Here is a 143,711-nt window from a genome sequence, read left to right on the forward strand (position 1 = left end):
GCCACGTGTACTTGAACTGCACACCAGGCAAGTGGGGAGGGTGGGAATTTCCTGCTGCTGGATCTCCCCCACGTCACTGAAGTAACGCATACTTCTTTTTGCAGAGCTGAATGAAATAGCACAAAACCCACAAGGTGATTCAGTGCATGACTCTCTGATTCCACAAAGGAAAGGACCTGTTACAAGTGCTATTTTTGAAATTAGAAACTTTATTGTACATTTTATATTACAGGAGTTTGTGCTCATGCAGCTTAACAGCTTAACTGTTACATGGTTAGACTTATCTCTTTACAAGGTCCTGTGTCTTTGTCATCTGAAGCAATGTGATGAGGAGGCAGAGTACATCAATGAGACTTTTAGGAGCATATCAGGCACCTAGTTTATATCTCAGAGCCTGTGAATGAAGCACTGCTTCCTGTGCCCCTGCTTTTCTCACCATCTTTCTCAGTTCAGACTGCGAGGTCTACAGGCAAGGGTCATTTGCTCCTGCACCTGCACAGTGCCTACTCTGCTAGTTGTACAGCGGCACAAACAACATCATCACCTGGAGGAACCTCCCTGAGTAGAGGTCACTTGTTCCTGTCAAGATATGAAAAAATAGGGGTGCTGTTTTAATGTGGGAGGTTTTCTCTTCAAAACGGTAAGTTAAAAATCTTCCCATACACATAAATCTCTCAAAGATAAAAGAGATCCTCGCCTAGATTGGTTTGATCTCAGAATTGTTACCTTTGTATTATTATCAGCTTTACTCCTGGAAGAAAGAGTGTCTAGTCAGAGACACCCATCTGCTAATCAAACCAGAACGGATTGCACCATCTCCGTGGTCTTTGGTAATGCTACTGGATGTCAGTGCCAAGTTTTCACTTTTATTTAACAGTTTTCCCACAAAGCAGGGAACAACAATGTCAGCTCACTTCCACATTTGGGGTTTTAATCACAAAGCACCTGTGAGAGCACTTCTTACTTCTTTTCTAGGCGTGCCCAAATAGCCTGTGGTAGATTGGGAGGTGTCATTTCTCCAGGTGTTTGGAGAAGTCTGATCGGTTGTGCAGTTAGTAGGTACTGGGCAGGCAGTAGTATTCCCTCAACAACATTATTTTATTTCCAGTTATTTGTACAGCATATACGTAAAGATCCACACTGTAAACATGCAAATCTCATTTGAGAATTTAATACTAAAGAGCAGACTTGGTTAACAGTCCTGATGACAAAACTCTTTTCTTTGCTCACAGAGCCAAGTGCAGTGCAGACAGTAACACAGCGTCTTTAATACACCATCAGCCCAAGAGACTTCAACACTTGCCTTCCTTTAAAAAGTCCTAAGAGCCATGAAATTTATAGAGTTTCTGGATTCTCTGCTCTAACTGTCACAGGAGAAAGGAGGAGAGATCTGGTCCTGTCTGAAATTTTGCAGTAGGTGAGAAAAGTAAGAAGAACTGCTAATAGAAGTGAGAAACATCCCAGGTACCTGAGTTGAGACACAGCAGTAAACTAGATCATTATTTTCCTCACTGTTTTACATATAAGGGGAGGATAGCAGGGAGACTTCAGCATGCATTGAAATTCCAGGCAATTCATTTAACAGCTGCAGAGGAGATGCAAGAGAAAAAAGTAGAAGGGCTAGGAAGCTGGAGACCGATGCTTGATGTGCACCTCCTTGCAGTTCATTGTCCCTCTCAGCCCGAGAGCTGAGTGGCAAGCAGCAACAGGTGTACCTTGTAAAGCTGATTTTCTAACAAATGAGCCTTCTGCTAATTTGAGTACCAAAGTTCACGCAGCTAGTCGTCCTCAGAGAAAGAGCTAAAATAGCTTGTGTTAGCCTGTGCTATCTCTACCAGAGAGGAGTTGAAGGTATTTTTCCATATGCTAGTGTAAGTATAAGGTCTTGGACTGTTTGGTTTGTTTGGGTTTTTTTTATGAGGAATTACAAGCAATATTTAAAAACACATTGTAGATAAAAAGACTAATATTCTTTCATGGAGGGTTACTTATATCTGCTTGAAGGCTCTTGTGCACTTAGACAACTTACTTAAATCTAACTGCAATGTTTTTAAGCTTTCTTTTAAAAGGTAGTCTGTAACTCTAATGTAGGAGACTGCTTCAACTTCTTGGCATTTACTTTTAAGGAGTAAATCTTTTAAATCAGCCATAACAATAAAAAGCAGTCTCTTTAAAATTATTCTGAGAGTCGTACTATTGTTTTTGGGGGGGGGGGGGTTAAGTATTCCTGTGGCTAAGGACATGTTCATTAAGGTAAATGTAACTACTTACAGAAACAATGGTAAAAAAATAAACCTGGAGATCTTGACTCTACATATGTAAAACCAAGCCGCTGGCATGCAGGAAGCTTGTAATAAAGCAATTTAAGTAAAACATTGAGTATTTATGTCTATTGTAGTCTGGATTAATAAACACATGTGATTTTCCTCTTTGCTTCGCAAGATTATACAAGCAGCAACTCTTGTGTTAAATGCTAGTGGAGCATATTGCTGTCTGAGAAAAGAACTATTTTTTTCTGTCTAAAAAAAAAAAAGCAGGGAGCTAACGTCTTGGTGAGGTTGCTTCATTTTGTTTTCTGATGCACATTTTGAGTAAAATGACACAGTTCAGTGAAGTCTATATCCTTCTGTGGGCAAGTTGGTATTTGTACTATGCAGGGGGAAATCCCTTCAGGGTCAAGGAGTCTGGTGTTCTGCCCCTGAGGGCAGCCATGTCAGTCCCCCTCACCCCCCCTCATGAGCTCTAGTTATAAAGCTGCTGTTAATTTTCCTCTCTGTCTACACCTTACAGAAGTCTGGTCTGTGATGGTGCTATTCTGATAGGCTGGCTAAGAGTAAAACCCAGTCTTGGAGGATCTGAGGATGGTTGTTGCTGGTCATGTAGGTTATGCAGTTAACATACACAGGACTCTTCACTGCTTCCCTGCTTCTTACTTTAAAGCAAGTGTTGTGTTTTGCGTGTGTTTTGGTTTGTTTTTTTTAACATTGTATATAATCTTGTGAAGAGAAAGCAATACAGTGTGTTTTCAGAGCTGAGGAGCTGAAAGTGGTAAGAGTGCTGGTAGGTAGGTAGCTGCACTATTGGGTGTAAAATATCACTTAAAAACTGATTCTTGGGAGCTTGAGCTAGCTTTATTGGTACATTATAAATTTTTTTTTAATAGTATATCTCTTACAGTGATCTAGATGTCATAGATAACTTCCAATAGCGTTGCTTGTTTCCCTCCTGTTTCCAATGACAAAGATTCAGTCAAGTTGCTGACACCTGTCACAGAGTTCTGTTCAAGTCCAGCCATATTCACTGGGTTACACTGGCCAGTGGATGGCCTTTCTCAGTGCTAATGTATCAGCAGATGCTCTTTTTGGGGGTGAGAAGCTGTGAGTGAAGTCCACAGTGGGACAGTGTCAGATGAAATCTCCCAACTACTCAGTTCAGAGAAGGTGGTTGTAAATTGTAGGGTGGAGGTGGGCATCTCACTTGAAATGTGGCTTTATCCCTGCAAAATGCACCTCCCATGTCTTCGTCACACACACATATGCTTATCTTATTGGAAATATCTTTTTAAATATTGCCTGGAGAATAGGTAATAAAAATGTAGTAGTGAAGCACCTCTGCAGGGTATGTTTCTTGGGTAATTCCCTGCGTGGTAGCGTGACAGCTGTAGTTGTAGCTAATTGGTAAAAGAGAGAACTGGGATTTGGGTTTTTTGTTCTTCTAGTCTTACTGAAATGCTGAAAGTCTTGTTGCTCTTGCTTTTCCTGTCTCCCCGCACCCTACAACCCAGTACCTGCAAAGAGCAAACCCAGAAAGACAGCCTAATGTCTTCCTGAAAGTAAACTTTGTTTAAGTCTTGGCTTCTGAAACCTGTCACAAGATGGTTTCTAGAAAGCTGCAGGCTCAGTATACTTCACCTGACTTGAGTAGTCGTGGCTGCAGGATTTGATTGGGATGTCATGTAAAGAGATCAGAAACTGATAATGTTTATAGCTGTAGGAGATACTTTCAGTAAATAGCTGGACATTTGTTGCTGTTAGACCTGAGCAAAAAGCCATGGAACTAGGGAAGGAAGTATGTGCTACAGATGTGATCAGAGGTAATAGTTACAATAGCTGTGTGAGGTTTTTGTTTCTTTTTAATGAACACTTATATAAAAAAGAAATACCCAATTTGGGATAACTTGGTCTGAGTAATATTGCTTCATGCTTCCTTTAATCTAAAAAGATAGTCAGCTGCCAGGCTGCAGGGAGTTCTTCAGGTTTTATTTTTTTGTTTCTCTCCCTTCTCTGACATGGTTATTATATTTAAGAATAAGCAGTGAGATTTCAGAAAGTATATGTTTCTTTCTTCCCCACCTTTTCCAAATCTACATCACTTCTAGTTCCTTGGAGAACTAAACATAATGATTGAAGGTTTCTGTCACAGCTGGTATGTGGACTAAGGATTTTCTAGCCACTTGATACCAAAGCTCCACGTTGTCTGCTGAATGGAAAAATTAGTGCAAGGAATATGTATGTGTATGTTGATCATCCTGACTCTTGTATCTTGTCCCTCTTTTTTCCACATACTTTGCAAGAGAGGGGAATTGATAATGGCTTCGGAACATGGAGCTAACAAGCGGCATCACAACCCAGTGGACAGTATATGCAGGAAGATCAAATCTATCCAAATGATGGACCAAGTTTCTAACCCTGCTTTGCAGATACCGAAATTTCAGTCCCGGAACTTTGACAGTCCACAGTGCAGTATCAAAAGAAATCTAGAAGAAATACTGAAGAAAAGAACTTTTAGAAGTCATGATAGTACTGGTGCACACTTAACCAGTCCCATCAGTGGCAGTGTTTCCTCCACAGATTTGCAGCTGCTGTCGCCTTGTCTCAGGTGTATCTCTGACTCCTGTTCTCCAAATGTTGCCTATTCGGTCATTAAAAGTGAAGAGAGATCCAGCAACTCATGGATGCCAGTATGCCCCATGGAGAGCTGTTCTCCATCCTACTTCAGATCCAGAGAGGCTAATACCCAGAACAAACTGTGTGTTTTATCGAACACTGAAGCTAAAGATGTGCCTCATGAACAGAAGTATCTTACGTCAAGTCCAAATTTATATTTCTTCACATCTGATAAAAAGTCAGAAAGTGCAGTGATCCAATCTCCTGTGCCAAAGAGATTATCTTTGAGTGAAAGAGGTAAAAATCCTGGGGAAAAAAAACCCAAAACTTCCCAATCCGAAATCCTAGACATCTGAATATTCAGCCTACATAGATGACATTTATTTACTACTTAAACTAGTAACAATACAATTTAGAATCACTCAAATCACTGCAAAAAGAGCTGAGTAAAATATTAATATTTTTAGAGAAAATCTAAGGTGAATGTAAAAAGTGATGAAGTACTGAGTCAAGACAAAAGCTTTTTCAAATTTGCTAATTCCTTTTTGTGGATAAGAGATTTGGCTATAAATTTAATATAAAAAGATACATGAGTTTGACTGTGGCTTTTTGTGCTTGGGGTTTTTTTAAGGATTGTTTTCTTAATAACTTAATCTGACCATGATGACTTCTTTACAGTATATCTGGAGGGGGAGGGAAGAAATAGCTGGACTCTTAAAATGTTCCATTTTATGTGTTTACTTCATGCAAAATAATAGCCAGAGTGGCCAAAAATGCACGTATAGAAGTAGATGCATAAGCCAGTTCCCAACTCAGAGGCTCCAGCTATGAACAGTTCCTGGTTTTATTTGGCAGTAAAAGCTCTGTTTTTATTGGCAGGGGAGGAGGGAGCTGGTTGGTTGGTTTGGGCTTTTTAATAATCTTAAAAAAAAAAAAAAAGTGTCATTCAAGATGTGGTATGCTATGTGTGCTCATGCTATTGCAAACATAATATTTTAGCTAGAAACTATGGTGCATTAAAGTTAATATGAGCAAATAAAGATGGGCAATAACAAACTTATTCTTTATAGGATGGAAGCAGTCCCTGGGGTACAAAGCTGACAACATGTATGATGTGAGCTTGATCTGTGAAGAAGACCTGCTGACCACTATCTTCTGTGCATGTGACATAGAGCATACAGGTTTGCCAGTGACTTTTTGCTGCTCCATTTCAGTCTCTTCTCAACAGATTTTCAAGGCTGAGATCACATTATGATTCCTGAAACGTGCCAATCTGTGATATGCTTAGACTGACTAGCTCCCTTAGCTAGGTGGCTGTGTGTGTGGCAGATGCAGAATAAATGTCTGTGCTTCTTTTGCATGGTGCCTGTCTCTTCCCTCCTCCTTCCCCTTCTCCACACACCGCCCCCCATCCCCCCCCACTGATCTTTGCTATATTTTACTGCAGAGGAAGTAGAGGAGCAATATGCTTCTAGCAGTCAACCTTATTGGAAATGACTGTTTATTTCTTCTAGGCTTTTTCCTGTTAGAAAAGAGAACTTTGGGAAACTTCAGAGCAAGAGATAATTCCTCTGAGCTTCACCTCAAACGTGACTAAAAGTGGTAAAGAAAGGAGTCGTTTAGCAGAGTAAAATAATGTTAGCCACAGGGTTTGCCCAATTTGATGAGACACCTGAAAGCAGTAGCATAGCAAACATCAAGTCTGTTCTTCTTAAACTGAAGTCCACAAAGCTAGCAAACTGGACTTCCACACTACTGTATTAGGAAAACCAAACAAAAGCTCTAAGCTACTCCTTTCCAGGTTGCACTAGAACTGCAGGGATCAGTTGTTTGTCTACAGCTCATGAGAGCATTGAATGCACACTAGTGCAGATCAGTAGCATGCCCTTTGACAGCTTTTTATCATGGCCTGCCAGATTTCCGAGTCTGTCGCATGGACACCTGTATCTATTTTAGGAAAAGTAGCAGTTTCCAAGATAGTTGATTATTTGAGACATACAACTAGTCGAGGATCGGACGATAGTGGTCTTGAGGAGCTGTGCAACATGCTTGACCCAGATCAGAAGGATGTCTCCATGGACCTGGAAACATATCATGCCATCATGAAAGAGTGGATTGAAGACTGTAAGAGGAAATGGTAATAACTTTTTATCAATCTATCTTATAAAAGCTTCTGTGAAAACAGGAGAGTAGAAAGTTCCCCTGTGGCTTGCATCTTCCATACTCTGGAACAAAGATGGTATTAGGACACCGTGACCACAGTGTGGATTTTGGCTGCAAGCTTTTAAATGTTACAAAGTTGGTAAGCAATCCAGTGTCATGCTGACTTTGTGACTCTTGATGCTTCCTTGTTTCAGGGAAGATGGTGCCACGAAGGAACAAACAGCAAGCATGGAAGACCTGGAATTTAAAGTGCATAAAAACACCTCTGAAGGTGCAGACCATTTTATTCTGGTTTTATTCAGGAAAACTCCACTTTCTTACTCTCTAACCAAAAACCCCACCTCTTCCAGCCAAAAAGATGCATGTCTGGATGAACGCTACATCAGGAAGCTTGGAGGCCTATGGGGGTGATGTGTCTAAAGGAGATATGTAAGTCCATTTAAGCAATTCTTTCTCAGAATTTAGTACTCCTGGCTTTGAATTACTTGAGAGCAATTTCTAGAACCACTGTTTAAGAAAACTATCTCAGCAGAGTTTCTAATGCTGACCTCAGTCTGCACTAGCTTTTGATGTTATCACGTTCTTTCTCATAGCTGCTGTTCAGACTTAAAAACACACTAGTAATTTTTCCCGCTGATATCTTGGTCCTTCTGTGTCCATTTGCCTTTTTAATTCCCTTTGGTCAGAGTTGTGCCGTGTGTTTCTTTTCCTTTTTAAACTGGTTCCTTCCCTCCCCCAAGTTCTTAATGTCTTCTATTGTCATACACTTATCTCCTGAAAATCTTGTCCTTGGTTTGTTTTGTTTAGGTTTTTTTTTATTTTTTTTATAGTCATCACTGACTTGGAGTCTGTTAATAGCAAAGCACTAATCTTTGAAAATTCTTAAGATTTTTGACTGCATAAAATGCAAAAGTTAACAAACATCAGATTTGCTTTCTGATGCTTCTGTATTGTTTCTCAGGATCTCAAAAGGGTGATCCTTGTTCAAGTTTCAGTTGAAAGCATAAGTGAGGAATGGCTTAGGAGGAAAGAAAGGATCCAGAAACTGTAGAGTTAATACAAAAGTATTAGTGGTGGCCTAAGGAGTGATTAGCAAAGACTTAAGATGCTGTCATGCAGACATCCAGGTGTGGTACTTGTCTGGTGGCATACTTAATTGCAGGGAGCATTAAAAAAAGTGCTTAAAAACAAAACAGTTCCTGGTGTCCATAGAATTAGAGAACTGGTCTGAAGATGATCTGATATCTCTGTGCAGAGCAAATGACTGTACACTGCAGCATTACAAGTCCTCTGTGGGCTCTCCTCTCACCTCTCTAATAAGTACAGCACGGTATCAGGATTTTAAAAAAGTCTAAATTGGATCAAATCACGTTTCTCAATCTTTCCTGGTTTTGTTACTGGAATAGGGAGACTTCTGACTTGATAACCTGTGTTGCGGACCTGCAGTACAACAATCAGAAGCTTCAGGAAGAGAACAACAAGCTGAAGCTCACACTGGAAGCTGTGGATGAGACCAACAATAAGCTATTGGCAGATAATGACGATCTACGTCAACAAATAAAAAGGTGGGAGACCGTGGTAGCACCAGATTTACAGTGTAATGGCCATGGGCAGACCTGTCTTCTTCCAAGTGGTCCAGACTTGCTTTATGCTTTTAGCCTCATTGGTGCTTCATGACAGCAACTTTCTTAATGTAGTTATCTGTAAGGTTTAACCCTCTTGCCAGATTGTTCTGCTCTGTACCTCCTAGACTATAAAGTCAGTCATTCATCTTATAGCCTGGCTCTTGCAGCATGAGGTGCTGCAGGTGCACACAAGCAAAATCTTAGGGTAAAGCAAAAAAAAAAAAAAAAAGCCAAAGCTTAATATTACCCATAGAACAGCCAAGCACTAGAAGGCTTCTAATCCTAGACCATACACTTGCTGCCAAGTAGAGGGGAAATGAGCACACAAGAGTTATTTTGCTAGTCCCTTGAGGAACTAAAGTGAGTTGTCTCACCAGCTTAGTATTGCTGCAGCCTGGGGACCATCAATGCCACAAGTACAAGCCTATTTTTACAGTAATTTTGTAATGCTCATCTGACCTAATTAATTCAAATGTGATATAGCTATGTCAACTGCCAAACCACTCCAAGTGTATTCTGGGGAGATTAAGGCAAGAGTCCTACAGCATAGCTGGCACGGGATGCGTGCCCTCATGTGGGACCATGTGCTCTGGAGTGGTCTGCAGCCCAGAGCTAGCCAGGAAAAGAGCCTTGCCCCACTGGTTAAATATATATTGTTTGGGCTATCAGATCAGGATAAGAAAGTGGTGCAGAGCTTATTCTTGAAAACTGAACTGAAATGGTTTCCATAACTGCTAACAATCAGGTATTGTAATGATGAGTTTATGTACTCGGGTAACTTGATGTGTTTGACTGTAACAAGCTAGATTGTTAGGTGGATGCAAACAGAAGCATGCTCTCTTGGATGTTACATTTGCCTGGGGTTGCATCCCTTACTGCGAGAGCAGAGGAATAGAGGGCAAGTCCATGAGCCTTTACTTACTGCACAGAAATGATGGGTTTAAACTTTATTGTTGCTCTTCTGTTAAGTATCTGTGCCAAAGCATAAGTCCCTAGTGGCTTCTAAAAATAATGTTCTTGGTATTTCAAGCCAATCTAATGACCAATAGTAACTCACTACAGTTTCTCTGGATTTAATTCTCCCCATGCAGCATCCAGCATTCTGTGCTGAAAGCCAAATCACTGGAAGAAGATCTAGAAGAAGCAAAAAACAACCTGAACCTGTCAGAAGAGAAGAGACAGCAGATTCTCTGCCAGAATAAGCAGCTAGTAGGTGCTCTTATTTCTTAGCTTACGTTATACAGCATCACATACCTTGCTGTAACAGTGGCATGACCCCTCGGACTATAAAAATCAGCAGTATGACCTTCTCTGTGCTAGTAGGTATGGAGGCTTTTTGAGGATGTTTGAAATGTGATTTATTAGTGTTATGGAAACACTGTGAAGTTTTTGCATGGAAGTTTCTTTAAACTATTGTCAGTTACAATGAAGAAAACAATTAAAAGGGCCAATCTTGCATATAATTATGCTTAAAGAACAGCTCGCATGCTGCCATCATTGAGCCCTGTCTATTTTGAAGTTGGTGATGTTCTGCCAGAAATTCACATGACTTTTCTAGAACCAGCAGTGACAGGAGACTCGGTTCGGATGTCCACACGGAAGTCATTTTCCAAAACACCCCCTAGGTTATTGTCAATGTCCATATGGATGGGCAGATGTGACAAAGGCCTATCAGAAACCTCTCCGTTCTGGACTGACAGCTGGAAGCTTGGCACGTCTCAGGGCGTGAGCTCCCTGCATGAGAGCATCTGAATTGCGCCCCAGGTGTCTGAGTAGCAAAGCCTGTGTGACTGTAAGTGGTGTAAAGCATTTAGCCTGGTAACAAGGCTGATGTGGCTGCAGCTTTAGCAGGTGTTGCCAGACACCAGAGCGTAGGCTCTCTGGAGAACATATGTTTGCATTGCTGCTATGCATGTTTTTCACCCTACAGTGGCATCTCTGCGTCTTGCTGTGAGGGTGTAGCTGTAAATTGGTGTTCCATAGCTCTGTGCACTGCTGATGGTTGGTATTTAGAAATCAAAAAAAGTCTTCCATGCCGAGCAAGAACACAAGATTTTTTGGTGCTGTCCTGCTGCAGTGTGTATAATTCACCTTGTGAGAAGGAGGTGGGGTAGGAGAGAGAAATACTATTAGAAGTTTTGTAGTTGTTCTTCTAAGTCCATTAGTTACTGTTCCCTGTGCAGTGGAGGCACTGAGTGGGATACTACTACCTTTCTTCATGTCTGATATGAAGAAAGTGTAGTGTGGCACATGTGCTTACGCTTGAGTTCAGACAAATCTGGAAAGCCTAACTAGACTTGCTCACTCTGGCTTTGAATACCTCCTTCCTATCATCTAGTGGTCTGAGTTGTACTCTGATTTGAAATGCCTGTGTCAAACCTGTCAGAGTTCATGAGCTGGACCAGCCTCAGCACTCCCCTTTTTGCTGTGCTCTCAGAAGTAAAGGAATGCAACACTATAGCTTCATATTCAGCCCTGAATGTGTTTGTGGTCTGTTGCTTTTTGACTTAGTTTGGCTTTGAATGTTGAAGTTGACATATTAAAACCAACTATTTTGGTTTTTTGTTTGTTTGTTTGTTTGTTTTAATAAACCTGATCAGGAAAAAGAAAACCAGTCTCTCGTCATCAAAATTACTTCTCTCCAGGAAGAGGTAAAATAAATTGTGACTTTGCAAGTGTATGTTCTTGTCTAGCTAAAGGCTCACCATTAAGAAATGAAATGTTTGTCATACTTTGAAGCCTGACATGCTAATTCGGTTATCAAAATATCTTACATTTTACAAGGAAAACTTATCATGAAACTTTGTATCTTGAAGTTGCACTGTGCTTCAGACTTTCCATTTGCTGTGTAAGTAAGGATATGAGGTTGGGGAAGTATGGGGGACAGGGACAAACAGCTTTTTTCCCCTCTTTTTCAAAGCTTTATAGACAAATTCCAAATATTTCTAGTTAACACAGCTATAGGATACTAACTCTATATTGAGACAATCTCCATCTAACACTTTTTCATATTCACTTCTGTTTCCCTCCTTTACGATCCAAAGGAGGAGCCCTGTATAGAGCTATAACTGAAAGAAAAAAAAAAAAAAAAAGGCAGTAGCTGGGGGCTTCACTCACAGATGGATCCATTGATACTGGCCAAGGACCTACAGGAGGCTTTTAGAGAATATATTGCTAATGGTGCTGTATCTCTAGGCTCTCTTTTTTTCTGTTCAGAGGAGAGCTATTCATTCTTACTTTCTTTTATTTACTTTAATGAAATAAATAATTTATAAACCAGTTTTTATCAGGTGATAAAATGTTATATTTTATGAGTCTGTATTTTAGACTATTTAGGATGATATAGAGAAATAGGTTAAATCACACATAGTCATGGAAAGAAGAACCTCATGGATTCAGGAATCTATTACCTATTATAACAACATGGTATTCATTGTTCTTTGCACATTTACCATGCTCAAGATTAGCCTTTCCAAAAAGGTTGTAAGTCCAAATAGCTATCAAACTGCATCTTTCAAAAAATAATTCTGATGCTGCAGGCCTGAAAGACTTCCTTTCGCTTTCTAGGTCTGATAGTGCTTATAAATCACATTCTGAGGTTTCCTCTTTCAACAGTGCTCTGGAGAAATGGGGGAAAGTAGCAGAAACGGTTTCAGTGGGACAAGCACGTACAATGTATGTGCAGAAATGCTGGTAGTGCTTTAGAGTAGGCAGTAGCTTGGGGGTGGAGATGTCATTTTGCCTACTTTCTTCAAGGAGAAGCTGTCAATCCATTCAGCTGTGCCTAAACACTCTGTATCTTGTTCAGAATATTAGGAATACCATGGACACCGATGGACTTCAAAAGAAGATTTTGGAATTGTCTAAAAATGCAGCAGAGCTTCAAGTAAGCATTTCAACTCTAGGAGGAACAAAAAGACAGCCTATAGTTTACTCGGGTCTAGCGAGGGGAATTTCTACCTCTGTAAGGTAGACAGCCCTGAACCTGTCTGTATTAAAAAAACTGCAGTGCAATCGTAATTTGGACAGTGTGACAGCTCTGACTAAGAAAGTTGCAGTCTGGAGGCTAAAAACTGGGCTAATATAAACAATCCACAGTTTCATTCTTTCTGCTAAGTTAAACTTTTAGGAAACCTTTTCCCCACTATTTGAGAAAATATATTAGAAAGTCATGCTTTGGCTGATGTTGCTGAAACTATTAGCCTGGACAGACAAGAGGAAACAAAGGTGACTGAAAGCTGAGCATGCTTTCACTTTTAACTGTGTACAAGATTTGAACTTTAAAACACACCATGCAAGGTACTTGAAGAAGAATTTGTTTTTTCTAAGCAAGGAATGTTGATACCCTTTTTGATTTCCAAGAAGGACATAGGAACAGACTTGTATTATAGTGCATCCTGATGACTGGAATTATTTTTGATCTTTTCATTCTTTAGGTCCAAGCACATATCTATGAGAGCACTGTGGTGAATAAAGAGGCAAGCTTGATCCAGGTTAGTTGCTTTTACTTCATTACTGTCTTGACTGAAAATACTGACTGTGGGATGATTTGTAAAAAAGTGAGGCAATAGTCTTGACTGTGGCACTTTTGTTTCTACTGTTCTCGCACTACAGAACCTGATCCTATTAATGGCTTCAAAGTAGGCGAGATCTACTTTGGGACCTGGTTATGAGTCAGCATAATTAAAGGTTTCAGGATTTTGCTTTTATTTTAAAAAAGAAAAAAATCACAACCTATTAAAACAAAACAAACTTGCAAATTTCAGAAAAATGTACAGAAACTTCTGAAGGCTGCTTCCTTCAACAGTTGGTAAAAGAATGTGCTTGAGGAAGATCCTTCCTTTCATGTTTTTTACTTAAATTGCTTAATTTTTGTGTCAAACTAGAAAGGGTGATTCAGAGCCCAATGGAAAAGCAAATTTGTCCTTTCTTGTTACTGAGGTGTAATTATGTAGGCTCTGTAGAAGATGATAATTTCTGATGTTGTCTTTAAACTAGAAAACAAAGACATAGGACTACATAAAGGTGTTGGCATTCTCTGGATTCATAAATTATGCAAATAGCCTTCTAGGCTAATGGAGTTGCTATTTAACAGAACATGTTCTAAATCAGCTGATGAAATATTTGACTATTAGCTGCACTCATTTTTGCAGACAGCCTGAAGTCAAATAGTGACAAGAGAGAACCTAATGTCAGTGTTATCCAGCTGATAATTTTGTAGCTGTTTTTAATAGTTGGGTTATGGGGGTTTTTTGGTGGTTTTGGTTTTGAGATTTTTTTTTTTTTTTTTTTTTTGCCAGAAGCAACTTAAGGGCAGAAATTAATTAACTTCTTTTTTTTTTTTTTTTAAATAGCTTTCACTTTCTCCTCCTTGAATGACTCAAAGCTTTTGTGGTCTCTGTAGTAGCCTTTTATTTTAAAAGGGCTTTTTTAGTATACTGACTAAATGGGAATTTTGAAAGCAGACTGCTAAACTGCATGTTCTTGTAGATAAAGGTGACTGGTTTGTATAATCTTGAAGAAACTGGTGTGGAAAACTGACTTTCCTTATTGGCATTAGGATCTGTGGGATAAGGGTTTACCTGTAAGCTAAAAAAACCTTCTCATAGCTCTTTATGCAAAGATAGATCAGACAGGATTGATGGTGACTGAAAATTATTATGGAAACCTTTCTTTTCCAGGCCTGCAGAAGGTATATGAACATAGAAAACACTTTAAGTTTTTCCCTGTTTAAAAAAAAAAAAAAGACAACAACAAAAAACAACCTCCCCCCCCCCCCCAAAAAAAAACAACCCACAAAACACAACAACAAAAAAAAACCCCAAACCCAACAACAACCTTCAGCACCATACATCAGTTGTCTCTGCCAAAGCTGGAAACCTGGTTCTGTAACCTCACTTTTCCTGCTTAGCTTTCTGTGTATTTCATCTCTTCCTACTCTTCATCTTTAAAAATAGTTGAGGTTTTTGAAAGAAGTCATACAAGGGGTGAGAGGACCAGAGCTCCTACTTGAAGTTCCTGTTTTCTCTAAGAAATGTTCTGCTTTTCTGTGCAGTGTCTTCTATTGTAATGGCATAACATGACTGAAGCCCATTGCTAGTTTGTGATGCTAAGCAAGCTACTACTTCTACTAACTCCTCAGTCTTACCATGAGGGTTGATATGTTCTCTATCAGTCCTTCCATTAGGCAGTGTTTAATCTGCAGAGCACTACAGTCTGTGCCTTTAATCATGAAAAGTAATGAGACTAAACTCAGAACACTGCAACTTGTTTTAAGGGTCAGTTGGGATTAAAACTCATGCCAGGCATAATATAGTCCAGGTTTTCAGCTAAAACTAGAGTGATTCTGTCTAGTTTAATCTGCTACTGCTAGTACAGAAACCAGGTAAGTAAGAAATTAAAACCCAGCACCTGGAAAGAGTTTTTCTGTCTCCTCAGTTTCAGGAGTTACACAGAAAAGGTCTTCTGAGTGCTTTCTGTTAGCCAATATGCAAGGTAATTGACTATATTCTTTTAAATTTGCAACTATTTTTTATGTTACATAATTAGGTTGCTGCTCAAACCTAAATCGTACAGTTTACTGCTGTGATGTAGGATTGAGCATAGTGTTATTTCGGTTACAAAGCATCATAGCTGTATTACAAATACACTTCAATGTGCTAGTTGTCAGGTTGTGTACTTTAAAGGTTCTTTTCTCCACAATCTCTGCAGAAGGAGCAGGACATCAAAGAACTGAAGTTAACAATTGTGGAGTGTTCCTCAATAATAGAGGTATGGGACCTGAGTTTAGGATTTGACTATTCCTCTGCATGACAAACTAACACTCTAACCAGGTCTGATATATGTTTTAGACTTTGCGAGCAGAAAAAAATAAACTACTGGAGAACATGCAACACATGCAGCAAGAGTTGATCTCGTGAGTATTGTGAACAAGTCCCAGGAAATGCAGTTCATCAAAAGTAAAAAAGGGCTGATTTTTTTTTTCCTATTTCTTTCAGAAATGGGTTGAGTTTCCCATTGTGTAAATCTAACAGTAACATTCCTGAAAGGACGAATTCACTGCACTGTGAACTGGAACTTGCTCAGTCTTCTGAGGTATGAATCAAATCTTTATTGAATCTTATCCCAGTTGTCTTGCATCAGTGAAGGAGTAACTAAAGCTCATTTCCTATAGGTCATTAGTAACCCTGGAACTTGAAGCCATTAGTCCTAGCATGCAAGCATAGAATGTGACGGTTACAATATTGTCCCAAGTACGTTGGAGAAAGTCCAAGGAAAAGCAAACACTTGGAGATCTAAAAAATGAGACCTAAAAAGTAAATCTGGAAGAGCTAGGGTCATGCATTTAGCTGGCAGAAGAACAGACTGATAGAAGAAAATATGAGTTTTCAAATATATAAAAGCTATTATGCTGAAGAATGTAATGGTCTGTTTTTTCTGACGCAAACATTTTCAATTGCAGGAGGGGAGACTGCTTTTTCCTTGAAGTCTAATGTAGTGAAAAAGAAAATTAAGCATTAGAGTAAGCATCTTGATGAGGCTGTAGAGTCTTCAACTTATTTATTCTTTAGAAACTCTGATAAGCATCTATCTGTAGATACCATTCCCTTGCCCCCCAGCAAGTCCAATGGAGACTGATCTTTAGAAGTCCTGTCCAGCTTTTTTTTTTTTCTTTTTTTCCCCCCTTCTCTCTGAGGTCTTTGCATAGTGACTCAGAAGAGGACAGGAGAGGCATCCTTCTGATGACCCTGGCACAGGCTGACAGTCTTAGTACTGCAGTTGAGCCTGTTGGTTTGGAGCTGTAATGTCCCCCATGTCCTCTGCAGAACACCCAGCAGGCGGTTTGGTGACTTTTGGCAGCTACGCTTTTGATCAGACACGCTTGTCATAACACTGGAAGTTTTGTCTCTAATTTACTGTTCTCATAGCTTTCCAGCACTCCAATAGAGAACTGCTGGAAAAAAACAATGTATATTATGGTTTTGGTTCAGATTTTTATCTGAGCTGTCCTGTGCCCATTCCCCTAAAGACATTCTATGGAGTCCAGCCTTCCTTACAGTGCTGTCTTCCCTTCAGATGTGAGCTGTGCAGCAGAGCTGATACCAAATATATGCTATTGCAGTGATTTTTCTTGTAAAACTTCACTGTGCTGCTACCTGCTTTTGTATGTGGTGCCTTTGCACAGCAGTTGCAAAGAGTTAGCATTTGCAACAGAAAAAGAAAACTACTCATGGACTAAAACTACAGGCCCAGAATTGAGAGGTACACTTGGCTAGGCAGCTTCGTTTCAAAAGTAACATGTTGTCCCCTATTGCGGCTCCCCACAGATGCAGTGACTCACTGCATTTATCTCAAATGCTGTAATGAGACACAATTCCACCAAATCACCTGTAAAGCAAGTAAGGTCTCTGCTTATTCATCATTTGGTAAAGCCTCTTCTGAACAAAGATAACTAATTATTGACTTCCTCTTGCCTACTCCTGACGTGAAAATTTACATTGGATCACTCGGCAGCTTGGCTGGCTTGCTTTTTTTAAATTCCCATGACATGATGGTTTTGAAAAGCTTTTACAAGCTTCAAGTTTCAGTAGCTCTGACCTTCTGGTAAATACGATGCAGGGATACTTCAGAAAAGTCTAAATGTCACTGATGCTGGTTTGTAATAAGGAGATGTCAAAACAAGCTAGCTGGCTCTTCCATCTCTTCAAAGATTACCAAGACTGAATGGATGTCCCTGGATGAAACACTGGACCGTGAAGTGCTGTTTTTACTTCAGGGACCTGAACATGTGGGAGAGAAATTTAAGACTATCATGCAAAACCTGGTCAGTGGCAGAGCTTATATGAATAAGGATGTGGTCTTCTATCAGCCTTTTAATTAGCATTTCTCAAAGCATTGATAATCAGATCATGTTTACGCCTTTTGAAAAAATAAGAATAGCTTCTTTGGGGATGGAGAGGGGAGCATAGTTGCTTTAACAATATCACTTGACACCTACTCTAACACTGTAACTTATAACCTGGGTAATTCTGGGCAGCATTGTGTCAGACTAGTACTAGAAATGCCAGGGGTTTGGTGTTGGGGGCTGTTTGATTTTTGGGTTTTTTTTGGTTTGGGTTGGGGTTTTTTGGTGGGTTTTGGGTTTGTTTTGTTGTTTGTTTTGTTTTTCAGCAAGAAGAAGCCTCTGAAGCAGAGGAGCTTGTCATGACTTCTTTACAATGCATAAAAGATCCTGATGCGAACGTGCAACAGGCTTGGGAAAGAAAACTTGTGGTAAGTAACTGTTTCTCTGAAGCTATTTTATTAAATAGTAGGCCTGTGCAAAAACTTAATGTATATTAATTACTTGAGAACATAGCAGTCAATTTGGAAGTCAGGGATGGCTGTATGGAGAGAAATACCTTTTGTAACTTTTTTTTTTGAAGGTGAAGGGGATGATTGCTTTTCACTTAAATGCTGTACTTTTCCTGACTTGTCCTGTGCAAGATCTCACTTTGTTAAAACTATGCTTGAAGGCAAGGGTAGGTGAAACAAATCAATTTGAAGAGGGAAATGAGGTCAGATGACAATGCTATAGCATGTGAGCTATGAAGATTTTTCTGCCCACTGCATCTTTCTGTGTGCCTCGAGCACCCATTTTCCCCTGTGGTCTGAATCTGACTATGTAGTGGATGGTTTCACCATCAAGAGGAGGAGGGAGGTGGCTTTATAACTGGATTTCCAAATCAAAACCTTCATAGGGTTTGCCTTCTTTTGAAAGGCAAAGTGTTCTGCTTTTGCTGGACACAATCCATAGGAAAAGTTTCTACAAAAAACATATTTTATAACTTAATCTTGCACAATGTATTCTTATTATTCTTCATACCTCTTGCGAGGCTTGAAAGTAAACAGTTTTGCTCAAGGTAACTGACAAAAGTAAGTTTCCTGTATGTTAGCAGTGGTCTGTGGACACAGCTCAACTCCCTTGCTCTTGTTCCCTCCTCCCCTCCCACGTAACAGCACAGTTTCTGAAACTTTCATCTTGCTGGATGTAGCTTTTTCTCTAACCTGCTCCTTCTTCCTAACCTGTCATTAGGAACACTGCTACATAAAACTCCACTGAATTCTATATTAATGCTGTCTTTCAGCTCCTCAATAGAAGCAAAACCCTCAATTCATCCCGCCTGGGTAATAGCAGGTGGCACTACTGTACGTGCTGCTTTAAACTGTTAGCTGTTAAGCAGAAATCTACCCTTCTTTTCTTCTAGTGCTGCCAAATGTTGTAGCTGGCCCTTTTCATCTTTCCTGGGCAGGCAAGAGCAATCATTGGAGCCATCTAGTCCTGCAGCCAGCTTTTTTAGTTTTTTCTTTTTTTATGTAAATCCTGAAAGCTTCCACTTGGAGAAGGTGCAAGCATCTCAGTCTCCTCACCCTGGTGTGACTTTGGGTAGACTCTAGGAATCTGCTGCCTCATGCATTGCTATAACTTTTTGATCTTGACTAAATACTTCCTCATTCAAAGATGTCACAGATGAAAAAAATACTTGTTAACTTACCATTCCTATTGGGATCCTATTCCTGTTAAACATGTAAAGCTAAAAGGTTTTGGTGTGGGTGTTGGAGTTGATCGTGGCAAGTGAATCCTATTCTGGTTCCTAGAGAGTGATGCATTTAGAAACTAAGTTAACAGAGGATCGAGGAAGAATAAAATTTTTAAAAAATAAAAGGTCCCATCCTTCCAGGTCCTGTGGGGATTGGAAGTGACTTCATGTCAAACGTGTTGTCTTCACCTAGCTAGAACAAGGCAAATGTGTGGGAAATATGGTATATGGAACTGAACAACAGTAGATCAAAGAAAAGAAGCATTCAAAGTAGCTTCTTCCAGCCTTAGAGAAAACTTTTGTGGAAAACTTAGTGCATGGTCCAAGATTCAACTATCACTTGAAGCCTAAACACTTCCCCACCATTTCCTGTGAAATATACTATGGACATGTTTTGCTGGGTTTTAGTATTTTTAATTATGTTTTAAATTACATTATACATAAAGTAAATTTTAAGTGTGCCTGTGGTTTGTGTGTATATGCATACATTTAAGCATATACAAATAGTGACAGCAAAAACTTTTTTGCCCTTCTCCTGCTGGAAGATAAGACAGGCACATGTGCCCTGATAAGCTTATACCACTTATGTGTCAAAACCATGCTATTTCTAAGAGCAAGTGCTGCCTGCCTTGGCTGAGAAACTGATCTTCAGGATGTGGGCATTTGCATATGGTCACATCCCATGTCATCCTAGTAAGCCTATCTAGCAAAACTGCTCAGCCCCCCCCCCCCCTTTTTTTTTTAGCATGATACTTGATGTGCTACACTTTTTTTGTTTGTTTGTTTGAAGCTTGTGAACAACATTAGAGTCTAACTTGCAAGCAGGTAACATAGCCTGTATTTGTAGGGTTGTTGGTTTCCCCTTTGAACTAATGTGAAATCCTGGAAATATGAACCTCATTCTTACCTGATCCCTGTTTGACTGTCACTAAGCATTCTTTAAAAGCTGAGGACTCTATTTTTTATGTTCAACTGAACAAGGTCAGAGAAAGAGGACTGGATTCTTCTTTCTCAGTACTTTATACTGCAAGTCACTGTTCAGAGAAATATAGAGGATGCAATGTTACTTAACACTTCATTTTTAACCCTCTTCCCCTTTTTCTTCCTACAAAGCAAGGTAAAACTGAAAGCCTTTGTCACAGGGGTCATCCCCTGGACAGATTTCATCTGCTAGGCGTGCATGACAATGAAGTATGGATTTATCGGGATTTGTTGTGTTGTTTGTTGTTTTTTTTTTTATTTTGCTGTAATACAAACTCAAATTGGCGCCAATGGACTTAGTTGTACCTTGAGAAAAGGGTCACAGAAGTCTAAATTATCAATTTTAGGGCTTCCTGCAAGATAATCATTATTAAAACTTACCCTTGTTAAATATGTTTTTTGTTGCTATATCTGGGCATCTTGTGCTGGAGTTTTTGGCGCTAAGTTGTAAAGACTCCCTTGTGCACCATGTAAACTCCTGCCACACTTACCATAAATACCTTGCCAACCGTATATTTGTTTTACAAGAAATAAAGAGGAAGAGGACTATCTGTGTACCCTAGATCTGCCCAGAAAGGCTGAGAGTGGCTTTTGACTTAGAAGTAACCTTTTGAAAAAAAGAAGGAGCCATTTGTCAAATTGGACTACAGAAGGCTTACGTTTTCTTGCGCAAACTGTTATGCGTTGCTCCATCTTAGAAAAAAAAAAAAAAAGTCTTAAAGTACTAATGCTCGGCAGGAGTCTAGCCTGTCTGTCCCCACATCCTGTCAGATTCAGGAGTTAGAAGGCATAGGTTTGAAGTTTAGGTAGCTTTGTCAACCTATTAGACTGCACAAAATGCTGTTTTGTACAAAGCAAACACCCATTTCTCCTTTATAATACCTTCCTTATTAAAATGTATTTTTCCTCATTTCTCTCTCTCTCCTCTTCCCCAACCAGATGCTCTGTGAGTAGATTACAAAATATTGTCAATCATCCACCTTCTTTATTGCTGATAGTGTTGGATGTAGGTGATGATACTAAATGGTGGAGCAGGGAAATTAATTCTCATCATGTAAATTGGGGCTCTGGCTTAGTCTCTGGCTCTGCTCCTCATCTAGCCACATGGCAACTCAGTTTCAAAATTCCACAGGTTCTCAAGCAAGAACTAGGAGAAAAAAGACATCTTTGGATCCAGAAACTTCATCTCTTGGAAAAATACAAAGAATCCCTAGATAAGGATTTTATTCGAATGGCAGGCGACCTGAGGAGAACCAAGACAGAGCAACTTCACCTAAGGAAAGAGCTCTCTGCCAGGTACCCCTTCAAAGCATATGTATCTTTTGTTGTTGTTGTTTTTGTTGGTTGCTTACCTGTTTGGTGGGGGTTTTTATCTTGTGGAACAAAGTTTACTGAATTCTGAAGACTTTTTTTTCACAGAGGAAATTATCTGCTGTTTTGGAGAATGGATCTGGTTTTAGCATAACGCTTACACTATGTGGGAGTTAAGGTTTGTGTGTGAAGTAACACATGATCTTGGAGATGTCTCTGAAAACACCAGGGAGACCACAGACTGAGCAGTTAAAGCAAGAGGGCACTGCTTATCTAGCAGGTGCAACCATTAAATAAACTGCTGGGTTTATGTGAAGCAGAAGACCTGTAAAATATATGCCTGCAGGTATTATTTCTTTGGTAGACAATTGCTAGCCCCAGACAATATAATGTCGCAGTTTCTCAAGGGTGTAGCTTCAGTGAGTTATCTCATTAAATATGAAAATGTAACTTTAAATTTTAGTTTATTGGCACATGGTTTCTGCTATGACTTTTGATGTTACAAATATGACAGCAAAAGACAGCAGGTGTAAACCTCTGCCTGCCTGCCCTCCCTCCTCTCCTCAGACATTCAGGAAAGTAGGTAGTTAAGGGGTTTTTGCCAGAAAAACTAATCTGAATTTGTTGTCTTTGTGGAACCCAGGCTTACTCATAGCATCAGCCTTCTGCTATCCTATGTTAAATGTAAATTTTTGCACATATGCTTTTACCTGGGTTTGGGGTGTAAGCAGCTTCCTAGGGCATTGCATCCCAAAGAGCTAACGTGGAGCAGTCATACTGCGCTTTTGCCTGACTTATCTTCCACTTAACATTGTTAATGTAGACCTCCCACATGCCCTCCCTTCACTCAGAAAAGAGCTGAAAAAAGTACTGATGGCTTGGTTTCTTACAGCTGCCTCTCTGTAAGAAAATTGTTTGTGCTGGTGGCAACAAGAAAAAAAATACAAGGGTGAGTTACAGAAGAAATGGGCAAAGGGTTTCTGCAGTGGAAAAGAAGGGGTTCCTTGAAAGCCAGCACCTTTAGCACTGATTCTGATGGTATCTGCTTGCTGTCAAGTGAAATACACAGGTTCATTAGATTAATTCCCCAGTATTTTACAGGGTATCTGCAGTAATAGTTCCAGGGTATCTTTGCTGGAATGATTGACTCTATATCCAATAATTATTTTTTCCAAACCATGAGACAATGCATTCTTTTGACTAAATTGTAAAAACTTGCCCCGCTAAGCTCTTGCTCTTTGAGAGTTCTCTGGATGTTCCACAAGTTTCTACTATGGTACCCAGCTGGCTGGGGCTGGCACAGCCATTGCACTGTTCAGCTGGGGAGAAACCAGGGAAAACCTCCATCCCTTTCCAAATTCTGGAGCTGCTATAGAAAACCTTGTCTGCCTACTGGGTTGAACCGTGCTTAGCAAGAACTAAGTCCCTGGTGCTGAATCCTGGGGAGCTGCAATATGTAACAGCTGAATGTGGTTCTTGATGAGTGTCTCAACAACTAGTGTGTGTCATCTCCCAGGCATGCCTGCTCTAAAATATCAGGAATGGATTGTGGTTTGTGCTCTCTCACCCTGCAGGCAACGTGAGATAGAAACTGTCAAACAGTTACAAGAAGAAACTGCTGGCCAGGCAGAAGCCCTTGGTTTAGAGCTGCAAAAAGCTACAAAGCAGCTTGAGTATGCCAGCAAACAGGTAAGGAACAGTCTAGTTCCTTCTACACAGGGAACAAGAAAGCAGATGCAAAACGTTACATACAATGCATCGCTGCTCTTGGGAAAGGAAATCGTATGTTCAGAATGGAGCGCCTCGTTGCAAAAGTGGAACCAGCAGAGGAAGTAAAATTTGAGGGGGTGGTGACAACAGTTTGCTGATGAAAGAGGCAGCATTGCATATTTGCGGTGGCTTAAAAAAAAAAAAAAAAAAGAAAAGAGAAAAAAAAACCAAAAATAGCTTCCATACACAGTCCACCCCAACGTAAAAATGCAGAAGTTCAGAGGGAGCTTTATCACTTCCTGAGAAAGAACAGATGCAGTTTGGTTTCATTTACATGAACTGTAGAGGCTCCTTGTGTTAGCCAGGCTGCTTTATTTTTTATTTTCTTTATTCCCATCTTTTTTCTCAAATATTGTTTTGTGCTTAGGCAGAGGATCAAGTTGAAGCCTTTCACTCTGCTTGTGAGGAAGCCGCATCCTTGAAATGCAAGTTAGAGGAAGCCATTTCTGAGCAGCAAAAACTCAAGGATGTGAATGCAGCTTTAACAAGCACTTGCCAGTTGCTTCAAGAAAAGGTGGAAGACCAGAAAAGTGAGTAACTGCCGGCAGTGTGCCACCATTCACTCTTGCACGGGCAAATCCTTTATGGTTTAGTTATGGCAAGGGGGAATAGGACTGAGCTGCAGGTCATCCAGTAAAATTCTCTGTGGAGTCTTTTTTTTTCCTTCTCTTTTTTTTTGGGGGGGGGGGGGGGCGGCGTGGGTGAGGGGGCTTTCTTTCTATTTTCCCTTCTCTTTTGAGATCTGCAACCATGGCATCTGGGCTGAGAATCAGGTGGGATCCCAATGAGTAGGTGTTGGGCTGGACCAAAGCTGCAGAGCCTCCTAACAAAACCTCCAGTCCTAGGAGGAAGGGTTAGTAACTCCATGGGTGGCACTGGCACTCCTTTACCAAAGGTGCTGTTCCCACACGTGAATAGCCCACCTTATTCCTAGCAAAGTCATCCCTCTTTCTTAAGCTTCCTGTACCAAATAGACCTGATTTTTATGTTCTGCATTCTGCCTGCTGCTTGTATTTGCTTTGTGTTTTGAATAACTGCATGGTATTAGGCAGTTTTCTTTAGTAGAAAGCAATTGTGTCATTGCATTGTACATGTGCAACTTCTGCTGTGGAACCATGGGAACTTCATACTACCTCTTGCTCACTTCCTAACACCAACACCTCAAAAGCTTGGGCAATTAAAGAATGCAGTGGTTTGACTCCACCACATGTGGCTTTTTCTTTCCAAATTCTGGAGTGTGTATTGCTTATAGGAAAAAAATTTGACTGACTTAAGCCCGCTAACATTTGGACCCAGGCATGCATTTCCCAGGGCAATGTGACTGATGCTCAACATGCATGTGCATTATAGTTTCACATAAAGTTGTTTACAATTTGTCTTGTAGGAAAAATTACATGGGACCCTATGTCTTAGCTCTAAGGCACAACTGTTATGCACTGATGTGGCAGAAACAGCTCCAGATTGTGCTTGACTTCTGACCAGTATTTTAGCATTGTTCACATGTGTGCGCTCACGTTGCTTTCATGCTTACTGCTTCCTTCAAACTGTGGAGTGTGGGTTGAGTTTTTGGGGGTTGGTTTTTTATTTTTTTTTTTTTGCAAGAGGCATAACAATGGAAATAGTGTGTCATTTTCCAGCAATGAGTAGACAAAGCTCTTCTGCAAAGTGAGCTAGAGTAAATGAAAACAGAGATCCCCAGACATGTGGAAGAGACTAGTGCCACTGTGACTCAAAAAAGGAGAATTAAAAAAGAAAACCACCCAAACTAAAGACCCCCCAAAAAAGCATCACCACCTTGAAAATGGCTAAGACTTTGGCTTTAAATGACTCCAGGTAGTTTGCAGAAATCTCTTTCTGTAGATAAATAGAAATAAACTGGTAGATGTGTAGAGAAGTTGCAAAGTGTTATGAAGAACAGGGCTTACAAACAAGGATGGGAGTGGGAGAGGACAATGCTTTATATTGGTTCCTGCAGAAAGCCAGACAGGTCTAATGTCCCTTCTGACTGAAGGGCTGGGCTGGGGTGTCTCCCCATCCACCTACCCACTCCATTCCCTTACTTCCTCCCACCTGTGTGGTAGGAAGTGAGAAATTAGGGAACCTGTTGGCCAAGGAAGCTACTACTCAACCTAAGTCAGCCTGGCACAGGTCCTTCTATGTTTCATATGTCTAATCATGCCTTGCCACTAATTGCTACAGCCCTCATCCAGTGAAAAAGATGAACAAGCTGCTGAGCTGCCTTCAATTTTTGCTTAGGCACTGAACTGGCAGTGCTAATAATCTCATACCCCACCCCTGTTATTAGCTGTGGTATAAAAGTTATGATAGACTTATATCAAGGTAGAAGTCAGCAGAGGCAGGCCCTGGCATTACCTAACTTGAACAAAGAAGGTTTCAAAGTATAACATAAAGCCCATTGACTTTAAAACTTCTGTACAGGATGTCAAATTGGAAGGACAAATGCTTCTCTTCCAGCAAGTCATAATGGAGTCATCCATTTCCAGAGGGAATTGTGGCACCATAACACTGACGATGTGGGCAAGCATTGCCTCCCCTTTATAGCAAGGGGAAACATAACCACAGGGAAGGAAATGACCAGTGTTTTCTGCAGGGTGGAACTCGCAAAACAAAATGCACTTTTAAAATTCTCGAAAAGTATAACTAGACTAAAGCAAAGTACAAGGCGTTAGTGATAGGCAGTAGTCAGGTTTAAAGACACTATAACATCCAACTGCTTGTTATCAAATTATAAGGAACTGTGTAAGACTTGTAAATGTCTCTTCATAGCAACTGCTAATGCACTGAGATGGGAACTGCTTCAAAGGCGACTCTGTGAATTGCTCTGTCAGGTATGATGCTTGTTTGGTGGGAGAAGAAAAGGTAAACTTGCACAGGAGGTGGTCTGGTGGAAGGACACCTACAGCTGAGATGAGCTACAAGTAATTTGGCAGCATCTAATTTCTTCTTTTCTAACATGTACGTAACTGTGGAGGCAGTAAACTGTATGTACTGATCTGCACGTTATTATTTTCCTTCCTCAGCCTTCTGGAAAAAATGGGCTAGAACTGAACAGGTGTGGTGTTGGTCTTTGCTATAAACTATTGTTGGTGATCACATCAAATGGGGCGGGCTGAGGGAAGCTTTCCCTGATGCATTGGTGTAATTTGTCCCCCACAATCAGCCCTCTCTTCTGCAGACAGTCTTGAAAACAAATGTTTAAAATTTTGGAATAAAATATTTTTCAGTATCCAGATACTGGAATAGGCAGTGAAACAGTTATTACCTTTGTGCCCCTCTGTGGAAATATGTTGAAAATTATATAACTCTGGTGTGCTTTGCTTTGAATAAAAATACTTTCTTCAAGTTTGGAAGGGGGTGGAGGGGGAGACATTGTGGGAAGACTTTTCTTTCCCTCAAACAGCTCTAGTAAGGAACGCTATAGCTCAGAGTCTGAACGGTCTGGATTTCACACAGAATAACAAGGTATTTATAAAGACAAACAGAAGATCCTAAAATGTATCCTAGGCTGTAACAGGGGCATCAGAGGAGCAGAATCAGAACTGTGGACCAGCAGCATGTGAATAAAACTTGTGTTTGTGCATAAAGGTCTGCAGAATTAAAGGCTGAAAGTAGCAAGGGGAAACAACTGCATAGTTTTCCTGATAGCTGATAATAGTTCAATTAGAAAGATAAAATTCCATTTTGTTCATAATCATTAGTAGTGTTCCTTCTTTTTTTTACCTTTTTTTTTCTTCTACGCCTGCCTGCCTTGAACTATTTCTCTAATGCAACAGTGCTGTGCCGAGTTAGAATCTAACTACAGTCTGCTGCCCACATCAGCTGAGCCACTAAACAGGAAGGTAAGTGTGCTTGCTATGACCATTGCTGAGCCTGTTTAAGATGTGACAGTAGTTCTGTTTGTTCCTAATTTTTTTTCATGACCTAAAGGAATTGAATAACTTTCCTTGCGAGAACCTTTGCGAAGTTAAACATTCAATAAAAATAATTTGAGGTACATATTTATGTATATGCATGCACATGAATACACACATACAAAAGTATATTTAAAATTTTATTGCAAAACCAGTTTTCTATTGCTTCTGAACAGTCACTGTGACAAAATACAGGCATTTGATGAATTGCATTCTGAGAAGGATCAGAGGCTGAAGATGGGGCTACGTCTTCCAATTTCTTTTCCATTTTTCATCACTTAAGCAACGTTAGGTTAAATGCAGCTGTGTTAAGTGTGGCTAGAGGAAACTTCTGAAGCAATCTTCAGATGACATCTCTTCAGCACTAAAGAGCAAGTGGTGTGAATTCAGGGGCAGGGGGTGGTGGGACAGCGCTTTGTCTCCATGCAGGAGAGCTGGAGCTGCCCTCCTGCTCCTGCTGTGGGGAATCTGACCTGTGTAGCAGGTGCTGGACACTGGACAAATGTTCCCCTTCTCAGGCTGTCCAGTTGGCTTGGCTCGGCTGAAAGAGTTGGGTTTGGTTTGGTTTTTGGTTTTGGGGTGGGTTTTTTTTTTTTGGTGGTGGTTTGTTGTTTATTTGGGGTTTGGTTTGGGGGGGGTTGGGGTTTTTTTGGGTTTTTTTCACAGGGTTTGATTCATTATTTGGGTGGTATTTTTGGTTCTCCTGTCCTGCTCATCTTGCCTGGTTTTGTAGTATCTAGTTCCAGACCTAGCTTGAACCAATATGTCTGTTGCAAATATAAAGTTGAATTATTCTACCTCTTCCTGTATCTGTTCTGCCCATTAAGGGTGTCAGCTTTTCTAGACAAAAAAGCAACAGATGATGTATTTGTGTAACTGTTAGTATTACATTATGCAGATGCAACTGTGCGTGTGAGGGGGAAGTTGATGGTATTAATGTATTCAGCGTGATTGAACAATAGCAGCACTTTCTATTTTTCAATTAGCAGCTCCATTGCTCTAAACGACTGTGGAGTGAAGGACCCACCTTGTGCACTGAACTTCCCGGGACACTGCCCTTGGATATTTCACGCTGGCATAGTACGCCTCTGCTAGGTAAGACCTGGTGGTGTTGGCCATTTTTCTGTCTCTCTCCTGAAATAGTTGATAGAACAAGAGTTGATAGAACAGTATCAATGGTGCTAAATGTACTGGTAGAGTGTGGAAAATCTGTTGTTGGCTTTAGGCTATTTCTGCGTGTAATCCAGGAGGCTGATCCATGTTTATAATGCTTGCAATGAAAGGCCTGAAAAGGTGACTGTATCAACCTAATAGGAGTCCCCAAAAGCTTAAGGAACTATTGGTATAGAGCATATATCCAGGTTTATTCCTGACAAGATGCTTGCCTGTCTGGATCAAGAGGGCTTGAGTTATTTTCTTCCTATTCACTCTGACTGGCACACACTGAGATAGCAAGCGATGTACTGCTACTTTGCTACTGAGCTGAGGTCAGTTCTGGTTTAAAAACTTGAACAGGTAACATAGCTACTGAGAATCAATTAATTTTTATTTGTTGATTTCTCCTGCATTCATAAGGTGTTTGTAGTTCCCTGCAATCCTCGAGCCTTACGAGTATTAAAAACAACCACTGACAGATATACATTGCAATGCCACAGAACTGCAGATTGCATTTGGGATTTTACAGACAAAGTGTTTCTTCCAGCAGTAAGCTGGTACAACACAGAGTCTCTTCTCACACAAACTGAAAAATGCTCAAATGTAATTCTATGCCATACTGGGGGAAATGGAAGAAGATCTTGCTTGACTGCACGTGCTCCTTGTAAGAGCACTGCTGCTCTGAAAGGGCTGTGTCAGTGGACGAGCTCAGAGAGTTCTTGCAACAAGCTGTAATATCACGATCCAGCCGCAAATAAGGCAGGTATTCTTGGCTTGCACCAATTGAGTATTGATACAAAAAAGATGATCTATTTCCTAGCCCTCTACAACAAAGCTGTTCCCACATGGAAATTTCCATAACCTGACTGATGGAATAATCCCCATCCTCAGATGCTGCAGACTCTCCATCTACAAAATATGCTAAGGCCGCATAACCTACCCTTTCATACCAAGATAGGAGCTGCTTTATGATAAATCTGTATTTGGTTGGTCTGCTTCTTGATTATTTTAGACTTAGTCAAAAACTGATGTAACTAAATCTGACTCTGCCCACGATTGCCACCCCTCACACTTGTCTCTCTTAACAGATGCTCTGACCTTGGAAACCTCATTCCCAGATAACTCTTCTGTGCACAGCTGGGATCGGCCTTGCAGACAGAGCTCTGGCAGCTGCACATCTGAAACCCGCAATCTGCAACACGCGTCCGCTTCAGATGTGACGTCAGTGGGGTGCAAGTAAGATGGCAGAATTACCTCTTTGGGGCGAAGGGTGGAAGAGTCCACAGGATCTAGCAGGTTCTAAGGGAAAGCTCTATCCCCAGCACACGCTGACTTCAACAGCAGAACGTCTCTTATATACTGGACACTCGGAGGTCAGCTAATGGTGCTGTGGGGTAACATTTTGCTTCTATTCACACAAGTAATATTAAAACTTTTTACTGAGACTGTTGGTATGACCACCAGCCAAATACAGTGATGGCATTTCCATTTCATGGCTGGAGAACTGAGGCATGAGGTAGGTATTCTTGTGTCTATTTTCAGTATTTAACTCACAACTGACACTCCCATTTAGGAGCCAAAAGCCTGTTGGCTTTGAGGGGTTGCTTTTTTTTTTTTTTTTTTTTTTAGAGCAGGAATTCTGAGGTCTTTGCTTGTCAAGCTGCCTCCTTAGATCTTTAAAATAAAGATTGAACTGCTTAAGATTGTGAAAGCTAGCTATTGTCAGTGAATATTTTAAAAGATAAGGATGTTCCTGAAGATGCAGAGGCAGACAGTCTGCAGCAAAAGACTCGGCAGCTCTTGAAGATTTTGCCACTGGTTTTCTGTAGAATTGTGCAATGTGGAGGAGGTTGGGAGGAGGACTGGTGGTGGTTCTTGCTGTTCGGGGGAGGGATTGATGGTTAGTGATGAATTTGTCTTTCTCTGAGACACCAGCTGTCTGACTATACAGATAGTGGTGACTTCAGTTGTTACGTGCTTAAGGAAAACGGGCAATGTAGCTCGCTGTTGTTTGGGCAATATGCAAATAAAATGTGTATTGCCAGGTGGAAAATATGCTCTGCTGCTAACTATACTGATGCAGACCTTCCTGTTTCCATTACAATGACGGACTCTTCACTGACTGAGGTGAGTGCTGTCTCTGATGCCCGAGATGTGGTTTTGAACGGGTTCAAGCATTTAGTGCCTTACTCAGGCCCAGATCCAGAAGCTATAAATTGGCACTGCTCCAAGGTGTAATACTGTAGTTATAGACCTAAATGTCTTGATGTTCACATGCATCTGGGTCATGCTTTTAGCTGAGGAGTATTTTAAACATGGCTTCAAGGCTTGAGACAGTGCTGTTTCTGTAGTAATACTCAGTTCTGCCAGGGAAGTCTGAGTGATTTTGCTTTTTTTTAATCCACCTGCAAGAAGCCACAAGATGTTTTAGTTGTGAATGCTGCCTTTCTCTGCACTTTCTCCCACAGCTGCCATGCAACAGCTAAAAAAACGGCATCTTTGCTGTATGAAAACTTCCCTTCAGCTGATGTGCTCAGATATGCCTTCACTGCTGTATTGAATCCTGCATCTACAGCTTGAGCTGTCAGTTGGCCTTCTCATGGCACCAGCAAGATGAGCTGCAGCTCGGCACACCTAGTTGTGCTCTGTGCTCAGTGTCACAATACTTACCTACTGAAATCTAGACCTCAGCCCTGCCACACAGGGCTTCTAATTAGTTTTACAAATGCCAGTGTTGGTGGTAGTGATGGAAGAATATTGGTCAGTGGTTTCTGTGAACCTGGAAATAACCTTTGCAAGACTGGTGAGCAGGCAACCTCAGACGTCGCCTAGCAGGTGTGTGGTACCTGCAAGTGCAGCAGGGGTCTGGTTGTAGTGGCAAATCAAGGCAGAAAGTGCAGTGAGGGTAAAAACTAAGAGTGGTGGGGACTGCCTGTGGTTTCAGCACACTGCTCGGTTGGGGTAAAGCAGGTGAGGAACTCGGTTTGTGCTCTTACTACTTAAGCTACTTTAAAGAGGATCATCTCAAGCGCTCTTGCTTTATCCAGTCCTATCGCAGCCTAGCAAAGTTGTCTGAAATGCCTGTGCTTCATTGCTCTGGAGCTTTCTGTAACTACAGCTGGGCTCAGAAATGTCATTTTCCATTTTTGCTTCTTTTTTTTAATATAAAAAAAACTTTCCATGTGAGTATTCTAGAGGGGGAAAATGAAAATGTTAAAGCTTGCCCCAGAGAAAAGGCAAATGGGCTGTGTCCAGTAACTGTTCTAAAAACTGTGACGTGCAGCAAAATTTGAATATCCTTGTTTAATAGGAAAAGTCTCCCTGGTTTTTTTATTATTATTATTACTACACTGTGGTTGCAGATATGTTTGAGCAGATCAAGCCCTTCAGCATGTGAGTAACTCAAATTATTTTGTCAAAGCATTGTCACTGTACGAGTTTAGGGAATATTTATTAAAGGAGCTCTTATGAGAGGCAGATGAAGCTTGAGCTTTTTACACTTGTTTTCATTTATAAATGTGAAAGTTGTATCACAGTCTAAAAACCAGATGATAGGCATTCCAAATGTTATTGCTCGTTTGGGAGGAGTTATACAAGACTGTGGCCAGAATTTGTCTTATGATAGAGAATCCTTGTATTATTATGCTAATCGAAGGGATGGAGGAGGAAAAAGTGGTTAGGGTTGTACTGCAGGATCTTCTTGGACACAATCCTTTTACTGGGAAGAACGACCATTCTCTAATGCCCTGTGCAAAAAGATTTTATTAGGAAATCTAGAATGCAAGGGGTTTTGTTATTGTTTCTCTTTAAGAGTACCCTGTGCAATCCAGGGGAGCTCACAATCCTAATAGTCAGTATGGGGTTTTAAAAACTGAATTGAGGATTTTCCTTTACTGGAAACAGAATCCACTGACCATGTGATTACCTGGGGAGGGAAGGGCATGTAGAATAATGTATCACTTTAGTCAGTTCCAGGTGTTGCAAGGGGTTTATTGTTTGTTTGGGTGGTGGGAGGTGTGTGTGTCTGTTTCTTTTAAAAGCCCATTAGATTTCTTTTGTTTTCATTCCAACATGCTATTCATTTTCACCTTCTCCTTCCCCAATACTCCTGTAGACCTAATGGCCTGAACAAGGCAAACGCAATGTTGTACTTCCTTAAGCTTGATAGAGAATTCAAAGAAGAATAAAAATAGCCTGGATTTGCATTAGAGGAAACATCCAGCTGGCTGGGGCAAGGCTCTGTGAGTGCAGTCGAGCTCTGACGGGTGGGTGAGCAGAGAGGAGAGGGAAGGCACTTACTGATGCTGGGAGCAGTCAGTTGCTCTCAGAAGTGACTGGGGGCCTTGGTCACCTCCTTTTCTACTTTGCTGGGTTTCCTGGGTCCTTTGAAGAGGTTTGAGGGAGTAGGGAAGATACCAGAACATAGGTGATCGCTCGCTCATATGGGTTTTCTGTTGTTGTCACAGCCCCCTCCCCGACTTCAGTAGTGCTCTTAGACACTTGATATGTAGGGAGCTACCCAAAGCTGGCTAATTTCATACCTTCTCTGCTTGGAGACGGGTGGGTTTTTTTGGTTTGGGGTTTTTGGTTGGTGGTTTTTTGTTGGGTGTTTTTTTTTTCCTATTCAGCACTCCTCTTCAGCCGTGGGTGGAGTTCATCAAAAGTCATTACCGACTTAACCCTTTAAACCTCCGTTTCACCCTGTATTTTCACCCATAAAGAGAGACCAATCTATCAATTGAATAAGCAAGCTGGAGTTATCTAGGCTGAAATGAGGAAAAGGGATATTTTCCATTCAGTATCTCCCTTGCCATATTAAAAGACTTAAGAGGATGTGGGTTTTGTCTGTGACGTGATAAGACTTGGGTCCAGAACAGCACTCTAGTGGCTAAAGGAACATGAGCAAAACTATGTACCAGCCTTTAACTGCGTAATTCCTCTCTGCTGTTTGCATACTGTCCTGGAGGAGGCCTGAAGCCTACTGAAATGGCTAGGTAATTGTTATATATAATATTGAAAACTAGTGTCATTCAAAGACAGACACTAAAATGTACAATGCAACATGCAAGTTTTCTGCATTCTGGATCATCTGCTCAGTCAAGCTGTTAATAGTAACGCTTTTGTTTACCTAAACAAGTCTGACATCTATAGCCAAGTGAAGTTCTGTGTAACTCATTCGTAGGGTTTGAGGTCAAGACCTTGAAAATTGATATCTCTTGATGCACAGCATTAAGATAGGACAATGGTGTGGTAACACATGCATTGGTCATTTGAAAATGTGTGTTGGAAGCAAAACATGAAGTGAGGAACCAAAATACATCTCTAAGTGTGATACTCCTGAGAGAAGATTTCTGCAGAAACATAGTTATCACTCCTAATGATGATAACATGCTAAGCTACATACTTTATGTATAGATGGCTTTAGACTAGCAGATGAATCTGCATGTGCTTACCATCTAGTTCTTCACTGCTGAAATAATTTAGGTACAGCTGGGGGAATTGTTAAAACCTTGATATACAAATTTTCTACTTGCACAGCAACTGTTTCCCTGATACTAACTCTTCTCTCTTTCTGTTAAGATTGACGGTGGAGAGCCAACACTACCAGCCAGTCTGATCCCATCCAGGTCAGGTTTTGTGCAAGCTTGTAAAAGCCTTTATCAAGATTGTGTAATATGGATGAGTATCTGAAAGAATTATGTTTTGGCAGTGATCACTTAACATCACCGCAAGAAGTTCTTACATCCTCTGTGGAAAGCACTGCACCAGTGACGGGTGAGCACTTAATTTGGGGCACAGATGTATGAACTTTTTGCACTGAAAGTGTTGGAAATAGATATGCTCGAGTCTGCACGCTTACTGAACAGTAAGAGCTCTGTCTTCTGTTGCCTGATATATTTGTAGGCTGCCTTGTTACAGAGGGAAAATCACCCAAGTGCTCACGTGAAAGAGAGGAAGATGTGCCAACTTCTGTAGCAATGGAGAAAAACAACGATAAGGATCCAGCTGGTCCTGTACCAGGTACAGTAACTGCTGCAGCACACTGGCACTCGCACAGTGAGGAGAGGGCTTACTTCCAGCACATCTTTGAAGTGAGGAAGCTGACTAAGAAAAATAGCTTGAGGACAACTTGTGATTTTCTGTTGTTGTACATGCTTTTGCCTGTGAGTTCTCTCAACCCTCCCTGAAACTCTGAGTAGGCATAAGGCTTTACCTACTTGCAGGAAGCCAGTAGAGGACAGCACTGCAAGAAGTAAATGTGGAATAGCTTAGTGAAATGCTGATGCTTGCTCAGCTGGCAAAACATTGTGTGGGTACTAAACTCCAGGCAGTTTTGGGAGGAGAGAGAATGTTTTCATGCCTTTAAAAAGTTTAGTGACACACCTAGGCAAAAGAACACTTTCCTCACTTTCAAAACTGATGCTTAGTGCACAAGAAGCTGGGATGGGTCAAGAGGAGCGATGAGAATGGAGGCCTTTGTGTATGGTTCTGTCTCTTGCTATAGCCATAAACACCCAGAAGAATTATTCTTACTAGATCTGATGGTGTTTCTTCCACTTAAAAACAAAAAGCAAAACAAAACTGAAGTACACGTACACAGTGTATTTAAGCTATTTTTAAGAAAGCTGATCTGAATAACCAGCACAGAATATGTGTGTGCATGCTTCTTTGTAACCATTTTTTAACATTTACCTAAACACAAGACTTTTTGTTGTCATTTCTTGTTTAGTTTTGTTTCTTTCTTTAGTACCATCTTCCTGAAATCTAATTCAGTCCCCTCACTTAAACATTCTTTCTTTCTACTAGTTTGCCTCTACTGTTAATTTTCATATGTGGTCTAGATGCCTTTGGCAAGGAGGAAACAGATATGCAAAACAGATCAGAAAGAGTCCAAACAGCTTTAAAGTCTGAGAATCCTGCTGCCTGTTGTACATCTCTGAATAGAAAGTGTTTCTAGTATTAGAACAGATACGCTGATGAATCTCCATTTGTGGTTTTTGCTAATACCACACAATGTCTTGTAAAGGTGCTTGGGAGCCAGGTCAGATATGTAGGGCTGCTGCAAAAATCAGTGGGGACAAAAGGGAGTGCTAAGCAGAGGTGGTTGTTCATGCGAAGGATGAAAAGAGAAAGCACTTCAAACCTGAAGGTGGTTTTTTGTTTCTGTTTTTTTCCTGTGCCATTTCTTTGGCTTGCATCTGTGTGTGTGTGTGTGTGACTACATAAACAGAACAGGAAAAAAAACAACCTCTAGATGTTCTAAAAGGTATAAATAGCTACCAGGGTTACTGCTACACAAGAAATTAGATGACTCTCAGACTTCCTTCAGTTTCTTAAGTATTTTCCTTTTTAAATCTTCCTGGAGGTTGTTTTTGCTTGCTTTAAAGCTTTTCTTAATTGCAGCACTTGAAAGTTTGTGTTGCATTTGAACTGGCATCATCAGCTCCTGAACTTATCAGTTGATCATCACCACTCATCTTCTGGGAAAAAAATTATTTTGTTGGCTCTATCAGCACCCTGCTAGTTCCATTTTTAGGCACAAAGGACAGTCCAAGCAGCAGACTATGTCTGAAGCTTATGGACACCTGAAATACCACAACCATATGCATTTCATGAGCTGGTTGTGCTCAAGCCTCTCTGTAACAGAACAGCATCTATTTCTTGACTTTGTCTGATATTCTGTAACATGAAAGAAGAGAATTACAAATACTCATCACTTCTCCTGTTAAGTCTGTGCATGGGTGGTTTTTTTTTTTACATATTCCTGTGCTTATAGAATTCCAAATAAAAATTAATTATAAACTGTCTCTTTAAATAGCAAACAAAAAAACCTTCTGTGCTGCTAGCAAAATAATGAAATTCATTTATCCAAGGGAATATTACTGTAACTCTTACAACTTCTACTAGAGCAACTACAACCAGGAGTAATATTCTCACTTGTAGACACTTCTTATTGGAATTTTTTCCAAGCCAAATATAATTATCATCACACTTCTTTTATGTCTTTATAGTGTTCTTTGTGGCTGCCTCTCCTTCTTAATGCCCTCTCCTGGCATTTGCTGCAATTTCTTTTAGCCCTGTTGGTCCATGGCTAGTTTGCTGGGTGTTGCAGTCTTGTTTTGGTTTTGTCATTACATTTGGTTTTGGGAATGTTTTTTCCCAGGAGCAGATCTGACCAAGAAGGAATTCTGCCCCGTAATGGAAGAACACAAAACCGCATTTCGAAATGTTTTAAAGCAAGATCTGGTAAGAGTCCTAGTGACAGGGAAACATAGAACTGGTTTGTCTGAGTAGTGACAAAGAAAAATACTGCCGGAGGGGCCAGGCCCCTCCAGTGGCGTTGTGGCTGCTCCCTTGCTATAACTATTCTCGGATGTCTCTTTAGGAGGTGGACCAGGAAAAGAAAAGTAATAAAGAGCAGAGTGAGGAAGCACCAGTCGTGGTTCCCAGTAGGAAAGGTAAGAGTTTTTTTGCTGAAAATGTCTGTGTAACTCACTGGAGGACATGCCTCGCTCACCTGTGTCAAGGGCTGTGTAAAGATGTGCAGAGAGCTGCCTGCCCCATGCCAATTATTATGAGGGGTTTTTGTTTTAAGGAATAGTAGCTGCAGTTAGAGATCAAAATGGATTAACAGTGGAGAGAAGGAAAACATTATTGTGTAAAACCTGCTTCTCTGATTTCTATAGATACTGATTTAACCAGCTCCATCTTCCTCTAGACAGGAGGGAAAATTTCTTAGATGTTGCAAAGGAGTTGGAATATTTGAAACAGTTCTGGTGTGCCTGCCTTCCCCACATATTTGTAAAGCAGCATCCTTTGTACTAGCTAGAGTTTGGGGTAATATGATATAGATAAGCAGGGTGATGCTTCTACTGAACTGTGCTTAGATGTCTCTGCTCTTCTAATCACCTCACCTTTTGCCTTTGGAGTTCTCTAAAAGCTAGTGATGTAGTAAGTCATGTAACATCCTGAACCTACAGGCTGGGGACTTAACCCAAAACCTATATTTAATCATTCCTGTACTAATTAAATGCCAGCTGAAGCCAACTAAACAACTTGGGGCTTTGTACAAATGACAGTGCTGTGCTGTCTTACTGACGCTAACCCTAATGTACGCTGAGGTACACAAATTGGTTTTAGTGGCAAGAGCTTAACACTGGAAATCTTTAACAGTGGCTTCTGCTGGAGCTTAAAAGACTTTCACAGGCTGTTTTTTGGGGGGGCTGTGTTTTCACTTTTGTCTGAGAACTTTTTTTCCTCTCTTCTCAGGGAGTTCACCTACTGCAGGTGGCATTAAAGCAGATAAAACAAAGCAAAATGAGCTGTAAGTGTTTTGACTTTCAGTGATCACCTGCAGGTATGAATTTAAAGCTGCAGTCTGTTACATGATTGCTTTTTCTCATTCTACAGTGACTCTCCGAATGAGAAAGAAGTGGAGGTAAGTCTCAACTGCTTGTATTCTTAAGTTTCTCAGACAACAGGAAGATCTTGTCGATAAGCCCTGATTAATATCTCGTCCTATATAAAACAGTGGTACTGAGTAGCTTAAAGTGGATGTATTTCTATAAATTGGCTTCTTAAATCTGTCTTTCCAAGCCCAAGAGAAAATTTGGAAGGGATAGGATGGGTAAAGGTGGAAATCTGTAAAACTGAACAAAAGATTTCTCACTACTGAAACATTTGTTTGCAAGCTTGAAGGAGCTTAGCTGTGACCTCCTCCCAGGCAGAATGTGCCGATTTAAGACAGTTTTGTCAAAAGACACAGATGGCACTCTGTGTGCTGCCAGGATATCACCTATTCTGCCTGCAAATTATTTTCCCCATCACTACAGATGGGAAGATGGGCTTTGTGGAAGTGGGCCATGTTTGCTTTCTTTTCTGTATCTCTCGTGTAACTTTGTTCGTGACATATAGTCCCAAATGTCACGTCAGTATCCAAATATACTTTAAAAGCTTCTGCATCACTTTGACTATTCTGAAATCTTTTCCTTTCCCACAACAGGCTGAATTTCTGCGGTTGTCTTTAGGTTTTAAATGTGACTTGTTTACCTTGGACAAGAGAGTGAGGCTTGAAGAAAGGTCCCGAGACTTGGCTGAAGAAAATTTGAAAAAGGAGATTACAAATGCTTTAAAGATGTTAGAGGTTAGTATTGGCCAAGACTGGTAGGGTGGATGGGATGAATGGTTGTGAAAGTGTCTGTCTTAATACGGCCTTTTTTTTTTTTGGGGGGGGGGGGGATTTGTGTGTGTGTGTAATATGTTATAAGCAAATCTGAATGAAGTTCTTAAGTGATGCACTTGAAATATGAGAGACTTTGCATTTGAGGGGTAGCCTTCATCTGAGTGTACTGTGTGCTCAGGCAATGGGGAAATTTTCTATTGCACACGTGCTGGGCAAGAACCCCTGTCTTCAGCTGATTTTATGCTAGGTAAACTGAAGTCTCTGCCCACTGGAGGTCTGTATCCAAGTTACACTGACCAAGGATGTTGGCTGTTTATCTTGTGACTCTGTGGGCCTGAACACAACTCCTCACTATCATCAGTTGGGTTCACCCTCTTTTCTCTACTAATAGCTCACACTGTTTTTCTTATCAATATGCCTCTTAGGCTTTAGTTTCTTTGTGTGAAGAAGATAACCAAGCACAGGAGATTATTAAGAAGTTGCAGAAAAGCTTGCAGTTCCTTAGCCAGTATGCGGCCCGAGTCGCCAGTAGAGCAGAGATGTTGGGGGCTATTAATCAGGTAACTGTTTCCATGTAAATGTATTTTGTACAAAGTTAGAAGTTTCTAGATGTAAAAGGGATAGCAGTATCTGTTTGCTAGGCTGCTGATTCCAGAATTAGATTTGAGAATCTCATGTATGTAATGCAGACTGACCAGTACAGCTTAGTGCTGGCTTTCACTTCTCAGATCAGTGTTTGTATTGTTGTAAGGAGTGCCAGGCACTGAGAGCAGCTACGTTGCACTAGCATTGTGCAAAAACACACAACAGAAATATGGTCCTGATTTAAAACAAAATGCAAACAAACAAAAATCAAAATAAGAATTTGCAGCAGAGGGATTTATACAGTAGAAAGCACAAGAATGCAGTGTGGTAACAGTAGTCTTGATGCTCTAATGGTATTTCTGTGGCTTATGGAAAGGGCAGCTAATAAGCTAGATCTCTGGAAATTTACAAAGACCTGCTCAAATGTTATGTGTAATTGTGTATAATGCCAAAGAACAGCATGAAAATATGACTTGGCAATACTAGCAAATGCGTGGTGGCAGCTGAGACTGTAGATCAGAGAAAGATGAGGAGGAGTTGTAAGGGCTTGGAAAATGAAGACCAATTTATTTGGGGATAAGAGTAATCACTGGAGAAATGAGACCTGTGTAACTTGGGCATGTGTCGGGAGATGGGCTGTAGTGAAACTTTGAAAGGGTGGACGAAAATGAGAGGATGTTGCATCATGGTGCTACAAAATGAGAGTAGATGGCTAAGGGCGGTGGGAAATCTTAAACTCTAAACATGATGCAGTTCCTCAAATAGGCACTTCTTGTCCTACTGCTGTTGCACTTGCTCTGTTAGGAAAGCCGTGTCAGCAAGGCTGTGGAGGTAATGATTCAACATGTAGAAAACCTGAAGCGCATGTATGCAAAAGAACATGCAGAACTTGAGGAGCTGAAACAGGTCCTGCTCCAGAATGAGCGATCTTTTAATACTCTTGGAGATCGAGGTAACTAAGAAAAGCTGCTTCGTCTTTCCTCTTTCTAGCACCTGCCAGATAGACCCTTATCTAGTTGAAGCTTAACATGTTAGGTGGAGGGGTTATATTACTGTTGTATTTCCTTTCCTAAAAATAGAGGAAAAATAGCAACTTACGAACATTATTAGAAACGGCTCTCAGAAATTGGACTTGTATGTAAACTGTCATGAATCTCAGGGTGGGGGGCAACACTGAAAGTGTGCAGTAATGTTCTGGCTTTTAGAAAAGTGCGTTGCATGTGGTGGTGATAATCTTATTCCTTGTGAGCAGTAAATTTGGGTGCTCACTCACACTGGAGCATTGCCAGTAGCTATTTCTACGTAGCTGAGCTTTGATCTCTACAGATGCTTCCTGCTCTTTTCTAAATACAAATTACAGACTCTGTAAGTGCAGGTCCTCTGAATTTCCCCCTTCAAGCAGATGATACAGTGGTCACATTTTCAGATGGCACTGTGCACTTGTGGCTTTGCCAGAGAAGCATTAAATTCCTCTGAAAAATAGAGCATGTACTTTAAAAGCAGAAAGGTCAGTCTTACACACCAGGAAAATCCTCACAGGAGCCTTCTGAATCACAAGCTATTCCTTCCTGACTGTAAAAGATTGTCCTGTAATAGGACACTGCCTCAATATTAGAAGAATACATTTAATGATAGCAACAGAAATTGATGCTTGTAGAGCATGTAAAATGTGTGAATATTATGAACTTATCTAATGAAATAGAAAGTTTTTTCCTGAAATCTCATTTCTGCTTTCCAAGAGTACTCTGATACACTCTTTGCTTAAACAGACACTGCAAAAAGTCAGACCTTTAGTTACAAATAAAGCTCACGGCATTCCTGTAAGCCTTTCTGATGTTTGATCTCTTCACAGATGAATCTACGAATAAAAAGCTACCAAATTCTTTTAACTTTAAGGTAATGGCCCTTACAGTCTAACATGAAACTTCAAGTGTGTTTTTGTGTGTTCTGTGTTCTTCTTTGCTTTGTCATTTGCTGGTGCTCTGCTACATGCTTGACTCAGTGGTTTTCTGTCTCAAATATGGGCTGATGTCATCAAACATGAGGATATGTTCAGGATATCACTCCTACCCCCCCCCCCCCCCAACCCAAGGGAACTGCATGTAGTCCCACTTAGAAAATGATGTGTTCACAGAAGCTGAAATGGCTGTGCTGTCATGCAGTGGTTAAGAAATATTGTTCACGTGTTGTTCTCTCATTGGGGTTAGAGAAAAAGGATTTAGCATGGGAAGATATAAAAAAAAAAAATAAAAAATAGGTGGGAGCAATTGACTGTAGGAATTCCTGTGAGCACCATTAGGGGAATTTAGACACATTCAGTTTTGGTATTTTGCTGGATGCTGTGTAGCCAGCCTCGCTTCAGGTGCTTGGGGGGTGGGGGAAGCAGTTAATGTGGAAAAATACTGCTTTAAAGAATATGATTCTTTTCTGTGTGTTACTTCAAGCTAAGTATCAACATCTATTTTTTTATATAGTTTGTATAAAAAACAGATGGTATTTTATGTGATCAGTGAGTAATCCAGTCATTCCTTGATAGAGTCAGTAATGCCTCTTATTTGTATAGCCATCATCATCCCTACGAAGAGTTAGCATTGCAACATTGCCCAGGAGTGCTGGAAGTGCAGGTATCGGGTTGCCGCTGGTAAGTAAGGGCTCCCAGATGGTGAGGTGCTTTACCTTCTCAAAACTGGCTGGGCTGAAGCATGAAAATGCCAATGCAGTAAGTGTGTCACGTCTTCTCTAGGCCCAACTCCATGAACCTGATGGAGATGAACGGAGTGATAAATTCAACAGGAGATCAAGTAGTTGGTAAAGTTACTTGGCCTTGTCTTTGAATACGGTTAAATTTTCAACTCAAACCGTGTCTGTATTAAGCAGCTTATGGAGCATCTTGAGGCATAAGAACATTTAGGCTGCATCTTTCATGTTAATTTTACATGCTTCAATAGGTAAATGAGCCTTCGTGACTAAATGTTACAGCTTTTTTTATTTTTAATTACCCTGACTGTTTTGCATTAGAACTAGAATATGAAAACTAGGCAGCTGGCATTGATGGATTTGGTTTAAAAAAAAAAAAAAAACCAAAAAAACCACACCTTTAATTTCAGGCAACTAATTTTGAAACTTATTTGTCTAAGGCCTACTCAAGCAAGTAGGCTGCTGCTGAATTTCTAATTTCCTGCTATGTATCTGATGGGGAAATTAAGACAAATATTTTTTTAAAATATGACAGGGGGCGACTAGGAGCAAAGCAAAATGAGAAGCGTCCTTCACTACAGCGGTTCATTAGCACATATTCCTGGGCAGAGTATGAAGACGAACATTCTGAAACAAAGTAAGTTTAACAGCAACCTCCTTCAAGGTGTGTGTGCAGGGTTGGCTGGTTTATTTTTAATGAACTCTTACCTGTCCACTACCTGATCAGGGCTATAAAGTCAAGCTACTGTGAGCTCTGTCAAACTGAATGCTTGATGGAAAAGCTTTGGAATTGTTGATGTTTGCTTACAGAAATGAGCCATCAGAATCGCCTGCTGAAGTACAAGAACCACCATCCAGGAAGGAAAGTGTCTCTGAAAAAGGAAAATATTCGTCAAAATGGAACCTAGAGTCAGTGTAAGTTTTCTCACATCATTGTGAAGTAAAGCAATGTTTGGGTGGTAGACATGGGATGAGGAAGCAAAGCTGTAGCTTTGGTTTGGTTGTTAATGCCCATTTCTTAAACAAAGCAACTGGGAATGAGTGATCTCAGGTGCCAGAGACTTGCCCCCAGGGATTCATTACCCATCCTAAATGGCGAGGTAAAGAGAGGCCTCATGCTATGATCCCACCTCGTTTGGTTGCTCTGTGACAGCTGCTATAGCTAGGCTACTAGGTCATGCTAGCATGTACTCTTGTAAAAATGATCAAGGATTTGAGGCCTGTGCAAAACTTACTAGCAGCTTTGGTACACACTGAGGCGCAAGTAGTTATCAAGCCTAACTCCAGACTATTGCAGCTAATTTCTCTGAATATCTTAAATCAAGAAAGAGAGTGCTGTCCTAAACAAGTATCCCCGGGAAGCCCCTCCCTTACAGGAAAGGATGTCTGCTGTCTCTGCAGAGAAACTGTTTATTCTGTATGAATATACAATGCTAAGCCTCCCCTGTGAGCGTTCCTGATCAAGGGGAGACAAGACAACTATGCTAGTGTGTAAAAGTGAGAAGACAGCAAGAACAAATATTTTTTTTCTATTGTTTGATAAAGGATGGAGGTACCCAATGTCATGAGAGGTCTAGGATTTGGATAACCAGTGAGGGTATGACTTCTCCCTAACCTCATGGAAGGCACCACATCCCTAGAAAACAAAAGCCCTACACTTTCAGTGCTTTCTACAAACAAGATTTCTTGATTATCTGCAAGGCAGCTTTGTGAATCCTCTTCAGAAACCGTGTGTGGTACAGAGAGCATGGGTGGACTTACAAGTTGGGTCAGTCACCTAAATAGCTTAGCAAGAACTTGCTTACTGAAGTCTGCATTTTAAACCCAGAACATAAACTACCACTGTACACAGCTCCCATACAGTAACAACCTTGTCACTTTTGGTAGTGAAGGATCTGTATGTTTGTTTGTGGGGTCTGGTTTGCTTTAGGGTTTTTTGGGGTGAGGGAGTGGGGTGGGAAAAGATGGCTTCCAAGTTTTGAAGGAAAAACTGAACCACTCTTATGACTTACTGTTCTGTGCAGGTGCAAATTAGTATCATCGTGGGTATCCCATTTCAAGACTTCCTTTTCCAATGCTAACAAAACTCTCTGGGTTTCCGTTTCCATCCTGGTACTGCTTGCTGCTCTTACAAGCTTCATCACTGGGCTGTCTCTTCAAAGACCAGCAGACGCAGCACCTGTAGGGACTGGGGACTCCTGGACTTCACTACAGCAACTGTTGTGGCCATATACAGGACTTCAACACAACGGACCACCCCCAGTATAACAAAGGTTCTGACTTTTGTAGTTATACTTCCAAGTTCTGGATGACAGTATGAGAAGCTGGGATAGTATATTTAAGGTTATATGTTTGGGTTTGTTTTGTTGGGTTGTGGGTGTTTTTTGGGAGATGGTTTGTTTTTGTTTTGGTTTTTTTTTAAAGCATGACTTGAAATCTTTTTTTTCTTCCTGTTCTGACAAAAGTCATCTTTACAAGTACATGGAAGTGTCTCAGTTCTGTTCAGGTTTACAGTAAAAGAGTAATTTTGAACATAGCTAACAAATATGACTAAGTGGTCTAGCCACAAGAGGATAAAGAACTTATTTTACTTTAACAGAAATAAAATGTTTGCATTTTAGTCACTGTAGCTATTCCAGTGATTTGAATAGAAAAGGATTCAAGACTTGAAATGTAACTTTATTGAAATCTTTTGATAATAAAGTTTTAAAGGAAAGCATGCAGTATTTAAGAGTATGTTAAAACTCTTGTAGCAAGGAGTAGCTGATATACAACATCAATAAACAGGAAGTTAGCTGTTTCTACTTTATCAATTGCTTCTTTGCTGGCAAAGTCCTTAAGCATATGGTAGAGTGTGGAGTGAAATTCAGAATCTTCTTCTAGCTCTTCTGAAAAAGCTTCACTGCTTTCAGTGATCTTGAGGTTTTGTGCTTTCTGACCATTAAACATATAAAGAGACCAGTCTTTGACAGAATCTGCTTTAAGATGCTCACTTACCTGTTGCAGAAAAAAATGTGCTGTAAGATGAAGCCCATGACTGAAAGAGTGTAACTTCTAGTATGAAATTCTAGTATACTCATGAGCCTAATACAGAAACAAAACTAAGGCCCTGCTTTGAACCCTTAAAATAATATTAGTTCTCTGTGCCTAAGAGACTATGTACCAGGTACTGTATCAACACCAAAATCATCCATCTAGTTTGCCTCTGTAAAATGCAAGGTTTGGCCACTCCAGCTGCTGCTTCTGACTCCTGTGGAAAGAGTAGCTAGGTGGAACAGGCATCATTTGTTTTAGTTCTTCCTCCTGGGATTAAGTATTAGGCTAAATATTTTGTATGTATGTAGCATGCGTTTAACTCAAGAGAGTGGGAGAGCTGCTCAAGACTTCTACAGTATGGTATGTTCTGTATCTACAACCACAACTGGGAGTATTTTTCTGTCTGTCTGGGAGAAATTTTAACCACATGTGTTTTAGTTCACAGATGGAAACAAATCAACGCTTAAGTTGCTTACCCCCTCCTTTACACTATGGAACAAATGAAACCCACTATGGACAAGAAGAAATTTCCAGATATTAAATATAAAACTGGCAGAGCAGATTGCTATTCAGAGGAACCCTACCGTAGGACACTTCATGAAAATCAGCATCCAGCTATATCATCCCAGCTTTGGCTAAAGCCTCAAGAGCTGACCTATCAGTTATACATCCCAGCACATTAGCAAGCGTCTTTGTTACTGAGATGTGTGTCCTATGAGAGCTCTCACAAATGCATGAGCTGTGAAGCAGTAGAGAAGCAGGCTCTGAAGTTTTACTGACACACACCAAAAGCTGCTGCATAGGCAGGGGTTGAAAACAATGTCTGAGATGAACATAACTTATACAAGTTAATTGTTTCTGTCCCTTTAACTGTGATAGAGCTGTATGCTGGTTTTCTCAAGTTTAGTCTAAATCCACAGACCTTGAACACTACTTGCTCTTGACCTGCTTCTAGATTCCACTTGCTCCAGGCAAAAGCAAAAGCAGATGCAACCAGTGCCATCTGTTGATAGGCCCTAACTTCTGCTAGGGGAGCCTGTAATGCAAAAGTACAAGTTAGAAAAATATATATATATCATTCAGTCTAATGCCCTGTGTTATACAAATGTAAGAAAAAGCTTGCTTTAACTGGCATCCCCTGGCTAAGCTGGCAGAACACTTGCATACTTGCCCCTTGAGTCTGCACAACAGGTCTTCATACAAGATGTTACCTAAGTAAGTGAAAAACAGGTGGAAAAAACCCCAGGAAAACCATTCACTCTTGCACTTACCTTCTTGTTCACAGAGACATACTTGTGAGAATATGCTCCTGGGAAAATATTCACACCAGCTTTTTTCAAAACTGCTCTTAGGTCAACTGGACTTAGCCATTTTCCTGTGACATAGGAAAGGACATCCTTCTCTTCCACCACTACTGAAGACAACATACACTGATTACCCTGTTGTACAAACCAGTGAAAGCAACTTACTGGTCATGAAAGCTAGTTTCTGTTTCAGGTGTTAAGTCTTAGTATCTTTGCTATTCTGGATATTGCATACATTATCTACCACTCTGGGCTGTAAACTTTCATTCACATATCTTAAGAAAGCCACTTTTCTGTAGTATTTCAGAAATGACACCTGGTCTACTGGCCCATGCTTATACTGACTCTTTGAAAATCATGTCTGTTACTGAACTGATTTATACAGCAATGAGCATATGGATGACCATGCATAACAAACCTTTAGAAGGAACAAGCAGCACTAGTAGTTAGTAGATTGCTTGAAATGCTTTTATTTCTCTTGGTATAGGTGGGAGGAGAGAGGAACAATTCTTAAGTCTCTAGCTGGTGAAACAGTCTTGAATTCAGCAAGGTAGTAGTATCAATATCAAAGCACTTACTGGAACTTCGCAGAACAATCACACAGATGCTTTCTTCTGACCAGTTCACAGAAAATAACTGAAATTAAATCACCAGTACTGTTCCTGACAGGGCTTGGAAAGGAAGAGATCCTCCCTCATTTTCACCAGTGCAGAGTGCAATTCAAATTGCTCTTGTGGAAGCACCCCAAGTTCTTAATGAAGGACATTGTAATAATTCTGTATTTTTTAAAAACATCTGACAATGTTTTATAAAAAAAGTTATTTACACTACCTTAATTTGTATCTGAATCGTTGCAAAGACTGTAGTAACTATAAGTAGTGCTTCATCTGTGCCTGTAGGTTGCAATTCCCATGCCTGATATGGCATGTTGAGATGAGCATCCTGGAGAAGTGCTACTGTATAAAAGGCACGCATCTCAAAGGTGATACTCTTGGCTTGTCTTTCATATGTTATGTTGCTGATGCCATCAGTTCTCCACTGTTGGCCTTTACAAAAGGGATGCAAAAATACAAAGAGGTATATGTAAAGCTTCTGCCTGTGATATGTGCTGGGGAAGAATTAGTTAGCAAAGGCATCCTAGATTAACAAATATTCACAGTTAAGATAACATATCAGGCACAAAATAAAGAGAATTCATTTAAGGCCAAAACTTCCCAATTTTAATTGTCTTTAAGTACAAGATTGGGCTAATTTTGACAGGAAAACTTCTCCTTAATCTCAAAAGAAACACAAATACTAACATTACTGTCATTTCTCACTTGCTCTATAGCAGTCCACAAGCTCATTTTCAAGAGTAACTTCAACTATCAAACTGTTTACATTCATTAAAGAGAGTAGAACCTATTAAAAGTCAGAGGTTTGTTGTATTTATCTAATAACTAGAATATCACATTTGGTTTTTAACATTTAATTTTTATATTTTGACTTAATACTAATTAATACATGTAGTTAGGAGCTAATTTGGCTCAAAGTGGACTTTCTATGGCTTCACCCTAGCAAAACTTGATTTGTGGTATATAGTTGTACTACTGCCCACTAAATGGTGTGTATTTTTTCCATTCATATTAAAAAGCTACAGTAAAAAGCCTCAATAAGCAGTCCATTATTAGATACGATGCAGAAGCAAAACAGAACCAAAAAAACCCAACCCCAAATGAATGAAGCCCCCAAATTATTTCTGGGCTGTGAATTGGCTGTTATCTTTACAGCTGGATTCTGGAAACAGTCAAACTCAGATACTAATTCCATTATTCAAACTTAAAATAAATTTATGTCTCAAGTTTGTACCTGCAGGATCCCATCGGGCTATCACAGGATCCTCAAAATACATCACATTGTCAGAAAGCCTAAGGGTTATCTGTATTGGTGGATATGTGGCATCTTCAGCCTCTTCTGGGGGATAGGGGTATGCCTGCAATCCAACATTGAGTACCTTTGGCAAGATGGAAAAAGGACAGATAACATTTTTATTAGTAAAGGCAGTAGTCTACTTTTTTTATCTTCAAGTCCACCTAATCACTTGCAGAGTTTTCTAACACACCACTCACTTAAAATTTATTAGTATTAACGGCCTGCTAATATTGCACATTTCCAACTACACTGTTGAAGATGGTATAGAAGGGTGACTACCAACAGGCCTTTGAACCCTTCATGTGCTGCCAATGGCACCCTTAAGGCAGTGCCACACAGTAGGCACAGTCATTTTTTAACAGATACACAGTCTCCAAAAAAAACCCCAAGAGCAGCTGAGAGGCAAAAGTAGATATAATTCCACTTTGCCCACACAGTGTCAAAGGGAATGAAAGATGTCACACATGACTTGTAATCCAGGTCTGTGTGCTCGGCTGGGAACAAAGATCCCATGCCTCTGAATCTGCCCCCAGTCCTGCTTTCTTAGTTTGTATGGGAATTTCACTTACTAAAGGTTTTCAGCTTCACAGTAAAAACTGTGATGTACGTTAGCGATACGTCAGGCTCCACAACTGGAAAAAATAGAACACTTTGGCTATAGTCTTCAAATATCTTGCAGAGCCTGGAACTGAATCGGCAGTAATTTTGTTACCATCCCTCCTTAAGTGTACCTTTCAAATATGAAAAACTAAGAACTCTCTTTGCTTTTACTTTGGCCAAGAGCATTTTCCAGCACAATGATCTGTGCTAGCCATGCTAATGAGCACTTGACTGAGCACACACCTCTTTAAGTGCAGGCTGATCTGTACCCTCCAGCTGCTCTGAAAATTGGCCAAGTGTAATTGAAAAATTATTTGAAAACTTAGTCCTTTAGTTTGCTGCTCAAGAAATCAGGCACACTGCATACACACAGTGGTGACACGCCTCAGGAACAGCTCTTCAAGGATGACAGGGAAGAAGACTGCACACGGTGTAATCTCTTTTCACACTTACCTCCACCATACTCCAGTCATTGATTTGTTTGACCTGAGGTGGAAGCTGCAGTGCATCGATATGGTACACACCACCCACCGGTACAAACTGTTGCAAATCAACAATGTTTTCATCAGTTATTGCCTCTTCTTTTTCATTCATCTCTTCCTGTGTCAGCGGATGCTGAACTAAAAAATAACCAAACAACATGAGTTAACTTGGTGCTTAAACTAATACACTGAAAATTCCCACTTCCATTATTTTTCACTTTTGCACAAAAAGCCCACGTGCTTGAAGTGGTTTACACTCTGCAGCATTTCAGCACCATCTACTGGTGTTCCCCAAATCTTTTTACAATTAATTAAAATGTGGGGAAAGACAGACAGCTGGACAATGAAAAACACTTCTTGTTTTGGTACTGAGCTTTTTAGCAGATTAATCTCTACTCTGACTTTGTAGTCAATTCAAAATGCTTTATACAGGAATAAGGTTTTCCTAACAAAATGAGTCACATCATTAATCACAGAAGAATTTCACAAGTATTCAACACAGTAGATTCAGGACAGGTTTAGTAAGATTGTATTGGTATGAAAAGAAGTGAGGCAAATAAAAAGATATAAGGCACCTACAGGTCATGGGCTAAAGGTGAAAGACAGATGATATTTATGAAGAGCAAGAAGAGGGATTTAACATGAAACAAAATTTTCAGATAACAAAGATGATTCTTTTTTTTTAATGCAAAATATATGTATTACATATATGTATTAATTTAAGTTTTAATTAATTGGAAAATGTTATTAGAAGGCATCAATGCCATGGACAAAAATGTCTAGAAATATTTTCTTTAAAAAACACCAAACAAGCCCACACAAAACATTGTACCGGATGTTACAGAAGGAGGATGGAAGCTACTGTTGACAGGGATCAAGAAAAAGTGTTCAATACTGTAAAAACACTTACTGTAAGTGCTATGAAATTTGCTTTTAGAGTGAGATAATCTCAAAAAATGACAAATATCTGTATAAACTGTCTTCAAGCTTTTTAAAAGACAAATGAAAATGATGCTAATTTTATAATGTCAGATTTTGTTGCATTATGCATAGGTTTTATTGTACTGTATTCACATGAGAACATAATGTCCTTTTGCAGTTATTCCGAGCAAAAAAATTACAGGAAGTAAAAACCATTTTACTACAAGCCACAGTGGTAGCTTGCACTTTAACTGGCTTTTTAAAATAATAATACAAAAATATTGAAGTGTCTTCTAACCAAAATTATTCATTATCCCAAGCTAAATTCACTTCTTAACACTGGTACAATGATGTTAAATCCAGAGAACTGCAGTAGTTCTCACTCTTCTCCTTGCTGCATTCCTGTATTTTTCCTCTTGTCTACCCAGCTGCCTGTTTTCACTGAATTTGTGGTAACTGAGTATCCTTTCAAACTCTGTTCTGAAAAGTGGTTGAATGGGTTTGCCAAACATTAGCATGCCAGCAAAAGCATAGTTCCATAAGCCTTCTCTCCTTATTAAAGGAGATAAACAAGCTTGAAGACATTCAGGTATAATTAGTACACTTGTGGGCACACGCATTTCACCTAATACTACGGTAAGGATTTTCAAAGCCTTACCAAAAATAAAATAGCAAATTCCTCCAAATGAAGCCCAAATCCTTTATATTCTCTTGAAAACCACCTTGTTTGGGTGGTCTTTAGGGTCTAGTCTCACAACTGATGTTTGGACTATGCTGAGCAGAAAGTGTTGTGGGCTGGAGTTTGGTTTGGGGTTTTTTTGTTTTGGTTTGGGTTTTTTTTGTTTGTTTGTTGTTTTGGTTGGTTTTGGGTTTTTTTTTTTTTTTTTACAAGGAAAAGGCTGTACAGTTCAACTAAACTATGCTGAATAGTTTGCAGTTGTTTTATTTAAGACAGTACTACAAGAAAACTCAGTCTCATTAAACCAAAGGACACTGAAGAAGTTTGTAACTTAACTTATGTAGGGCAAAGAGTTTTACTTCCTAGAATTAGGCCCTCTTTTAGCAAAGCGTATCAGCACGTATCTCACTTTAAGCACACATTTAAGTAATACTCAGTAATACCTACACTACCTGAGTGCCTACCATTACATGCAGTTGAATCACTTTTTTTCTGAGGAAGTCAATCTCACCAGACAGCCTGGCAGAGTCATAAAGATTGTGTGTCTCACCCACAAACATACATAAACATATGCATAATAATACACAAATATACATAAACATAATAAACTTGTACATAAACAGAAATAATAAATAAAGTAAGTGTGGGGACAAAATCCATTTTCCTATCTGTCCTATTTTCTCCCTGCATTTAACAATCATTAATAGAAATGTCAACAAAACTCAAGTGTTATCAAAACATCAATATATTTATAAACTTTGTTCCATGCACAGAGATCTATATCACAATGTTTCCATATATAAAATAAAATATTTAAAATAAGTACTTTTGTAATGCTGCACGTAAAACCTAACCAAATACCTTGTGACAGTATGTCCAAGATTTCTGATTTCTTCTCAATTTCCTCCTCTGTCTCATTTATATCAGCTATGCTATTGCTGTTTTCTTTGAATGAGACAGCACTCTATATAAAAAGCAAAAGACATTTTTTCATTAGTCAGACACAATAAAGAAGAGGGTATCGCCTCCTTCACAGAAGCCCAAGGAGAAAGAGTACAGTCCCACTCCTCCAGCAAAATTTGCACTGATCTTGTTACAGGGTCAAGGTTTTAAGAGAAATCATTTCTACCTAGCTAGCAAAAATAGTTTTGTTTAAAGGTTCTCTCCAAATTTGGAACCAGATGTATAGAGATAAACATAAAACAGTTACTTCATTTCCACAGCAAATCCCACCTCGAGCTCCGCAAGTACCATACAAGCACTTAACCTTTTTAGCAGTGTGTGCACTCAAAAATTATGTTTATGCTGACTTTACAGCTAGAAGAGTGACACAAAGAAAACTAAAGCCAATGTTGAATCCAAAGCCATGCTGAAACTCTGCCAGAACCCCCACTTGCAGTCTTAGCCTGTGCCTTGCCCATTATATTTATTCACTTTCTCACACTGTTTTCTATTTTCAAAACATTAGCCTAGATTTCCAGCCAAATTTCCAACCCAGATACAAATTCATCCCTGTCATAGCAGACTCCTCTGGAAGCACAGCAGTAGACAAATGGCAGATCAGTGTATAAGCCATCTATTAGGAGGCACAGGCACCTCCTGTGCCCTGTGCTGTGCCTGCCAGTGCATGGGAAGAAGTGCACATCTCCTGAAACAGGACAGAAGGTGAGCGGAAAGAGGTGTTTAAGCACATAAACATGGGGGAACTCAAGGCAGAGCCAGACAGGAGGAGGGACTGCAGTAGCTGAGAGAAATGGAGTCTTCAGAGGGAACAGGAAAATTCACAAAACTGGACTGAGAGGAAGAGAGTAAGACCTGGAAAAGAAAAAGTGAAGGCATGAAATGAGGAGTCTGAAGAAAGTCTGAAAAATGTAGGTGAAAACTGCCAAAAGACAAGATTTGTCATGCAAAAAAAGAAAAAAGGAACCAAGAAAAATGGCATTTCAGGCACTGATTCACTACAAGCCATCAGGGACTGAAAAGGAAAAAGGCCAAGACTGTTGCTCCAAACATATTAAGAAGGCATAAAACATGATGCTTTACAGTTATTTGTGCAGCAATTTTAGATAAGAGAACCCGAGTCATTTATCTGCAGGTCACAGATGATACCAAAAGTGAAAAACCCAAACCCTTTAAGAAGAATACAAAACCAACCAACCATCACAACCCCCAAAGCCAACATACTCCATCGAGAAGTGTTGATGAAGGGAATCCAGCAAACAGACGCAGTATTGGGAAAGCCATCTAGTGGCAAAGGCTTCAGCACACAGACAAAGAGCAACGACGTAACTGCACAACCAAGACCTGCTGAACTGAATCCTATTCTGCATGCTGAAAATTTTCCTAATATTGGATTCCTACAGTGATTTTATGGGGCTGTCAGTTTCTCAGAAGCAGAACATATGTCACAGATTTATGGAAATATCTTACAACAATGGCACCTAACATTCCTCACGGCTTGATCCTACTCTTAAACTGCCAACCGAATGCCAACTCACACACGCCAACTGCCCAGCAACTACCACATCCTGTCCAAATGTCCCTTTCGACCTTCCGTACAACGATCTTTGGTCATCCATCTTTCCACTCCCTTGAGAAGATCTCTGACACAGTATTAACACGAGTTGCCTTTTTCTATAAAACGTTTAAGAACCTGGCTCTCAGGCACAGGACACATTAAGAAGCTCTTACACTGTGACTAGGCCTCGAGTAACGGCAGCATTGTAGAACACCCTTTTGTGAGATTTCTTTAACTACCTTTCTCCCATCAGAACACATTTCTTCTTCAGTGGGCACGCTGGGCTCTTCTTTGGCTTTCTTTTCCTCTTCTTCTGGTTCTTCTACATTGTCTTTTGAATGCTGAGTTAACTCTTTGCTATCTAAGACTTCCAATCTCGGCACACTCTGACACTGCAGCCAAAGTGGAGATAGATGGTCGTAATAAGTATGCAATATACGAACAGCAACACTGCTCATAGCCAGTGACTTTGGAAGATCAAACCCATGCTGTGCATCACAAAACATGTGATTTTTTAACCTGTAAATAACAGTTAAAAAAAAAATCCCTAGTAAGATTGGCAGCACACACTTTTATGTTTCTTCATAAGTATTCAAATTGATGTTCTACACTAAAAGTCACCTAAATTCTCTTTGGTTGCATGGCGCAGTCTAAGAAATAGAGTGGGATGTCACGACACCCTCCCTGTCTTGTACTGACAGCTGTCTGTAAGCCCCTCCAGAAAAGCTGTAACTGCATTAAGGAGATCAGGAGCTGCAAAAATAATGGTCCTGACAGGATGACAGTGAGGCAGAATCAGACAGCAGCTCTTCTACATAGTACATTCCTGGTAAAACTGACTAATTTAATGAGCAAATCCTACACAAGCGAAGTCACCAGCTGTCTGTGTTACATCAGTCTCAGCATCTTCCACATAAAATCCAAAGAGATACACAGATGTAAAAGTAATTTTGATTATCAACAGTATTACACAGCCACCGATCCTTGTGACAGTGTAGGAAACAGGCTAAGAGCAGGCACAGGAGGCCAACTTGCATCAAATCAAGTATCTAACCTGTGAACTTGGATTCTTTCATCAGATATGGAAGTTCATTGCTCATTACAATTCCTGCCTAACCAAAGCCAGAACAATTCAAATAATACCTATTTTCAGATAAGATCAGCTGGTCACAAGTTCTAAAAATCTTCTAGTAAAGCAAAACTTATTTTTTAATTCTTTGTTGAAAATTTTAAGTGCATCTCTAAGCTGACCAAAAGGCTTTAACACTAACCCAAACAGGCTCTTCCTGCAGGTCAGTCTGACATTGCTCAGCACCTAGCCTTCTAGTTATCTTAGCAAAGGCTACAGCAACAGGTCCTTAGTCAAGGCAAAGTCCTTTTACCAATTTATTCCTCGTATTTGCGGAGTGGGAGTAGGAAGTCCACTCAAAAATCTTGTTTTGAAAAAATATATCAGTTAAACAGTAATCTAATAAAAAAAAAACCAAAACACTTAGATTCAGAACCCACTATTATTTGCATCCCAGGCTCTAGAATCTTTTCTCTAACAGAGAACTGAGCACAAAGCATTATGCACCACTTTGCAAGCAACTGTTAACAGCTTAGAAACTATTTAATGCATCAGCAAGAAACATTACTTCCAGAGGAATTTCAATTCTCTGCACGAGTTTTATTGTTTTCCTTTAAAAATTGTTCTGGCAGTAACAGGGTTCTAGTGTAGCATTTTAAGAAACAAATTTTATATATATGTACATACATACATAAACCACTCCTGTTTCTTTAATAAAACTCTGATGTAACCAGTATCTTCCTTAGCAACAGGTTGGTATGAAATCCATCAACTGGGAGTCTGTAGAATGAATGCTATTCAACATGAAAAAGATTATGAGAAACTGGTTTGTGGTGTTTACTCGACTTGGGTAGAAAAGGCCAGGCCTCATTTCAGATTAAGAATTTCAGTATGCTGTACCTTACTTTCTTCTTCAGATTGGCCCAAATGCAGAAAGTAACATTTTTGTCCTTTATGACTGCCTGCATATTTCCCGTTTCAGAATCTTCATACATATTAGCTGTCTACAAATAAAAAAGCTGATTAAATCATGTTTTCTTATTATTTATATCACTTTGGTTTACTTACACTTACACTTGAATAAATAATTGAAAGACACATAGGAATAAAAATACACCAGACCAAGCTCAGGCATCTTGTATTTATCTACTAGAACATGACAGTTATAAACTCCAATCTGTTAAAATTTGAACTATGTTCTTTCGCTTCCTCTGACTTCATCAATTCTGTCAAATACGGGATCTTACATTATCCCCTTCAATGGTACTGCCTAAATCTCCCTTAATCTTTTGCCCTCAAAAATACTTCTCAGGACAAGTTTGGTTGTTTTTTTTTAAAAAAAAAAAAAAAAGACCTACTGAGCAATAAAGCACTCCTGTCCCACAGTCACTGCACAGATTATTTTATAATTTTGTCAATATAAAACTTGTGAAATGATAATTACTTTAGGAGTTTAATTCTAAACTCAGTAAAGACAATCAAGAACTTAACATTTCTTACTTTGCAGAGCGTTTTGACTGTGAACATACAACTAGTTCACTATTTCTTTTACTCCTTTTCCTTTTTTGTTTCCTCTAGCAATACTTTTGCTAAACATACTTACATATATGATTAACATACTTAAAATCAGAAGCAAGATCACTATCTATACATGCAACCCAGAAAACTGATTCCCAAGTACTTTTTCATTTTCTTGTTTAAATACTCTTTACTCTTCCCAAGATCCTAGTTTAAAAAATATTTTAGTCACATGCACTTGTATTAATGTGTACAAGCTAACCTTATGATCTGCTTTTCACATTTGCAATTTTTTGTAAAGTCAACTAGCTTTAATTAAATCACTGAGACAAAATAGGAAACAAATTTCATACAGCGCCCCTTGTTTTCAACATCTCCAAACCTCACTAAATTTCACAGGAATTTAATCTTAAATGTCTTAATGATGGGAATTTCCACTGTAAAGCTTAGATTTTCAGGGGTTTTGAAGAATTACAAGTCTGGTATCTGCTATACACATGATTTGGAAGCTCAAATACTAATCTCTGTGACAATTTAAGAACAAACAAAACCAGCCATCACGAGACACTTGTAGCTAACCTTATGTGCACTGCACATATTACAGTTTCAAAGTAGTAAATGTTACTTACTTTAAGCAGGTGTTCTGTTGCTCCATTGTACTTCTGATGAAGCAGATTCTGCAATTCCAGAATAGATTCCTGGTACTGGACTGTTTCTTTTTCTGTTATCTCACTTGGTGGTGTGTCCAATATAAGAAACTGCAACTTCTCAATTAACTAGAAGACATTATATATGGGAAAAGTATCTTTGTTTTGACACCACCCTTAAATACTGTGTGTTCTGTCATAAAAAGAGGCAAACTGGCTTCCTTTGTACCCAAACATGTCTTGGTCACAGATATAATCTTTTTCTATACTATCTCTAGAAATTGTGCTAAGCCACCGACAGACAGTCAGCCATGCAAAGTGCTGGAAATCCCAGGGTCAATTCTGCCTTCCTTCATTCCTCTAGTCCAATTCCTTCATTCCTTAGCCTGCGGGCTGTGAAATCTTAGCTTGTGAAATGGATCATTTATTGAACCAGATTGGTCATATGAAGAAACCTTTCAGTCAAAAATCAGTTTTCATGAAAAACTTACAGCTTTATTTTGGAACCATTATTTTCTATAGTAATAATCTCAACTATGAAATCTTAAAAATAATTAAAAAAACAATAGAAAGACACAGCAATTACATTTTAATCCTCAGAACAATCCTTAGCATGAAGTTTGGAACTCTGTTGTAACATTGTTTTCTTCCACTACATGCTAGTATCTTAACATCTAAATGCTGTTATAGAACTAAGAAATTCCTAGCTGGCCAAAGTGACCTGCAGCACTGAGACGAATGGAGGATCAGACTGTGTTTTATGCCTCCTTTCTAGACTTGCCAGGTTCTTCTTCCTCCTAGCCTGTGGAATTGCTGTGCAACTGCTCACTAAAGGTGTGGCAAAGCAGCAGCAGAACTGTGACTACTACAGTCTTTTTTATATTGCACCTTTAACGTGGTCTACCTCGACAGTGAGGTGATGGTCCCTGTCAGCCTCTGAACTGCTGATCTACATGATCTCACAGTTCAGAGGGTTTAACAGTTTATGCTAAAAACATGTAGAACAGGAAAGAAATGCTCAAGTGTTTTAGACCAAGAGAAGACAGACAATCTTTTTGACATCAACTTGCATTTCCAGTGGGGGTGAAACAAAAATGCCTATCTTCTAGTATCACATAATACTCTATTTAGCCTACAGTGCAAGGTAGTGTACTTTTACAGGACCTGATGTAGCTGTAACTGCTTCAGTGTTGGATGGGAAATGTATAGCAGGGAGGAGGAAGCGTGTTTGTGGGAAAGACATAACAGCAGGGAGAAGAGGGGTGAGAACGAATGGAAGTGGGCAACTGCCAGGCTTTTTGCTTGGGTTGCAGTGTAGAAGAGAAAGGGAGGAGCTATCTGTTGAAATTCTTGGAAAGGACTAGCACACTCCCCGCTGGCTCAGAAAAAGGCAGTATGCGGAAGGTGAAAATTGCTGCACCCAGCAAGCATTGCAAGACAGGAAACCTGACACTCAGAACCAAACCAGCCCAATGAAATTTGTATTACACATGTGACTTTCACCCCCAATTTCTGGAAGACCCTATTTAACTTTCTGAAAAACACTGTAAGTTAGCATAAATGAAAATAAAATCCTAAATTTACAGAGCAGCCACAAATTGCTTAAAATTGCTTCACAAGCCATCAATGGTTGGTGGATTGCATTTTGGAACTCCTGTTCTTAACATAACACTTCACTGGCACTTCACTACCCAATAAGGCTGCTGTCCACTGAAGCACCTACACATGACATGAGCTTATATATTCGGGCTCAAGACTGTTTAAAAGGTACACACCAGGTAAGATGGATGTTGGAATAATAAAGCTCAGCGTAGAAACATTACATACAAATCCCTTAAATGCACTGCATATTTAAAGTCAACAGTCAACTTCTTTAGAGTTAACAATAAATCTGTAATTAAAACAATGTAAAAACTGAAGAAAAACTTTTGGGTTTGGAAGGTTATAGTCAATTTCAGTCATGTGGCTGAAAAAAAAAAAAGGAAGGGGGAGGGGGCTGTTGAGGATATGTTCTGTTAAGCTTAAACTGAAAAATACCATTTTAACACTTACATTTAGCACCTGTTCCCCCTTCTCCATCACAAGTTGAACATCCTCATTTTGATCGTCACGCCATAAGCTCATGAAAGTATTTATTTCCTGCAGTACAGTTGGGTCAGGACTTCCATCACAACTGAGGTAATGCTCCCACTACAGAAAATGTTCAAAGAAAAGTAGATACAGCATGTGGTACAAACGACTATCATTATTACAAGAAAAAAGGAGGATTCTGAAAGACAAATATATTATAGCGATACATTCATACCTGCATCTAAACAGGACTGTAACACCACCTGGCTTATCATTATGTCAGAAAAAAATGGTTTACTTTGATATTATTGTGCTAAGATACTTCTGCCCACCTAACATTTGCTGTTCATACTTACTCACTTACCAGTGGTTTCTGTTCTGCTAGGCAGAGCTCACATGTCTACAAAAGCAATGAATTCAGTACCTGCCACAAATGAGGTGCTGAAAGAATAAATGACTGAGAACATAAATGAGGAACTGGTGCAGGTGGAAAAGGCAGATGGTTCTCAAACCAGATACTGCCAACAAAACTGAAAATTCCTATGCTGGCAACAAAGCTGCTTAAGAGCCTTCTACTCCAACATGTTTATTCCTCCTCTCTCTGCCTCTGCTGCTACAGAAACCTCTGGTAGGAATATGAAACCCTAGATTATTTTTTTTTAAATAATTTCATATTCAAATCAATTACCAGTCATTCTGATGGGGTGAGGTGGGGGGAAATCAGTGACAGGCTAAACCCACTTAACTCTACACGAGCCTAACATTGGCTCATGGGATCAATTTATCACCTATAACGTAATTTTTTTCATCCATATAGTAAGATATTAAGGAAACACTGCCTCTCTGTTTACTGTGAAGATTAATAACACAATGTTACTGAAGATTGCATTACAATGTAAAATGGGTATTTTAAAGCAAAAGTGCTTGTATAATTGCATTTGCAACCATTTCATAACCATTTCCACAGACTTCAAAAAAAGCAGTAATAGGTGAGTGCTCAGTGCACTGGAAATCCTGTATAAAAGATTGATCAGTCTTCAGTAATTAAAACATCTGATTTCTTTTCTTATTTTTTTATTTTTACACATCTTTGCACTTAAAAGAGTGCTTCAGTTTCATCTTCAGGAAAACACATCCTTAAAAATAACAGCACTTGTTCTTTGAGAAAAAGGATAAATTTCATGATAATTTGTAAATGTATCTGTTAATCTGAACTGAAATTTTTCAGAAATGGATGTGGAAACTCAGCGTTTGGTATTATATATTTCTTTTGCCCTAAATTTTCTTAACAACAGACTCATACAAACTCCGGCATTTCCCATATCTACCAGTATTTTACATAAAGATTTATTTTTAAAGTAATAGTTCTATTTTGCCATTACTTTTCAAAATGAAAAAAATCTTGTTTCTCTTTCCAAGAAATACTCTTCAGAAACATCCATAAACACCAACTTTCCCCTTTCAAAACGACCAACAGATTCTCTTGTTCACAAGGATAATAAGGTTAGAGCTTGCCAGTAACTGAAAAAGGTAATAAAAAATCATCCAAAGGTGTCAAGACCTAACTGTGAAGTTACCATGCTGCACCCTTGTGGCAAGGACGGCTACAGGCACACCGGGCAGAGCGTAACCAGCAAGCCCAGGGCTGTTCCTCTGCAGGGCTCCTGAGGCCACCCCTGCAGCGCTGCACCCAGCTTTGCAGTACAGGAGAAAGAGGGCTAAACTGGAGGGTCCAGATGAGGGACATTAAGATGGTTAGGGTAATGGAGAAAAAAAGACAAATGAGGAAAGGCTGAGCTTTGTTAGCCTGCAGAGGACTAACGTATGCAATCTGCCACTACCTAGAGAGGGGTCACAGAGAACACAGAGGCAAACTTTCCTCAGAGGCGTACAGGAATGATGCATACTGACAATTAGGCAATGATCACAAGCTGTAACAAGGGAAATGCCAATTGCATTTAAAGAAAAGTTGTTACAAGAGTGGTAAAGCAGTCAAAAAGGTTGCTCAGACATACTGTAGTATCCCCATCCTTAGAAATTTTCAAAACCCAACTGAGCACCTTGATCTAACTTCAGAGTTTGCCCTGCTTTGTGCAGGAGGCTGAACTACGTGAATTTCAGCAGTCCCTTCTAACGTGATTTATCCTATGAGTCTAAATTTGTTCTGCAGAGGCTTTACAAAGGATTAAGCAATATACAAGACGAAGAGAAAATCCTTGTGTCCACGAGTCTATTTAAGCTTACCTGGAACCAAACTGACCAAATCTCATATCAGACTGTTACCAAATGATGTTTCTGCAAGCTGGATTCACAAGAGTGAAATGTTCTACTAGTGTACTTCCATACCTTACTATTTAAAATTTAACTTTACAGGTATATAGTACTATTGGGTGATGATTCAGCCACCCATGTGTGTCACCCTAAACTGCAGACGTTAACTGTTAGCTGCATTTTCATGTATTTCCAGCCCTGATATCCGACCTAGATTTGTACCATGTCCTTCAAAGTTTTGGCCAACCTCTTTCCAAATTATGACCTGTGATATCCGGGAACCCGTGGAACAAATGTTGTCAACTGTCTCAAATTCTACAAAAATATTTTAAGCCCTGGTAGAGCTCTTTTGTGGAATGCTTAAAAGTAGAATGAATTAAACAAATAGAAAAGGAAGGACAAATACCAGAATATCTGAAACTACAATTCCTCTTGACTGCTGCAGTAAGCTGTGGGGCCCTAATACTTTCATCACCCAGACAGGCTCCTCTTTGCCCATGTTTCATTTCTGTGTACACCAAAGTATAGAAGACAGAAGAGAGTGAGCATGGCAAGTTACTACCTTGAGATGGAACTTGAAAGAAGTTCAGAAAATGGAAGCTCCTGGATCCTGTAATGGAGACATAGCCTAACGTCTCTTCATTGTTGAACCTCTATGACACTGGGCAGATTTTTGAAAGAAAGCTTACCTTTCCACACGCTCTATAATCCGTTTTCCACTGCTGTGCAGACAAAAACTTCTGTTCCAGTAAATGAAGTTCTGCTAGTTCAGACTCCCTTCGTTCTTGATCCTGTTAAAATATATATATTTATATCTCAAACAGAGGAGTTAAATACTTGGTTTACTTCTTACAATTATTTTATATCAAAGAAAAAAATTTGGGATATTTGAATGAGTTATCACTTAAATCCAAGCACTGATAACTTGTGTTTTTATGAAACACTTAATTGAGAAGACTGCAGTAGTTTGCAATATGTTATTGTCATCACATTAGTTGCTGCGCCATATGATAAACATAATGTGTCATATGATTGTTAAGCTCTCACTTGAATGGTTACCATATCAGCATCCTGGAACTAGCTCTAATGAGAGCTGCTAAAAAATGTAAGCATATGTTGCAAAAATGTGTGCAAGATTATTCTATTTTTTTCCTTATAATTTCTATTACTTTAAATTACTTTTCTCCCTAGGGAAAAAAAAATCGTCTGTGAAGGACAAGAGGCACAGGCAAGAGTGATTTTTTCAGGGGGAGGAGGAAAAGGAAAAAATATTTTTTTGTCGTAAATGGTTTTTTTGAAAACACAAAAACATTTAGATGTTACCAATCAGTTTTTGTTCTGAATTCCAGTCTTCTCAGAAAAAGAAATATATATTCGAATACACACAGAGATATATATACATATACACACACACAAATCAATATATCTGCCCTAACATGTAACCACTTAGAGAATTTATACCAAAATTTTCTTGCCACAGCTGTGCCAAATGTAATTATGGGGAACACAAAAAAATATATCTAACTGAAAGTATAGCGGGAAAAAAAAAAAAAAAAGAGGTATTTATTCAAACTGGAGTATATATTTTGCACAAGTTAATGTATTTAACCACAGAATCTCTATGTATCAAAACCAGGCAAGACTATCTCATCTCAGGGAATTTTTCTGAATCAAAGCAACACTAAGCCAAACATTTGCTTAGTGAAAGAATACTATAGAAAAAAAAATTGAGCCGCATTTCCCTTGACTGTGCATGCATTATGTTTTATTACTAATCCAGCTCACTACCTTCTCAATTTGTGAGATTTTAAATGAGTACCTTTCAGTGGCTTGGCCAGATTTTTCATGATTAATTTTAATCTAGTGATGCTAGAAATTTCATCTATATTGTTCCCAACACTAAGGATATAAGGAAATTAATTTCTATTCTCATACTAAATTACCAATGTTTTACAGACCTTGTCAAAATTTTAGAAATAGGATTAGATTTTTTCAGTAAGTACAAACTAACTTTTGCCTCAAGCTTTTCCAACTGTTCTTGTTCAATTCTCTCCTTTTCAAGTCTTGCTGCTTCTTCTTGTTGAGCTTGAAATTGGGCTTCCTCTGAAGATTGGGAAATATACCAAGAGCATAATTATATTTTGCTTAATAAAACCAGACAAATTATTTTGTTATTAGCTGTAATGACAAAACAACCATAGTAATGAGCAACACAATCGTGTATCTTCTATCACACAGAAATCTTCCAAATGAGCCAAATTAATTTGAATCATACTACTAAAATACACTATCTACGGCGCTGCCTCTATCAGCCTGTGACAATACAAGTAGAGACAAGGATCAGCAAGCCCTCTTTTTCCCCTCAGGAACAGCAGCAGGAGTGCCCTCTCCTTTCATCTACAGCTTCAACAAACCCAGGTTCTTAATCCAAACTCTATGCTGAAATTGCGTGCTTCAGTCCCAAGTTACTCTTCTGCTTTCCTACAACCTTTGGCTTCCTACAACTTCAACGTTACAGCTGTTTGTTCATTGAAAACCTCTTCAGGATCAGTTACTCCTGATCACAGTTTTAGCTTTTCTTTGCTGCCATAGGGACTAGAAAATTAGAGAAGATGTGAAAACTGAAATTCATTTCAACCTCTAAGCCTTCAGCCTAGGCTAGCACAGCCTATGCATCAATCCAGATGTTCCCTAGCAGTGGCTTGAATGTCACTGCCCACACATAACATAAATCACTTCAAGTACATCTGTGTTGCACAGAGGCAAGAGCAAGGGCAGTTCCCAAATCTGCTCATACTCACCTGAGCTGCTACGCCCATCCACAAAAGTTAATAGTGATTAGTAGCCACTTATTATTACTAGCAGTCATAACATGCCCAAGCCCCCACCAGGTTGGATTGATGGCAGAAAGGCAAGTAGAAGAGATGGATCTGATGTTCAGACAGGGGTAGCAGGTTTTGATACTAAACTGCAGAAGGAGACACATTCAGATGGTGAGGACAGACAAGTCATGCAACTGGGATTTCATTTTAAGGGATACAGTGATATACAACAGAAAGATCTTGAAGAAGTGGGTGGAGAATCAGTCACTCAGTAGAGACAAGAAGCCCAAGCAAACTACACTTTAATCTATCCTAGTTTGTAGTCACCTTAGCTGCTACTCCTTCAGAACACCAGCCAGCCCCCTGTCAACAGAAGTATTCTGTTTGCCTTCTCTGGAAAGAGTCCTTTTCAGATAATTTCTCTTGACTACTGATAACTAGGCCTGGGGCGGAGGGGGCGTGGGGCGCAGCGAGGAGTGGAAGAAATGCAATGTTTTGTGCTTTTCTAACTTGCTGAGAATATTTCAAAAGGAAATGGTAAGGGGGGAGGGAGGGAGAATCCAATTCTTCCAGCTGTCCTCCTTTCCAAGTTCCTAATCACAGTAAAAATAACTACAGAAGAGAGTATGGCTCTAATAGGAAAGTGAGATGTGATAACAAGTAACACAGAATTTGGCCCACACAAGGGAAGAGGGAGGAATCACCTGTGTTTGTGAAATAGAGAGAGAGATTGATGCACATATAATTTAGAAAATTATTTTCTATCTACTTATTTAAAATAAGTGATTTGTGCCACCATATTCCCTATAAATGAAGCGCACAGTACCTTCCTCTTTCAGCCTCCTTTCTTCTTCTTCTTTCTGTAATCTCAGTTGTTCAGCTTTGCTAACTTTCTTTTTGCCACTGGACTTAATGTTTGCAATAAATTAAAAGAAAATAAATGTCAATATTATTTTAATACATTTTGGGAGGCATTTGCTCTCTATAACTTTGCCCTTCTAACGCACTCCCTGAATTAAGATTTTAGGCTCCCTACACAGTCATTGAAGCCTCCAGAACATCAATACACATCCTGGACTCAATTTTCTTCTCATTTTCATGATGCAATATATACTCTTACAATTAATATATTATTCTATGCTAGACATTCCTGAACACAGCCACAATATTAAAATCTCTTTTTTTAATGTAGAAATTGCATAACAGGTAGATTTGCTAAAAAAGTAGAAGTTACAACTTCAAATGTTTCAGGAAACACTGGGAGACATATTTTGGGCAAGTCTGGCATTTCGAAGCATCTAATTCACAAGACAACTAACAAAGAGTTCTCTTTTCCATCATAAAATCCTAACTGCAACTCAAGACAGTTAACTATATTTTAAATTTGGGTTTCTCAGAAATTATCTTCCTTTGTCAATCCTTTGTGGTCTGGGTATACACTTTAAAAAGTAAAAGACAAGGTAAGTAACACGCAAAATCTACTGTCGTGTAACAGATTAACCAAAACAGAACACTTATTTTTGTCCTGCAATTCATAGATTCCTCCCTGATGATACACATTAAAATTTGTTAATTGGATCTGTGCACATGAGGCCATGTTGTCTTCAAGAGGCTTGAACAGCTAGGATTTGGAAAGCGTAATTCTCTTTGGATTTGAAGATGTTTGCTAATGACCCCTCACTTTTTTACTCACCAGCAAAAAGGAAGATTCTTGGATGGGTTTTTAGTTTTTATTATCATTTTGTTTGGGTTTTGTGTTCATTTGTTTTTTTGTGTTGACACAGTCTTGGGATGCTCAATCAAATGCGTAGGATCAGCACTGTCACTACAAAACAGCACTTCAAATAGACACACAGAAGGAAAATACTCATTTCCTGTTAATGCAGTAGCAAACGCAGCCTAAGGTTGCAGTCCTCACCAAGCACATAGTTACTAAGGACTAAATTATCTTTACTCAGTTTTATTCAGTGTTTACACAGGTAACACTGCCATTGTATTGCACGTATAATGCACTTGCAGTCAATGTGCCTTGACTCCATCTCGGGTTGATGGAATGATACCAGAGAGGAATACTGTTCGTGAAGGCACATGCTGCAAAGACAACACCTTAATACAATAAATTTAAAAAAAAAAAAAAAAAAAAAAAAGGGGGGGGGGGTTAGATGGGCCAGGAAGTAAATCAAAACAAGTTCGTGGAGCTTGTCAAAACAAGGAGGCTGATTTTGTACTGAACTGCAAAATTAATTTACAGCCAACGTTATTGCTCATGATTGAGACAGATAAGGCTATTTTTTTTGTACACATGAGAAAACAAACCATGATATTCTGCATAGGCTCCAGCATGGGTAGAAAACAAAAGAGTGACAGCAGCCTAAACTAAGGTTGAAAGCAAAGGTATGGATGGATGAATGACAAAAGACGTCAAGGAAAACAAATTACTTGCATTTGGTGGTAAACAATGGTATTCTGCCACTGACACACAAACGAAAGACAACTAAATCAAATGTTTACTTTTTTTAAAACATAGAAAATAGGGAATGTAAATGGTTTAGAGCACGAGGCAATGCGAAAAGAGGAGACACATCCTCTACCTAGGCATCTAACCTGGATGTTGCACATCAGAGTGCTGAACCCCAAGTCCTCGTGCCACCACTGGTGAGAGAAAAGGGCTTGCAAGGATTCAGTCAGGTAAGGTATAACGACTAAAACGGTACAAGTTTCATCCACAGTGTCAGCAAGAGAATATAATCGGACAGTATCACAATGTAAATAAGCACTAAGGATAAAAGGTATCTGTTAGGAAGCCAATCCTCCTCTTCTGCAGAGAAATGGGTACAGAATGGTACCAAACCAGCACATTAGCATAGTGCCCACCTTGCAGAGGTGTAAAGAAGGCAATAGAGGTCCAACAAAGCTGACAGAGAGAGATGACAAAAGAGGACTTAAGTCCAGACAGCTGCAAAAGAACACGATGGTATTATGAAGTCTTCCCATCCACTCCACCCAAGTATTCCTAATAATTTGGTAAATATTGTTACAAGTAATCCAATTGATAGGGAACGTAGTAGAAATCATCAAGGAGAACCTTTGTCATTCATCACACAAAAAGTGTGTTACAAATACCGTTATTTCACATTTTGATTCTGACTAGTGTATTTTCAGATGTAACAAACTACTTTGAAAGCTATTCACTTTATACTACTTTGCATGATAATAAATATATAAATAACTTTTAATACAAAGGTTATCATGAAACTTGAACAAAAACAATGGTGAAAGTTCAGTGCCAACAAGAAACGTACACCCACCAGAGTTAGCATGCATGTTATGACATTTGTTACCAAAACATTTATTTGCAACACTCTCCTAGAACAGTCAGTAAAAAACACAATTCTACTCATTAAGATTTCAGGGAAGAATCAGTTCCTTCTAGTTTCAAAAAAAAAAAAAAAAAAAAAGAAAAAATCTTTGATTACTTTTCTTCCAGTGAAAATGGAAAATCTGCTTGTTTCAAGTGTTTATGATCACTTTTTAGTCAACTTCTTTTCAAATTTTTATGACTTAACATATTATTGACAAAATTGAGATGCACAGTCCTCCAAGGAATACATTTGAATGTGTTCTTTTTGGGGGGAGGCATGGATAATTTCATTATCACCGAATTAAGAACAATCCACAGGATGAATTTATGCAGTCCAGTTTCCTATGGACTTCTGTCTGTTGTCCCCCCTACCCATCATGTTCTGTGTCCAGCCTGTGGCTCAAAGCCAGGATGCTGGCTCTCTGCCTGGACATCTGCTGCCAGGGACACACAGCAGCTGCGCTCACCACCTTCTCTCTAGTAGTTCTGCAGGAACACAACTGAGCCTCCTTGCAAAAGGCACATAAGCTTAGTGTCCTGGAGATACCCTGTTCCTCTTTCAAATTTGACTGAGCCTAACCAACTGGCTCAGAGAAAATACAGATTAAAAAATGAAATTAAAAAAAAAAAGGCACACACCTTTTTTTCTTTTTAAAATGCACATTTGCATACTATTAAGGTGTCACAAGACCTTTATTATGACAGATCCTCTTAAAAATATTATTTTGTAGACGTTAAGTCCAGAAGTAACTGATGCTTACTTTAATTTTAGCATTAAGTGCTTTGTAATTTTACTCATATAATTTCCAAAATAACAGAATTGTGCTGGCACGCTATCTAAATGAACACTGCAAGGGTCAAAACACTGTATGTGAACTAGAGCATATTTCTGCCTACCTACCTTTTTCTTCTTTTTTGGACCCTAGAAGATCAGGGGGTAAAAAAAAAAAAAAGGGGGGGGTAAGTGAGCATCAGAGAACAGGGTACCAAGTATAAAGGAATAATTAGAAAATACAACTATTCTGTAAAATTAGACGAGATTAACTATTGAAAAATTATAATGGCAATAATTTCAATATTGCAGAAAATTAGCCACTAACACAGGACTCCGGACCATCATAATTTATCAGGCTAGATTACACTTACAGTTATAGAAGCATATCTACTTATTCCCACTGTTAAAAAATGTATGTACATCAAATATATAATTTAGTCCAAGACATAATTTAGTCAAAAAACGTTTTGAGTGTTTTCTGAACTCATCAACTGATACTGTTTGCTACTGCTAATAACAATAAATCACATTGTGCAATGGATGACCTAGAAGAACACAGAATCACCGAGTCTTTTCTCATTCACGGGCAAACTGCACGTGAAGTGAAGCAATGTAATTAGGGGACTTCTCCAAACAACTACAGGTAATTAGAACGGAATTGGAAAGCCAAACACCTGTGAACCCCTTGTCTGACTGACCAAACCACCACCTTTTCCGTGCAACGTCTGAACACTGCCACGTGAATTTACATAACTTCGGCGTGGTTAATCACCCACATGAGAAGATTCCCTGTGGGGTGGAGGGGGAGAAGGAGGAGCAGACGGGCTGTGCACAGGCATGCAGAGCGGTTCCCACTACAAAGTTCTCGTTCCCTCCCGGCGGGGTTTCACGCCGAGCGGCCGTGGCTACAAACCCCAGCACAGCAAGTTAGACGGGGCGGGGGGGCTGCACAAAAGCCGACGTGCCCTTCGGGTGATTTTTTCCAGTCTTAAATCCAGTTTGTCCCCCATACCGGTACCTCAGCAGCCGACGTGGACTGCTCCGGTCCAAGCCCTACCTCCTCACCGCCCCACCGCCGTCTCAAGGCGCCCGTTACCGCTGCTCTCGCCTTCGCCTGCAGCACCCCAAAGCCCTGCGCCCCCCCCGGCACCAGCAAACCGCCCGCCGCCCGGGCCGCTGCCTCAGCCGAGGGCGCGGGGCCAGCCCCGCCGCGGACCCCAGCGCACCGCGCCCTCGCGGCCGGTGCCGGCAGACCGCTCACCCGGGCCCGGCGGCGACAGCAGCGGCAGCCGCCGCCGCCACCCCGGCCCGACCCGCCGTACCGGGGAGACCCCGCGGCCCCGCCGCCGGCCCGTCTCTCACCATGGCGCCTCCGCCGCCGTTGCCCAGGCGACCTCGCGCGCGCTCCCCGCCGCCGATGGCGCACTTCCTGCCGGCAGAAGGGTGGTGCCTCCCGTTACGGCGCTGCCGTAAAGCGGCGCCGGCGAGCTTTACGGCGCGGAGCTGGTGAGACCCTGACCTCCTTCTCCTTCTCCCTCTCCCTCTCCCCCAGCCCCGCGGGCCCGGCTGGGGCGGGAGGGGAGGCGAGGGCAGGCGAGGCGGGGGGTGCGGGTTCGTGTGAGACCGGGCGCCGGAGGCACAGGGCAGGGCGACAGGCACCAGCTCCCCCCCCAGGCCGAGGAGGGGGGAGGCAGGCCGAGGGGACGGGCCGCGGCCCCACCACCGGACTCCATTCCAGCTGCTTTTATTTACAAAATCGGTTTACTTCCTTGCTCACGCTTTTTTAAAATTTATTTATTTTTACGTTACGTTTTGCCAGTATGCACTGGCCTCAACTCGTAGTGCAGTGGAAGGATTTTTAAAAAGCCAAATTGATGAACGCAAAAGTTGCAGGAATTCCTATGTTTTTATACAGATACATACACACCTGTATATATAGATATAAGCGTTTCTTTAGCAGACTACAGATAAAGCAGCTGCCCGGCTAGCAGCCAGGCAGAGAAGGGCAAGCGGCTGACTAAGAGCACAAGGATAAACGAGTGTAACAGTAGTTGAAGGTTTGGGGAAGTTTCTTGTTTTCCATTTGCAATGACAGGTGGAAGGGAAGAGAAAGAGAGGCGGAGAGCAGAAGAGACAGAGTAGAAGCAGAAAATAACAGAGTTAGAGCAAACCAGGCTCAGTGAGGGAAAGGAGTCTGGTTAGAAACTGCAGTTGCTGTGGTGGATGAGGCTGGGGTTGACTCACTCCCATGGAAAGCTAATGTCAAACTGATTATTCTTCAGGTTTAAAAAAAAAAAAAAAATCAGACGGGAATAAAGAGTTCACTGAAATGTGAGAATGGCCAATTCTTTAAGAGGTGAAGTGTTGAATCTATACAAAAATGTAAGTGTCTTAAATGCCACGAGCACTTTCCTTAACCAGACAAAACCCTTTCACTGTGCACCAAATTTATAAAAATTTTTTTTTTTCTTCAAGCTGCTGTACCTTGGAAGGGAGTATCCCAAAGGAGCAGACTACTTTAGAAGCCGTTTGAAAGCAGCTTTTCTAAAAAATAAAGATGTGAAAGATCCTGAAAAAATTAAGCAACTAATTGCACGAGGAGAATTTGTTATAAAAGAGTTGGAGGCTTTGTACTTTCTCAGGAAATACAGAGCTCTGAAACAGCGCTACTACAGTGACGACAATCAGTAACTGGTGCTAATGACTTTGCATGTAATGATACAAATCCATAAAAATTAACAATAAAAGAGCTGTAACCTCACAAGACACGAAACGTAAATCCTTCCAACCCATCTTCCCTTTAAGTAGTCGCTTGAAGGATTTGGGTTTTGTAGTATGGGGGCAATATGTTTTTCTCAACTACTTTTGACCTCCTTGAACTACAAACTTCATGTACGAAACATGAAGGAAGTAGTGGTAACATAATTCTGTTCTGTTTCCTGTCGATACGCACGTTGAACAGATAGCTCTTCTTGCCCAATAGCTGTGTGTTTGAATGCCGATTCAAGGTACTGCACTTCTCTTGTTACTTAGAAGATTAATCTGATTTTGAAAGTCTTCCACATTTAATGATTCATTTCCACGGTAGACAAGCACCTTCTCAACAGTAAATTCTTAAAGATTTTAACTACATCTGCTTAACGTGCAAGAGTCACGTTGGCAGGCTGGCAGAGGCGCTGCCTTACTGTGTTAGAAAGAAGACTATGGGGTCAGGAAAGGGGGGAATTTGAACAACAGTGGTTTAAGCACTTAGACCCTGAAGACAGTTCCTGCTACTGCTGGTTTCTGATGTCGTGGAACTGCTGTAGCAGGAATATAGAACTTGATGCTTTCCCCTGGAAGAGAAGTTTGACCGTGGATGCTTGCTCCATGGCTGACTCTTAATTCTGTAGACCTTGGCTCAACTAGCACAAACTTGTGCCAGAACTGATACTCTGTACATACTAGGGTTGGTTGGTGTTTCTGCCCGCCTCCCCCCCCCCAAACTAAATGACACTGGAGATAGAACAGTGATCAGGACACACATGTAATTCAGGGGATACTCCATTACAGAGATGAGGCACTGAAATTCTTGGAGAGGAAAAGGAAACTGGGACAGAAACTCACAATAACTATTTTTTATTACATTACAATAAATAGGAGCAGTACAGTTTGACAAAAAAATGACAAATTCCAGGTCACCTCACAGCACATACTCCTAAAAACATTAAAAATTTTAAAACAAACAGTGGTCTTTTTTTTTTTTTTTTAACTTAATGTCTGGTATGACCAACATTCCTAGGTCACGCAACCAAATGATGGAAAAACTGGATCACACTGCATATGTTCCACATCAAATAAAGCACAATGTACAAAATGTGCATGTTTCAGTTTACACTATACAAAAATAGTTAAAATACATTCCAGGTAAACATATTACATTAAGAAGTCATTCTAGTAAGAAGTTGGCACTCAAGAGGAAAAAGCAGAAGTATTTTCAACGTGAAAACACAAGACAGTGGAATAAAGAAATGTTAGGAAAGATTTACCATCTATGTAGCTTTATGTAAACTTGAGACACAATGATTTGTTTACAGTTTGATGGTCTTTGAAGGTAATAATTGTATTGCTTCATAGTATAGACAAGAGCAGAAGATTGCGTGTCAGTATTTACCTATTACGGAGATCCTGTTACTGTTACAAAATCTATACAGTTAAACTTATTTTTAAGTTAACAAAAATTTTAGGGCAATGAGACTGGTCAAAATAATCAAATTTCAGTTTTGAGAAAACCAATGATAAAGTTGTTTACCAGAGTTACATAAAGCTACTATAAGAAGGCATTACTCCCTGACACATGGCAATTTAACATATTGACGTGGTAAGTGATTCACATGTTCATTTAGTAGTTGCTATCAGAACAGATAGCATCCAGGTATGTTCTTTGAAAGCATTCCAAATAGGGAAAGACAGAATAACAATGAGATCAACTTGTGCAAGCTGCATCCAACATGCTTCACCAAATCTCAACAAATATTAAGACAAAACTGCACAACAGTGGCAAGGATGTGTATTTTTTCTTTTTTCTTCCCTTTTTTTTTTTTTTCAAAAAAGTAAATAAGGGTTAATCTAAATGGATTTTGTACTAATTTAGATCAATAGCTACAGATCACATTTACTGAAAAAAAAAACCCAACTATTTTTATATATAGCTTTATATTAGAGCTATATAAATCCACATTTGATGATTAAGACGTTTCAGCTAAAATTTCTCCTAATGGTTTTTAGTTAAATTAACATAAGAATTTTAGACCAGCCCTAATTTTACATGCAGTGTGACTCAGTTACCAAAAATCTTAAAGTAATCTTAAGATTACTTCCATTTGCTCAAGGTATACTATCCTGTTCTGCTACGCTCTTCATGTATGATCAAGAGTGTCTAAAATGTGCAAATAACTGTCCCCAAAATGTTTTAACCTTGGAAGCTGTAAAATGTTTTGCAACATTAAGAATCTGTTCTTATTCCTTATTGGTCCTTACAATATAATGTTAGGTTCTCCTATTACTGTTTTTCAGAGTATTTCATAATTTGAAGTATATTTCACATCAAAGCTGAAAGGAGGGGAAGGGGTCTGGGTTTTGGTGGAGGGTGAGGAATAGGGGGCATAGGCAGGAAAAGGCATTGTTTCTCTCGGCCACATTGAAATTAAAGAACACACAGCAATCCAGATAGTATACATCCCCTGCCAGCTTTGCAGCTCTCCACCTATGAGAGTCACTGCGGGGTTTTTCTTCGTAGAAGCAAAAGAATACTTTTCTCATGCAGTTGCACCCTTGACATCATATAAATAGTCCAAGTTACACAGGTATATGAAAATCATACTGTGTAAAATTTCCACATAATTGTTTAGGTATATCTTAGGTTAGGGCAATGCTGCTATTCCCTGTTCCAAACTTTCCAGTGTCCTGAACTATCCTACTTCAATGTCTTATGTTTTATTTTTTGGGGTACACCAGAGTCACATTTTCAATTTTACTCTGCAGCTGAGCTGGGTACTAGAAAGAAGTGTACCTTCAGGAGCCCAAGCCCTAATAAAACAATCAAACAATGCAACATTTACAGTAAGACAACAGGAACTGGCAACACTGGAATTACTGGCTCTTACTTTAGTGCAGAATAACTAGACTACTGCAGTACCAAAAATGAAAGCATCTGCAAAAATTCTGAATTCCAATCAGAAAAAAAAGGGGGGGGGGATCACAAGAGAACTTAATCACAGAGAAAGACAACATTAATATCTTGGTCTAGCTTCATGACAGTCTAGACACTGGAATGCCACTCACCAACAATTTAATCTGTGCAACAAAACTAGTACTTCACGAACATCACAAACATTGACTCTGGAAACCATGTTCTATGTTGACTGTTTGTGCAAATTCCACACCATTTTTATGGCATAGTAGATTTCCAAATTATTTGCATGAAGCAGCTAAATTCAACTCATTCATTCACTCATTTGATATTACTAGAATTTAAAATTCCTCCCCTATTATGCACAAGATAGGCATCTGGAAATATTTAATGCCACTCTTGGGGAAATAAAGAATGGTTTTACTTCGCTATATAATTTAGGATTCATTCTGATTTAATTCTTATGGTAAATTCTGTATCCATGTATGAATTAACCTAAGAATTTGAATCTACTTATCTGTTAAGGCCTTCTAGTATTTCCTAGATACACTAAGGGTGAAATCCTGTACCTACTGAACAAAGCTACTTAAAGATTTGCCACTGGGGGTCAGAAGAGCTAGTATTTCACCTTGGTCTTCAGACACAAAAAGTTAGTGAAAGTCTTAAAACAACGCATTAACAATAGCAAATCAACCTAATTAGAACTTTTACTTTTTCCATTGCCAGATGTGCATTGTTGTCTTTTTTTAATTTTTCTTTTTTTTTTTTTATAGAAAAAATAGAGTATTTAAGGAGTGACTGTGACAAATTGCAGTGAAAATTTTTTTTGTGAAAGTTTTATCTTTACATTCATTAAAGCTGATCTGAAATGCTACAAGACTAGATGCCTAGAAGCAAAATCTACAGGAAGACTATAAAGGCTTCTGGTCTCTCTATATTGCAGTCAGTCTAAAATAAAAGAAAGGCTGAAATGAAAGTCTCTTTTGCTAACTAGTCCTTTGTCACAACCAGATTTAAAAACCAAAAAATTAAAGGGGATGTTAGAATGTGTAGAGCATCATTTCATTGTTTGGTTTGCACACAGAACAGAAGTTCACAATCAGTAAGAAAAATAGGAAGTTAGCAACGGTGCATGCACTGAAGAGTCCTAAGACAGTTCTCAGGTTTTTGTGTGAGTTTTTTTTGTTTAGTTTTTTTTTTGTTGGTGTTTTTTTGTTGTTTTTTTTTTCACAGGCATTGCTAGTTCAAGAACCAACAGTCAAAGAATACTGGCACTTTAAGAGGAATGAAGTTTCCACTGTCATTTAAAACAAGCATTCAGGTAAAGCTAACAGGATCATGAAGCAGAAAGTAAAGTAATGCTAAAACAATTGCTAATAATTTAGTGTAATGTACAAAAATTACTTAAGTACTTCTTAAGAATAAGGATAAATTGTATTTACATAATTATACACTTTGTCTTTGTCTTCTTTTTCTTCTTTTTACCATCTTTGCTCATCTTCTCTTTGTGTTTTCTGATTTCTCGAACTAATGTATAAAAGGCATCATCAACACCCTGAAAAGATACATACATGCACACATTAAGATCACATTAACAGACTTACACACCTGCTTAGGTACAGCCTGTTTTCATCTGACCTGATCAGGTGAAGTGTGTTCAATCAGCAGTCTGTTTTGCTGCCTGCCAGGAGAGGTTACACTGTCTTGTCCTTTCTGAGGCTTTTATAATGTCCCCTTGAGTAGACTGTGTGTTGGAGGAATTGCCAGGGTAACAGTCCTCTCGAGCGTTCCTGTTTCTTGGGAAGGGGCATGCTGGGGAAAACATTCAGATGGAAGGGGAACCATAGTTGCCTCCTGTCATGTAATAGGAACACGTCTGACCGCATTACTGTGCATGGGCAGAGAGGCCTGCAGAAGAGCAGCTTTGGGGAGTGGGCTGCCATTGTTTGAACAATTAATTCTGGCTACAGGCTGTTCCTCTCCCGAGTTCTGAAGAGCACTGGAACAACCACCTGAAGCAGCTGTTTTGGTGCCAGCAACAGCTAACACCTGCCTGCCTACTTTCTCAGCTATTCCCCAAGCTGGCCTTACAGCAGCCTGCAGGTGACGCTGCTCAGGGGCTGACCACAGATACCCCTAGGTCCAATTCCATTATTAATGTGGTAAGGAAAGTAATTTAGTGTACAGCCCTCTTCCCCATCTCGAAGAGGGCACATGTTGTCCCACCTCAAACTAGAAAAGTATAGGCACCACACATTTAGATTGCAAGTATATTATTACCACAGAATAAAGTTGTGAAACATTAGCTAGCTTTTTTGATGCCTTAATAATCTCTACGCAGCTTTAAAAAGTAAATGCAAGTATTTGTAGCAAGAATTCAATACCAAAGACATAGTTATGATTAATCTACATATTCAGGTCATTTCTCAGGCACACTGATAGTAATCACACCACAGTTTTATAAATCGTTACATAATGCAAATCAATCCCATGTTCCAGGGATAAATTATTATTTGATAAATCATTCTATTCAACTTACATAGAGACATGTGGAACACATTATCCATGCTGCTGTATCATGCACAGTCACTTAAAATCTCCACGGCTCCAGTAGTTAAGCTACAGACACAAAAGCTAATGTTTCTTCACAGCAACTAGTTCATTTTTGGGGGGATAATTACAGCTGACAAAAATTAACTCTGGTCAAAAGACCAGCATATCTGAAAACCCAATATGAATCATTATCAAGTACAGTGTTATACGGTATACTTTGTAACAACCTATTTACCTGAAACAGTTTATTGCCTAGCTTTCAGGTTGCTCCAAATTCTAATCAAGTACCCATGTTGTCAGTCAGCCTTTACATTTAACAGTTTGAGTACTGACAGTTATAAAATCAGTAAGATAAAAGATGATCTTGATTCTTCACTGCCTTACTCATATATCTTTCAGATAGATCAGAAACAGTTGTATAATGTTAATGTATCACAGCAGCCAGCTGCACCACTGTAGAACCAGGTCTAGAAATTTAGCCCTACAACTGGCAGGCAGCTTCCTACCTTGTCAGTTACAGAGTTTGCCTTCAAGCTGACAATAAAAATTTAACAGTCTCTGTTTACCCTTGTATGCCTTCTTCAGTAAAAGAACTGAAAGTGAACTCTGAAAAAAGCACAACATAAAGCCAAAAATCACCTAATTCGTTACTGTTTCAGTCAAACACCAAGTGATGATGAAACTTAAGATGGAAAGTCCAACCAAGAGTGAGGTGTTAAATAGCTTCACTTATAAAGCAGTGCTCCCAGTATAATCTAAATTTATTTAAAACCTTCACATTCAAGTTCATAATACATTTACAAATAACTGATGTTCCATCAAAAGTCCTTAGCAGCCTATCTCCTAATACTAATAACACACTTTTGCGAGGTCTTGTAATATACAAAATACACTTGCAAATAACTTACTCTACATATTAAAATATTCTTGATCAATATAAAATTGATGTAGCATGCCTAATGAAGAGTAGCCTTAGTTCTGGAAAAGGTCATGTCCCCCATTAATCTTTTGAGATTTAGAAATGCTTGGTATGATTTTACAGAGAGCTAGTGTATTTTGCTTATAACTTCAGCATTAATGCATAAAGTGAATACTTAGCAATGTTTGTGCAGGGAAATGATCTAGAAGTGGTAATGGTTCAAAGTGTATCTACTGCAGTTCTCATCTCAGACAGCCAGCTAGGAGGACAGTATTAAGAATCAATCACAACAGACAGAAGAATAGTTTCATTCCTAGAACACAAGAGTGGTGGGAAGGAAAACCACTGCACAATAATATTCTTCTACAGGACTGTTCACATTTCCTTACAAAACTACCTTTCAGTATTTCACACTCATCATTAATGTGTTAGAAAAATACTCATTACAAGGACAGTCGTTGGCTTTCAGTGGTGTTTTCAAACATGACACGCTAAACAAAACCTGTAATTTAAGTTTTCAAACAAGCAACCCTCCCTCATTAAACTGGTTTAAAAATAAATACAGAGAAAATAACTTCTACAAAGTAATATCCAGACACTATTATGGGCCTTTACACACATGACTTCACAATTATGGCTGAAATCTTTTATTCTACCTAGTAAGGTGATGCTGATCTTTTAAATACAGCACATGTTGCAAAATAACTAGGGAATTGACTTAGCTTTCGTCCTTGCATTAACACTGCTGTAGATAAAGCCTTTAAAATTATTTATTATGTATTTAGTAGTTTGGTCCTGCCACCATTCCTCTTAAATTCAAGTAATGAATATAACATGACATACAAAACTACATTTAGAATATTTGTGAATTAGAACAGGAGAACTCAAGATAAACTGAGGTCTTTCAGTTTTCAGTGTGTGGATTAAATTTTAAATGTAAGTGGTGGATATGCTGTTTACAGAACATCCCTAAAGGCATCAGTACTGTAAGATCAAAGGCGATCAACCTTTCTAGTTACTTCTTTCAGTAAGAAGGGACTGCATGCAGCTGACCTTCCTCTCTTTAACAATGGAGTTATTATGTATAAGCCTTTTGGAAAGCGTAAGATGTACTGAATGAGTGCTTTAAATCCAGGCTCAGGATTAGAAACTCAAAATTCACTGTGCATGTTCAGAACTATACCACACTGCCTCAATAAAGGTGCATTTGATGGAGCTTGCTCCTGGCACTTGTTTTTCCAAAGGGCAACTACAAAAGGCAAAGAGAACAGAAAAGTCAGAACCGTTCCCACAGAAACAGCCTGCTCCTGGCTGCAACTTTTCTTTGGAGCACCACATGGTCCCACAACCATATAGAAGTCTAGATATGTGGTTGCTTGTTTACAAGCATGCATGAGACTTGGCAACTAACCTGGCTATCAATAAGAAACCCTAAATTCATAAGAAATTTGGAATTCCTTCATAGCCCAGCCCCCAAAATAGACCCTTAAGCAAGTTTTAAGTTGTAGAAAAGAGTCTTTTTTATATTTTTTTTAATATGTAATACATATATACACACACACGTATCAGTCACGAGTAAGAGAAACTATTTGTACACCTCTGTAGTACTATGGAAAAATCATTAAATTACAGTTTTAATCAGGCATCTAGAAATTCTTTAATTCAAATCTACAACTTTTGTAATTCAAACTTTTTACTGTTAACCCAGCTCAATCTGAATTACATTATCTAGATGTCTAATTTATGCCCTAGAGAAACTTTTTGTTATAGTATGCTTTTTATGTAAAAACTTTAATGCTTTCAAGAAAGAGATCTTTTGAAGATTTTACACTGAGTTTTAGAAATTTCTTCTTGGTAGTTGGAAATTACAAAGGGATCAAAAGATATTATGTATTTTCTGCTTTACTGTGTGACAGGAATGACCATCTTGGAAAGCATCAGCAGTTAATGGTAATCAGGGTAGTCAAAGATTTCAGTTAATTGTACAAGATTAATCTAACTAAGAAGGCATCCCATAAGCAGCAAGAAGATAAACTGAATATTCCAAGAGGCAGCAAAACAACACTCTGAGCCATCAAATTTTATTATCCACAGACAAAAAAAGAAAGTAAATACTGTGTACCAGTAACACAGCAAACTGTGTTATAATGAATATTTTTTAAGTCTAAAATCCCAGCTGAAAGACTCACGTCATTAGGTGCTGCTCTCCTTAGTCACCTACTATGCATCAGACTGAAGTAATACCTGCCTTCTTACGGAACAGAAAGTAATAGAAGCCAGACTGTTTTCAATGTGAGATTTCTTATTCCACTAGAATCACTACTAAATAACAGCTGTACCACATAATTTTGGAATACGCTTTCTCTAGCTTAACCTCCTAAATACAAAGTTGCTGAAATGACTGTCAATACTATGTAAAATTCACTTGAGTATAAAGACGAATGTTTCCTCCCCTGAGCAAGCTCTTGAAGTTCTAGAGTCTTATATCCAAGACTATTTTCTAAATAGGGTATGGGGAAAAAAAACAAAACCCCAACAGTATCCATTGTTGACATGAGATTTTCCCCATCTGGGGATAAAAAAAATAAAATAAACAGCATGCACAAAAACCCAAAAACATACTTCTCTTGGACATAGGCAGAAAGAAAGGAGGAAGCTGGCAGAAAGAAAGCATAGGTTCACTGAGCTATCAAGAATCTTAAATTCTGAAAAGATGCTTCCACTGGAGAAAAAAAAAAACAAAAAAAACAAAAAAACAAAACCACAACTCCTACCATCCTGTTCTTCTCTCAAGGAATTCCACAGAAAGGAAAAGCAGACAGAATTCAGGATCTTTAAAGTTCCAGTATACTAAAAGAAATTCTACTTTGAGTTGTGCCTAGGTTAGTAAGACAGCAAGAAACTGCAAAGTTGGTTTTCAGAAGGCTACAGGAAGCAGGCTTAAGCAATTTAATTCATATTGCTCTCTACTTGCCAAGCTGCTGTTAGCTGGGTTTTTTTGATAACTAGGAAAGAATAAAACAAGGTATTTTGATGGCATCCATTCTATTGATATTTGGATGCAAGACTGGGGGGCCTTTCCAGTTTCCCACAAAGGAAACCTTTGATACAAACAGTATCACAAAGTGTATCTTTTTTAAGGAAACATCTAAAGAATTATCTCAGAGCAGTCATCTACCACTTAAAAGCTGAGAATATAATAAGCCTGAGCAGATCTAATAAAAACTGATATGAAACAAAATTTCTCCTCCCTCCCCCAGAAAGAGGAATAAAATTCCCTTACTGAAGGGACTATTCCTACAGTTGTGACAGTCTCTTTAAGATACAAGTCAAATTCCACTACCTCTCTGCAAGATGTTCTGGAGTGTGAAAAAAATACCTTGAAAAGTGAACAGTTTTTCTTTTACACAATGGGAAACTCCAAGTCATCCTCCTGTTAGACAATTATATAAGGAGTAGCAACCTACGCTCTGCACTGGTGCAGTAAGAGGTAAAGAATTAGTGGATAGTAATATATGCAAGGAGCTATTCTGAAGTTTTGCTCAAAAAGCACTGGAAGTGATTTAGACTAGTACTTCTTCCATATCACAGTTTCTTCTTCCCTCTCCTCCCATTTTTTCTTACAGTGTAGTTACAGATAAACAATTTTGTGAGAATGTGGGTATTGGGTTTTCGGTGTGCTTTTATTATTGTTGGTTTTGGTCGTCATCCCCCCTCCCTCCAGTTTTACTTCACTGTTGCTTCCCTCACACCCCCCACACCTTGTAAAGGCTCTCAAAAAAAGTGAAACCCTACCATTTGGTCCAAATCTGGATTGCTCATTGCACTATAGATGGCAAAAAACAAAACTAAAGTATTTCTAGAAATGGTAGATTTTTTAAGCTTGGGAAAACAAGGGAAAAATGGCATGGCATAAGGAAGGGCCTGAGAATTAAGAAATCCTGTACGCCAGCTGCCAGCCAAATACTGCTTTGCTGGATTAGGAACCTCCTGTTTCTGCATCTGAGGAGGACTATAAATATTATTGTCCTCTCCCCTCAGTTCATCAACCTAAAGATTCAAGCAATATTCACTTCAAAAGTATCTGCAATGTATCTGTAGTAAAACTTTTTCCTTTTAACTTCTTCACACTCAAAACTAGGTCTCCATTTCACAGGTGGTGATGTTGATACGCAGTAAAGACTTCTTGTTACTCTGTTTATCAAAAACCCATGAAACAAAGCAAATTCATAGTACTTGGGTGTTTGCTAGGAATATTATTCAGGATTACTATACTGAAATCTGATTGGCTTTATATCTTAAATTATGTCATCAATTAACCATAAAATATCTGATTTGCAAGACACTGTCAATCATTTTTATTTGGCAAGTGATTTGTAAAACTTACCCTGTTACATTACAAAACTTACCCTGTTACATTACAAAACTTACCCTGTTACATTACAAGGCATTTTTTAATTTTCACGCACCCTGGAGTCTTTTCTTCTTTGCTGATTTTTTTCACTCTGTACTGTCGAATCTCTCGCACCAATGTATAAAAAGCATCCTCCACTCTCTGCATTGTAAAACACAACTCCTTAAAAACTGCTTCATTGACAATTGTGACATATTGGGACACCCATGGCAGGGGAAAAAGCCACAACAAAACTACTGAAATTATGAGCTTTACTTGAGAGAAGTATACGGATCTCCAGTCATATATTTAAAATGCCAGGCTTGCACATTTGCTGCTTGATGAATAGTTTTTAATGCAAACAAAAAAAGACACACTCAAAGAATTTATTGATTATCAATTATTGTGAATACCTATGCTTCAAGCCCTCCTTTTTTCCTGTGCAAGTTAACACTCAGACAAAAAAAGCACAGGAAAGATTTTCTTCCATTGCATACTATGCTGAAAATAATACCGCTTATGGTACTGAATCTTCTCACACATTTTTGTGGGCATGGATGTACTTAGCAGGCACAAAACCTTATTAGATTGGTAACTGGGGGGTACTTATAAACACACAGTTAACCACCTATTTTCACTTCTTAGCCAAAGTGAGAACCTGTAACTGTTTGGGCAGGCAAAGAAAAGTAAGCTTGTTTATGTTCTGTTCTTTATGAAGGTGTACTTTCTTTGCAAAAATCTGTGGAACAAACTAACAAAGTACAGAAAAAGTCTAAACAGGTAATTTCCTAAGAGGTTACAAAGAAATAAAATCTTCCAAGAATACTGAATTTTGGGCAATATTGTCTTTAAAGCTACTGACTTCACAGAGCAAACACTATGCTATTAGATTTAGGAAAAGTGATATTTGGGTCATAGCAAAGTGCTTTTAAGAAGCACCCGAAGTATATTATATTTCAGAGTAACTTTCAAAAGTGATTATTGTAATTATAGAAGTTATTCTTCCATGCAGAAAAAGCAATAAGTTCATTACTATCATGTTTAAGAGCTTGGTTCACATCAACATACAAGGCACACCTAATCTGTTCTCTCTGGGCCAGACTCTGGGCAAAGGTCCCATAATAACCACTAAGTGCAAACAGCCCGTGAAGTTCTGCTGCTCAGATTTTTCTCTGGTTGATGAGAGCTCTTCAAGTATTCCAAGGATGACACAGAGCTACACCAGATTCTTTGGTTTCACACCCTACCTTTCTGTAGTTCTGAGTTTAGGCTACTTGGAGATGATGATACAATAAGCATTTAAAAAAAGAAAAAGTATGAGAACTGAAGCTATCTTTAAGTAAATACAAGAGAAAGAAGTACAGCACCAGCTTTAAATTATGATATGTTATTTTAAACTGATTATATCTGTGCATAAAGTTAAAAATTCAGGTAGATCTGTAAGGATGTTCTTGTCATAACAAGATACAAAATGTTTAGCTGCAGCTTTTAAAGGGGAGAGCAAATCTCTCCTCTGCCTTGCTGTCAATCTCATTACTTGTCTCCTCAGTCAGATCCAGGGTTGTTAATTTAATACAAACACGTCATTTGCAAATAAAAACAGAACAGACTGATGATCATGGAAAACAGTACAACCATTTAAACCTCAAAACTTTATTACTACCCAAAGACACAATCTGGGCTTGCATTCGGCAAATTTTCCGTAAATTATGTCTCCAACTTATCTTCATATTATGCACCTAATAACAAAAAAAAGCTAACATTTACTGCCACAGTTACTGGGTCATTTTGCATGAACTGTGCCATAGGTTATCACATTTAAGACTCATTCTTAACACACTGCTGCTTATCTGAGGGTCCTTCTGAACTACAGCCACTTGAATTTAAAGATTAATTTAATTAGATTTATTTATTGGATTGTATTTCTCTGGTATATACAATGTGTCCTGTTAGAATGTAGTGAAGTATTGACAAGGTGTGAAGTCTTACATTCTAGGTCTGAGAGTTTGCAAAATGTAAAGGAAGCCACTAAAAAACAGCAAAAAAAACCCCAAGTAAAGCTCATACTTTCATGTTTTCCTGGAAGGAATGGAAGTTTATTCCTGAAGAGGAAACAGTAAACATTGATCAGCTGCTATGTGCCAAAGCACAGGCTGTACAAGAATCAGCATTTTTGCAAATCTACTGTTTTGCAGTAGAAATATGTAATTTGATTATGGAGCTTTCACATGAATAATTAGATAGCAATTCTTCAGTCAACGTTTATTGCCAACTTTCCCATCACCAATGTGAGCTGTAATTTGCTTTAGCAATGCAGAGAGAGGGAGAGAAACAGACAGAGTGAGAAAAGAAATTGCTACTACTGCCACCACCAAGAACAGTCTTATGAATCCTGCTGAAAGAAATTATTCTGAAAGAAAATCTGTACAGAGACGCATTTGCTAATTTCATTAGCACAAGGTGACATTTTAAAGAGCCACGTGCCAGTCTTATAAACTTTAGAAGTCATTTTAATACCAATTTCTTTTAAGATTCTTCAGAATTTTTTCCTTAAATAAGCATGGACCATACATCTAAAATATGATTAACCAGTTCTTTTAGCTGTCAGAACTGGAAGCAAAAATATCCTTTGGCAGACATTAAAACCTTCAAAATCTAAACAGCCCAAAGAACCCGTGACCTTGAGGCAATGTTTTCAAGATGCTTTTGACTCCTAGGAGACAGCCAAACATTCAATTTTAAAATATGACTATGTGCAAAGAAAGACTATTTCAAATACAGACCAAAGTACAAACAGGAATTTTCACATGTTCTGCTTCTGTAAACAGCTCTTAAAGGAAAATAATGAAAGTTAGCCTTGACATCTCAAAAGTGTTCTGTGTCCACCTTTATACACTTTGTCAAGAGTTGGTCTCCTAAAACCGTTAGACAAATAAAATCAACATTATTCATGAGGACATGAGCAAAAAGAATGCTACTGACTTGCATAAAAGCACTCCCAACATAAAACTTTGTAGTGGTAAAGTCAGCTTAGCCAATACTAGAGAATACACAAACCTGGAAAAATCTACTAGCTCATGTAATATTTAGCTTATAGGTTAGGACTAATTTTTTGTCTGTCTCTAAAACAGACATAATACTTCAAAGGACTGTTTGGAAACAGTTACTATAACTCGGACACATGCAGAACCTCCACTAGTTTGGGGAGGGAGGGTGTGTTAAGCTAATCATGTTATTATCTTATGAGGGTTAAATACCAGATATACATCAGTAAATTCACACTAAATACTGCATAAAATCATGATTAAAATTACAAAGTTAATCACTCCAAAGTTAAGAAGTGCCAGAATTATAGCTGTCCGTCCTACCTGAATTTCACCCACTGTGCACATGTAACCTTTTTTTGCTGCGCCTATTTATCTTTATGTTAGGTAAATAACAAACCTGTTTCCTCAGCATCCTGGAGTCATTTAGCACACAAGTGGGATGCCAGAATGTGTTTCAACATCATCAAAACTTTTTTTTTCCTTGGGGCCTTGTTCTTGGGAAGGACTAAGCTTTTCTGGAAAAATTTTCCCTTACAACAAACAAGCAACATGAAAAAAACTCAACCCACATTGTGAAGTCTGACAAAGTTATAACTAATTGAAAACAAAGTCTCAAAACGGAACCTGTACACATGAACTACATTAAAAATGGCTTGGAGTGAAACACATACAGTATCATTAAGCAGATAGGACAAATCCCTAATAAAATGGCAAGTTGGTTCAAGCAAACTAAGTTATCAGTTATTTGTAAATCTTAATTGAGATGTAGGAATGAAGTTCTTTAAATACTGCACCGATTACTTCATCAGACCAGGTACAGGTTCTCAACTTCTTTTTGTCACAAGTTTGGGGCCTAACCTATTGTACATCAGACAGCTGAAATAACTATAATGCCTTTTTAACAGCATCCTTGTGATTTAAGTCAACTTCTTCATTACACACTTCAAAAGTGTGTTTAAGTATATATTCTCAACAACGAGACCTAACGCTTTGGAGAATCCTTTACTATGCTTACAATAATGCCCATCCATCTGCTTTTCCTCTGAATTCAATACTAGGAAGACAGTTGAAATGTTCCAAGGAAAACAAAATCCTACAGTTAAACCACATTTGGGCTACAGCCTTACAGCTTTTCCTTGTGTAACTCACAGGCAAATGGAAGCCCAGTAAAGAATACAGGATGCAGCCTTGGTGGGGATAAATCAAGTTTGCCTCTCATCTCTCATTGATACTATTGATATTATCGGGAGCTATACACTCATGGGGACAGAGAAGAATTTGAATGTAAAGCTTACGTCAAACAGAGAAAAGCAAAAACAGCTATCAAAATAAACCCAAGAAATTCATGCCCTTCTGCATAAGGATTGTGAAAGGATGAGTATGTGATGCAACATGCCTTACAAAACCACCAGTATTGACGCATTTACATTTAGAAATAGGGCAATCGCTAGTTTTCATAAATTGCATTATATTCATTTCAGTCAATGATCCAATTAAAAAAATTAATAATCTATAGCCTTATACGCAAGTTGTAGGGTCCACTAAGCAAACGTTTCACTGATGAACTCGATTTGTATGAAAATTCACACAGGGATTTGGCTTAGAACATGACCTGTTTGCAGTAAGTTAATCTTTATTGCAGTCAGAACCAAATAAAAACAAATACACTAACTTTTAGAACAACCTATTTCTGCACTTCATTTCAGTGTTTTCCTCTTTCCTATTTTTGACCTTGCCTATGAATTTTTGAAAAATCTTAAAAACTGACTTAGTTGGAACTGAGACATCATTCTGCACGAGCATACAATGCCATCATTTAAAAAAAGTGTCTTGGCAAAACAGACTACATGGACAACTCCTTTCCATTTCCATCTCCCCCGTTTCCTTCCCCAGAAACCTTTCTGATTCTCTCTGAGCTTCAGCAGAAGCGGGGCAAGGGGAAGGGCTAAAGCAAGAAGATGGCGAGGGCCCCTTCCACAGTGCATTAGTGCTGACGTTTCCCTGTGGTGGGAGGTGCGTACAGGAAAGGAAAAGGTTCCTACTTCCAAATATTCAAGTCAGACTTTCTACAGACTCCAGAAGTTGCCAGACCACCAACTACATCTGTTCATACTTGGTAGTTCTGCATGTAACCAGAGAGGACTAGATTTATTTATTTATTTTTAGCCAAGGACCGAATTCTGCCCTATAAAAATAATAGTCCATGGACCACATGCAGCTTGCAAAATTGTTTGAATCCCCTAATTAAAAAAGTTACTCTGGAAGAAGGTATGCATATATATATATGTATGTATTTTTTATATATGACAATGTGACTGAAAAATTGTAATATGTAAATGCATATGTATACACATATACATAAATACTTAGATGATCTTGCTATAATTAAAGATCAGGTTCTTCCTCCAATTCCATTTTGTCTTCTCAAAAATATTTTAACAACACAGCATCTTATGAAGCAGTTTCATAACACAACATGTTACTAGCAGCACTACAAAAGAACCAGCAGCCATACCTAGTGGTTCCAACTTTTAGAAGCCAAAATTCTCAAAGAGTCTATTGGGTATCTTTATTTTAAAATCCATGAGACTACTTTAGGGACTCCTTATCTGTAGAGGGTGTAAAGCTCAGCTTTGAAAAACAAAAGCCAACAGTCAGATCTCTTCTGTAACGTTTCAGTTGGCACCTCCAGAAATATAAAGTTACAGATAAAAGCAGTCAAATTATAGAATGACAGTCAAATATGACTGATCTATTGTGCTCTGAAACATGTACAAACCTCCGGCAGACCTCTTAAAAGTCTGAGAGATACAAAAAGCAGGTACTACTTTGTGTAAACAAACATTATAAAACTGAAGTGGTGATTTTTGAGCATGTGATTTTGTATTGGCTAAGCATGATGGGGCTGCTTGTAGGAGTAAATTGCAGGGGGGGTGGGGAGAAGCAATCTTTGAAAATATACCATTGTATCCACATACTTTTATTAAAAGTGGCTATGCAAAAGGAGTATTTCCTCAACAAAGCCTGATGCTCTGTAAAACAGGCCGAACAAAGTACAATCTAGATGTTACTACAGAATTTCCATTATTTCAAACCTCAAATATAATTTCAGAGTTCTTCCTTTTTTATCCTAACATCTCAATGCCAGCCACTAATACAGGACCTTCCAAACAAGAACACTGTAATTATTCAAGTCCACTTACATGCCACATTCTTCACAACACTCTTGTGGCCTAATTTATTCTCAGTCATTACAGTTAGGTAGGATTAAAAAAATGGAACTACACAACAGAGACTTTCTCTATTGCCAAAAGTTAGCATTCCTTTGATTCCTCTGTAAAGTTTTACTAATTAGTCCAGGTTTCAACTTGTCAAACTTGGGTGGGTGTAGCAAATTTGCACTAATAAAATACTCATTTCTTATATCCAAAAGTAACTTAGGTACTGCCTATGGGGAAATTCTGCCAAGTGATGCAGCTGAATCTATTTAGCAGTTACTCAAATTGCAGTATTCTGCTCTTATTTGCCTCCTCTGCTACACCTAATTCCTGATTCATAACTTCCACGTAACACTTCTGATTATGCAGAGAGTATGAGTTATTCGGCCACTCAGGCCTGATCTAATTTGTACTGATATTAAGTCTTTACTCTTAAAAGAAAAAACACAAATCAGCATTTTTCAAAAAGAATGCTTTCTTCCAGAAGTACAGAACCAGTTTCATCTACATCTGTATAGCTTATCTCCTCCTGAATGCACAGATGTACCACTATGTTCACCTTTGTCCTAGCAAACCCTGAGAGAAGCACTGAAAGGACCCTAATGGCTGCCTCTTTCACCTATACCAGTGGGGTACGATATACCAACAGTGAGCTCTAAAGTCTTAGAAGAGTATCAGTTTACACAAGCGATTAATCCAATAATTTCAAAAAATACTTATGGTCAATCGCTTAGCTATAAAAAGGTATATCAAGCACATCCCACTAACATTGAACCAATGCCTCAAAGAAAAATTCCTTTTGTTATTAATGAAAAGACTTAAAACAGAAGAAACTGATTAGCTGTTTGTCTGCTTAATCGTCTTGCTGAGGAAAAAAAGCACTTAACCTCTAGGTAGAAATGCTTTTTATTCTATTAAAACCTTTCACAACATTAAGAATGCTGCAACCATCTGACAGTGGAGAGTTAATGGCAGGCCAGGTCTCATTCTTCGAGTTTGCACAACTGAAGCAAATCACTCATTAATAAACAATTACGAGTTGTCAATGAGTTGACAGAAGGAAGAGACACCACAAGAATTTGTACTCTGGAGAAAAGTATCTATTGATATGACCAAGCAATTGTCAACGCCTGAAATGATAATTCAGATGAGAGTTCTGCATTTGTATCTGGTAAGTTTCAAGCTTTACCTGTCTTGTTTTTGCTGATGTTTCAATGAAAGGAATTCCATAACTTCTTGCTAAATCCTGAGCTTGTTTTGTATCTACTGTTCTGGAAGGCAAATCACATTTGTTTCCTACTAGCACCATTGGGACATCTTCAGAGTCTTTAACTCTCTTTATCTGTTCCCTAAAAAGGAAAAAAAAAAAGGAAAGATTGTATTTAACAGGTATTAATATTAATAATCTATATGGTAGATTTTAAAACAATTTTAAAAATTCAATTAACATATTCCAACATCATACTTTAGGTTAATTTACTGCACATAACACTATTAGAAGCCACCAAAAAATAAAGTGACTAATCCTGTCACCATCAAGTTTATCATCTTATTTAAAAAAAAAAAAAGTTGGCATTTTGCAAACTACTATAGATTTTGACATCATGACACTTTTTTTTTTTTTTTAACAGCTAATGCCAGAACAAGCCTAGGAAGCTCTGGTGTAAATCTTACTACTTATCTCTCATACTCAGCAGTTCCTAATACTCAATTCATTTGCTAAGGTAAAAGTGCTATGCCTGTTGTCTCAATTTTGGTTTGGTTTTTGGGGACTTTTTTTGTTTTGGGTTTTGTTGTTTGTTTTTTTTTAATTAAATACAGCATTACAAACTCTGCATTTAGACCAGCAGGGTTAAATATTGAAGACCACTGGTCTGGTTCTCTACGAGGAGAAATTTGGTAAGGGGGTCTTTTCAAACAATAGTTAGAAAGCATTTTGAAATACTAGTTAGATGTACTTGTCAAGAATGTCAAATAACAATCATTAATTTCATAACTTTTGCCTTCCCAAATAATCTAGCCATATGTTCCTTAATTTAGTCAATGTTTTTAGTTATTTATAAGCCTTCAGTTTCAGTCTGCAAGGTCATTCACAGGTGTGTGAATGCACAGTAGAAACTCCAGCATTCAACTCACAACTTTCTTTGAAATAAACTGGGAAGGCCTTCTTATGCAAATCTGCAACTCTCTCTTTAAAAACAAAAATTCCACATAAAAACCTCTATGCTCCTTCTTCCCCTTACATCAACATCTATCCTGCCCTTTTCCCTTCTTCCTCTACAACCAGAGGAAACCCATTTGTAAATAATCTGGTTTGATAATGAAGAGGAGTTTATGGTTTTTCTGAGAGCAATAGATATGTTGGTTTGTTTTTTCCATTTGTCATCCCTGCTGTGCTAACTCTTACCTGCTTGGTTGTTGTTTTTTTTAAGTCACCAGTACCAATACATTCAATTAGAACATTTTATATGTAATGAAATTTATACAAAGGCTGGCTACCTCAATTCAAATATAAAAAAGAAACAGTCCTGAAAGCAAGCACCCACGTTCTCAATATTGATCTCTCCCCGAGTTAGTATGCAGCAGCAATTTTGCCCCTCTCATTTGCAACAGTACTCCCCTGATCCCACAGCTCCCCAGGGAGATAAGCCAGCAGTAAACTATTTCTGTAGGTAGGCATCTACCTGCTTAGCTACCCACATTAGCACACTACACAATCAAACGAGCTGCCTTGCTGGCATGCAGGAGAAAGTGAAACTCTGTGATGGTATCCCACCTTAAATGAGAAACTGTAACTTCTATTCGTAACAAAAATGTGCAACTTCAGCTTATGAGATGTTGGGTTTGTGGGTAATACTGATAGCAAAACACTCCTCCACCATACAGCAACATAGATCTGACAGCATTATAAATGCCTAACTATGAATAGCTTAACATTATGTGTTTGGGACTAATCTTAAACTGATGCTGCTAAACTCAGTGATCTTTGATGGGATCTGCATTGCCTTCTAAGAGAATACCTAAAGAGAATTCAGTATAATAGTAAGCTACTAAGTTATAAATTATCTGGTATGGTAATCACCAGAGACTGCTTCTACTTCTACATTAATGTAGCTGACAAAGAAAGCATGAGTTGAAATTTTTAACTAAGTATTAAAAAAGGAAAGAGACTATGAAGAAATTACTAACAGGTTTTTTAGCAGTCATCCTGGAACTCTGATTTTGTGCTTGTCTGCCACTCTCAGGTATCAGGGCTTACACATGTTACTCTTCTAGTAACATTCCACAGGTATTTCCCCTCCACCCCCAGAACAAAAGCTAACAACTGACATTATTGTCTGTACAATTTCAATTGCGTAAGTTTTTTCCCCTCTTAGCACACAATTTTATCTATGGAATGGCCAAAGTTTACCTTTAGATAAGTCTTCTCTATGAACAGGCCAAATTACTAAGTCACATTGGTTTATACGAGAAGCGCTTTCAGATATTCTAACTTGTGAATGAGGCAGTAGATTTTCAGACCTACAAATGCACAAATAAGTTGCAATATTGCTAACTTGCAAATTTCCCCTTAGATGCTATTTCATAAGAGATCATTCTATTATTTAGTGGAAGAGCAAGCAACCTATCCACCTAACAGAAGAGTTAGTCAATTATCTTTCAATATACACACCTATAATGGTGAATATCTTCAAAAGACTTTGTATTGTTTATAGCAAATACACACAGGAAGCCTTCCCCTGTTCTCATATATTGGTCCCTCATTGCACTGTATTCTTCTTGACCTGCTGTATCAAGAATATCCAAGAGACAGGTTTCTCCATCAATTACTACTTGCTTCCTGTAGGAATCCTAAGAAAAGAAAAAAACATAAACCTTGGTTAAACACAAAAAAGTAAGATTTCAAACACCTATAACTCAGGAGATATTGAAGTTGTTTACTAGTAATCAAGCATGACTGAAAACAGTTAAAAATCCAACTTTACAGATGGACAAATGACAGTAGGAAAATAGTGTTCCATATTTACATGTATACAGTAATCCAGAAGTGGAAAGAGCACTGAAAGAACATGTTCTTATCTGTATTCTGAATCTTCAGTGAGTAACAGTACACGTGTGCACACACACACACAGAAAAAGGGCAGTGTTCTTATTTCTTATTTTGCACAAAAGGACAAAAAGTACAAATTGGATTCAGATCAAAAGCATCTCCCCTCTGTCTCAGTTAAAAGAAGAATTGAAGAAACTTGTAATCCTGATTTTAAAAAGTTTGACTTTGTTTAAGCTTACTCAATTTACCTTTTTTTTTTTTAAAGTAAAATTTGACCTTCATTCTATGGATGTTTACGAAAGCGTTGTGCCACAACAATGTACAAAATAATAAAACAGAAAGAGTACACAAGAGAGACAACTCCAAAAATCTATGCCACTGAAAATGAAATTAAGTATAAAAAGCTTTCAGTGTTTGGGACAGGAAATCTGTTTTGTATGCCTAAGCAGGTACATATAATGATATTTGTTATTAAGTTATCCAAGTTGTGTTAATATATTTGAAGATCAAGCTTTTTAGCCAAGACAGACCAACAGAGTCATATAAAAGCCCTGACGGGTTGGTTCACAGAGATGTTGGAACAAACAATTTCAATGCTATCAAAGTTTTCAGGTCACCGATTCAAGTGGCTAAAATCTGTACAAAGTCTCAAGCAACTACATATTCATGTCTACTTACAGCTCTTTTTGGTGCTAGGCTTCTATGAGTACATAGTTTTAGCGATAAGAACATAAGCATTACTTTCCCAATAACTTCTATAAACATCTATATATTTGAAATAAAACCACGTCAATAAGCTTTTAAAATAGATCTTTGAGCAGTGCCATGAATTATTCTCAGTAAACAGTACTTGTAACAAATAAAAGGTATAAGCACAAAATCTTGGTATTACCTTTCAGATCCCTTAGCTAGAGATTAACACAATATTGCTATTGTTCTTTTTAACACTATACAGAAGTGCACCTAAGCTACTGGGAAGGGAATCAAAAGAATTAAAGCTGCAATTCTAGCCAACTTCAAGATGAATTCAGAATGACCTTCCTTCCTTTGTACCCATTTTAAGGCACCATATACCTACTCCTGTGCACTTTCTATTTACTTGTATTTTTACAAAAGGCTCTCTTCTTTCTTGTTGCTCACACTAAAAAACAAGCAGGAGATAATGGTATAGAATCAATATCTTAAACTAAACAAACTCTGTAATCTCACATTTATCTTAAGCCTGGATGACATTTAACAGTATCAGGTAAAACAATATTGACTGTTACCTTAAAGATAAAAATTTACCTCCAATATGATTTTGGAAATATTTATTTCACAGAAGCGTAAATTCAGTGTTCAAGTAAGAAGTAACTAACTTACTTTATGCTATGTTTATGCCTTATGTTTCAATACTGTTTAAATATTGATAGAGCCGAGACAAATACACGAGATCCAACATGTTTTAAAATAAGGTTAATAGTCCATCTCATTGCTTAAAGAAAAAAAAAAAGAAAAAAAAAAACACACCAACCTCCCTCCCTCCCCCAAAGGACACATCTTTATTCTAATTCACTTAAATTCATTAGCAGATCCCTCGTGTCCTATGATACCTTTAGTACCGTTCACAGTGAAGTACTGGTAGAACTTCTATCATTATACTAGGTATATTTACAAAGCTTTCATTTTCTCCTCTTGCAATTTGAATGCTAGTTTAAAAATATGAAAAACAGTTCTTGAAAAGCCTGTATTATCCCTTTACATCTCAGCACTTCAAAGGAAAAGAAATTCCCCTCAACTGAGCTCTAAACAAAAGTTTTAAGTAATTTTCATCAAAGAAAAGTCATTTTTAAGAGAAAAAAAAAAATCACTTTTAAGAACTGCTGGCTTTAGCATGCCTACCATGTTAGCAGTAGCAGCAAAGATGCACCAGCATAAAGCACAGCACAGGTACAAAAAGAAGGAACACTGAGATGATAGTTGTTTTGCTCGCTTCTGGAGAGAAAATTTTGTCACTAACTAGAAAGGGGATTTGAGGCAGAAGAAAAAGAAAGACGTGGGATAAAATTCAAGCTTATGATTTCCTTCCAAGCTACTGAAATAATAAGCACTTTGCTTTTTTGCCTTTTTCTTTTCCCCCTGCAAAACATCAAACCTGAAATCACATTTGTCAGTGTAGGAAAGCAAACTGAAGCACCACATTAAAAACTCAGGCTAGTGGGACCCCCATCCTCATTATGGTGAATACCAGCATAAACATACCAAAGATATAATTTGTTTATTTAAGTGTTACCATACAGTAAAAATTATCAAGTCCTGCAAAATATAAAGTAGGATGTAACAAAAAGTTATGCTACTGTACTACTTGTGGCACTTCTACTTCAAAATGCAACTGCAGAACCCAAATGGCCAGACTCCCCTTTAATAACAAAAAAACCCAACCTTGTAATCTGTAAATTTCATAACTTATAAAAATCCAGTAGTTTTACTGCACATTGGAAGATTTGCAGTAATGAATGCAATGGAAGAACATTGAAGAAACATCCAGTACACAGCTATTAAGTAAAAACAAAATGCAAACTAAAAGTTAATTTTGAAGTAGTACCCGACTCCAAGTATGAATTTGCAATTTTCCCCAGTATACAGACTCAGCATATCTCTATAAAAAAAGTTTTAATTTCATTAATCATTTAGCCTGCTTTTATTGGCCTTTCACAAGCCATAAAAATCACCATGAATTATGCTAAAGGAGTAATAATTCCATCTGTTCACAAGCACCGATTAGAAAATGTGATAGGAAATCTCAGCTATATGCTACATATGGAATTTATCTAAAAAAACCCCACTGCTTAATAAATCCCATCTAAGCAAGTAACTATTATTTTGTAAAAATCCATTATACCAGTGATTTAATGTTAAAATATCACAGCTACTAAGACTAAGCTATTACTAAATATTGGTGGAAGTTTCACAGGTGCATAGGTCATTTAAGAACACAGACTTAAATATCAGTGTTCGTAAATCGGCCAAGGGATTTTGCTAATCCAATTGAAAAGCCTCTGACAGGCTACTAGGAAAGCTGTTTTTTCTCTAGGACATTGAAAAGATGACATATATTTAGCACTAAACATGCTGAAGCTGTAGAAAAAATAAAAATAAAATAAAAAATTTAGAAGTTGTATTATCACACAAGAGAGCACAAATAAAGATTTAACAAACCTCGACCGGTAGAGGGCACTAGTCCAACTGGTCTGTGTATTAGGCCAGATTTACAAGGGTTAGTGTTAGTGTACATACAGTTAAAAAAAACCACTTAAAATCGCTTGGCTATAAATCTGTGCTCGGACATCTACTTCAAATAAGATATGAAATTGTGAAACATATAAGGCACATATATTTGAATAACAGTAGCCACCCAAACATACATTCATTTTAAACCTCCCCCTGCCCCCCATCATCTGCTATGCTCAGATATAAGTAAATACTCAAGCAGGCCATGCAACTTCACATTTTCCAAACAAGTTATTTGTTGAATCATTAATTCTATTCCACTGAAAACAGCAAAAATATTAACATTGTAAATGCATCTGTGATTAAGTAACTATATTTTTTTTTTCCTCTCTTTAACTGCGTTGTCTTCACAACATGAGAATTTTAAAAGTGTTGAGTTTCGTTTCATTAATCACAGGAAGGATTTAAATTATTCAATAACTGTGTCTTTATGGAATACACTACAGATAACAAACACTAAACTCCCTTCTTTGTCCACTCCAAAATATTTAGCTTGATTATGTATCTGTGAGGGAAAATGAGTATTTTGTCAACAGCCGTGTGGCGATTAAAGAAACAGCAGTAAGTGAGAAACAATAGTAGTGACACTACTGAGCCATCTTAACTGTTATCATTTACTAGTCAAAGCAACTTTTGCCTTATTTCCTCACACTGCATAAAAAACACTCTACAGCTATTGTTCTTTCACCAGCCCCTACCACCACAACTGCATCTATACAGGAAGCACAATCAAGCAACCCTTCTCAACTGAATGGGATTCTGCCCAGGCAAGGACTGAAGCACTTAAACCCAATCACAAGCCCATTCTCTGCAACCTGCTTGCCACTCCAAATCACAGACCACTCTTATTATAACTGAATTCTTTCTTCCCTACAAGCTTACCTGCATGATTATAGCACTGTGAGCGCACACAAGGTGATTTACCACAAGTAGGAAGATACAGTCTCCATCCTCAAGGAATTTACAAGACAAAAAATCGTAACTAGTACTCAGACAAGAACTCGTAGAAGTTGCAGAAGATTAATACTGTTGCATGTGACAAGTTGTGGGTGCTGGTAAAACCCATTGGGTTAAAGGTTTGTTTCTTTCACAACAACATACTGATTCTGGACCACACCACTGTGTGCAGGATGACTGTAACACTACCAAATAAAAGCCACAGTTCTGGGATTTCAGGTTCTTTCTATAAGGAACTGTATTTTCATTTTATTACTTTACATTAAAATGTATTTGGTATTCCTCAAAATACTCAGCCTGCTGATTAGCAAAATCCCTCAAGTGATTCAGGAATACTGGCATTTAATTTTTTGTGTTCCTAAATTGTTTACGCAGTTCTGACTTTATATGACAACTTCTAACATAGAACGTCCACAATACTTTTTTGTAATGCATAAACATGCCTCTAACCCAAGAGAAACCCAGATTATTATGAACAAGCATTACAAAGACCAACATCCTCCAAAGTTCCTTTTGCAGGAAAAAGTAAAATCCCATTTTGCTTGTTCCTCTCAATGAGTTTTGTGTGGTTTCTGTTTTTTACATGTGTTTTGGGTTGTTATCTTAAAATTTCACATCTTAGTAATTGAAAGAGCTGCTCTCCTAGTGCAAGTCACTCTTCCTCTCTCCACAGGTCTATTCACAAAATCTTCTACAAGCACTACTCGGCCATGCAACAGAGAAACAAGACAACATACAGACAGGTTAAGGTAAACTCAAACTCAAGCCAACACATTTCTATTTGGGGCACATTAACTCAGGCCTGTACTTCGCTAAAATAAGACAGCTTCCTACCACCTTAGGGCACTGGCTCCTTTCGCTTATGTCTACCTGAAAATGACTACATAGCCATTTTCCGAGTCACCATTTTAAGCCTAGATTTAAACCCTTGCAATTCCTTCAAGTGAGCTTGGAAGCAAGTGCCTCATTGTATAAACATATAAATGAAGTCATAAGCTACAGAGCTTCGGTGCTGGGAACATAAAAATCTTGGGTAAATTATAGTGTCATTTCTCCCTTTATATGGTCTGAGGTTATTAAATCCAACGATCCACAGGAGATTTCAGACAACACTAGCATTTTTCTTGTATTTAAAAGGCAGAGCTTGCCTGCTCATTAAAAGCCTTTAAAATATCACAGCTTTTAAAGCTTAAATACAATTTCAGATTTTGAGGAACTGTGCCACGTATTTCAAAGAATCCACTCCAGTAGCTATCTTAAAACATTTTTTTCTAGATACAGAAACATGCACTGGTGTGTTTAAAAAAAAAACAAAAAACAACAACAACAAAACAGGCTCCAAATTTTGCTTCATTCACCATAACATTCCAGGACACATTTCTCACCGTGTGAAACAGATCCTCATGATAGGAGCTGAGAAAGCTTGACGCATGCATTTCAGAACAAATTTTCCTTCTTGATATCAAAAAGGAAAATCACATTTAAGAGGTTGCATGCAAAGACATGAAAAGTTTTGCCAACCACTTTCAAGTGAATTCAGCAAATACTCTGTCACCCAAGATCCTATAAACATGCATCCAAACTGTCCAACAAGATATGGCAATTAACACCATACTTTAATTGACAAAAATTGTGAATTCTTTACTGCAGATGTTGTTCCACAGCCAGATTCAGAAGCACAGCTATTTCCTCTCCAATGCTGGCCCAGTGCGGACCATTATATGTTTGAGCTCTTTTTATTATAAACCCTTGTTCTATGTTTTTGTGGTAACTGTCCAAAAGTAAACAACTACCATTATTACTGATAATCTCTCTTCACAAAAAGTATAAGATGAAATTGTTTACCTCTATTGTAGGGTCATATTCATCCACAAAGTGATTCTGAATTAGCTGTATTGTCAAGGCGCTCTTGCCTACACCACCAGCTCCAACGACAACAAGTTTATATTCTGTCATTTTTTAGCAGACCTGATGACAAAGAAACCAACATTAAGCAGAGAGAGTCAGGCTCCGACTAATGAGGATGCTGTTGGTGCGTTTTCATTCAATATCACGTTCCTTTGCTATTACCGGAAAGCAACTCCCTCCCTGAAAGACAAGACAAAAAGCTGTGAGGGAATGCTATTTCTCAAACAAAGTCATACATAGGAAACACAGCGTGGGCACTAAGCTGAAAGGCACCGATTCCAGAGAGAAAAAAAACCCAAGGATACACTAAATTCTGAAAAACGTCAAAGAGTATTTCTTGCGGGGCACAGATATCGTTCTCCACCGCGTTCTCCCAAAGCCCCAGCGACTCTGGGAGACCTCCTGGTTTTTTTACGAAAGCCGGGCCAAACCGAGCGCCGCTCAGGCTGAGCCACAAACCCGGGACTCCCCCCGCTCCTGCAAACGGCTGTGGCGGGACAAGCGCCGGTGCGAGCACAGCTTCACCTGACGGCTTCACCGCTGCAATTATTTTTTTTTTCCCGGGCGAGCCCAGCGCGACCGCCCCGAGCTCCGCCGCGGGTCCGGCGGCGGGATCCCCCCCACCTTCACCGTCCCCGGGGCTCGGGATACGGCTGCCCGTCCCGCCCCGGCTCCCCTCAGCCAGGAGCCAGCGACGCGGCCGGGCCGCCGAAAACTTTCCGGCCCGGCCCTTCGGCCCCGCGCACGGCGGGGGAGGGGGGGGGGTAAAGATTTGGGAGGAGGGGAAAAAAATAATAAAAAAATTAAATCTATGAGGAAAAGGGGAGGGGTGGGGGGTTGCCTCGGCATAAGCCGCCGGGTGCCGGGCTCCCGGAGGGCGTTGGCCACCTGTCCCGCCGCCCCCTCCCGCGGCCGCCGAGCCACCGCCCGCGCCGCGGGGAAGGACGGCGGAGGGGCAGGCGAGGGCTGCTCCGGGGGATGCCGGCGGAGGGGAAGCGGGGCAGGGCGCAGCCCCGCGGGCGGCAGCGGGACAGTCGCCGGGAGGCGGCCCCCGCCCGGCTGCCGGCGTTTCTTGCCCCTCCGCTGGGCGACGCCGGGAGGAAGAAGGGGGACGGGGGGAAGGAGGAGGGGGGGGTGCCCGGCTCCGGGAAGCCGCAGCGCTTCCCCCTGCCCCACCTCGAAGGGAAAGGGAGGAAGAAAGCAAGCTAAGCGCGGCGGCTGCGTCCCGGTTCAGCGAGCTAGGGCTAAGGACTAGGCGGGTACCTGCCTGGCGCTGCAGCGGGCCGCGGGAGCACGCCGGCGCCTCCCTTGCCCGCCCCGCCGCGGCGGTCGCTCCGCGTCCCTTTCCGTCCCGGTCTGAAATGGCGGGGGACGGGGAGGGCTGGGGCTGGAGCTGCCGAGGGAGCCGAGCGCCGAGAGGGTGGATGGCTGGATGGCTGGATGGACGGCGGGCGATCGATGCGCTCCGCGCTCCCCCGCCCCTTGCGGCAGCCTCGGCCCCTCCCTCCTCCTCCTCCTCCCCCCTCCTCCCGCCGCGCCGCCTCAACCGCCCGCGGCCGCGGGCGGTTGAGGCGGCGCGGCGGGAGGAGGGGGGAGGAGAGGTCGGGGCCGCCGCCCGCCGGCACCGGAGGGGCTCGGAGGCGGCGTTTTGCGTCTCAACCTGAGGGAAAGCCTACCCGGGAAGTGCGTTCTCTGAGGGCGGTGGAGGGAAATAAGTGCGATTCCCAGCGTTTCCTCGCCATTTCCCCCTCCCTCATCGCCGGCGGGGACCCGGCGCGCACCGCCGCGGCTCCTCAGAGCGGGGGCACTGAGGGCGTGAGGCGTAAGGGCCGCCGTAAGGGCTTTCTACCGGTTCGTCCTGAGGGGAGCGAGTTGGCTGCCCGGCCGGGGCAGGCGTAAGATAGTCCCTGGCTAAATATAAAAAGCGTTTTTATCCGTAGCCGGTCGTGAAAGTGTCAGCAGAGGCCTTGTGGAACTGCTGCAAAACTTAGGCGCCCGTTAAAGTTGGTCGGTTTGCACTCCTTTCAAAAACTGGCTACCGGGATGCTCTGTATAAAAGTTAATAAACACGGGTTTTTTTCGGAAGGAAGTTAACAACTGCATAGTGAAGCCTATTTTCTTATTAAAAGGCCAAAACCATAATTCCCTGTAATTGAAAGGCTCTAATGTGTTGATTAATATACTGTAATGTCATTTATATGCCTGTGTTACATCCCAAACAGTAAGATTTTTCTGAAACACATCGCCAGGTCTCAGACAAAGGTAGCGAACCTTATTCCTAACAAAGCTTATTTGGAGGGTAACTCCAGTGGTGTCGACTGGCTCACACAAGGGATTAATTTGCCCAGTTTTGCTTTCCCTCTTTAAATTGGAAGGTCAAAAATAAATATGTCGTGTCTACACATCTGGTGTGCAAGAGTTTTAATTTAAGAGGCTGGAGCTTTGTTCTCTGCAACTGCGTGTGACAACTTCCAGCTTCTTTCATTCTCAGTGCGCAGCTAAGGCGCTCTGCTTTTGGGCCATACCCAGACGAGCATCGAAGGCATTAACCCTCTGGAACTATGCCGTCTAATTTAGAAAGTGTGTTCCTATGATTAATACACGTAAATAAGCCAAAGCCCCTGTGGTGGTGTTCAGCACTACTCCCTGATGCTAAGGTGTTAAGACTCAGGTGGAAAACAAACACATCTTTGAGCTGTTGTGTGAAAAATGGTGTCTCTTCAGGCAAAGCCAGCAAAAGATCAGACAAGCTTTTCCTGTGTTCTTGAAATGAGTCTCTTCTGTCACTGAAATCAGTGCCAAAAGTCTTGTGGACTCCTATGGGAGCTTCTGTAAGGATACTCATATACAGTGGGAGGGTATATACTGTCATGAGCTGCGGAGAAAATGAAATTGGGAAACTCTTTATGATCCCCATTTCTCGTCTCCCAGAGATTTAGGTGTTAGTAACCTGGTCATTTTTGTGTTAAATCTTATTAGATTGTTTCCCAACAGCCTCAATAAAAAAAAGACTCGCAAAAACACATGTGACGGTGTAGCATGAAATCAATCTCACAAATTAGAGTTAAAACTGAGTGATTCAGTTTGCTTATTAAGTAGGCTACCTCACATGAGCAGATGTAAAAACCAAAAGAAAGACCTGCTTTCAAAGAACAAGTAGCCTGGTGGTAAAACCACAAGCTTGGGATGTGGGAAACCCACATTCCCATCTGTGGTGTGAAAGAGGCAAAGAAAGGATTTGAATGCAGATGTTCGGTAACTGAGGTAAACGCCCCGATCAGCAATTTTAGGATAGCCGGATCTCACTTTTGTATTTTGCCCCCCCTAGGAAAACTATTTGAGTGTTGTGGTTCTTCCAAATGCAGTGGGAAAATGTCTGCGTAACAGGAAAACTTGCCCAGTTCTGCACATAATGCTGGTGTTCCACAAACAGCTTTGATGGTTTGTTCTCATCTAGAGGGCTTTATATGGGGAGAAGCTGTTCATCTTTAAACCCACACAGTCACAGCTGGGATCAGAAGAGTATCCGGAGAACAGCTGCCTTTGTTAGAACCTTCCCTGTGAAAAATTCAGGTCCTGATGACAGCTTGAATTGTCGTATCTCCATACGATCTCAATGAAATGTGCAAACAATCATTTTGCATATCATTGGGAGGAAAAAAGATTTGTTCAGATTCTGGAAAAAGCAGAATGCAAAGCTTGATATTTTTTTTTTGTGCACAGATTTGTTTATAAATGTCTGTTATGAAACTGCTGTTTGCTTCAATTAAATTTCACTTAGAAATAGCTTCTCAGGCTTGTGTGTGAAGTGGTTTGAAAACAAGCTGAAATAAATGAGCTGATCAAAAATATTAAGTGCCAACCCATATACTGCATTGATATGAAAGCTGGTGAAAAGTCTGTGCAAGTGATGCAAGACCTCCTAGATTTTGCAGAAGTGCTGCTCTATAAGTTACTGACTTCATTTTAGTGATTGTTTCTTCAATGCAATTTGCACAGAGAATTCTGCACACAGGCAAGGAAGATGCACGTCCTCAAATCCCAAAACACTTCAGTGTGCTGGAGCTAAATACCTTTGTGAAGTTAAAGCATATTCATCAATTCAAAGGCTTCTTCACATTTGCATTAAAATATTCCAGTCCCAGTCTTCTGGATCCTCCATGGATATGGATCTTTGAGGGCAAATCAGCAGTCACAACTCCGTACTCTGACAAAATGCTTCCTTTACAATATCAAGCACTAGGCCAAGTATAATCCCATCAGACACATAATTACGCTACTCGGATTTGCCCAATCCCAAAGATTATACAATAAATTCAGTGACATTTTAACTTTGAGAATATATAAGCTTTCACCACCCGTCAGCAGTTGCAAGGTGGGGGGGAGGAAATGTAAAATACAGCTCCAGCATCAAGATAAATAGTAAGCTTTCCCTGTTAACAGAGAGTGTCAGACAAGCTGAGACAAGAGTTAATTTTCCTGTGGCTTTTCCTGGCATTGAAGTCTATGCAAAGCAGATGCAAAGCCAATGTAGAGTTACTACAGGAAGATAAGTGGGTTCATGCAACTTCAAGTTTGCCTGCTGTGAATTAGGAATATTAGTAAAGAGAATTTTTCAGTCACACATAGATAGGCCAAGGGTCCCTGGCCAGTATGGCCAGTAGTGATGCATACATTGTCAGATAACCACTGTCAGATTCAGTCCTGGCCATGCATAAGCAGATGGTTATACTTCAGTTTGTTTAGCCAGAGGCCACAATACTGGCTTTAATGGTAGTTTCATGCTTTTAGGCCACCACTATGGTACTTTGCGCAAGGACAGACACTACCTGATCAGTCTGCACATGTGAAGTGTTTACATGACAAAGTTTGTGAAGACATTTGACCTGGCTGCATGGTTTTATATAGGCTGTGTGTTTTGTTTTATGCAGCCACGTTATTTTGCTCTGGTGTAAGATTCCATGCATGTGTCACTCAGGAGCAGCATTTGAGACATTCCTGTCATTTGGGATGTACATACCAGCCTTCAGCTTTTACCTTTTCCTCTTCTCCTCCCAGGAAAATTAAGACTTTTAAGGAAGTCCTGCCAACTTCGTTATGCTGCCCTATTGTTGTTAAGACCACCTACAGAAGATTTTTCTTTTAAGTCCTATCTAGAGCAGTACAAATGCCCTTACAAATTTTTGTTTGCTGACACAGCAGGATACAATTATATTCCCCAAGACTTTTAACTCACTAACTCTACTCAAGACAGGATCTACAAGACATATATAGGACAGCATACAGTGAACTTAAATATATAAATATTTACATCCAGAGATAAATATCTCTATACATGCAATTTTAAATATGTGAGTTTATGTTAAAATAAAGGCTATAGTTCTCATGGGGTGTTAATTTTTATTCCCTATCAAATTTCCTGTAGTAGTATGGACCTCCTAGAAATTTTACATGTATAGACTGATGTTTAACATAGATGAACTCACACGGTATATGAACACAGCATATATGGACTCACACTGAATGTGAACATGTTTTGCCTCGTCACTGCAAATCCTTTTCAAATTATCTGATGGACCCCAAGAAATCCACAAACCCTAAACCAAAAATTACCTTTCAAATGCTCAGCTATATAAAGCACAAGTCTAGGTTCTAAGCTCCTTTAGCTTCAGTGGCAGCTAGGTTGTCCACTATCCACTTTAAACTCAAGAATAGCACAAGGTCCTGCAAACCTTCCTTCTTTTTCATATGAAGGCACTGAGGAAACATGGTTAATGTATTTTTCTGCAATAACATTAGATTTGGCTTGAAAGTTATCTCCTAAGATACACCACATTACTGGTATTTGTAAATGGTTTGACTTTTGGATTAATACAGCTGTCTGACTTTTTGAATATAGTTCTCTGCTAAAAATGGGGTGGGGAGAGAGAACAGTTCAACTGTGAACTATTCTTTAGAAAACTGGATGCTTTTGCCATCCTACTAATGTCATCTGGCATTAATTAACATAGCATCTCTCTAATTATATTGTCAGCATACAGCCACTAAATTAAAATACAAAGAGAATTGTTACAAATTCCCAATTTAACTTTGGTATTTCTTTTAAAGCATAATTTTTCAAGTTTTGTGTATATAGGAAATCATCCAAAGCCCACTGAATTTAATGGGCTTCATTCCGATTAGGCCAGAAATGTTTGGAAAAACCAGTGGGGTGTCCAAATTGCCTCTCTAAACCAAGCGATTAGATGCCTCATTTCTATTATTGGCACCCGCAGCTCACCACCCAAAACTAACTGAATATGCAAGACTGCAGATCTAACGGGTGTCCCAAGGGACTGAAAACTACCATGTGGGGAGAAAAAGGGAGCATTAGACACAGTGGAAGTTCACCATCCCACTGCACCTATGCCTTTAGGGTGCCAAAAAGAAACACTAGGAAGAAGGACTTAGTAGATCTCTCCCACCCGAGACAGCATGGAAGAGCAGTGCAGGGGGCTCCATACCACACACTTGCAGTGTGACTGGACCAGCTGCAGCAAAATGTAGTCCTGAGACACACCAGACATCTGCTTCTCCAGTGGAACCTGCAGGAGGTGACCAGAGAGTGCCAGCCCCAGCATGACCCACTTCTCGCAAGCGGCTCCCACCTTTCTCCTGCGTGTTTTGTTTTCCTCTTCCCATCCTCGTGAGTCAGCACGGCAGGCACAGCACAGTGACTGGCTCTGTGAATTGCCCCTCAGCTCTAGCTAGTGGGAGAAACCAGGTAGCTGAGGAAACATGGTAGTGCTACATCCCATGCTTTTTGTGTCATTCTAGGGTCAGCTGCTCCCTGATGCTCTCATAATGAATTTTATGTCTTTCTTTGACTGGGGAGAACTGTGGAGAATAACTAGTGCCTTAGCAGAGTTTGTGCTCTCAGCGCAGAGCTGGGAGGCCTTGAGCAAAACCTTTGGTTCCACCTAAGTCCATCCTGCTTAAAAGCACCCTGTCTGTGGGTGAGAGGAATCTGCATATGCGGCTGAACCAGGCTGGGAGCGACACCGAAGTAAAACACTGCGTTAACTTTGCCTTTTGGAATGACCTAGAGTTCAACCCTACTCTCAGTAAATGGCAGTTCTGCCACTTGCTTAAGCCTAGGTTTACACGTTAGCATTGCCTACCCTTCAGCATCACTAGCCTCCACACATATCCATTGGTATTATTAAAATCTTTAAAATCTAGCTGATTTCTAGCTCACCAAGAGTTTTATTTCTCTGGAGTTTGGTAAAACTGTACATCTCTCTGAGATGATCAGAAACACATGGAAAAATATTAAAACAGTGCATAAAGAGAAAAAGAATGAGGTATTTTCTTTCCAAGACAGCTACTCTTTTGCTGCAGACTTTTTACTTCAGGAAAAAAAATCAAAATGTTGTCAGCACTTTGGAAACTAAGTCCCTTTTTCCACCCTAACAGTCTTTTGCCTATTTTGCCTAGACCTGCAAGCCGAGCATGTTCCTGCAGCTCAGGACAACGCATGAAGACCTAATGTTTTTCAAAGGAGTAAAAAGCATTCCAGCAGCAGTAGCAGTTCACATTCTTCTCGGACAGGATGTATTTCCCCTGCTCCCCTGGGAAACTGGAAGCAGAATCCCAGGCCAGCCCTCCTCAGAAGCTGCTGTGCTTGGGAGTCAGCTATTTCAGGGATATGGACCAGCCTGAGAGACTCAGCCACTGGAGACGCTGGACAACTTGCTGGACAACTTTAGGGAAGGCTGGAAGCCTCTGATCTCAGTGGTCCACAGATCTCTCAGCAGAAGAGCTCGGAGCCTAAAAAGCTGAGGCAGCCAGGCTTGCAGTCCATGGAACTGCCTGGTGGGTTTGGAGCCCAAGATCGTGGCAAGGCAAGGGACAGGCAAGCGAGAAGTTTAAATTGAAATCACTAGTTTCACACAGAAAGTTCGGGTTGGCAAATCCCTGTTTCTCGATCGGGGCTATCGTCTGGATGCAGCTGCTTGCCAGCTGTAGCTTGGTCAGCACAGGGCTGCATTAACTCCTGCTGGGATGCCCTGAATGCAGATGGCAAGGAGCGCGCTGGCCTCATCTTATGTAGCCTCTCCCACAGAAGATGTGGTGCTGCCCCTTCTATGAAGAAGCCTTGCTGTGGTACCTTCATGACCTGTCAATGATTTTCGTTCACTGCTGCCCTAAAGGCTAAAATATGGCCCATTGAATGGCATTTTTGGCCCATCCAAATGACGCAGGACTGGACTCTCTGTTCCCTGTGACTTCTGCATTCATGCACACCAGTGCCAAAATCTGTGTGGGCAGGGTGCATTTACAAGGCCACTAAATGAAAGTGGTGGGATTTTACACAGGGAGAGGGGCAAGCGTGCACCCATTTTCCCAGTCATGGGGCACTTAAAACACATCTGGTCTCTGAGCAGATTATTCTGTAAATCAAAAACCAAGCTTGAATATACCAAATTTTGTGCTCACACCTCTTGGTTACATAATGCATTAAGTTAGACGGTAAACGGTCTGGCACAACCCCTGTGGCCAGACCCTCCACCAGCATAAAGGAATACAGTGTGTGTGGAGTGATACCAGCACAAGCTGTTGCAGCCAGTTCTGGGCTTCCCAAGGCTATAGGTGAAACTGAGTTTTGCAACTCAAATGATACAGTGGCCAGAGGCAGAGAGGGCCTTGCCACTTCTGCAGTGGGAGACAAGGATGTGTGTAACTGGGACAAAACCTCTGGTGAGCTGAACTGTCTGTTCCCATCGCTCCCAAGGCACAGGGAGGCACGGGGCAGTGTTTGCTACTGCTGGGTATGGCCAGCCCCAACCACATTAGTCATCTTTATCCCATATAACCAAGCTCTTACTCGGCACAGCAGCTTCCACACGCTGTCACAGCTGTGGGCAAAAAGGACAGTGGGGCCACACTGTTCCTGACTCTTCCCTTACTGTCCTGGTCTGCTGTCCTCACACTAGAGCCAGCCCAATTAAATTATGTATGTTAATTTATGTATTTTGTAGCAACCTACAAAACAATTCTTTGATCTCAGTTTAGGCCTTTGGTTGTTACTACAATACAAGTGATAATAAGTAAATAAACACAGGAAGAAGTAATACGTATCCAGCAGCATCAGTTTGGTTACCGCTTCCTCACACATACACACACTCCAATGCTAGAATTTCATTTTAAGAAAAGGTCGCTATACTCAAGATCACAGGTCCTACTTTGCTGTGCCGTAATTCAGTTTTCATCCCATTTCATTTCAGGAGATTCCACTGTACATTTATCAGCTTACACACTCAGAATTACTTGCGAATGGCTGTATTTACTCCAGACTTGAATTAGAACAAGTTATAGCAAAATTTGTCTAATGGTCTTTCGTAAGTCCAATAGCAGTGTACAGCCCTAGGAAATGCACCTAGAAGCACTGCAAGAATGTGAATACAGCAGGAAGTATTGCTGAGGTGTAACATGTACACTCAGAAATGGTTCTAAAAATAAAAGAAATTTCAGTTTAATCACAACAGAGGGATTTTTAGGATCACTTGCTCTTGCAGAGGCAGTTAAATAGATCCTGACATAGAGTACCAAGGAAGGAAATGTACGTGTTTATTTTGGAGTGTTTGGATCATTGAATAGAAAGCTTATAGGAAAATGGAAAACATGCAGCAGTAATTTATTTCTAAAGGGAAGGGGGAGAAAAGTCAAGGAAATTCCCTCACAGTCTGCTTGGAGCCAGGTTTTCAGCTGGTGTAAATCTGCAGGCTAGGTTAAAGTTATTGGAACCAGCTCATGTCCTGTAGCAATAGAAAGCAATACAGCAATGTCGATTCACATTAGCTGGTGATTTAAGGTTCTAAGGAAAGTCAGCATTACCAAACTCCTACATCAGGATGAGACAAGGGCTTTGTCCTAGGATCAGATTCAGCTCTCATCTGCAGTGGAGAGGTGCGGCCAGGTAGCGGTCCCTGTCCCTTGTTAGTGTCAATAAACATCAGCCTCTTCCTCTCTTTCCACCGTGCTGCTAAGTCCCTCCCTGACCACATTAAAATAAAATTTGACCTTTGCAACAATGATTCCCGTTTGCTTGTCCTTAGGTCCCAACTCTCAACAGCTTTGCAGACTGAAAGTGTATTCTTCGTGACCTCCTCAATATGTTTGCATTATCAGCTGTTACATTTTTTATTACACATCATTGAATTTAACGCATCAAGACTTTTATGCAGCTTGCCCCTGCTCTCTAGGAATTTCACAAATAAATCACTGACGTGCACTGCAAACTGTCAAAGAGCTGCTGACATACTCTACAGTAGAAAGGCATTGGATAACCTTTTGCACTAGAATGCTATTTTTAAGTGCTTTAATAAAGAGCACTATTGTTTTTGAAAATATATGGCTATGGTGAAAGGAGTTAATGGTTTGCACATGATGTATCACACCCATGATAAAATTCTTCACAGAAAAGTTAAAAATCCCAAGCAGTAACCACACACACAAAATTGTTAAGGATACTCTGTGGGTTGAAGCTCTCGTCTTTGTCTGAGCATTTAGACCTTTCTGAGCGTCCTTTGTGTAACAGAGCACAGATATAAAAGCCAGGCTTAATGATCCAGCCACTTTTCCACACCACAGGGTCACAGCCTTGGGCAAAGGTTTCCCCCATTCAAAGGCAGGGACAGAGGAGAGAAAGGGGTGGCTGGATGTGTCTAAACAGCTGCCTCTCGGTTTTGTGAGCACCCTGAAAAGAAAGGATACCAAAGCATATGTTTCTTGGGACAAGGCCGTGATGTTTCTGCAAAGGGGAATTGACTGTGTGCTGTTTATAACCACCCTTGTGGTAATCAGCAAGTGTCTGTATGTTCTTTAAATAGATGCATTACCCTAAGGAAATACCCAAGTCAGCACCTCTGTATCCTGCTCTTAGAGAGGAAACCTGACCTACAAAGCATCAAAATTTGCTGCCGCTTGGTGAATGGGCAGAAATATTTTAGCTAAGGCCTGACTGCTGCTTGCTTTTCTTGGAGAGGTAGCTTCATCATGCTTGGTTCAGCTCTCACATATGTCAGTTTTACTCTGGGGTGACTGCAGTTATTTAGAAGAGTTGCTCCATAATTACACAAGTGGCAACGAGAAAAGAACCAAGCCTCAAGGAACTGCTTCCTAAGTAAAGCAAGAAGGATGTGATATGATTGAGTAATTGATTAGTTTATAGATTCCTCATTTATTCTCACTAATTGCTGTTAAATATGGATATACATATTTCCAAATATTTGTCCCAGGAAATTACTGCTCTTTTATCTGATACTAAAGTCTTACTGTATGAATCACTTAAAACCAGACAAGGCAAACCACCAGAGAGTGTGTTAAGCAAAATGAGGATAGAGTTGCAGATCAGAAGAACAGGCAAGATAGTCTTCCTCTTTTCTCAGTGCCTACAGAAGAGAGTTCTGTACTGTAGTTTTTTAAACTGACATGGTGCTTGGGACAGTAATTCTAAGAAGAGCTTCACTGAAATACTTATCTCTAAAGAGGTCTTTATAACCAGGTGATGTCTGGAAAAATGTGACTTCCAAAATATTATACAAGTACACATTTAGAACAGAGAAGGAAAAAAAAAAAGACACTGAAAAGGCGTTGCGAACTGTAGCATTACATTTATCCATTAAACTGCATTTTGCTATCTCAGTGCAGTCAGAAACTTTGCAATTATAAACAAGAAACAGAAGACAGAGATTAACATGCTAGATGTTTTACATAGTAGTTTACATCAGAATCTGGTTGTATAAGCTAAAGTGAGAATATTGAAGTCAATTAAGCCACTTGGGAATGACCCTACCATAAGTGAGATCAGAACTAACCATAATAATATATGGTTAAAGCTTCGTGAACACCAGAATGAGTGGGGGAAATGAAATTTTTCTAATGCGTTTCATTTATTACTTGCCAGATTTTAATCAGCCTTTCCTGAAAAACCTGCCATTTATAGAAATACATATTTCGGAGGAAATGTAATAAATAAGCGAATTTAGTTTTGCAGATGTACCGAGGATGCACATACACTTAAAGATTTCGTAAGACTTAGTCTAGGGGAATCAGCTTTACAAACATACACTTCAGCCTGTCAACCATTAACGCTTCCTTACATTGTCCTCCTGACATAAGGCCCATCTCTATCCCAAATTTACCCTTTGAATTGTTGATTCACATTCTCACTTTCCAAAGACATCTAAATAACTCCTTGTGAACAGCTGGCATCTCACTTAATTCATGTCGGAGAAAACTTCTGTATCTAGAATAGCTCCTTGTCAGTGGACCTTCCCTGAACAGGTAGAAGGATGAAAAAAGTGTTGTAGTTAGGAAACTTGAGTTACTGGGTTTGTCGCCCTGTCAACTCTTAAGTTGCTGCATTCACACTCATATTCAGCTTGAGATGGAGCATGATCGAGCTCTGGCCAAGCCATACTTCTGGCCATGTCTTAAGTCTGTCCAGATGGCAGGCATTCCTGCTCCTCACGGAGGAAGGATCTTAACTTCAGTGACAGGCCAGGGCTTCTGACTCCTGCAGCTCCCGCTGAGCACAGCAGCTGCGGAGAGGTACGGCCAATCGTGGAGACAAAAGCATGTGCCAGGGACAGGAGCAGTGGGATCCAGGGAACAAGTCCGTACCTTGTCTCTGCCTCTTGCTGAACTGAGACCTTACCAGGAGTGGGGAGCAGCAGGGCACTTTTCTGCGGGCCACTGCCAGTCCTGCAGGAATTTAGCACCAGCAGTGGTGCTGATGGGTGACTCCAGTCCTGGCTGCAACCACAGGAGAGGACACAGGCCTGGTGTGTCTCAGATGTGGGGAGATAAGGCTGGCTTGCAGGCATCCTTAGGGAATGTCACTTATATGCAGTCTGGAGCTTTTATCCATTTGGACGCAAATAGTGTTAAAACAATCTGGAGAACGGAGAGTCAGGCTAAACTGACTGTGTAGACATAGCATATGTACTTCTGATGTGGACTTCACTGTGTGAGCTTCTTTTTCACTTGGCCCGATCGGAAGATGTAGTCTCTGGTTACTGATGTTAACTGGTGTTTAAGGAGCAGAGACTGTACAATTTTACAGAGGACATAGCCAAAGAGTTAATGAAGGCCTCAAATGTTTTCTTTTTCTTATTGGAACCACCTCACTCTTGGCTGGGATGAACTACATATCATAGGCACTGTGTAAGTGTTTGGAAACCTTGTTCACGAGAGCTGAGAAGGCACATAAAGATGCATGCTCCTGAGCACACTGGCAGCATGCGACTCTGAGGCTCTATACAGCCTCCTTTAAGGTTCCACATCTATTAACAGGACAAGACCATTGCTGTGGCACTCTACACATGTGAGTCTTTGTGGGCAGGGAGCGCCTACACACATTCACAGATCAGCCTGGAAGGGACAATCATGATTCATTTATGCTCTCTGTTACCAGTAGGTCCTCTGTGTGGGTTAGCGGCCCTCTGTAATCAGTAATCCTGTAAGACATTGATAGGCACGAGCAATATGACTGCCGTGGTTTGAACTCTCTGCATTTGCAGGCGGTGGCCAGTATGACCCTTTGCACAGCACAGAACAAAGCCCACCCAGGCATTTCTGCCGCAAGCTCTGAGCTTGTCTATGAGTTTTTACATGTCTGTAAAGGAGTCACCTACTAGCGCTACTAAATCTTTCTTTATGCTGTGGACTGATTTAAGCTTTGCGGTATAAAGGGATAAAGCCACTGAGGCAAATACATCTCTGTAGGAGACATATTTCTCATGTTCTTTCCCCCAGCACGCTTGCCAGGGGGGCTTCACCTGCCACCACTGCTGCCAATGCAAGGAACAGCTCTTAGAGAGGAGAGAAATCTGCTTCACCAGGGAGCGTGGATGGGGCAAGGGGAAAAGTGAAAGCCTCTTGATGTGAAAGGCAAGGATAGCAGTAGATCAGTGGAAGCGTATGAGCTGACAGGTATATTTTCTATCAAGATGACAAAGAAACACAGAAGCATAGGTCTGCTTTTTGTGAAGAACAATTCTTCATATACAAGGAATGTCACTTACTGACTTAAGAATTCCTCTAAAATTCCTATTGAGCATCACTGCTGGTAAAGCTTATAAATCTGTTTGAGACCCAGGAAAGCAAGATGGTATAGGACGGCAAGATGTCATTGTACAAATGGTGTAATTCACCAAAAATAAGACCCTGAAGACTTACCCCGTCCTCACCCTACAATTATGGGGAGGGAGTGACCATGGAACACAGCATTTAGGACACCATGTAATATATTTATCTTCCAGGCAGTTCTCAGAGCACCTTGACATACATAATTAGTGAGGATGTTGGTGTTTATTTAGGGCTTGTGGCTGTGAAAAATAGAACAAAGAGATTTTTGGGGGGTGGGCAATAATCAAGGCAGTAAAACAATTTCTCTCCTCTCTTTGCTTTTTCTCTCAGATTTTCTATCATAGAAACAAATTGAACCCCACCCCTAACCAGCTAGTTCACTTAACTCAGCTTTCTTGACAGTTAACACATGCTCTGCAAGATTACTTTCCTACATTCCCTTTTGCCTTCTATACTTCCATTTCATTCTTACTGTATCATCTTAGAGCTAGAAGATCTTACAGTTTCAAACAGTTTTTGAGAGCCTATAGTCAGACTGACAGAAGGCAGCAGGGAATGAGCTTAGCTTGCTATTTTTCTCAATAGCTCCTTTGAGATGAAAATTCCTCTTTGCCACATACAGTCCTAAATGAAAGAGTAATTTCTGACTTGCTTTCACAAGCCTTTTGATTTACTTCTTCTTTAGTCCGCACATGTCTCACAGATATTTCTCCAGCCCCTGCTCCTTATGGACCAGTATCATCTTACATCACTCTTACATTTTTATCAAAGCTTTCCTTTTAACAGAGAGATGTTCCTTAGAAAAAGTTCAAATCTAAGTCTCCCTGAGCTTTGTGAGAACAATCAGCCTGGAATTTAATTTTTCTATGATGCTCAAGTCAGTGTTTTTCTGGGATTTTGTGGGGGTTTTTGTTGTTTTTTGTTTGTTTGTTTGTTTGTTTTTTTAATTTGGAAGAAAACTTGTTTGGGCTAAAATTAACATTACTTTTTGAAAATATAAACTCATATTAGCACCTGAACTTTGTAGCTTATGCCCATCCATTCCTTCCAGTTCATTAGTAAAATACTCACTTACTGAAGGCAGAGGAAGAATTAGTATCATCTGACATTACAGTCAGAAATAAAGGTTTTGTGTATATATATATATATATGATCAAACAGTACAATTAGAGTGCATTACAGAAATCTAAGTCAGCTGACTTTATTTAAGCCTGTTCTGCTCTGCAGTTCCTTTGTTTCAAGGAGAACCAAGATAAAGGCTGGCTAGGTGAGTAATAAACTTATATCACATACATTAATATACAGTAATCAGATAGTAAAATCTTATTCAAAAAGGCCTATTGTGCAAGACACTGTACAAACAAAGACAAACGTAGTTCCTGCCTGGCAACTCAGTAAAGGCAAAAGGGAGAATGAATCAATTTTAACAGAAGTAGATCTTCACATGGAGCATAGTAAAGTCAGTGCCAGTCTTTCCACTCACTTCCCTACATTTCAGATCACACGTGTCCATATGCACGCGTGTGCACACATATGCACAGAAATTTGTTCCACCTATGTTTACAGATACACACATTTTACTTAGATGCAAGTCTTGGAGTGACACTACATATGCACAGCAGTGTACGTGATCATACCGAAAAAAGAATCCAGGCTTCACTTGGCAAGGAAATCAATACCTAGTTTGTTTAATTGCTGCCACTCTCCTGAAATGCATTTGTGTCTTACCAGTTGTACAATGACAGAAGCAGTTAGTGAGGGAAGATCTGAATTGAACAGAAGTAGAGGATTAGATTGTAGAAATAAGATATTTCTGTTGAGAATAACAAGCATGTATTTTCATTCAAACAAGCTGTTCCATGAAAAGGAGAAGGAATTTTACTATTTGAATTTTCTGTTTTTCAGTGTAAGCTGAAGTACTCAAATCCTACGCTGAACGCATGAGCTACAAAGGCTAAACCCAGCAAAGCACAGTTTTAGCAATGTGGGTGCAGGGTAAGAATGTATCTTTTCTTTAGCAGTGTTTCAAGAACTAGTTTTCAAAAATTTTTGAAATATTTGTGTGGCATTTAATGAAATCATATCAAGGCTCCCTCCTCAGCCCTTAAGAGATGCTATTGTCTTATTCAAACATGCTTTTTCGAAGCATACTCCTTCACTGGTAAACTTGTTTTGATAAAAACAAGCATGAAAGACAGAGAAAACTTTGGATAAATTAAACATTCCATTTTTGTGGCAAACAAGTAGCTCAGAAACTTGAGGAAAAAAGACAGTGTTACAAAGTCTAATGCATGGAGGACAATTTTCAAACTTACGCTCAACAAAGTTGGGTGCCCTACCCCATACACAAAGATTGACCAAAACCAGTGTGAAGTACTTGTGTCAGTGCGAACTTCCAGACACAGAATTTTATGCTTAGATTTAGCTTTTATTTGTGAATGCTTACTCCTTATTTGTCCTTTAGCCTGTTATGTAGGAGGCTGGCTCCTACATAAAAATCACTGTACCTTTTACCTAAATCCTACTTCCTAGCCTATTCCTAGACTTTCCTAGCCTAGCAGAAGTAACGTTAGTCTCAAAATCCTATCCAAACTTCAGCAAATAAATGCACTCTGCCTACCTAGCTTTCCTACTTAGTTTCAGTTAGAAAAAACTATGCTGCAGGTTCTATATTGCCGTGTTTTACAAAGTTCGTACAACATAAATGTACTGAGTCTTTGTCAAAACGTGCTGTACTTCAGACACAGACACAAAAGTGGGTGAAAAATTGCTCAGTGCACAGTGTACATCGATGGCTCTGAAATCTCTTTGTGTGAAGGAATTTCTATAAATTATGTATAAATCTATTTTTGTTCATTTAAAGGCATTTCTTTTTGTGGTTTATTGTCTCAGGCTAATGCAAGTGGTTATGCCACTGTTGTGCATTTACAAATTAGGGTATGAATAAATAAAAAACTGTTTATACTTTCATTTCCAAATTTTATATTCTACTGGCAATGTGTAACTTGAAGGTTGAATCCACAACTGAAGAGTCATTATAAAGGAAGGATGCACATGGCTAAGTACTGGTTCTATAACATCTTGCTTGCAGATATTTCCTTTTGCAAACTCTAATGGGAGATGAGGGAAGATCCCTGTTTCAGTTTATCTGAACCACCAAAGTTTACAGAGAAGGAAAAGAGTGGGTGGGAGAAGAGGAAAAGGGAGGGGAGGCTGGGGAAAAAAAACATTTCAGCTGTTGTCTCTCTATGTTCTAAATACAGGATCCTCTGATCTACTGATATGTAACTCATACCAGCAATCTGATACCTTGAAAATATTTTGCACGGACCTGATGATGTTATGGATATTCTTCCTCCACCTCCTTTAATAAACAGTGCCATTGGATGATTTTCCTCTTTTAGCCTGAGTCACTTCCTCTTCCGTTGCTTCAAGCTCTTCTAGCCTACAACTGACACTAATGACCTCTCCATCACGGGAGTCCTTCAAGTCTCTGTTCTCAGCTGCAGTTAGCTTGCAAGAATTAGGCATTACTGTTTGGGGAAGCTATTGTGACACTTGCCAGGGTGTGAATTTAGTTACTGTGGTTTAAGTGCCCATGTGGACACTCTAATTCTGTACTAAAAGTGCCTTTTTTGTGGTTTAGTTTGATCCATTTCCAAAGTAGCCTACGCTAAAGCCACATGGACACATCTACATGGAAAAATAGCTTGTAGTAATTTGTAATAGCTTGTATTCCTCACTACCTCCTATGTGGAGATGTTTATTCCCACTCTAATTACACTCTGGAATTGCTTACTTAAATCTTGGGCAGTTTTACATAAAAGATCTATTTTGTCTCTATTATCTCTTTTATGCTACCAACTGCCAGCAACTTTATCCAGCTGCATAAAATGTGATATTCCCTGATTTCCCTGTATCACAAGCATTTTGAAATGCCTTCAATGGGTGGTATTTTATAGACTTTACTGTAATACCACAGATAAAACACAGCTTTTTAGCAAAATTCATGCTGATGAGATGTTGCTATAGAAATACTTACACTATAAACAGTTTTAATCTGCAGCCATTGTGATGGGGAAAATAATGACAAATACTTACAGCTTTTACATCTCCAAAAAGCTGCTCCAAACCAACAAACAAGGCTCTTGAAGACCCATTTTTCCCTCTGATGTGCCCTTTTCTTCTCCCAGCATCCCATCTGGGCACACTTGTAGGAACCGCAAGCTGAGCCAAGTCTTCTGCAGTTCCCATGAGAGCAGGTCCATGGTTTTGGCATTTATAGCTGAGCCTGGCAGGCAGGAGTATGACAGCAGCAGGTAGCAGGCAAGAAAAGCCAACGTGAGGCAACAGCATTTCAGCAGGCAGAGCTGGAGAAGCCAAGAAGACAGAGGCAGTGCATTATTAGTGACAGGTTGGAGCTTCTTGGGTATATTCAGAGGAAGGGGTTTGGGCTTAGGAAGGAGCAGAGTGTACTGGTGGGAAAAGGGCTTTGGAGGAAGGACAATCCTGGTAGGAGGAAGGGGGAAGTGGGGAACTGGAAGGGCTGGAAGGTCTCTGCAGGGCTAGAGGAGGGGCAGACCTCTTTGTGGCAGGCAGCGTTAGGCAACCGAAACAGAAGTACTGGTGGATGGGAGCTCTAGCTGGGAAGTGCAGGAGGGCTCTGAGACAAGATGGGTGGAGAGCTGGGATGCCCAGGGCTCAGACAAAGTTGGATTTGCCTGGGATGTACTCCTTCCCAGGCATTCCTAGTTACACCTGGGGTCTAATGGAGGGTGACTAAGGTTATTTAATGCTACTACCCTATCAATTGCCTTCACCTTCCACATCCTCATTTTTACTATTAGGAATACGGTAGCTCAGTTCAAAATTCTGTGCTTACTGCTGGTGGAGCCTCTTTGAACTTTGGGGACCTCAGCAACAGACTAGAAAGGACTTGCTGCAGCAGGCTCTGGGGAGCAGTTGCAGGAGTGCTGGGCCTTCCCAAAAGCTGTGTGAGCCACGTATCTATGCAAAAAGCTACTTGTTAATGACTTTGTTCACTTTTGAATTCGGAGTCGAACATGAGCCAGACTGGGACATGAGGCATATGAGGTACTGTAAAGATAGCTTTATGTACTGCAAAACCACCATAATCCAAGGGGTTTCAGATGGTGGTACACAGCCAGTACCACCCCACACACCCCCACACACCCCCCCGCCCCCAAGGAGAACATCAAAAGTGTGATGTTCTCCCCAGGAGTCCCACAGACCTAGAGAGTGAAATCTTTGTTCCAAGGGGCTGGAATTTTATTTGCAGAAATGCAACTAAATGGACTCCTGAGCAACAAGTTAAATGCTGCTGCTGTGATTGCTCAGGAGCCCACTTACTCACAACCATATTCGGCAACATCATAAGTTAGTTTTCATTATTTTGTTTAAAGCATGGAAGACCTTTAGAGAAAGACCTGAATGATAAGTTGCTTCGAGGTTTTTTTTATGTTAGAGAGCTTTATCTTTTAACAACCTGAGTTACGACGTATTTTCAAAAAGCATTTGTCTCTATACCTAGCTTTTATATACAGCCTTTACAAGAGTTGAGAGGGAAAAGGGAGAACAACAGACATTTCATCCTGAAATACAAAGGAATCGTGTGGATCTTGGCTGAGGGATGTTCAAGTTAATTTCTTCTTAGGTGATAAATCTATTTTTCATGGATTTGTAACTTGGCTATAAAAGCATACTTGAAGACTTGAATCTTGGCAGTCAAAGCTTTCAGGTCAGGAGAATATTTTTAGCAATATTTTATTTAAAAAAAAGAAAAACATAGAAGGTTGTTTTTAAGTTTAGAAAGTTAAAGAGAGAGTTTTAAAAAGCATGGTTTGGGTCACATTTTGACATTGATGTTTGTTTTTTTTCCCTTAAAGAAGAGCAACAAAATCCCCATCCAACCTGCTTCCAGCTTGACAAATAATAAAAGATATTTCAGATTTATCCTTTTAAAATTGTCCACAGGCCTTTTTTATATTCAAGAGTAAATAATCGATCTCGGCTAATAATCCTTAAAAACTGAAATCAAGGCACTGTTGTGAATTTTAATGGTTATGTTTAATGAGCAGATCTTCAGCTCATACAAGTCATCATAATTCCAGGAATGGCAATAGAACTACATTAACTAGCACTCGCTGAAGATGTGGATAGTAAACATGTACTACACTACCTCCCTCAAAACACGTGACTAATTCAGTAATACTGAGGCAGTAAAGTAATTAAAGTAATTAATACATTAGAAGGAATGAAGAACCAATGAGAGGATACCAATCAGCTCAGCATGCCACGTACAAAAAGCATTAGGACAATTTTGGTCAAGCATACTGCGGCAAACACTTTGCCACAAAATCTTTAGTTTCACAGTTTTGTTCAACCTCAGAATTACAGAAGGGCTGAGTCAATCCTGCCAGGATTTGACTTAGTGGTTCCAGGGAGACTAGGAGCTAAGCCACTTGTAGAGCTAAGCAGGAGGGCAGAAAAGGTGTGGAGCAGGCAGAACAAACAGGAAGGTCCATTTCTGGTCTTTAACTTACACCCTCTTGTTTGCTCCTGCTGCAGTCTCCCTTCTGTGATTTAGACTCCCTTTAACATTGTGAGCCAAATTCTGCTCTGGCTGCTAGTGCTAACCTCTTTGTATCAGCAAGGTGAAGGGCTGTCCTAAAAGAGTAGCTGGTGTTTTCTTGACACTAAAAGAAATCCAGATCTGGTATAAAGACGGCCCATGCCACCTGCTCCCAACCCAGACCAGGAAACTCTTTAGGACGCTGACTGGGCCAGACCTAAGGCACTCCCTGCAATGGAACCACCCATATGAGACCATTTTAAAGAAGCTATGGGATTAAATACCCTGGAGCCAAATTGATCCCAGCCCTGCAAAGTTTTAAGGGAACAGAAAGATGACTTTGACAGATTTAACTCTCACTATAGGTTCTGCATTCAGTTCAGCTCATTTGGGCCTGAAAATCCAGCTCTTTTAAGGTGATGAAATCAGCATTTAAGAGCAATTCTCACCCCCTTAGGCACCCAAAAGGAGGCCTTTGCGTTTATCTTCAGGTGTTTTACATCCAGCAGTGACTTTTGTAAACCCAGTTACTGTCTCAGTCTCTGTCCCTCCACCCCTGCTCTTTCCACCCTCATCTTCCTTTGCTCTCCCCTCCCTGGCTCCTTCCTCCTGACGCTGGGTTCCCCCCTCTGTGCTGTACACACCCTACTAATGATTTCTGCACATAAGCTCTTCCAAGCACACATCCTTCGTACAGCATGTCACGTAACGCACCTCCCATTCAGAACAACAGTCCTTTTCTTCAAGCTTCTGTCCAACGAAACAGCTTGGTCCGTACACCTAGCCACAGCCCAAAATAGAACAGAGTAAGGAGGGAGACAACTGGGCAAGGTTTGCGCTACGTTTTAATGGGCTGGGTTTCATGCACAACAAAGCCGTGGGGCAGCAGTTAGGATATTTGCAGCCTGTTTGAAATTAGCAAGGTAGCTATGCTCAAGGAGGTTGATATGTGCATTCACTTAAAGCAGAAGGTATGGTTCTGCTAACATCATTTAGATGGAGACTCTCACCACTCAGCTATTCCAGGGAGCCTTTGAGCTGCTGTTGGAGTTCATTCAGCTTGAGACTAGGTATTATATAGTCCCCCTAGCTGTAGTATTGGAGCACCTCCCAAGTGTTTAAAAATAGAAGTCACAGTAACAATCTCCCTTTCTTACTTGGCAGCTAGAAGGAGAAATACTTGGCGTAACTTATACATTTGTTTGCATATTTGTGGGTGGGATCAAGTTGTTTGTTGATGTGTATATGGGAAGAATTAAATTTCTCTCAGTAAGTTGAAAAGATTTTAGCACAAAAAATGATGACTTCAGTGGCAGTCTTCCACGTATGCATACTGCCGCTCAGTGAGCTGCCTTGTGTCCCCTTGGATTCCCTAGGTTTTGCCCAGAGGGCGAAGGTGTGGTGAAGGTCATGATCTGGAGTGTGTCATTCTTGCTAATTAGCTACTGGGGTCTCCACAACATGAAGAACTTTCTGTTCTCTCATTTCTGCTTCTGGGCAAAGCACACCATGGCTTCTGAAACACTTTTATGCTCTGGAAAGCCTTTTAAAACACCCGAGCAGCCCACCCATGTGGCACAAACACCAGTTGTTTATTTGTAGAGGTCTCTCTCTAATAGAATGTTCTTCACCCCACACCCTTTGTCAACCAGAGTGGCCGACTGCCATGGGATGTAGTTTCTATCAAGAGCTTGGTGCATGAATGCCAGTTGTGAGTGTGCATGAAGTATGGTCATCAGTTCACACATCTATACATTTAGGGAGGACACACCTCAGACTGAGGTCAGCACATTGCTGAGAAAGGCAGAGAGCAGTTTAAATCTTCATGGGTTATCAGGAATCAAGCCCAGAGGGTGACTAAGACTGGCTAATCAATGGGAAATAATGAAATTGCTCTCTGATCAATATTTGGAGGGGAAATGGCAGAAATGGAAGAATTCAATCCAGTTGCCTGCCTTAAATATAAATTGGGGGTAAATACAGGGTACATAAATAAATGTGGGGAGAAATATGAAAGCTGGAATATCTTCCCAGACAGATTTTCCTATCTGAACATGACCTAAATATATAGGATGTACCCTAGGACTGAATGTCTGAATGTATTTATTAGGAAGCTTCTACAGCCTATCAGCTAGATTTAGGGAAGGGAGAAAGAGCAAGGGGCTTTTGCTCTCTGGATGCGTTCTTGAAAAGAGTAGATAACCTCAGATTTCTTTCCTTTCTGTCCCCTGTTTAGGCAAAATGCATTGTTTCTTACTGCTCTCTTGTTATTAACTAATTTCTTAGCATAGATATGAAATTTAACATATACTTCCAAGACACCGGCACCCTTTTTGCTTCTTGAAGCTTCAGATTTTCTGTTGAAGTGTCCCTGGAACAATGCAAGACTTTGGCAAAAGGAGCCTCTGTAAGTAATACTCATTATGGGCTTACAGGCCTGCAAACAGCCAAACCTGCTCCTTCTCACTGTGAGAATTAAGGCAGGTAACACAGACTCATCCTCAGCCTTTTGAAACATGCGAGATATCACCCTGACAAGAGTCTTCCATGTAACGCAGTCCCCTACAGACAGATGATGCAACAGGTGAGCTGCTCCTGAGATGCTGGGTGCTAATTTGCCTCTGTTGCAACGTGTCCTACTCAGCCTGTCTGGCTCCTTGTCCCTGTTCCCGCAGTTCCACTCACCTCCCCAAACCCTGCTTCTGAGGCTTCCTGGTGGGCGTCTGCTTTTCCCACACTTGACTGAGAATAGCTTAAGCCTACCATGTTTCCTGCTTTGATTTCAGTCCCTTTTGCCACACCGCCAGACAGGTAAGCTAAAGATGTTTTTGTCTATCCCAAATTGTGGCTGACCGACCAGTGATAAACCTGACCCAACAGCCTCTGTATGGTCACATGCAATTAGCAACACTCTGAGTTCATTATGGTTTTTCCTCACGCCATCAATGGCCCTCTGTCTGAAAAGCTTTCTAAATTTTTCAGTCTGGTTTATTGACTCCAGGCACCCCTGGAGATCAGCTAGTCCAACCCTCTGCTCAAAGCAGGGTCACCTAGAGCAGGTTGCTCAGGACCATGCCTAGTCAGGTTTTGAGTATCTCCAAGGACAGAGACTCTACAACCTCTCTGGGCAACCTGTTCGAGTGTTTGATCACCCTTACAGTAAAAAAGCTTTTTCTTATGTTAATGTGGATTTTCCTGTATTTCAGTTTGTGCCCATTGCCTCTTGTCCTGTCACTGACCACCACTGGGAAAAGCCTGGCTCCATTTTCTTTATATCCTCTTGTCAGTTATCTATACACATTGATAAAATCCACCAAGCCTCCTCAGCCCAACACTCTCAGCCTCTCCTTGTATGACAGATGCTCCAATCCCTTAATCATCTAGTGGCCCTTTGCTGGACTCGCTCTAGTATTTCCATGTCTCACTTATGCTGGGGGTCCCAGAACTGGACCCAGCACTCCAGATGTGTCTCACCAGTGCTGAACAAAGAGAAAGGATCACCTCCTTCAACCTCCTGGTAACGCTCTTCCTAATGCATTCAAGGAAGTTCTTGCCGCCTTTGTCCCTAGGACATATTGCTGGCTAATAGTCAACTTGTCCACCAATCCCAAGCCCTTTTTTGCAAAGCTACTTTCCAGCTGGTTGGCCCCCAACCTGTACTGGTGCATGGGGTTATTCCTCCCCAGTTACAATACTCTTTGTGACACGTGGGAGGTACAAGATGTTATCTTCTGTTCCCTGAGAAACCAAAACAAGCACCTCTTAGGATAAACAGAAGCATACCTTTCTCTCCCAAAGGTTTCCTCTATGACTGGGCCCTACCTTCCTGGAAGAATGCTTCTTCTTGAAACCGTATTTTCTGCTATCAAATGAATACACTCAAAATAAACAGGAAAAAACAAAACTACTGTAATTTTCCCTTTCTGTCACTGAAATGACTACAGCTATCACTGGACTTATCAGGAGTAGACTGTGATTCATGCTAACTGGCAAACAAACACTGGTCCTATGCAATTCTACCACAATCATAAAATCCCTTTCATAGCTCTGGGCTTCTGGCAGTGTTCTGAGTATCATGATTAATGCCAGCCACCAGAAAACACTTGTACATGGACTCCTGAATTATGAGATATAAACAGCCCATGTGGATGACTAGAGATATACTGGAGAGCTTTTGGAAATCCTGCAGAAAGGTTTTTGAGTTGTTGGGCACAGTGACAGACAGTACTCTAATATCCTGGGTTTAAGACTGCCACTGATGCAGGTAGGGTATATCTTGATGGTAGACCCTTACCTTGCAATTGCCTTTAACATAAGACGTAGTAAGGTAAAAGCAAATAAGAGCATTTATGTACAAACCCCAAAATCCATAACATGTTGTAAGGATTTATAAAGGCAGAGGTGACAGAGAAGACAGAAAGAAAACCATTTATCCCATGATTAAATCCTGAAATCATCTTCCTCTCCCCCTTCCCCCATAAGCTGATAAACTGTAGATCCACTCTTAACCCACATGGTCAGGAGTCATCCTTGTTCACACTCCTGCCCTCAGGAGTGTGCACAAGATATTTGCAGGCGGTAGAACCACACTAACTCTGCAGTTCTACCTTTGTTTGAGGTTTGTCTGGGCACTTGCTCAGATTCACATCTCACACTTCTTCCATCTTGGCCCTCCTTCCAATCATTATAGACCTCTTCTTCAGGAACTGGTTTCAAACCTCAAATCCAGAAACTGTACCTTTTTTGGAAATACTAATCCCTTTGCCAGGCCTGATGAGTCACAACTGTCCCCGAGGAGGTGTAAAATGCCTTTTCTCACCTGACAGGACCAAGTGCAATACTCAGTGAGGAGCATTTCCCTACACTTGAACTTACTTTTCACATGAATATGCACATCGGCAGCCAAGCTTAAGACAGATACCTCTGCAGGCTTATTTCATGCAGTGCTGGCTCCTGACTGAGATTTCACAGAACAGTAATTAATTACTTTAGGCAAAAATATACATGGGAAAGGTGAGCAACCAGTTGTGGGTTTGGGGGTGTTATTTGCAGGTGTACATCAAAAATTTGCCAGGGTAAATTAAAACTAGCATTACGTACCTAAATTTAACACCTGGTACCTCCTCGTTTACAAGCGTAAAGTGGTGCCTTGATTTTACCCCCCTTCACATGCCTGCAGTTGCATGACTGGGCAAGATGCAGAACAGTTCCCTCTCTTGAGCAAATGTTTTCCCTTGATGATAATAATATTGAGCACTTAAATAGCACTTTTCATCCACAAGGTGCCTCACTAGTGTTAATACAATTAGCTAACTTAATTCTGTCTCCTCCTTCCCCCTGAATGTGCATAGAACAGGCAAAATAATACGCCAAAGGAAGTGCTAGAGCCACTGGCATCCAGTCCTAAGTCCACTCCCTCTATGAAGCAAGTGATATAAGACACCCCCTACAAAGCCTCACTATTACAGCTGCAATTTTGTAAGCACCTTTTTATAGCAGCTTTTGTTCTTTATCATCCAACGCATTGAGCAAATAGCTTCTGGGAAGGAACACACTTATGTTTACCTTTGCTCTATGTGCCACCATCAGTGCTATCCGAAACCCAGACAGACATGAAACAGGTGCCAGAGTTGCATATTTGAGTCACCATCAGTAAAGGCTGACTCATAATTACAGTGAACGTATAGTCTGTTTTCAGATCTTTGGGTAGAAAAGTAAAAAACAAATGTCACATTAAAAAGAGGCTGTCAGCCCTCTAGGTCTCTAAAGAAACAAGGTTTGACAGTAAAAATGGGTAATGATATTATTTCTGGAACATTTTTTAGAGTTTATGACTCCTAGACTTTACACAAATCAATTAAGCTTCTCTCTGTACCCCCTACAGAAAAATATCTGAAAAAATACAGATTTATGGAAGAAGTCTTTCAGTTGTCCCCAGGAAAAAAACTTTCATTTAAGTGATTGGAAGTTAAATTGGGACAAAGACCACGGACTTTAGCTTAGACTGAAGTCAGAGATGATCCAAGGCTATGTCAGGCATAGGTGAGTCTTCAATACGGGAAAGTTAGCTCAAGTTCAGGCACTTCTTCTGCACAGTCTGTGCTCTGTTTGCTCTCATTACAAAGGATGGTCTCTATCTTTTCCAGGATACCTTCAAGTTTAGAGAGGGTTCTTCCTTCCCCAGGGAGCAAGGAGGAAAATTAAGTACAAAGGGCTTCTCAGGAGGCAAATGAGCATATGGACCTTTAATTTCTGCAACACAGAGCCTTTCCTACCTTTAGACTAGCAGCACTTCACCCCCTTCCCTTCTTTGCAGCTGGCAGCTGGGACTAGCAGCTGGAGTCCAGCTGCAAAGGTCATCACCACATTAACGCCTGCTGGTCTGGTTTCCCACCCTTCAGACCAAGAGGAACCTGGACTGGGGAGGTCTGACCTTTACCTTGGTGAAGGAGTACGAGATGACTTGGCCTATCCAAAATGCAGTGAAGAGTATATATCCTATCACAAGGGAGCTATAGAAGTTAATGTGCATGCACAGTACTTTTAACTGCAATAGCACATTGTCCAAGGATTACAGATCACTATTTTTAAATAAAGGAAATACTATTATCCCCATCCTGTAGAAATACAAGGCACAGGAATTTGTATGTAAACTTCTTAAATGGACATAAAAATCAGTATCTGAGCTGCAAACAGAACGCAGGTCACCTGCTCTAACTTCCCACTGCCTCCTGTACTCTGTTTATCTCTGCTGGGTGTATTACTTCAGATATTTCAGAGGCAAACTATTTCAGAGGTTAGATATTCTAAAAGTTGCAGGAGAACACCTTGGTTACTCAAGAGACAAGAGCAAACATACAGACTTACATTTCATCTTCATTTCTTCATTCCCTCATAAAAAATGTACTTGAGAGTGTACTATCTATTCAACATCTGGTTACACACCAGCTAACTTCCATTAATATAACCTTTGAACACTGATCAAAGAATCCCACCAATGAGCAGATCTGCAGCATAACAATCCTGTTTCAGTGAAGCAAGAGCCACTTTCATTCACTATGATTGTTACACCAAATCAGTTCCCTGGGAGACAATCTAATCAAGTGATCAGTTTGATCAGAGAGGTTTCTATTAAAGTTTTATATGCTCCTGTCCAGCATGAATATATATATTGCCAGCCAAGTTCTGGCATGTTTGAAAGATTGAGAAATAACAGATTCCAGGAGTAGCAATTCAGAAGACTTTTTGCCAGCTAAGGCCCAGATCCTGCAATCAAAAGTAGGCAAGCAACCTCCTACAGCTACAAGCCATCAGTGACTTAAGTGGAATTTTGCACTGACTACAGTTCTTGCCCATGTGTTCCCAGTTATTATGCTGGAGCCAAAGACTGCACCTCCTAGCCAGGGGCAGATTCACAAGGAAACAGAAAGGCTACAGGGGCAGCATTCATACCATGCACATGTATTCCAGCTGTCGTGCAGCCCCACCTAAATTGTGTTTGCTCTTGGCAGAACAGAAGGCAGCTTTCTTGTATCTGCTAATGAGGTCTTCCTCAAGAATGACTCTTTGCTTTTCCTTTTCTTTACTTTCTGAAGTTTTGCACATTCATCTAATTGTCTCACGGAAACCCCTCATTGCTAGCTTTCATACAGTCCCTTTCTGCATCTACTTCTCTTTCCACAGTACTGCTAAATATTTGCAGACTATCTGAAGACCACATCAGTCTCCTGCCCTACAGCATCACCCTCACCTTCTTAGTAGTATTTTTCATACCAAACAACAGTATTTCTCCCATCATGGAATATCACACAGAGAAAGAATCAAGTACCTCATCTCCTATGTTTAAACATATTGTCCCATTTTGTTCTCTACTCTTCCACCCATTGTGGTGATGGGCTGAACAATGCACTTTAATCTGAACTAAAATAAAATGGGGAACTTGAAGTCTAGAACTGCAGCTGAGATCATCTCTATAAAGCAACAATAACAACAGCAGCAAGAATGAAAAAAAGTTAGACTTACCAGACATATCCAACATTGCCAACGTCCAAAGAACTGACACGAGTTTGCCTCAAAGTCAAGGTTATGGATCTCGCCTAGTTCAGCATCAGTGCAATGGCATAACCTCTGCAGTTTTAGCAACTCCTTTCTAGGACAGGAGAGTCAACACAGACCAGAGCATCCCTGAGCTTTATAACCATCCAATCCAACTGCATCAGGTTATCTGGGAAACACTAGCAGCTTTGGTGCTAACCTCTGAGGGCTCAGGCACATCCTGTTGAAGTTCCAGTGAAGAGGCTCAGACTCATTCCAAAGGAAGAGGAGGAAGAAAATTTGTCTTATGGAATGGGTTTTAAGAAGCATACGCTCATTTACTTTCTCAGCCTGTACATGCAATTACATAGGCAATTACACATGTAAATTAGGCATAAAATAGAACTTTGCATGAGTAAAAGTTAGTCCTTACATCATGCCTATCTACAACTGCTAAATGTGAAAGTGCTAAGTCTTTGTCCTGGTCTGCAGTTAAAAATGAAGCCAGTATAGTTACAGAAAAGCAGAAGTTTCTGTGTGGATATGTGGGAACCACTTGTTTCCAGCACAGCTGTCCCTGGAAAAAACACTTTCTGCTACATGCCCAAAAGAAAGCCCATCAGCTGGTATATCTTAGTGCTTCCAAGTTACATAATATAAGCTGTCAAAAAATATGTGTGTGACTACAAACTGGTTGTGCATTAACTGCGAAATTTAGCTCTATAATGCATCTATCCAGACAGTTCTCTTTGGGTAGGCAAAGTCTCTTTATGTCCTGCGCGGCACTGAAAACAAGTGCACTTGGTACTCAGTTCTAATGGTCCTATGATAATTTCAATGGAGTAATGCAGTGTGATTCAAGGTCAATGCTCCCTGAATCAATTTTCCATGGTCTATAACCTTTGCTGTAAACAGCCTGCTCTGCAACTGAGAAAGCAGAAAGGGTTTTAATGCCATCAGTTTCACCCTTAATACCTTCACATTAAGCTCAAAGAGCTGAAAGGATTTCATATGGTTTGTTCCAGGCTTGTACCAGACTCTACATCAAGGCACCTCCCTTATTCTGGGCCACCACGGTGGCCTCTAATGTTTGGCTTTTTGCAGGACCAGCCCTGTGTTCAGCATAAATTAAAACAGCTGAAGGATTATATCTAAAGGAGTAGGCAAACACTCTCAGTGTAACCTCTGCGCCGTTCACCCTCTCCATGCTTGGCATGTACCCATGTTGGGAGCAGGACAGAAGGACTACAGACAGCTGATGACTGCTTTACTTTCTCTTGCAGCATGGAACTGCAAAGAAAGACAGTTCTACTATGCGATGTCCCCTTTGAACAGCTCCACAGGCATTAAAGGGTCACAGCGTTGGGGAGGGGTGAACTTGTCTCTTTGTTTCTCATTTCCACCCTGGAGTCAAACATCCATTCTCTTTTTAGCATCAAAACTATAACAAAGTCTCCAAAGGCATTTTCCCAATGGTCACCCCCCCAAAAAAACACACAAGAGAATGCCACAGGGTGCTAGAAAGACTTTGAAGTCACCGTGAGAGAACTTTTCTGTGATGTTCTCTCCCTTATCATGCCAAAATTATGCTTTTAAAAAGATGACAACAAAAGAAAGATAGGCCATACCCTCCATTTGCTACTGTCTCCATTTTAAACTGAAACACATGAAAAGCTGTAGATAAGGTCTGGCATAAATAAAAGTAGAGACTAGGCTATCTATACAATCACAAGATAATAAGATAAGTAAAAGAGCATTTAATAAAAGAGAAATCATCCCTGCAATTCTCCAAAACCTCAGTAATACAGCAGGTTTTCCACAACTTAAAGTAGTGGGGTGTTTTCAGTATTACAGTAGAATACCCTGAAATAATGACTGTGTAAATAATAGCAATTAATCAAAAGCTCCTTACACTGATATTTCCCAAAGCCAGGGCGGTAATACGTCCCGGTGCAGGACATGTCAAAGCCTATCCTATTGCCCTCCAATACACCCACTCCAAGCAGACCCACCACCTGTGATGCAGCAAAAGACAGTATTGCTGAGTGGAGTAGCACTGTCACTATGTGATAGAGATTATGGGGAAATTTTCTATTGATAGAATAGCCCCCCCTCCTTTTTTTTTTTTACTTCTGTAGCATCTCTTTGGAAGGAAGAGACTGCTCAAGTGGCCACTATAGCTACTGAAAAAGAATTAGACAAAAGGACAAAAGGTTGAAGAAGAGAGTGCCAAATGTTAAAAAAAAAATTTTAACATTTCACATTGTTCTGCCTTATTTTTTAAAAGTCTGCAGTATGAATATTTGGATTTCAGAAGTCCTCAAAACTGTTCAGTGTTTGGATCTCAGGTTCTGGTTTGAATTAGCTTTTATTTTCAGACTCTGTTTTCCCTTACCATCAGTGTAAGTACATCTTTACTTTATAAGGCCTCACAATGATTAGCATGCCTTTTTGATTTTTTCATTTGTCTTCTGTATGGATATGGAAAAAAACCTCAACAGTTTCAATTTAGATCAAAGAAACCTTTTTATAAAAAAAAAAAAAAATCTCAAAAAGGACAGGTTTTTGCTTCCAGAGTCCTAAATCTTGCTATTATTTGATTTTGGCAATTCCCAAACCAAAAACCAGTGTTTCAAAATTAACTGAAACATTTAACTTTTCCGACAATTTTTACTTGTGTTGAATGAAAGTATCCAAGGAACTCAGAAACAGGTCCCTGCCCCCACCAACACTACATTCATTGGATGGATGGATAGATGGATAGATGGATGGAAGGAAGGGAGGAAGGGAGGAAGGAAGGAAGGGAGGAGGGAAGGAAGGAAGGAAGGAAAGAAGGAAAAGGCAGCTCCACTTACCCTGTGATACACAGTGAAACATGTAGAAGACACAGTAGAAGTACACTGTCTCGTACTACAGATGTGAGAGCCTTTGTGCGAATCAACTAGCTGTTAATGGACATGGCTGTACAGTAAGTGTGGCAGCAGACATGTTTTCAGCAACACCTCACATACCACACTGTACATTTTACAGAGACAGTGGGTATTGGCCAGGACCTTGGCCTCATGTCTAGACTCAAAGAAATGAGGCTGATTTTTCATTATGATCTTTTTAGAAACAATCTGTGGAGTAACATTTTGCAATCTTACAGGTGGGCTGTTTCAACAAAGACTCTCAAGTTGCTTTTGCAAGCTGCTTCCCAAGGCCAAATCACTCCCGTGCAATAGGCGTTGCCTCCATTTTGCAGCAGGGGAAACCGAGGCACCACAGGCTCAAATCACTTGCCCAAGATGACACAGTAAACCTGCAAGAGCCCAGCAATAAAGCCCAAGAGTTATGAGATAATGATAGGAACTGTCAGCATATCATTTTCTCATTACTTCATAGTTTGATGAGGGACAACACATTACAGAACAGCAGCTGTCGATGTGGAATTGTTAGCTTAACTTCTTGTATGTGTGAACTGTTTACTGAAGCAGTCAGTAATTGCTGTGTTTTTGTTTCTGTATTCCTTGCCTGTGCATTTTTCATGCAAATGCCAGCTACAGGCTATTGTTATAATGGGGGTTGAGGGGAAAATACAAATATTTTAATATATTCAGTTTGTTCAGTTAATCTTTTTGTCAGTCTTCACAGCTTTTCTGTGGTAGGTTTCTGCAAGCATTTGAGGTGCCTGGGCAAAAATGTTCCGTCAGTGCATTTCCTCAGTTGTACACGTAAGCATTCACAGAAAATTAATTTCAGATTTGACTGTGTGAGAATTCATGCTCCAAGTGCATGCACACAACTCAGCCAGGCAAGAGAAGAGTGCTCAAGGTATTCAGGTTAGCCACTGTTTTAGACGTAGCACTTTCCTACTCTGTAAAATGTGCTCTTCTTTCTCAGTGTGCCACTCCATGCAGGTAGCTCAATGAAGCTTTTGTCTGACCATTAAAAGCAGCTCGCCAGACTAAACTGGGGTTTGTACTGGTGGTGTTTTGCTGTCAGTTGTGAGGTTTAGTAAAAACACTTGGCCAAATTAATTCTTGGCAAAATTTTAACTTGCTTTACAATGAAGTAATCATCCCCCTCCAAAACCTATTACTATTAGTAGTTGTGACACCTGTTTAAAAATCCCTGTTTTGATCACTTATAGCCAAAATCAATCTGTGGTTCCCTTCTGGGGCTCTCCAGGAACCACAGGCCACTAGAATATTCAGGGCTATACCAAGGGTGGGGGCAGAAAGCAAGCCAGCTCTGGATGTTCCTCCAACAGAGGCACAAAATGGGGAAAAGAATGAAACAGAAGTGCCTCATGAATTTGGAGATCAGTGGGAGACCCTGCAGGGAGCCTCCATGGAGCAGGGGGGCAAGCAGGGGAGTGCTGAATGACTATTCTGCCCCAGACAGGAGCATGCCTTGCTGCAGTCCTGAATATCCTGTACCCTGAACACAGCAGACTGAAAGTTCTTGCTTAGCTGATCAATAGGAAAATAAGGTTAGCCTTATCTGATGAACCAGGAACCTGACTGTGTAACCCCACAAGCAAGCTATCAGGTTCAGGCTTCAGAGCAGCAGGTTTCCACTGAGCAACAGTGATTCAGCTTCAAGGCATCAAATGAAAATGCACAGAGCTGGGTCCAATGGAAGTCTCACATGCCTCATATTCAGGGGTCTGTTCCTTGGAATGGGATAAGAAATGCCAAGCCTGACAGCTAAGGTGCTTACCTGTCTGCAAAAGGAACATTAGGAAACTTGGAGTAAAAAGCCCAAACTTGCAGGGCCTTCAGAAGAGGAAGAAAAGAGGGCCCTTATTCAGAATATCTGATATTACAGTGGTAAGAGCACATTCCTGGGAAGGGGAGATACAGTTTTGAACCTCCTTTGGCTGAGAGGGTGTAACGCCTCCTCATGTCTCATCTCTGTGCAGGTGCTCTAACCACTGGGCATTACATCCCCCCTGCAGAGTTGATGGAGGTGACTAAAACGCTCTGACCCTCTCAACAAGTGCTGGGCATGCGCTGGGGCGGTCTCCCGAGCAGCCCCAGCATGAGCCAGGCGAAGGGCTGCCTGGGGTGGACAACCCGCTCGGCTGTGCCCTGCCGGGGGCATGTGCAGGATGGCTCAGACCGGGACAGCCGTGCAAGTGCCCGAGGCAGAACCCCAGGTGCTGGAAACCACACAGCCAAACGGGGCAGCGCGACGTGAGTGCGGACACCTCTGGAGCTGAGTGGCAGCTGAACAAGGGACTTGTGGGTGGCAGTCTTAGATTGGTGTCCCTTCGGTTCCACTTAAACACTAATGTGGCCCCTAACCCACAGATCAGCTATAACCCTCGGTGTCACCCAGTGAATGAACTCACTGGCTCTTGCTTTCTGTGCTTTGCATAGCTCCAAGCATTGGTGAACTCCAACGGCCCACCAGGGTAAGGCAGCACCGCACCGTTCATGCAGTGGGTATAACCAGGGTGCCACCTGATGCTGCAGAGAATATGCTTGACCCAGAAATCTGAGAATGCATCTTTGTAATAACCGAGGAGGTTCCTCGTCCTGGAGAAATTAAAAACTTCTGCTCTCTTACAGATAACACACGTGAAGGTAAATGCTGAGGCCACTGGCAAAGGAGTGTAAATTACTGTAGTTTGAAGTGTGGCAACCTACACCCTAACCTACCCAACTGGTTTTATTTAACTGTAAAATAAATGAGCCCTAGCTTTAAAAACACATTAACCAAAAACACTGCTGCTCATTTACTTAAGAGAACTTTTGTTTACTGATATTGAAAGCATATACGGAAAACTTATTACAACTGCCTGTTCTTAGCTGAGTAAACGTCACAACATCACCACAACAAAAAGTAATCTCTAAATGCCATCACTAATGCTTGTTGCCTGAGATTCAGATCCTGCTGCAGTGGTGCATGCTGAGAGATCCTTTAGCCCTTGAACACAATAGGTGAGCTTTTCAAAGAGTCAGGTTAACAACATCTGATCCCAAATAAGCTCCCTAGTCTCAGAAGAAACAAGAAAGAAGGGCAATACAGAGGTGTTTGTAAATAGCACATGTCAATGGCCCTGAACATATTTGCAAATTTCACATTAGATTTCATGCAAATTTTATACCAAAAAGTATTATCAGCTTTGTCAATGTGGGATCTCTCACTAAGTGTCCATAAATTGGGCTGTATGACTAGCACAGGAGAGGACACAGAAAGAACTATATATTTGCCCTTTGAACCATACACTCAGGTCTGCCGCAGATTAATTTGGTAACTTTGGGACAGCTTTAAAAAACTATCTGTAACTCTGAGGGTTGCAGTTTTGGGGAAACCCATGTGTTAAAACAACTGCTTTCCTTGCTAAGTACCGAAAAATGTGAACCACTAGCTTGAGGCCACTTTCAGCCAAACTTCTCGTCAGCTTTCCCATCTATAAAACAGGCACAGAATTACCCTGCATTGGGCTTTACCCTACAGTCCCTTATGTAGGGGAAAAAGAATGAAATTAAGCTAGGAGAACTATTCTGAGTCTATTCATAAGAGAAGCAGTTTGCGGAACAGAGCTTAGCGATTACTGCATGGCACATCCTATAGACAGAGACGTAATGTTGGAGAAGACTAAATATGAGATCTTTAATCCCAAGACGTGTTTACACAAATGTGTTCTATTTCAAAACCGCCTCTAAATTATTTCAAGCAAGCGGAGAACGCTCACTCCCTAAAGTGTTAAATTATGCACAGAAATTGCAACTCAGTTCCAGTAAAATACTCATTCTGATGCTAGATTTATTTTTCCCTCCTGATTAATTGCATGTGCTGAAAAGACCGCAAAGTCCACAACAACCTGAGGCCAGTTTACTGAACACTGCAGAGGTCATTTAAGAAAGCAGCATAATGGATAAGCAAGGCAGTTCTCATAACACACCACAAGGCCTGGATGCCACACCTTCTGTACACTCTGCCACCTGGGTTTCTTTCAGAGTACAGTATTTTATGAAGGAGCAATTTTAGTCCACAGACTAATAATGCAAGACAAGTTACCCAGGTTGGAAACATGGGAGGAGTCACTTAGAAGAATGTAGCTCTCCACACACTGGATTAATCATTAACAAGACAGGAGGACAGAAAGAAGAGAAAAGAAAGACTGCATTGAGAGCCACATTTAGGGCTATGTCCAGAAGGCCAAAATCCATTCTCACAGTGAAGTATGCTTCATTCAGCTAAAAAACAGCAACTCTGTTCAGGTTCCTAGCATAAGTGAAAAAGCAGCCACCTTCCTCAACAACTCCACTGGGTTTATGTTTCCTGTGGGATCCTACTCAGCATGCCCTTACTCCTGCATTTCCTTGATGCTGTCAGACAGATGGCAAGCCAAACTCCACAACTCAAAGTCCAGTTTTTGTACTCTGACTCCTTTTCACATGCTCAGATGCCCTCAGACCCACTACTGATAGACACAACTCAAGTTGGTATAAGGATCCGAAGGCTAGTGCAACTTACGGGCAGAAAAATTCAATAAAAAGTACATGAAAGTAGTCTGAGTGCTACTCTAAAAAAGGCTTGGATACTGCTTTTTGTAAGGGTATGATGTATTTTGGATCTAGAGGTGATTTTTTTTTTTTTGGCTGTGAACTTATGTCATCTCCTGAATCTGGCTGTGCCGGTAGAATCTGTTACCACCCCAAGCCCCTCTGCTGGATGTTGGCCTCATCCAACTACCTATGGAGCAGTTCCAGCGAGCACTCCTCCTTTCACTTCAGATGAGCTCAGACCGACTATTGCAACTATTCAAACCAGCCTGCCTGATTTTTGCCTGAAAAGAATTAGGATGTGCTCCCACAGATTGGCAGCTCGATGGGAACTGCAGTCTTCAGCCAGGAGACAATTACAAACAGCCAAAAAGCTGTATGTGAAGAATGACATCTTCCTACAGCTTCACTGAAATAACCATACTGGGAAAGCAAATGTGGCAATTCTGGTACAAAAATGTCTTAGTTGTGCTGCCCAGCCTCATCCTGCACCTAGCTAGTGGCTTGTGGCCTCCAAAACAGGTAGTGCATCCCCTTTTCCCTCTCCAGGCTGCCCTGTCTGGCCCCTTGCACTGCCTCTATTGCTCATCAAAACATGGGGGAAACAATTCAGCTGTTTAATCTAGCAAAGAAGTAGTGATTTTTTTCAGTGATTAGCCTTAGTACTAGTAGTCTTCTGCTGCATGAGTGAATTCAGCCAGCTTTACCTGGGGACAGACAAGCAACAGACAGTGAATGTATGGGACAGACCAGTATCACCCACCCTGGAGTCTCATAGGGAAGGGTGGGAGTGGGTCACCTCCCTTCTGGTGCCAACAAGCCATTAGAACTGCACACTCCCTGCCACATAGCTACCAACTCCAAAGAATCACATTTATTCTGTTTTGATCTAAGAGAATAAATATTAATAGGAAACACCGGTGTAACGCTATCCCTGTCACATGCTCCATAGTGCTTTAATTCTACCAATACAGTTCAAACCAGACAACTTCCACGGTCAGCAAATCCCCAACTTACACCTTTGTGAAACATTTGCGAAGAAGTAAAACCAGATTTTTCCTGTTATATATATACCTATATATTTAAATATACACCCCCCTCTCTCTTTATATAGACCTATATATAGGTATAACTACATTGATTAGTCTTCAGTATCTCTTACTAAAGACCTTTATTGGCACAAGTCTCAGTGTGGGCACAATTATGGTAAGCAAGTGCGTGCTGTTCCCAAAGCTATCGGGCACTTTATACCGGTGGAGCTGCATGCCTGCTGACAAGACACTGACAGCCTGAGGCATCCACAAGGCTATTCAGTTTTCAGGGGTAGTGATTAATAAAACCCCACAACTGTATCAGAGCTTTTAAGTAGAATGAGTCTTTAGTAGAACAACAGGTAGGCAAACACACAAAAGTGAGTACCTGGGAGAGGGGACAGAGGGATTTCAGCATCGCTCCCCGATTCAGGCAGCTCACCAGCAAGTATGAGTCCCTGCCAGAACGCACCAGGGGCTGTTAAATTTCAGCACAAGCCTTTCGGAAAGTCAGCTACCCTCACAGGCTGCACTGCCACAAATGGAACTTGCTTTCCTCTCCTTTGCCAGCACAGGCCCTGCCTCTCCACCTGATCTTGCCCTGCAGAACAAAAGCCTTCTGCTCAGCAGCCGCGGGGGACTGGTATGCACGTCTGTTCCTTGCTGCCCAGCTCCATCACATTTAAACTGGGATGTGCAAAAGCCTCCTTCCTTTCTTTCCTCCCCGCTGCTATCTGGTCATTTTAAATTTGAAAGCAGTTCGTTTCTTTGTACATACCGAATAGAGGGGTGGGGAATTGGGAATCCTTCATATTGCCAACCAATATGACTATGCAGATGGTATTTGCCAGTGAAGCTTCACAACCAGTTTAACTCCACTTTTTTTTGGATCTGGTAGTTTTATGCTTTCATTTATTATGAAATATAATTCAGAGCACGAAGAAGGTGCAGAATTACTGGCCTCATCAACTTCATACACTAAAGCAGTTGAGCAGTTCACAAAGTAAATTTCCCTACATTCACTTGATTAAACTGCAGAGGGTATTAAATCCTACAGCTTTAAAACTGAATGTAAACATTGCAGTCATTTTTCATGTAGATGCCAAAAGAAGTGCAGTTCAGAGAAAAAAAACCAACCAACCAAAAACAGATCACTTGAAGCACATTCTACCTATGAAATACATTTCTTCCTCTCCCACTGTGGCAGTGATGAGATCCTTAACAAGAAAGAAAATTGGGCAGCTTAAGCATTTCAAAAAGCCCTTGTAAAATGCACTTACCCATCACAATATTTTATCAGAAGGTTCTTCAAGGGCCTGACCCAAATTCTATTAAAATTACTATTCTAGTAAGTCTCTGCACTGACTGAATGGGCATTGGTTATAGTTTTAAATGCACAACAAGAATGAGTAATCTGTTGTCCTTTTTACTGTTTTACTCACAGTGTCTCTCCCTTTCCCAGATCCCTTTAGGTTTTATCCTGGAAACTACTGCCATGCTCTAATAAAACAGGGGTCAAGTCAATCTGTGCCCTTACAGTACCGTCTAAGTAAACCACTTGCTAGAAACTAGCAGCAGGTATTTCAGGCTATTCAAAGCCCTGCAGTCAGTCAACTCTCAACACAAGGGTAGGCTTTAAGGTTGTTGTGGGGCTTTTTTAAGCTTTAGCATTTTTTTGCTTCTTTTCCTGGCTTGAGGCAAATCCTAATAAAAGCCAGAGGGAAAGCTATCAGTCTGCCTCTGGTCCGCCAAACAGTAAGAGCTGGAGCAGTTCCTGTCCCCATCCCCATCCTTCTCTCAATTATGCATTAGCAGAGTAATCAAGCTGTCTTGCCAACAGCATGTTGTGGAGGTTTTCTTTAAAACAGGAGTGGAGGCGTTTGCAACTGTCATTACATAGTCAGTGTTCAACAGTACTATGGGAAGGAGAGTGTGGGTATCAACTGGATGAGAGGATTTGTACAAACACACCTAGAAATAGAAGGCTTAGTCTCCAAGTGAAGGGGAAAATGCTATTGCTTTCAGTAGGACTGCAAGCTATAATATAGCAAATGCTGCGTAAGAGGTGGGGGGAAAAAAGCATTACTTATGGAGATACAAGTCACAAAGCTGCTGTTCTTCTGTCTAAGTTCTGACAGAAAATTTCTCGCGTCCCAGTGCCTCAGAGGTGACTTGTGTAAGAGCGAGCTTGCAAGATCGGGTTCAAATCACCACTGCCGCTCGCTTACCTTAGTCATTTATTTCAGTGCAGAGCGATTACAAAATCCTGCCGCTCCGTTAACGCCTTACAGCCCGGAACAGATAGAGATGCCGGGAAACCTCAGCCAGCCCTAAAGCGTTATGTCTCCCTTCCAACTCTCACTGCACAAAAAGCTCCAATAAAGAGACTTTTTTTTTTTGAGGGGGGAGAGAGAGGAGCAGCAAGAAGGATTTTCACATCTCTAAGTTCTTGTCCAAAGCGGATGATGCGAAAGCAAAACCACCACCGCTTGGAAAATTGGTCGTTTCTGACTGAAACTACCTTTGACGAGCCCCGGATTTTAACTTTAGGTCCGTACGCTCTGAGAGGACACATCCTCAAATTCACCAGAGGCTCCGGCCGGGCCGAAGCCCAGGGTCCTTCCCTTCCCCGGCGCAGAGCGGCCGTTCGAGCGGGCTGAGGCGGCTGCAGGGGAGACCCGAGCGCGCCTCAGCTCCCCCCCGCCGGCGGCGGCGGCCATGAGCGGACCGTCCCGCCGCTCCCCCAGCGCCGTCCCCCAGCCCGAGGCGGCGGTTGGGCTCGCGCTCCCAACGGCTGGCCGGGCTCCCTCCCCCGCGCGCCTCCGGGCGCACGTGCCCCCGCCGCCGCCGCCCAGCGCCGCGCGGAGACTCCCAGGGGCTCTTTAAATAGCGTCTATAAATACAACCGGCGGAGGCCGCCTTCCCATTGGCCGCCGCCGCCCGGCTGATTTGCATGCCGGGGCGGGGCCCGCGGGTCACGTGGGGAGGAGGGGCGGAGCGGGTTGTGCAAGCGCGCGGTGACCCATTTCCCGGTGGGGCGGCAGCGGGCAGCGCCGAGGGCGCAGCCCCGGCCCGGGGCCCCCTTCCCTTCCCTTCCCTTCTTTCCCTTCTCCCGGTCCTCCCTCCCTCCCGCCTTCCCTGGGAAGGCAAACCCGTCTAGGATGCGCCCGCGCCGTGCGTTACCCTGCCCTGCACCGCCTCACCCTGCGCTGCGGAGACTGCACCGCACCGCATTGCATTGCATTGCGCTGCACCGCACCGCACTGCATTGCTCCGCTCCGCGTTGCATCGCTTTTTCGCGGTGCCGGCAGCCCCTCGGGGGGTGTCCGTGTGCCTGAGGCCGCTCAAGGCGCTGGCTCAGCCAGGAGCCTGGGCTTGGCTGCGGGAGGAGGCCAGAAGCCGTCCCCCTGCCTTGCGGAGGGTTCGGAGCTGGGCTGGAAGCAGCACGTTTCACGCTCCCACTGATGTATTTCTGGAATTAGGTGGGGTGGGAAAGACAAATAAGGCCCTTGAAAGTGTGGACGTCAACAGTGTGTCATACCAGGGTCAACAGATGACAACGCAAACCGCAGCGGAGGGGGGGGCGAAGGGAGCTGGAAGCCAGGCTGGACCAGCAGCCGCTCGAGAGAGGGAAGCCCGCAATCGCAATATAAAAGCGGGATGCCTTGAGCACCCGCTTCCCGCAGCACTGCTCCTTGCAGAATTGAGTCCTAAGCATTCACTGGAGCCGTCCAAAAATTTCTGAGAACACAGTTCCCCTTTGAAATAGTTGCCAGGCAAAAAAACCAAGGTGCTTTCTGGGAGCAAAATTTTGCCTTTTTATATCCCAAGAGGCTATTCAAATAGCTCCCTTAGTTCTGTTACAATTTCTGTAAGTTAAGTGTTTTATTTCAAACGAGGCCAAATTAAGAATGAGGACTGCTGTTGACTTTTTGCTGATTCACTCTGAAATAATATTAGAAAATGTTGAGATTTCTTGGCACAAAAATCTGGAATTTCGACAACTCCCGGAATTTACACTGTTGCCCTGATTCCTCAGCAAAGCACAGACCCTCCGTCCTTTGCCAGCAGAAGGAGGGACCTCTTGAGCCCACAGAAGAGAGGTCTCCCGTGCCCTGCAGCAGTCACGGGGCCTTACCTCAAGCCCAGCTGATCCCAAAGCCCGTCCACGCAAAATACTTGACCTTCCCCGGCCCTTTGATCTGTGGTGCCTCCAAATTCCCTCCGTGCCGCCAGGCTTCTGCAACGCCTGCCACAGTTGGTCCCGACCTCTCCAAAACAAGGCGATCCACATAAATAGTGATTCAGGGGTAAACAGCTTGGTTTCCTTAGGCAGAGTCTAGACCTGCAGACTGGCGCTGGGAAGACAGGAGGCATGATCAAAAGCCTCAGTATTCCTTAGGAAACAAAATACTTTTTTTTTTTTTTTTTACTTTTTAGTATGTAACAGCTTAGCAATGCAGCTTGGAGTTGCCAATATATGGGGATTTATCTCAAGGCTCAGATATCGGGTGTTTTTCTTAGACCTATGGCAGTCTGAGTCATATGATTATAACAGAATCTCAGCTTTAATTAAAGAAAGGGAAAATATTTCTGGATCTCATGAGTATGCAGGAAGATGCATTGTGGTAGCTATAAAGGAGACACAAGTAGGGAGAGAGAAAGAAGGCAAACCAAAATGCAAAACAAGCCAGAATCTGTTGTATGAATGATAATTCAAGATTTCCAAATTCTTGGCATCAGCTGTGCTGCATCGCGATACCAAAGGCCAGTATTGTGGGTGGGGGTACTGCAGCACTTGTAGGAGTTAATCCGCTCGCATTGAAAGGCAAGACTGAATACTTTCCCACAACGCTGCATTTCCCAGTAATTTTACTTGAGCTGTATTGACCTAGATCTGCCTGAGGATCTAATATATTTTTGAGTGCAAACATAAATACATTCTTCTTCTGCATTTAATTTTTTAACAGCTCTAATTAAACCTAGCTTTATTTAAACACATCCAGAGCTCCCTTGCTATTTGGTCTCCGGTATGAAGACTCTTTGCCATTCACGAGAAGAGCTGTGCTGTAAATTAAATGAGGAAGAGTGGCTGCTGCTCCTCCGGCCCTCTCTCTTATGCTGTTCTTCACTCTTTTGGGGGGAATGGCTCTTGGAAAACAAGTTTTGAGCTGAAAGAAGATCTGATCACACATCCAGCATCTCTCAGGGCAGAGAAGTCCTGCTTCTGTGACAAACATGGGTTTGATCTGCACAGGGGATGCTGCATCAGGACCTACCTTTAATATCATTAACAGCAACAGTAACAATAATAAATTTCATTTTTTAGATCACAAAAAGTGCCAAGAGCTTAAAAACTTCCCCTGTTCAGTATTTTGTCTATTTAGTCTGAAAATATGCCTACCAGCTTTCCTGTGACCCTTCTCCAGGGACACGTTCAGAGATAAGGTGTCCCTGGGCTCCGGCAGGTCGGCCCACGGCAGCCCCACGAGCCACCTCCCGAGGGGACAGGAGGGTGCTGGACCGGCAGCAAGCAAAGGTGCTGCCGTGCAGAACCCGTGCAGGCACCGGCGGGCTAAAGTGGGGATGCACGGTACAAAGAGGGGGCCGGGGGGGGTGGACAAGCAGGGTTCCAGCACCTTGCTTGATGTGATACTGTATAACAGCTAAATGGTTGCCACTGTCGTAACCTGGACAGACCGCTTTTGCTGCAGCCCCAGCGACTTGTCTGAGCCTGACAGGCTGTCAGGGGGCTTGTACGGTGAGGGCGAGGGAAGGAAATGCAGAGTAAAAAGAAAAAGGAAACAAAACCGCTGAAAACCACAGGCCACAGGTTTCAGTCGTCATGTTAACTGACGTTTCAGAGCTCCGTTGCATTTGCATGCCAGAGAAAAGCAGAAGAAGTGTGCACAGCCCGGCGTACAACTGGGCTCTCATATTAGGGGAAAACAGTTAAAAGCTGCAGTTCATACTTCTTCTGCGCTCCTGCTTTCACCCTTTCAGGTGTCAGGGAGAAGGCTCCAGACCTTCAGTATTCCATTTTTTTTTTGCCTTGCGAGAACGACCCATTTCTGCCTCTGCATCCCCGGGAAACGGTCCCGGCGGGCAGGAGGCTCAGACTCAGACCCCGCACTTCGCCAAGGGCCGCAGGTCAGCCCTCGCCCCGTTCGGCAGCACCAAATCAGGGCGGGGAGGCTCAGCCTCGCACCCCGCGGGGGGCCCGACGGCGGCAGCGCCGAGGCTGCGCTGGCCCGGCCCGGCCCGGCCCGGCCCGGCCGGCGGTGGCGGAGCGCCCTCTGCTCGCCGGCGGCTTCCCTGCCCGGCTCCCTGCCGAAACCCCCCTCCCATCGCACCAAGGCCAGCGGGAGATCCTCAGGGATCCTACCGAGGCCGTGGGTCCGTTCGCTTCCTTCGGCCAGGACGAGGGTTGGTTTGTGCAAGGAAATACTTTTTTTTTTTGTTATCAGAACCTGCTGATGTGACGCAATTGGCAAGGCAAGTTTATCGCTTTACCTGCGGGTACAGGCAAATCCGGAGACGGCCGGTTTTCCTCCAAAAGGCAAACGTAACTGGAACCTGAACGTGAGAAAACACGAACATTAAGGGAGGAAGATCTTGCTGCATTAGTAGATTTAAAGTACCAAATGATAGCGCGCTTTACAGTCATTTATTCCAGTGCCAAGTTGCTGTGAAGTACTTGTAAGGCTGACTGCTAACACTTACTCCCATTTTATGCTATAATAAATGACCACACAAGATGCAGCACCGTAAAGATTCAGGTCTGTGGTCTGTAAGTAGTCACACCGTGCAGCCAGCCAAGTCCTATCAAATCCTATATTGCTTTTGGCATTTCTACACTGTTCAATGCTCTTGTGCATGCCAGGTTATCCTGAACCTTACTATACACGGTTTTGAACATTTCATCAAGTCCTGCTCTTGCTGAAACAATAAATAACCAGTCCTAACCAGGTGCAACTCTGGCAAATTAAAATTGCACTGACATGGAAAATTATCCCCTGCCAGTAAGACTTTAGCAGCTGGACCAGCGGGACTGTGCAGACCAGCCAGGGAAACGCTGAAGCTGGTGGTGGGAAGGATTTAGCTGCCTAAGCAGAGGTGTCTAGTGCTATTTTAGGCATATGTGTGTATCCCGCTTAGCTCTTCCCTGCCAGTCCAGAAGGGTGTGGATCTCTCATGGGTTGTGTCAGACATGCCAGGCCCGTATAGGTGTTTTGGGTATTCTAGGATGTGTGAAGCAGCCAGTTAGAGGCTGAGCAGGGTAAACAAATGTGCTTAAAATAGCACTATGTGACTACATTTAGGCAAACGAATGTGGCCTTGGCATGTCTGAAACCCTGCCCTGTTATGTCATTTCAATACCTGTCACATGGCAGGAGGGAGACTTGGTCTACTGGACTACACAGATGCAGCGCTTAGGAAAAATGAAGGTCAAGAATGAATGTTACTGCCTCTAGACTTAGGTGGAAACTGAAAAGGTGTGGGTTTTTGGAGGGGTCACAGATTTGAACTTGAGAGTTTTGATTCCCTCTCAGTCATGCTGTAGGTATCTACACACACGATATGATCTCGCCCACAGCCCGACTCCTGCAGCCATTGCTCTGCCTCGGGCATGTACTGCAAATTGGAAAGTGCAAATGAGCGTGCGTGGCTCACTGCTAACTCCATGGATTGCAAATCGTCCGACTGGATCCTGTAAAGAAAAAGAGAAGCGAGGCCTCGTCAGAGCTGGGGGAACTTGTTGCGAGTTCAGAGCAGAGAGGCTTCTCCCTGCTGGAAGTGTCTGCCGTAGCCAAGGAGGGAAAAAATCGTCTTTGTGCACAGTCTTTATAAATAAGTAGGTTACACCAAGCTCATAACTGACTCAGGCCTTTGTCATCCAAGGGAAGCAGCTTGGCCAGGCTCTGAACTCCGGCTGCCTGCGCAGCCAGCAGGATTACATGGAGATGCAGCTCAACTGCAGGCATTGGATTCAGCCACACCACGCAACACAAACCCCGGGGCAGTGGGGAAGGCCATGGCAAGCTCCTCTGTCAATAGCACAGAATTGTAAAATTGCCATCTTTCCGGCGCTTTGAGAGACAAACCTTGCTGTGCCAGATGTCCCTCTAGTGTTTCCCGTCTATTTGGGGAGTGGGCAGGGAGGAGAGGCAGAGAGGGGCCAGGGCAGAGGAGACACCACACAGCCACATAGCACAGGAAAGCTCTCCCCAGCCAGCCTGCACAGGCAGGCAGTTTGCTGGGGGCAGGGACAATAATTTAAGCTTTTGCCTCATTTACAGATGAGAAGAGCATCACTTCAGTCAGCTCCTCTTATTTCCAGTGACGACATCTATACCAGTAAGCCAAAGAGGGTCAGGGCACAGCCTCAAGCAGCCCTCCATGCTTTTTAACTGTTAGCACATTCCCTGCCACAGTTTTGGCCTGTGACACCCAGGGCTGTCCCAGCTGGCAGCCCCAGGGCTGGTCCTGACCGCAGAACGGGTGAGCTCACCCTGTCCTGGGAGAAAACGAGGTCAACCCCGAGGACACGAGCTGGGATCTGTGTACACTTGCTTGACC

The 143,711-nt window shown here is 40.8% G+C and overlaps 4 protein-coding genes and 2 long non-coding RNA genes across 24 annotated transcripts; 3 read left to right on the forward strand and 3 right to left on the reverse strand.

Moving 5' to 3' along the window:
* Window positions 1-4,588: 4,588 nt before the first annotated feature.
* On the forward strand, window positions 4,589-44,604 carry IRAG2 (inositol 1,4,5-triphosphate receptor associated 2). Its single transcript, XM_075051457.1, has 39 exons — window positions 4,589-5,183; window positions 5,957-6,067; window positions 6,843-7,023; window positions 7,244-7,320; window positions 7,400-7,478; window positions 8,456-8,614; window positions 9,766-9,883; window positions 11,275-11,325; window positions 12,483-12,560; window positions 13,111-13,167; window positions 15,386-15,445; window positions 15,526-15,590; window positions 15,673-15,769; window positions 17,385-17,528; window positions 17,846-17,947; window positions 21,368-21,531; window positions 23,121-23,235; window positions 23,684-23,846; window positions 26,104-26,165; window positions 27,111-27,176; window positions 28,235-28,343; window positions 29,492-29,639; window positions 30,449-30,530; window positions 33,984-34,030; window positions 34,114-34,178; window positions 34,308-34,424; window positions 36,568-36,656; window positions 36,802-36,862; window positions 37,674-37,728; window positions 37,815-37,842; window positions 38,407-38,547; window positions 39,012-39,146; window positions 39,976-40,123; window positions 41,024-41,067; window positions 41,735-41,812; window positions 41,915-41,979; window positions 42,404-42,505; window positions 42,679-42,783; window positions 43,893-44,604. The coding sequence occupies exons 1-39, from the start codon at window positions 4,589-4,591 to the stop codon at window positions 44,134-44,136; spliced, it is 4,407 nt and encodes a 1,468-aa protein (XP_074907558.1). The 3' UTR covers window positions 44,137-44,604.
* Window positions 41,079-44,076, reverse strand: LOC142042039 (uncharacterized). The gene is made up of 3 exons (XR_012653608.1): window positions 43,881-44,076; window positions 42,677-42,740; window positions 41,079-41,930 (listed from the first exon to the last, which is right to left on the reverse strand). It is a non-coding gene; the product is annotated as an uncharacterized LOC142042039 (long non-coding RNA).
* Window positions 44,573-69,292, reverse strand: DNAI7 (dynein axonemal intermediate chain 7). 14 transcript variants are annotated; one of them, XM_075051463.1, is made up of 16 exons: window positions 69,215-69,292; window positions 67,979-67,999; window positions 64,543-64,624; window positions 62,906-62,997; window positions 61,584-61,685; window positions 58,606-58,743; window positions 56,536-56,682; window positions 55,289-55,392; window positions 53,559-53,838; window positions 51,663-51,765; window positions 49,173-49,339; window positions 48,057-48,201; window positions 47,040-47,254; window positions 46,176-46,343; window positions 45,827-45,940; window positions 44,573-44,865 (listed from the first exon to the last, which is right to left on the reverse strand). In XM_075051463.1, exons 1-16 carry the CDS (start codon window positions 69,215-69,217, stop codon window positions 44,596-44,598), a joined length of 2,151 nt encoding a protein of 716 aa, XP_074907564.1. In that variant the 5' UTR covers window positions 69,218-69,292; the 3' UTR covers window positions 44,573-44,595. The 14 variants fall into 14 exon arrangements, with proteins under 14 accessions (XP_074907564.1, XP_074907559.1, XP_074907560.1 ...); XM_075051458.1 differs by having other exon boundaries at window positions 53,493-53,838; XM_075051459.1 differs by lacking the exon at window positions 64,543-64,624 and adding an exon at window positions 66,591-66,672 and having other exon boundaries at window positions 53,493-53,838.
* An 890-nt stretch (window positions 69,293-70,182) lies between these two features.
* Window positions 70,183-71,726, forward strand: ETFRF1 (electron transfer flavoprotein regulatory factor 1). The gene is made up of 2 exons (XM_075051479.1): window positions 70,183-70,234; window positions 70,328-71,726. Exons 1-2 carry the CDS (start codon window positions 70,190-70,192, stop codon window positions 70,541-70,543), a joined length of 261 nt encoding a protein of 86 aa, XP_074907580.1. The 5' UTR covers window positions 70,183-70,189; the 3' UTR covers window positions 70,544-71,726.
* KRAS (KRAS proto-oncogene, GTPase) lies at window positions 71,455-99,205 on the reverse strand. 6 transcript variants are annotated; one of them, XM_075051475.1, is made up of 6 exons: window positions 99,103-99,188; window positions 98,002-98,019; window positions 97,777-97,899; window positions 91,327-91,505; window positions 88,843-89,002; window positions 71,455-75,078 (listed from the first exon to the last, which is right to left on the reverse strand). In XM_075051475.1, the coding sequence occupies exons 3-6, from the start codon at window positions 97,885-97,887 to the stop codon at window positions 74,962-74,964; spliced, it is 567 nt and encodes a 188-aa protein (XP_074907576.1). In that variant the 5' UTR covers window positions 97,888-97,899; window positions 98,002-98,019; window positions 99,103-99,188; the 3' UTR covers window positions 71,455-74,961. The 6 variants fall into 6 exon arrangements, with proteins under 6 accessions (XP_074907576.1, XP_074907578.1, XP_074907574.1 ...); XM_075051477.1 differs by having other exon boundaries at window positions 98,002-98,015; window positions 99,103-99,119; XM_075051473.1 differs by having other exon boundaries at window positions 97,777-98,019; window positions 99,103-99,205.
* Window positions 74,757-98,019, forward strand: LOC142042040 (uncharacterized). The gene is made up of 4 exons (XR_012653609.1): window positions 74,757-74,844; window positions 89,285-89,377; window positions 96,605-96,680; window positions 97,895-98,019. It is a non-coding gene; the product is annotated as an uncharacterized LOC142042040 (long non-coding RNA).
* Window positions 99,206-143,711: the final 44,506 nt, after the last annotated feature.

This window comes from Buteo buteo, chromosome 19 (genome assembly GCF_964188355.1).
Source record: "Buteo buteo chromosome 19, bButBut1.hap1.1, whole genome shotgun sequence".
NCBI lineage: Eukaryota > Metazoa > Chordata > Aves > Accipitriformes > Accipitridae > Buteo > Buteo buteo.

What these genes read in the sequence shown, in the direction of transcription:
- IRAG2 (XM_075051457.1), top strand. Translation starts at nt 4,589, where the DNA reads ATGGCTTCGGAACATGGAGCTAACAAGCGGCATCACAACCCAGTGGAC. An exon ending in AGGAAAGAGCTCTCTGCCAG is followed by an intron (nt 21,532 to 23,120) that starts GTACCCCTTCAA and finishes CTCACCCTGCAG; the next exon opens with GCAACGTGAGATAGAAACTG. An exon ending in CAAATTCTTTTAACTTTAAG is followed by an intron (nt 41,068 to 41,734) that starts GTAATGGCCCTT and finishes TTATTTGTATAG; the next exon opens with CCATCATCATCCCTACGAAG.
- KRAS (XM_075051478.1), bottom strand. Translation starts at nt 97,887, where the DNA reads ATGACAGAATATAAACTTGTTGTCGTTGGAGCTGGTGGTGTAGGCAAG. An exon ending in AATATGACCCTACAATAGAG is followed by an intron (nt 91,506 to 97,776) that starts GTAAACAATTTC and finishes TTCTTTTCTTAG; the next exon opens with GATTCCTACAGGAAGCAAGT. An exon ending in CATCAGCAAAAACAAGACAG is followed by an intron (nt 81,551 to 88,842) that starts GTAAAGCTTGAA and finishes TTTACAATGCAG; the next exon opens with AGAGTGGAGGATGCTTTTTA.
- DNAI7 (XM_075051458.1), bottom strand. An exon ending in GTCCAAAAAAGAAGAAAAAG is followed by an intron (nt 64,625 to 67,978) that starts GTAGGTAGGCAG and finishes GCAAACATTAAG; the next exon opens with TCCAGTGGCAAAAAGAAAGT. An exon ending in AGCCCGATGGGATCCTGCAG is followed by an intron (nt 47,255 to 48,056) that starts GTACAAACTTGA and finishes CCTTTTGTAAAG; the next exon opens with GCCAACAGTGGAGAACTGAT.
- ETFRF1 (XM_075051479.1), top strand. Translation starts at nt 70,190, where the DNA reads ATGGCCAATTCTTTAAGAGGTGAAGTGTTGAATCTATACAAAAAT. An exon ending in TGTTGAATCTATACAAAAAT is followed by an intron (nt 70,235 to 70,327) that starts GTAAGTGTCTTA and finishes TTTTTCTTCAAG; the next exon opens with CTGCTGTACCTTGGAAGGGA.